Source organism: Nelumbo lutea, chromosome 5 (assembly GCF_056320005.1).
Source record: "Nelumbo lutea isolate HS-2025 chromosome 5, American lotus-T2T, whole genome shotgun sequence".
Lineage (NCBI taxonomy): Eukaryota > Viridiplantae > Streptophyta > Magnoliopsida > Proteales > Nelumbonaceae > Nelumbo > Nelumbo lutea.
In genome coordinates, this window is record NC_142688.1 from 25,167,246 (window position 1) to 25,311,424 (window position 144,179).

General features: G+C 37.5%; 5 protein-coding genes and 1 long non-coding RNA gene across 11 annotated transcripts; 4 read left to right on the forward strand and 2 right to left on the reverse strand.

The window, feature by feature from the left end:
- The first annotated feature begins 14,681 nt into the window (after nt 1-14,681).
- Nucleotides 14,682-17,255, forward strand: LOC148851108 (transcription factor HHO5-like). The gene is made up of 5 exons (XM_088947808.1): nt 14,682-15,437; nt 15,533-15,771; nt 15,868-16,258; nt 16,460-16,536; nt 16,633-17,255. Exons 1-5 carry the CDS (start codon nt 15,224-15,226, stop codon nt 16,912-16,914), a joined length of 1,203 nt encoding a protein of 400 aa, XP_088803934.1. The 5' UTR covers nt 14,682-15,223; the 3' UTR covers nt 16,915-17,255.
- A 9,976-nt stretch (nt 17,256-27,231) lies between these two features.
- Nucleotides 27,232-34,423, reverse strand: LOC148851109 (protein OSB1, mitochondrial-like). Its single transcript, XM_088946689.1, has 4 exons — nt 33,772-34,423; nt 31,015-31,153; nt 28,948-29,065; nt 27,232-27,809 (listed from the first exon to the last, which is right to left on the reverse strand). The coding sequence occupies exons 1-4, from the start codon at nt 34,101-34,103 to the stop codon at nt 27,532-27,534; spliced, it is 867 nt and encodes a 288-aa protein (XP_088802815.1). The 5' UTR covers nt 34,104-34,423; the 3' UTR covers nt 27,232-27,531.
- A 7,694-nt stretch (nt 34,424-42,117) lies between these two features.
- ASL1 (ASYMMETRIC LEAVES 2-like 1) lies at nt 42,118-45,837 on the reverse strand. The gene is made up of 4 exons (XM_088943322.1): nt 45,309-45,837; nt 45,109-45,148; nt 43,095-44,064; nt 42,118-42,385 (listed from the first exon to the last, which is right to left on the reverse strand). Exon 3 carries the CDS (start codon nt 44,060-44,062, stop codon nt 43,145-43,147), a length of 918 nt encoding a protein of 305 aa, XP_088799448.1. The 5' UTR covers nt 44,063-44,064; nt 45,109-45,148; nt 45,309-45,837; the 3' UTR covers nt 42,118-42,385; nt 43,095-43,144.
- Nucleotides 45,838-59,001: 13,164 nt separating this feature from the next.
- LOC148851111 (uncharacterized) lies at nt 59,002-60,104 on the forward strand. Its single transcript, XR_016099722.1, has 2 exons — nt 59,002-59,133; nt 59,217-60,104. It is a non-coding gene; the product is annotated as an uncharacterized LOC148851111 (long non-coding RNA).
- Nucleotides 60,105-74,367: 14,263 nt separating this feature from the next.
- LOC148851112 (Ribosomal protein L25/Gln-tRNA synthetase, anti-codon-binding domain-containing protein) lies at nt 74,368-81,948 on the forward strand. The gene is made up of 3 exons (XM_088944994.1): nt 74,368-74,928; nt 74,999-75,128; nt 81,307-81,948. The coding sequence occupies exons 1-3, from the start codon at nt 74,548-74,550 to the stop codon at nt 81,531-81,533; spliced, it is 738 nt and encodes a 245-aa protein (XP_088801120.1). The 5' UTR covers nt 74,368-74,547; the 3' UTR covers nt 81,534-81,948.
- Nucleotides 81,949-87,229: 5,281 nt separating this feature from the next.
- LOC148851113 (mitogen-activated protein kinase kinase kinase 5-like) lies at nt 87,230-127,813 on the forward strand. 6 transcript variants are annotated; one of them, XM_088944999.1, is made up of 11 exons: nt 87,230-88,174; nt 92,780-93,514; nt 93,590-93,677; nt 99,745-99,807; nt 99,917-100,080; nt 105,583-105,658; nt 106,557-106,616; nt 106,702-106,827; nt 126,540-126,752; nt 126,851-126,951; nt 127,062-127,813. In XM_088944999.1, exons 1-11 carry the CDS (start codon nt 87,666-87,668, stop codon nt 127,081-127,083), a joined length of 2,157 nt encoding a protein of 718 aa, XP_088801125.1. In that variant the 5' UTR covers nt 87,230-87,665; the 3' UTR covers nt 127,084-127,813. The 6 variants fall into 6 exon arrangements, with proteins under 6 accessions (XP_088801125.1, XP_088801121.1, XP_088801126.1 ...); XM_088944995.1 differs by having other exon boundaries at nt 127,081-127,813; XM_088945000.1 differs by having other exon boundaries at nt 126,543-126,752.
- The last annotated feature ends 16,366 nt before the right edge of the window (nt 127,814-144,179 follow it).

Here is a 144,179-nt window from a genome sequence, read left to right on the forward strand (position 1 = left end):
AATTCCGAATTTAGCCTTACCACAATTACCATTGACTGCATTTGTCATTGTTGTTCAAGATTCCGAATCCAGAAAGAAAAAAAATCCAGGAAATTAACTCCATTTGTAGACAAATTGGAAAATGACAAAAAAAAAAAAAAAATCCTTACAAAACCCCAACACAAGTTCATGAACCGGTACGGTACACCGCGTCAGGTTTCTAAGGATACCAATCGCCGAGCATCTTCTCGGGTCCTCGGATTCAATCATCTTGTTTCGTCCGTCTTCTGATGCCAAAACAAAAGCCAGAACCAATCCAAGAGGCCCGCTCCGTCACATCCACGGTTGTTGGGATTCTCTTTTGTTTCTTTCACGCATGGTTGCTGGATTTGGGGGACCAAGAAGGATTTTCCCTTCTATTTCACTGACAATTTTTGTTCTTGTTTAGCCTTGTCCTGTAGCATTAAATTTACATGTGGGTCGACCCGAATTTGTATTTTCTCATATTCCGAATCGAATTGGATTTCATGCATTGGATTCGGATAAAAAGTTTATACCGGATATGTTTTACAAATGACTGAAGATATAGTATAAATGAATAAACTGACTTGAAATTAACCTCTACAGTCTACAATAGGAAATAATCATATTTTTTGTTTCATTTGCATTCATCGGTAGTAATGCAAAATTGGCATCCAAAAACTGATGTAAAATTTACATCACTTTTTCCCACCTTGATTTTTTTTTTTTTTCTCATGCAAGTGGATACCACCTTGTTTACTTTATATTTCTCCCACAGACAACCATTTTTCTGTTTCCATTCTCTTTCATTTAAAGTGGGGATCAAATCATTATGCTCACCAATTTACACACAAACGCATAAAACAGAGTCAAACTTAGTGCAAAAGTAAACCACTCAATTCATTTGCACTCCCATGCATTCGACTATTATAAATTTCATTTGTATTGCAATTAAACAGAGCCTACATAATGTCTTTTGATGAGCTTTGGACATTTAACTGATAACCTCCATTTGGTTTAAAAAAAATAAACAAAATTAGGTCTCGTTTGATTCACAGGAATAGAGGTCTGGAATCAAAATGAGCTATTCTGATTCTAACTATTTGGTTGAGCACAATCAAAATCTCATTCACATTTTTACTGGAATGGTATTCCCCCATTTGAGGGAATGACCATTCCCTACCCCTTGAGAATGAAATTCCATTCGTGCTAATTCCAATTCCAATTCTCATTGCTGTCTGTATCAAACAGACTATAGAAATAGACCACTCTGATTACATGTAAAATGTTTATATGCAAAGGCCTGTAAACAGTGTTGGATTTCCTACCTACAAAAATCCTATTCACACCTACACACGCCTCAGTACCGCTGTACAGTGAGAACATCAACTGTATTTACATGTTATCATTCATGAGATGTTGTCAATGTTGTCATATGAGTAAGTATGGGTAGGAGATCTGAATTACCCTGTGAAAATAGGGTTCAATACTTTAATGTTCCTTGTTTAATATAGCTGTACAAGTGAAAAAATAGATTTGCTACTCATCGGACACGGCTCACACCAAACTCACACAGCCCATAACAAGGGTGAATTAAAAACATTGCAGCGTTTTGAAATTGACGTACGACGCATTCTATGAGGAGCACATCCGGATTGACTTCTAACATTGAATTTCCCTTTATTATTTCTTCCACCTTCAAGGGTAAAAGTAGCTTGTCATGACAACTCAAATAACAATTAGATTTGCTAGTTATCATTTTTTCCTTCTTCGAGACATTCAGCTTGAGCTGAAATATCTAAATTATTTGTTAAAGTTTGCTATAAGCTGTTAATAACAAATAAACTTAGAGGATTTATAGGGCTTGGCAGATAGATATAGAGTAGTAGGGTTATTTATATGATCCTCGAAATCCGATTGATTTAATTGAATTAATTGGCTAGTGGACGCTCAAAACTTGAGAATTGACATAGAACGTGAGCCAAGTGGCATGGGTTAGGCTGGTATCATTAATTTATGTAGTCTTATTCAAACTAAAGTATTGAAAATGAAACGATACATGACCAGAATTAGGTTCATCATAAATACGTGACGAAGATTATCTATCAGGTATTTGATAAAATTTCTCAAAGAAATTAAAGAAAGAATCATATTTCCGAATAAGTTCTGAAAACAAAAAGAAGGATAGAAATGTGTATACGCTCCATGATCAAAGCCTTTTTTTTTTTTTAAATTTTTGTGTGTCAAATCCAGCTCACCGGCCTCACCTCCTTATTCCCATTGCCACTAGGCAGCAAGGCATGTGGCTTTCTTGTCATCCCAGATACGCTCTTCGGATGGAGAAACCTCATATCTTGATCTTGGCCCACGGATAAGTAGCTGGGGGTTGGAATACTTTGGATCCCAAATGCAAGCCTCTCTAGTCTCTATATTGTTATTGTGAGTCAGTCAACAAACCCAATCGAGTGAGCTCTAGGACCAGTCAGTCACTCCATCAATTAATACTTTCCTAGTTTCCTTTTTCCAGTAGTCTCCATTTTCAGCAATCTTTCAATTTATGTTATGGGGAATACAGGAATTGGGATGTTAATGGTTCAACCTGGCATTGAACCAAATTGGTCGGACGAGGCTCTTCTTACATGGACCATGGTCCACTCTTGACAGCCTAAGAATTCTGCTGTATATTTGTTTTTCTCCTTTTTACCCTTAGTGAAGTAGCACTGTAGTGGGTAAAGCCCAAGGGGTAGTGTCGCCAAATTGATAATTTTGGGGAGAAGATCTACAGATTGTAAGTGTACGAGAAGAGAAGACCCATGAGGCCATGAGACAGCGACATGTGTGGGAGACAGGAGAAGAATAAACATGACCAACTACGCTACGCACCAATACATTATTTATTTATCTAATTAAAAAAATAAGAAATTAGTGGAGGGAGGGAGAGATACGGGAACGGGGAGGTATGTGGAATCTGATGGCTGTAAAAGCTTGTCATTTTTTTTTCAAGAAAAGAAAAAGGCATCTCTCTCTGTCCGTTTATCGAAAATCTCGGGTGGATTTCAGAATCTGGGACCCACCCCACCCTCCTGACTCCTCCAGAATCCTTATCACCAGAGTTTACAAACTCAGAATAGATTTTTCATTTTTGAATTTTGATCGACGACACACGACAGATCTCAAAAGCAGCTCTTCTTTTTATTTTCTCTTCAAAGTAAAACGGTGAAACCTTTTCCTTTCTCTTTCTCGTCCAGTCGTCCTCCCCCACACGGGAAACTCCTGGATACCTTTTGCCACGTGGTGCACGGCGGAATCTATTGCAGTTATTTTTGTGAACACTTGCAAATCCTTGCTTTACGTTTGCCACAATTACAAGAACTGGGGCCTCAAAACCTCTGAAATTACACTTAAGATTTCATGCCAAGTGGCAAAACCCTACCTATCATTTTCAATCTTCGGTGGTTGTGGTTTATTATGATATACGGGTGACCAATTGTAGCCTTGCAAAGATTCCTTACGACAAACATGCTACCTCAGACACGTAGCAAGCACAACGAGAAAGGATCCACTTCAACATGGTGTCTCTGCCGTCCATTTCATTCTGAGTGGGTCTCACATGCAACATTCTAAACGTACGGTTTAAGATGGATTTAATAAAACAATACAAGTCTAGCATTTATTAGTATTATTTTTAGGGTATTTGTCCCCACTTCCCACGTCTAGAAATTGAAATAAAAGAGAGGGAAGCGGGGGATTTCACAATTGTGTGCCGGGGTGGGGCCGTGGGAGTACATACTCAATAGTCTATAAATTATAATGGGGTCTTATCGGTTGCAAGGGCCCACGTGGCTACAAGTCCTGATGCCGTGGACCCCACCTGCCAGATGTGATGGGTGATGGGTCCTCGTTTGTTCCTCTTTTAGCCACTCTATCAATAGTAGGTCCCGTTACATAACATCATAAGTTAGTCAAGTCATATCGCCAACGGTGTTTTTCCGTAGAAGATTCTGTGGATGGAAAATTGCCATAATAACTGATAACGCTTACAAATCAGCGATGGCAATTGGCAATTGCAAGAGCCAAGAGACCACAGTAACGATATCAGAATCCAAAAGGGGCACAAATGTTGTTTTAGAAACGTTGGGGAGGGGGTGTCTTTCAAAACTATTACCGTGACACCATCCTTCCGTTTTTATCTACGTGGATAAGTAGAGCTGTATTTCACTTTTTCTTCCAAAACACAAAAAATTGTATTTGACAGTCATTTTTTTTTTCAAATTTTAATGTGCCATATCATCTTAGTGATTCAAGATCATTCAAGAATCGGTAATTTAATAATTCAAAAAATCTTCGGAATTAATTATTACAAATGTATTGCTTTTTACTGGTTCTGTTTAATTGCTGATTTGAAATGAATATCAACAAAAATGGAACGCTTGTAAAATGCTCAAGTGCCAAAGGCCTCTTACATTTACAAGGACAAATGTTTTTCAGATAAAACTTATTAGGATAAAAGGAGAAAGAGAAAAAAAAAACACTTATTGGCTTCAACAATAAGCAGGCAGATAAATTGTTTATCCACATTGCTGCATTGCTGCTGCAGGAGGGTATCGGTCATCTTTCAGGTATCCTGAATTACCGAGGATCCAATATTATCACGAAGGAATTAATGCAGGAGTTGAGAGAGAAAGAGAGAGAAACAGTGGAAAAGGACGAGAGAATCTTAATTACCACCTTGGCAAGAGATGCAGTGACAGGTGTTGGAATCGGGACGGGATGGGACATTCCTCTTCCGTGGAGCGAGCACTGGAGTGGGAGCGCCCCCTAGAAAACAAGGCCCACACCAGCACTTATGACCTATATCCTTCCTCAATTATTTCACAACCCCATTGCATTGCATTGCATTCAGTCATACATCGCCTCATAGAAGAGATTCACAACAAAACGACCTTCTTTCATTCAATTTACAATAATGCCCCGGATTCTGTGATTCTTTGATTTCTTTCCAAAAATAAATAAATAAATAAAATAGAGCATGCAGCGGACCACATTTGCCATTAACATTATCACTTCAATCACTTAATTAAATACCCAAGAAAAAAAAAGCTGCTTCCGATGGAGTGAGATAAGAGAATGTTGGGCTCATGTTAGGGTTGGGCCCCATTTTCTGGCTTTGGCTAATCTGGAGTCAAATGGCAACTGGCAAGTGATGCCCCATCCAATGCTATCTCATTTATTTATTTATTTATTTATTTTACTGTGGGAGAAGTGGGATGAGAGGAGTTCCAATTCCAAATGAACCCTATGAAGCTTTTTATAGATTAAACAAATATCACAATGGAAGTTTTAGTTTGTAATTAGATTGGAAAATGAACCAGTTTATCAAATAATTCTGATGAAGCAGAAAACAATAAGCAACCCCATGAATTTGTTATTGAGCTGGGATTCTTCACACAGTTGCAAATCATCACTTGTTCTTTTAGGGGAGGGGGGGAAGGGGACCAGTACCACGATGATATATTGGATAACTTATACAATCACTTGTTTATGTATGTATGAATGTACCAAATTCAGCTTTTGACCTAGCTACCACCACTATGTACAATGGAGCTATCCACTGTCCAATATATCATCATGACCAATTACATTCATGTTACAAACATGTGATATATGAAACTGTGGGTGGCCATCTTTGCTCATCATCATCATTTTCTTCTCCTTCTTCTCCACTCATTTGAATTGGCCGGCCACACAAGTCCTCCATATGGTCATATTTTAATCTGAGATCGAGGTATAGGGCTGATGTGTATTCATCCACGTGGCAAAAAAAAAAAAAAGATAATAGAAAGTTTCATGCAGAAATGAAAAAAAGGTAAAAGTTAAAACTAAAACTGTTCAATCCGAGGTAGTGCACGAACTGAGGAGAGTAACCAGATAGTCCTTGTTGATTAGGTGGTGATGAGCTTACAAGGACGGTGTCGCGCTATATAATTTGTGATCAAGGGAAGAAGTCAGAGGCCCGAGGAGTTATCCCCAAGTAGGCACTCTGATACTCAAGTCAATGAGAGGGTGGTGGATGGTTGGGCTAAGCAATGAGGGTGCTGGTCCGAGCAAAATAATGGTATGGGTGCTAGAAGTTGGGCTCCCATACCTCGAGCATGGAGTACCTTTTTATAGTCGGGGGGTCCGTCTCCTAGTAGGATTAGGGTTCCAGGATAATCGAGATAGAGCTCTCCACCGAGGTTACCGGGGTAGAGTCCTACTCCTCGGCGGAGTTGTCTCCCCACCCTTATCCGTAGTCAGGCTTATCCGCATGGCATGTAGCTGACATGACTGGAGGGATAAGGTGAGGGACCACAGTAGTAATATAGCTCAGCTAGGCTATGCCGACATGGCCGAGCTGAGCCAATGTGGCCAAGATGAGCTGACGTGGTCGAGCTACACCGACGTGGCCAAGCTACGCCGACGTGGTTGGGCTATGATTGGGTGGCCACGTGTCTCTCTGGGCCAGCTCAGCCATGACCCCAACACCACTTCCCTAGTTCTGAAGTCGAGGGATGAGGTTCACTTGGTTCGTTTCTCGGTTAAGGAACTTTCAGGCATGCGTATTGTCCGCGTAGCGTTGGTCGTTGCTGAGGGACTTTCGAGCTACTGCCTTGTCCTCGCTGTGTGTGTCGTTGTCGAGGAGTCCTCCGATCGTTGGTTGTAGAACATAAATAAGAACCAAAGTTTCGGTTCCTGAACCACTCCCCTAGTTCTGTTGTCGAGGAGAAGGAATTCTCGGCCAGACCGTTGCGCGGCCATGTAGCCTTGTTTAGCGTCGGAGTTTGGTTGAGATCAGTACTGGGCATTCTGGTTGGGCCGATGTCCTTGAGAAACCCAACCGAGGATCCGCGTCGGTGGTTGGACCGGCACTATGGGTCGAACTTGTGCAATTAATGGTGATAACCACTGCCTATCGGGGGTGCCACTTCAGTTTCCGATGCTATGCGCGTGCGTTATTGGTGGTCGATTGGTCTTTCAAGGCATTGTTAGAGGTGCTTCATCTGTATTGTTGATCTCTCCTTGGTTCATGCTCGTGGTGGCTATAAAAGAAAAGGGGGGGACTCTCTCCTCTGTGTCATTTGCAAGAAGGTGGCTGGTATTGCTCGGCGGTAATTACTCGTAGGTTGCACATAAGACTGCTCGGTGGGTTGCTCGGTAGATAGCTCAGTAAGTTGTTCAGCAAATAGCTCGGCAAGTAACTCGGTGGTTTTCATTCCACAGCTCTGTAGATTTCCTGGTATGTCTCTTTCATCTCGTCGATCCTCTTCCTCTTTTGGGTCCTCCAGTAGTAATGGTTCCAACTCTTCTCATGGCTCGAACTATGAGCTTGAGCTGAGAGATTTTATGGCTGTCAAAGTCGAGGAGGCTAAAGCTGGTCCTCTGGGACAGAGGCAGAGCTTCCTTCACGGGCAGGTCATCGGTTTGGCACCATGCCCTACGTCTTGATGCCCGTGGATATGGCTCGGATCCGAGCTACGTACACAGAATACTAAGTGAAGTGTCCGCTACCCGACGAGCTATGCGTTTATGAGCATAGCTTGGAAGCTGGGCTGAGGTTCCCATTGAGCGGGGGGTCGCGAGGTACTAGGCTGGTACAGGGTGCTGCCGATGCAATGATGCCAAACTCCTTCAGGTTCTTGCTCGGCCTCATGTCCTACTGTGTGGTCCGTGATATTGAATTGACCCTGGGGATGGTGAACTTTATGCTCTAGCTGAAGCACCCTCAACAGGGGTACTACTATTTCACTAGTAGGCGTAATGTCTGGTCGCTAGTCAAGAATCCTTCCATGAAGCACCGGAAGGAGACATTCTTCTTTGTGCACATTCTTGGGGGTCTCCCCTTTCGTGCCGAGCTACGGAAGCCGAGGACAAATGTGCCGGAGCCCCAATGGATGGTGCTCACTTGGGAGGAGAGGTCGGCCCTGAGCATGATCGGTGAAATAGATGTGATCGCGTATATATGCTCAGAGATGCTGATGCTCACTAGGTTGATGGAGATGGTGGCTGGTCTGTTTCTTTTACTATTTGTTTGCTAAATCACTATTCCCTTGTTTGCTTTCTACTTATCTCAGGCATTCTGTGTTGCAGGTATAAGGATGGCCAACGAAGAAGATATTGTTCGTCAAATGAGGGCACTTTAGTAGAGGCGGGGGCAGGCTAGTACACAGCTGGAGGCTCAGCCTGAGACAGCAGACCAACCACGTTCCGCGGATAGGGTGGCTCATCGGCAAAGGAGAGTTTGGCAATGGGAGGCCGAGGAAGATGATGTTGTCGTGGTTGACCCTGAAGGGGTTCGTCGTCTTGTAGGTGCGTCGGGGACTGAAGCGGGCGGTAGCAGCTCGGGTCTGCACATGTCGCGGTGGCCGGTTCGTGTCAACGATAACTTGGAGACGCCTGAGGTTCCTGAGTAGTTGCTACGGGGGATCATGATCATGTTGATGGCTTTTGAGTCGGTCGGGGTCTGCAGCGTAGCCTTAGAGTGTGCGCTTCAGCGGTCTGCTGCCCAGGTGTGTTCCTTCCTTTCTTATCCCTTGTGTTTTTGCTTTGTTTTGTTTTTTTTCTTTTTTGTGCATACACTCACATTCTCTTCTATAGAATGCTTGTGTGGCGGTCATGTTGATCGGTCGTCTCCGAAACCTCTGATCGACATACGAGCGGGAACACTTCGAGTATCTGCTGTAGAAGGCCCAGTTGGCTGAGCTTCAGGCTGCTGGGGAGCGGTCGGCCGTGCTAGAGAGGGAGGTGGCCGAGATGAAGGTGCAGCTAGTTGAGCAGGCCAACATTGTCCAGGGGTTGAAGTAAGAGATCACTGAGCTTAAGGCAGAGCGAGAGAGGTTAATGCAGGAGGCTATCGAGGAGACAACTAACTGGTACAAGGCGTAAGAGGAGATGAAGTTGCACATGGATGAGTACACTGAGACTTCCTTTGCACCTGGATTCAACGTCTTCCGACAAAGGAACCTTTTCCGCCATCCGGAACTGGCCGAGGAGTCGTAGGGCTGGGGAGCTTGTGATCCGGATACTCGGCAGGGTTCCACCGAGGAAGCAAATATAGAGATTGAGGATGAGGCTGACGCTATTGACAGGGCTGCTGACTCTGTCGCCGTGAATTGAGTGACTGTCTCTTCCATTCTTTTTCTGTTTTTGCTGTGCTCTTTTTTTTTTTTTTTGTATTGGCTCGGTATGCCGAGTCTTAAACGATGTAATGGACCATCTTAAGTTGAATATTAGCTCTTCTTTGTGATGCATGCCAAGGCTTTGGCTTCTACCCACTTGGTGAAGTAGTCTACTACTATAAGAAGGAATTTCTTCTACACAACTGCAGTGGGAAAGGGGCTGAAGATGTCCATTCCTCATTGGGCAAACGGCCATGGGCTGGTGATCGGTTTCAGGGAGGCTGTAGGCTGGTGATGGAGATTGGAGTGCCGCTGGCATCTGTTGCACTTTCAAACTAATTGGTTGGTGTCCTGCTTCATCGTCGGCCAGAAGTATCCCTGTCGGAGTGCCTTATGGGGCAATGTGTACGTGCTGGGGTGATCTCCGCAAATGCCCTCATGTATCTCACTAAGCACGTAGTCTACTTTAGCTGGGGGGAGACACTTCAGGTATGGGACAGTATGGGAGCGGTGGTAGAGTTGGCCATGTATTAGGAAGTATCGAGTTGCTCTGTGTTGGAGCTTCTTCGCTTCTGCTCGGTCTTATTGGAGATACTCGGTTATGGGGTCCATCCAAGATGGGATGTGCTGTACTGGGAGGACGAGAAGGGTCGTTGGTGTGATGCTCGGTTGGGCTAGTGTCTCTAGTCGGACAATTGAGTCAAGGTCGATTTGTGGTGAGCTGGCTAACTTCGAAAGGGCATTGGCTCGGGTGTTCTCGGCTCGCGGGATCTGTTGAATATTAAAGTGCTTAAGTTGTTGAATGAGTTCCTGCACCTTTTGTAGATAACTCGCCATAGAGGGGGTCCGAGCCTCAAACTGGCCGTAGATTTGGTTGATCACTAGCTACGAGTCATTGAAGGTCTTGATTCTTCGGGCCCTGAGGGCCAAGGCAAGGCAGAGCCCAACAATCAGGGCCTCAAACTCGGCCTCATTGTTGGACGCCTTGAACTCAAACCAGAGGGCATGTTCCAATACTGCACCGTCTGGGCTGAGGAGGACGAGGTCGGCGTCACTGCCCTGCTGGTTTGACGAGCCATCCACGTACAAAGTCCATATTGAGGGCAGTCGGGCCAGTTTCTCGATGGTGAATGTACATTCTATGATGAAATCTACCAGGGACTAGGCTTTGATCGCCGGTCAGGGTGTGTACTAGATGTCGAATTCACTTAGTTCCACACTCCACTTGACTAGGCGACCATATACTTACGACCTTTGTAATATCTGCTTGAGGGGTTGGCTGGTAAGTGCTCGGATGCTATGGGCCTAGAAGTAGGTTCTGAGCTTTCTGGCGGCTGTGACGAGGGCTAAGACTACTTTCCTAGGTTGGAGTATGGGGTCTCTGCGCCGTTGAGGGCTTTACTGGTGTAGTTGATCAGCCTCTATACCCGGTCTTCTTCCTTAATCAGCACCAAGTTGACAACCTCATCTCCAGCCGAGAGGTAGAGCAATAGATCGTCCCCTGGGTTTGGCTTAGTTAGGAGGGGCGACTAGCTCAGGTACTGCTTCAGCTTCTGGAAAGACTGCTCACATTTATTCGGTCCAACTGAAATCTTTTGGTCGCTTAAGGGCTTTGAAGAAAGGGAGGCACCTATCCGCGAATTTGGACATAAATCTGCTAAGGGTGGCTATTCTCCTGGTGAGACGTTGCACCTCTTTATGAGTCCGGGGAGATGGCATGTCAATGTTGGCCTTTATCTTCTTTGGATTTGCTTCGATCCCTCTTTGTGTTACCAAGAACCCCAGGAACTTGCCGGAGCCAACCCTGGACGCGCACTTGGCTGGGCTTAGCTTCATCTTATATTTTCTGAGGGTGTCAAAGACTTTGCGAATACCTCATTCTTCGTCGACATACGCCTCTACATTTCGGCCGAGCTGTTCTTTGCATACCTTATTCACCAGCTGCTGATAAGTGGCGCCAACGTTTTTGAGTTGGAAGGACATTACATTGTAGCAATATAGGTCGCGGTCGGTGATAAAAGCTATCTGCTCCTCGTCATCCGGATTTGGTTGTAACCCGAGAAGGCATCGATGAAGCTCAGCAGCTCATGCCCCACCCTTGCATCGATGAGTTGGTCAATCCTCAACAGAGGGAAGTTGTCTTTGGGGCGGGCCTTATTTAGGTTGGTGAAGTCGATGTAGATTCTTCACTTTCCGTTGGCCTTCTTCACCATCACTATGTTGGCCAACCAATCGGGGTACTTAATTTCCTGAATGAAGTCAGCGTCGAGCAGTTTCTATACTTCATCGGCGATCACTTGCCACTGCTCTGCGGTGAAGTTCCTCTTTTTCTACTTCACAGGTCAGTAGCGGGGGTCGACGTTCAACTGATGTATGATAACTTCAAGTCGATCTCGGGCATGCCCGTTGCCGACCAAGCGAATATGTTGGTGTTGTTCCTTAGTAGTTGCACAAGTTCTTCTTAGAGGTGGTCGTCTAGTAGGGAGCCGACTTGGACTATTTTCTTGGAATCTTCAAAGAAGGGGACCTGGATGAAGTCTTGCACGGGTTGGCCGCATTGTGCCTTTACCTCATCGTGTAAATTATAGGCCTCTGCCATCAGTGTCTCAATGGTTGGATGTGTCCCTTGACAGGAGAGGTGATAGCAATGTTGCACTATTCTCTGGTCTCTGCGTGTCACCCCTATGCCGTACTTGGTTGGAAATTTCATGGCGAGGTAGTATGTCAAGACTGTGGCCTACAGGGCATTGAGGGTCGGCCTGCTGAGGATTACATTGTAAGAGGAGGGGCAACAAACCATGATGAATTCTACCATGGCTATCGATGTGACGTTGCCATCTCTGTTCAAGAGAGGAATGGTTATTCTCCTAGTGGGCAGAAGGGACTCCCTGCGTCGCTCTCTATCAATGCCAAGCTTCCTAATAATCCCATCAAGGGAGTGTTGACCAGCGTGAGCTGCTCTCTGTTGATGCCGATCTTCTCGAATGCATCTTTGAACAATACGTTGGCAGAGCTCCCTGTGTCGACTAGGATTCGCCGTAGCTCGAAATTAGCCACCTTGGTCGTGATGACCAAGGCATCGTCATGTGGTGTATGGACCCCTCAGAGGTCGTCGTCGGTGAAGGTGATAGATGTGTTGCGCTTCTTCCTGTGCCCTTGGTCGTCGATCTCGCATAGCCAAGCATATCTCTTTTGACCTGAGCTGCTCTTCCCTCTGGTGGTAGTTCTCCCTTATATGATGTGGATAACGTCGGTTGGGGGGCCTTGGGGCGATGGTTGTTGATCTTCATCCGTTCTCCGCTTTTCTTTGGCTAGCTTCTCACTTTTGTCAATAAAGCTGCTAGGTAACCATGCCTGATCAGATCTTCAATATGGTTGCGTAGGTCAAAACAGTTTTCTGGATCATGGACGTGGTCCTTATGGAACTCGCAGTATGTCTCGGTTCCTCTTATTACTTTGCGTCTTCATCTTCTTGGGCCACCTACGTAGTTGCGATCACGGATTTGCATCAGAATTTCAGACCGTGGAATATTGAGCGGTGTAAAATTTTGGTAGGTCGATGGAGGGGTCCGAGGTCTGTGGTCTAGTCGGCAATCTTGTCACTTGTGATCTTTGTCCTACCTCTCGGACTTTCGCTCGTCAGTATCTCTCCTCTTCTTGTCGAGCTTCTCATCTTCGTCTCTGAGTTGTGCCTTAGCCTCTTCGGCATTGATATACTTCTGCACGCAGCAAGTGTTTGGGGAGGACTTTTTGAGATGGAGAACTTGAACGATGAAGGGCGGAGCCCGTGCATTATGGCCGTAACTGCAACTGATTGGTTCAAGTCTCTGACCTATAGTGCTTCCTTATTGAACCTCTCCAGAAATTGGGTCTGGCCGAAGTTTTCTAGTGTTTTTGGCTGGCGGAAACTATGTCTCCAACTGGTCCCATGATGTTATGGAGCATGGTGGCAGGGAGGAGTACCATGCCAGAGCTGGGCCTTGTAGGGTGGCTACAAGGGCTTTGCACATCAGTCCTTTTGATGCGCCGTGCAACATCATCTGGGCTTTGAGTGTCGCGACGTGGTCGAAAGGGTTAGAGTTTTCATCGTACTTGTCAAACTGGGGGGATCGCCATCCAACAGGAAGTATCTCGTCCATGATGTCCTGAACGAAGGGCGGCTCCTTGGTGATATGCGCAGTAGCCCGTGCGGGTTGGTTCACGGCGGGTGTCATGCTCTTGTGAGTTTGAGTGCGTTCTAGTTCTTCTAAACATCACTGGAGCTCTTTGATTTCGGCATCTCTGTCATTCAGGGCTGCAGTGTGTGTGGCCTTCTCCTTCTTAGGTCGCATAGGGTGATCCATTTACTAAGTTTGACTCAGCAACGGAGACCACAAAGGGCGGCGTCCTCTTGCCGAGCCTTTCTCTAGCGATGATTCGAGTTGACTGGCGTGTTTGGCTGTGGTGATCTTGCTCACGGGATCGAGCAGAAAAGGCGGGCCTTCGGGTCATGTTCTGTCTCTCTCGCTCGGACCACGCACCCCTCGCATCAAATTGACGTACTGTGGGGTCCTCGGTCCGAGGATCTTCCTTCGTGTGCATCGGCGAGTGAGGGAGGCGACCCTGTTGGGCGAGGCTGCAAACCCCATTGCCTACATGAACTCGAAGATCCCGCTAACCTTCTCTTGCATAGCTCGGAACTGCGCTAGGTCCACGGCGGCCGAAGGCTATGGGGCTTCTTGATGCAAGGAGCTGTGATCGTTCGGACTGGTTTTTAGGCATCCTGATCCGTTTTGAAGCTGCGTGGCAAAAGATTTTTCGGGAAGACTTTTTGTTTGTTCCCACAGACGATGCCAATCTGATGTTGTTGAATCAGAGGTAGTGCATGAACTGAGGAGAGCAACCAGATTCTTGCTGATTGGGCGGTGCTGAGCTTACAAGGACGGCGTCGCGCTATGTAACATGCGATCAAGGGAAGGAGTCAGAGTCCCGAGGTGTTATTCCCGAGTAGGCGCTCCGATGCTTAAGTCAATGAGAGGGTAGTGGATGGTCGGGCCAAGCAATGACGGTGCTGGTCCGAGCAAAATAATGGTATGGGTGCTAGAAGTTGGGTTCACTTACCTCGAGCATGGAGTACCTTTTTATAGGCAGGGGGTCCGTCTCCTGGTCGAATTAGGATTCCGGGATAATCGGGATAGAGCTCTCCACTGAGGTTACCAGAGTAGAGTCCTACTCCTCGGCGGAGTTGTCTTCCCAACCTTATCCATAGTCGGGCTTATCCGTGTGACGTATAACTGACGTGGTTGGAGGGATAAGGCGAGGGAAGCACGGTAGTAACATAGCTCGATTGGACTATGCCGACATGCTGAGCCAACATGATCGAGCTGAGCTAACATGGCCGAGCTATGCGGATGTGATTGGATGATGACTGAGTGGCCACGTGTCTCTTTGGGCCAGCTCTGCCATGACCCCAACAAAAACTACGAACCGTAATTGTAGTAGTAGTAGACTAGTAGTAATAAAAAGGAAGGTGGGGTGGTTGAGTGCGGAGGGAAAAGAGAAGTGAGAAGAGAAAAAGGAGACGTCTGATCAGCACAACCCCAGTGATACGGTGGTGATACCTTTCACATTACCTACTCCGAAGAATCTTACCGAGCCGAGCCAGAAACAAAGCAACAAATGAAAAAACAATTGAGTATAGAACATAGAAGTAAAATTTATATTCTGCCGCGAGTACGGTCGTCGACTCGTCGGAGATTCCCACTCGGCTGAGCTGGGAGGCTGGGACAAGTGGTTCCCCCGGTGACTCGTTTGAAAACCGCGTTTACCCAGTGAGGAATCGGATACGCGACGACCCGAGGGTGAGCTTTGTGCTGTCTAAAACCGGCGTTGCAACAGAATCTTCGTGTTCTTTAACTCTATATTCTGGTTTTCCAAAACCACCTCTTTTTGTTATCCCCGGATTCCGGTTTTTTGGCATCCTATCACTGTGTATAAATCCTTCTCTCTCCATCCATTTTTTTTTGCTCGTGTTATCTGGACTCGGTTCTGGAGAGACAGAGAGATCTGAGAAAAGCAAGAGAAACCAAATGGGTTCCACTTCGCCGGAATTGAGCTTGGATTTCAAGCCGTGGCAGGCTCCCAAAACTATTTGTTGCTTTCTGAGAGAGCTCTCGGCAATCGAAGATATTCCCGAGCGGTTGTCGAAGCTCGACGAGTACATCAAGAAGCTAGAAGAAGAAATGAAGAAGATTGATGCTTTTAAACGAGAGCTTCCGCTCTGCATGCTTCTTTTGGACGATGGTGGGTTTTTCTTTTCATTCTTTAATGTTGTCTCTCTTTTTAGTTTTCGTTGATTATATTTAATGGTTTCCTTTCTTATTTAATTTTCGCTGCAGCTATCATAACATTGAAGGAGCATGCAATGCAGTGTACAACATCTGATGTTCGACCTGTAATGGAAGAATTCATCCCGCTAAAGAGAAATTCCGACGAAGATGGAGCTCCCAAAAAGGAAAATGATTGCAGAGACAAGAAAAGCTGGATGAGCACTGCACAGCTCTGGAGCAGCAACGGTTATTCTAACAAGGATAACTGTTACGATAGGAATAAAAAATCAACAGTAGACAGAAAAGAGGTGATTATGAAAATTTTAATTGAAAGAAAATCCATTCTTTCATTTAAATATACATAGGAAGCTTAGTTCAGATGGGTTCTTCTTATTTAATGACAGGTGGGTGAAGATGATCACTCTGTACCTGAGAATGCATTCCAACCATGTAAATACAGGAGCAGGGGAGGGGCGTTTATGCCATTCAAGGGGTATTCTTGCTTCCCTGCAACGGTGGTGAAGGAGGATAAAGATGTCTTACCAATATCTGCGCTTTCGCTCTTAACTCCTGGAATCAGAACTCATAGTATTGAAGCCAGTCCCGGTTATTTGAATTCAAAGAGCATCATTAGTAGCAGAGTGATTAATTCCTCGTCTACCAAACATCATACTCAATCGAATCTACAAAACACGTTGCAGCAGCAGCAATCTTCGAGGAAGCAAAGGAGATGTTGGTCGCCCGAGTTACATCGTCGTTTCGTCAATGCCCTGCAACAGCTTGGAGGATCTCAAGGTTATAATTCAGTACTGAAACAACAGAAGTGCTTTGTATATTGTTGAATTTGTGAAAATGGGAAGTTAGTGACAGTAACGCTGTGATCTTTTTCCTTGTTTCTTCGTTTCTAAACGAAAATTAATAGGTATCTCTGAACCGGTTACTTCTTTTCCTCTTTTTTTTTTTCATCTGATTACTCTTTTTATTTTTTATTTGCAGTGGCTACTCCGAAGCAAATCCGAGAATTGATGAAGGTGGATGGACTCACCAACGACGAAGTGAAAAGCCATTTGCAAGTGGGTCTTCTTCTGTTTCTGTTTTTTTCTTTCTATTTTTTCTGGGTTTAATTGCCCTTTCCGGGTGATGAATTTGCAAATATCATGGTGTTTCAGAAATACAGGCTTCATACCAGAAGACTTCCGGCTGTTTCACCCCCTGCAAATCAACCTGTGGTTGTTTTGGGAGGACTGTGGATGCCCCAAGATCATTATGGGCCTTCCCCCAAGCCGAGCACTTCCCAATCTGGCTCTCCCCAGGGTCCTCTTCAGCTAGCAGGGGCTGCTGGAGGTCTCTCAACTACAGGTGGTGACAGCATGGAAGATGACGATGATGGGAGATCAGAGAGCTACAGTTGGAAAGGCCACCATCAGAAGTCAGGCGAAGATGATGTATAGGGACATCCACCATGAATTTGGAGATTAACTACCATGAATCGGTAACTAGATCATGAACAAGAACAAATAATACAGCATACAGAATGAAAGACCCTTTGAAAGGATACAGTGAGTGAGTGAGAGAGAGAGAGAGAGAGAGAGAGAGAGAGAGAGAGAGAGAGAGAGAGAGGCAGGGAGGGAGGGAGGTTATGAAATTTTGCAGGTTTCACAAACAGAAATTTTGAAATTTTGTTATAATTTAGTTTTGGTCGGTATAAGGAGGTCCATTGTAATATCCATTCTGCCTGAACAAAACAGGACAAACTTTTTTTCTACAACATAAAGATCACTATTTTCTGGAATTTTCAGTTATTTTTTGTGGAAATGAGGAAATCGTTCGGCTGGAAGAATTCTGGATGTATTATTGCATTTTATAGAAAGAAATATTCCTTTATCTTTTTTTTTTCTTCGCCGGAAAAACTCTGGCATGCATCTCAGCTTCGGTACCCATTTATGGTCTGAACTGAAGACCCTGAACTCGCCCTCGATTCTAATTCCCAATTCATGATAAATGTCTTTCTTTTCTTCCCATTTGATCACTTAAGTCTTGATATTGCCACTTTTTTGGGGTGGAGGGGAAGAGGGACACATTTAGGTTTCATTTTTCTTTCCAAGTTAAGACAAAGATAAACCAGTTTTTTGGATTGCTGGACAATTGTTTTATCATATTTTCTCCCTGTTTCTTAGAATTCATCTACTTTATTTATAAGGGTCAATAGAAAGAAGGTACTTAATCCTTTATATAAGCCAAAAACAGTATGCATCTATCATTTCATGGTTCACTGAAGGTGTATAGCTCTATGTCTCTGTAACTTACAATCTCTTCTTCTGTGACCAACTTTTGAAGCTCCTAACAAGAACTCTGGGCGACAAGACTGGACAAAAACCAAATATCGGTTATTTACAGGAGAAGAATAAAGACAATGCCTCTTTTCTCATGTTGGATATTGATGGTCCTCCTCATATTCATGCTTATTCTCTAATCCAATTAAAGTCAAATTACAATTTGGTGATGGATAAAAACAAAGTGGGAATCATTAAAGAACACCCCAACTTTATAGTTGCTTGTCCCAACTAGCAAACTGAGAGAAGCTAAGACCATTCCTAGCTAATATCCTCTCTCCATTTCCTTGCTAGCAGATGACTTCCAATCCTATGTGCATCTATTGTTCCCCGACAATGTCATGTGGAACCAAATGCCACGGAATCTTACAGGATTCCTTGTTGCTTCTTCCAGGAATTTCCCTTTATTCGGTTGTTGATGCTGAATTCATCAAATTAGTCAATCTCTCCAGTAAATTTCAGCACAAGCTTGACTCGTTGGAGTGATTAGTTAGAAGCAACCTTCGCTTGAGGAAAACTTGAATTTTCCATGGAGAGTGACAGAGAACAACACTCTTTAACCTCTGAGAGCAGTTCCATTTCAAATCCAACATGGGTTTGGTTAGGATATCAGATTATCCATGACTGTTAAGGAGTATAATACTCTAAAGTTGCCTTTGCATGGCATCACTGACAAGTCGAGAACTGATGAAACACAACAGAAAGCACTGTGGGATGAAGCTTTGTCATGCCATAACAGTGTTACCTGTTTCAGAAGGCACTCTTCAACTAACAAACTCACTAACATAATTCCAAATCCACAACTATAATTACCTTAAGAACAAAGCAATGCATTTTCCAAGAATTACTCAAAATTTACAATCTGGAGCCATATGACTATATACACTGTACAGTAACAGAATACAGATAATATGGATAGGAAGAAGGGGGGATTTAGAGTTGGACAGAACAGTCACTTTCATGAAAAAAATGGACTAAAGTTGAATCTCTTGGACAAGATATGGTGAGCCCACATAGATATTGTGATTCTAGAATCAAACTGTTATAGTGCATTTGAGTGAAAATGATGGGAACCTCTAAATTTCTTTGGATCCCAAAATTTAAATAATTATATTATATATAATCTGGTCTGTATCTCTCTCTAGTACTTCTACCAGTATCAGTAATGGTAGCTGGCATATGATGGGTTATTTACAGGACGCACAGAAACATGCCATATTATTGGTCACAAAGAACAAATACACCCATAAAAATTCCATCCATCAATGCTTATTTTTATTTAACAACTGAGCAGAGGCATTGGCAGCAAAAGAGGCTCTTCACATGGCAATGAAACTGGGAGGGCATAGAGACTTGAATAGAAGGAGACTCAAGAAACAAGAAGTGTAATTGACACTATCAATGGAGTTGTGCTCTCCTTGTTTACTGTGAACATTATTCAAACATCTAGAGAACCCTCCCACAAGCCTCTTTGAAACTACATAGACATCAATATGTCATTGATGGGGCGAGCTGTAGCCTCTAGCCTGTAGGGGAAATATCAAATATGGGTTGGATAGTCTCGTTGCATTAGATCCGGTTCTGATGGTAACAAGGAAGCCTCAAGAGCAACCAAACTAATTTTTTCAAGATCATGACGATCTGATCTACAGTTGGGCCAGCACTGATACGTGATTCCTTTGTTGGTAGGTCCCAAAATCATGAGAGAGTGGGAAATGTAGGATGAGTTTAACCATTTGATTCGGCTGATTCATCTTGCACGGTGAAAAAAGAAGATGGTCCACCTACATGTAAATGTAAAACGATTCCGAACCCCCTCTACGGTAACCGGATGATACAAACCAGCCCAATTTCCATAAAGCGGGAACCTAATGTGGTGTAGATATTTCGAGTAGAACAGGAGAGATGGTCCTACCTTTTCCGTTCAACCACTAAATAATTACGTATCACATTAACACATTTCTCCTTCTTCCTTTTTCTCAACCGGGTAGAGGAGTAGGAGGAGTTGGGAGTAAAATTGATGAATGCAAATGGGAGAGACTGGAGAGGTTTTGCTCTTATCCGTTGGAGCGTAGTCAATGTACTTGATCATAAAGTATAAAGTGGGGGTGGTGGTACTTACAGGATGGGGCCCCGACCCGACAGCCTGGGTGGCAATCTCTCAAGCCTCTCTCAACATGGGTATTATGACTACGAGCACTTTTTATAGACAAGATCCCGAAGCATGAAATGGGTCGGGTCAAATAAATTTCCAGGTAATTTTAGTCGTCATTTGAAAGCCTCAATTTTGTCATGTTAATAAATTCCAGGGAAAAATGCTTAGTTTGGCCAGGTGGTAAGTATGGGCTATTGGGTCGAGAGTCTAGACATGCATCAAAAGAGGATAGAGAGTTTGAGCCACCAATCATGGTGCCACATGTATATTCTCTCTTAATTTTTTCTGTATACAACTCAAAAACAAGTATTTAAAACGAATGCTTATTCGAATAATATATATTTGTATTTGGCACCTGACTTTTTTATTTGTTTATTTAAATAAACACTTATTTTATATTGGGTATTTGATAGTCTTTTTTTCTGATAAGTATTTATTCATTTAAAAAGATAACGGAACCAAATCCTATGTTACTTGATCAAAGGGAAATATTGACATTTTGAAATATAACCATGGATTATTTTGGAAGTAAATTGTTGAATAAGTGATTATTGTATAAGTACTTAAAAATAAGATGAAATTTTGAGTTTCTTGAATAAGCACTTATTTTTAAACACACCCAAACTTGGCCTAAAAATCTCGGGTCTACGTATATGAACCATAACACATTTTGGTTGTATATGTGGACAACATGCTCTCATTCTCTTGGAACCCCTTTGGTCTACAATCGAACCTCTTTATAATTCAGAATCATGATAGAGATGGAATCTATAAAAAGAGGGTAAATTGCTGAAACCTCCCCGAAGTTTAATAATTGCAATCACCTCGCCTGAACTTTTGAAACAGTTGCAAGTAGACCCATTTTATTAGAATCCTCTAATAAGAAGTATGAAAATGTCCAAAATACCCATGCTATCATATCAATTGCTACCCCAAATCCTTCCAATATCTTTTCCAAAAATTGATTTATTTTCCAAATTCCCTCTTCATATAAAGTTTAAGTTACAATTTTAAACTTTTTTTTATAAAGTTTGTATTGTTTTTCTGTAAAAACTAACCTTAATATTTTGTGCATCTTGTCAGAGGATTCTAACAATGGGGGACTAATTGCAACTGCATCAAAAAATTCAGGGGAGGTATTTGTAATTACCAACTTCAAAAGAGCTTTCAGCAATGATGAGAAACTTCAGAGGAGGTTTTAATCATTTATAAAAAAAAGAAAAGAAATCCTACCCATCTTCCACTTCTCAATTTCTTTTTATTTCTTTCCATTCTTTTACCACCTTATTGGAAGATCACGATCAACAGGAACCAATGGAAACACTGAACCTCAAGTACAGCCACTGCTTCAAGTCTTCATTTTGGATGACAAAACAGGGATGGTCCGTCGCATTCTCCCTCACCAATCCTTGAATCGATCAATCTTTTTTTACTTTTATGTTTTTCAGGTCTAAAAAATAAACAGCTTTAGAGATAAGGTTCACTTGCCAAGGGATTATGGTTGTGGGGTTCACCCGCCAATATTGATACAAATCAATATATTTATCATCATAATATAAAAGCATATAGAATTACAAGTTTTAGATTCAGTTTGCGTGAGGGCTTATATTGGGAGGTCAAAAGGAATTGCGATCTGCTCCTAACAAAAAGCCATCCCAATATATTATAACATGATCTATGTCTGCACATCTCAGATGTGATGGCATCTGTTCCTCAGAAATGGGTGCCTCAGAGACACATCTACTGTGCATTGAAAATATCTCCCATGAATAAGTATAAGAAATATTTCTAATACATGGTAAGATGTGCATGTGAGGCGTTGGATTTTAATCTCATAAGAGATTAAATTCAATGGGTTTGATATGGGTAATTACATGAGAAATTGCACCTACACACTTGATTGAAAATCGGTTTTTCTCTTACAAAACCCAGTTTTGAACTTGTCCCACATTGAAAAATTATAAGTTTTGTTTTCAGTATTTCACTATGAGCTGATTTGCACTCCTTAGAATTAGTAGAGGAGAGTATGGGGATTTGATACTGCACAACGCGCGCGTACGCATGTGTGCACGTGTGTGCGGTGCAATGAGGCACTTTAGAGGTGCACTTTGCTCATGATGGGCGGCTTTGGTTTTGGTGCGTTGCTGACTGTTGATCACCGTTGATGAGATCAACGGTCACGATTCGATCGGGTGTGATCAAGAGGCACAATTCAAAGTTAACAGTCACTAACTATTAACTACTTTTTAAACAGTCACAATGTTTGAAATTGTGACTGTTCAAGGTGCATTTTCTAAACCAGCACCTACATTTTCTTCATACATCTTCACAAATTATTTAAGGAGCATGAATCAAACTCCAAATCACACAATTTCGAAATTCACTCATTCTCTCTCTCTCTCTCTCTCTCTCTCTCTCTGATCTACTACAGTCTCACAGAAGGTTTCTTTGGAGACTCTTCAACTTTGCTGGTTGCAGATTCTCGCCCAAGGCTTTGTTGTATCCTATGAACGAATTTGCCTATAACTCAATAACAAACTCAGTAAAACTGAGTGGGGGCAAATAACGTTCTAAAGACAGTATCTTAAGACGTGTCTCAGAGCTTCTCCTCCAAAGTTACAGTAACCCATCTAATCCAACACATATGAGGCACCAGGTGTAAGAAAGAGATCATGTCTCATCTCAGACATGATGTTGATGGAACCCAATAGTGAGATGGGAGGCCACGGATCATGCTGGAACAGTTTTACGTTGGGAGCAGTCAAATGTGGAGTCCTTAGCGTCATTATTTTTTTCTGCCCAATATGCTATCTTGATACCTTTCATATGCCTCCGGATCTGTTACCACCATAATTTCCGATATGCATGATCTGTAACTTAACATCTGACATGTATCCGGATCTGCTGTCAACATGGCTTCCAAACATGATAAATAGCCACACATCATGTTCATAAGCAAGGCTTAAATTATGGATATGCACAAATAGACGTGTCAGGTGTTTTGATATTTAGGCTGTGTTTGGTTGTAGTGCAATTTTATTTGCATTAGTACAAATGTATGAGTGTAAATGTAAAAAATATAAATTTTGGTTTAATTTTGTTTTAGATTTTACTTTATTCTGTTTTACATCTTAATTTATTTTATTTGCACTGCAATCAAACAAAATAAGCTAAACTTTGAAACAAAAATGTCAGAATTTGCAGTGCCATGATTTTGCATCAGTGCAAATTTATTTGCATTGCAATCAAACATAGTCTTAATAAATTCTTTTTTTAGTTTTTTTTTTTCAAAATTATTTTAGAGGCTTTAGGCTTGCCTGCCCCCTGAAATAGCCCAAATTCCGAAACACCTCTTATTTGGGGCTTCGGGAAGTTATCAGTATGATACAGGGTGTATCGTATCAAAATTTTGAACCTTATTTATAAGTTGTATTAATGGCATCTTGTTGGTAGTTGATTCGGACTTCTTTTATATGAAAGTATATAATGTAGGTGTATTATTACACTATTAACTTATGCTGGAAACAAAAATGTTCCTGCTAATTGGTAAGGTCTTTAGCTGGTTGTAGAAAACACAAGATTGAATTTCGTATGCAATTGGGCAATTATGAGTTTGGGGATGGGCTACCCCATTGTATAGCCACATGGACAAAAAAAGGGGGATTTTACTGTTCAATCCACCCAACAAATCTTATCTCCGTCCTACAATTGGAGTTGGCACTAACTTGGAATTGATGCTAATGTACGAGTGGGTATTGATGAGGGCAGATTTGGTCCTCCAATGATATTGTGACACATGGCACCTCGGAACAATTAGGTGACATCCGGAACCACTTAGGCAACAACTTGCCCTAGCCAAGTTGATGGTGTCCCACCTGGTGGCCTGGCACGGGCACGAACTGGCGGCCTGACCCAGGCGCAACCTGGCAGCTTGGCCCAGGCGTGACCTGGCAGCCTGGCCCTGGCGCGAATTGGCAGCCTGGCACAGGCGCGAACTGGCAGCCTGGGACATGCATGAACTGGCAGCCTGGCACAGGCGCCGACCTAGTGGCTTGACACAGGTGCTGACCTGGCGACCTACGAGACGTGATCGCCAACAAATTCGACATGCATATCCAAACGTGCTCGCTGACAAATTCAGCATGCATATCCCAACACTCCCACGATCACTGGAAGTTGGTCCACGTGCCAAATGATCCGGAGGGTGGTCAAAGTGCATGGCACTTACCTCAGGGATTCTCAGACCACTTAGACAACTTCTCAGGAATCTTGGATGTGGTGCGTGAAGCCCACACCAAACTATGCCTATATAAAGGCACCAACCCCAATGGCATGGGGGGCATGTAAACATATTCTAGCTCTCATACTTTGTGATTTTTAGCTCGCAATCTACTATGAGAGTACTGACTTAAGCATCGGAGCGACCTTGCTGGGTTACCCACCCCAGGTCCTCTAACATTGATTCCTTGTAGGCCTCTAAAGAATGACGGAGCTCAACAATCAATCCAGCTCGCCACCAAGCAGCTCAACCCACTGGTAAGCTCGGTACCTAATAGGCAGCTCGGCCCTCTGGTCAGCTCGTCACCTAATAGGCAGCTCGGCACTCTAGTTAGTTCGGCACCTAATAGGCAGCTCGACACACTAGTCAGCTCAGCACCTAATAGGCAGCTTGGCACTCTGGTAAGCTCGTCACCTGACCTGCCTAGCTTGGTCCAGTCAGTTCGGCACCTAACCTGCCCAGCTCGGCCCAGTTAACTCGGCACCTAATCTGCCTCCAGCTCGGCCTAGTTAACTCGGCACCTAATTTGCCCCCAACTCGTCCTAGTTAACTCGGCACCTAATCTGCCCCCAGCTCGGCCTAGTTAACTCGGCACCTAATCTGCCCCCAGCTCGGCCTGGTCAGCTCGGCATCCAGGTTCTCATCCAACAAAAGTTCACTTCAGCCTCTGAGTCATCAGCCACTTGGAAGTAGACCAAATGGCGAGGTACTTAGCACAAAAAATTGATACATCACCAAAAATTAATTCATCAATTGGCGTCGTCTGTGTGAAACGCTACAAAAAGCTAAGTTCTCATCCTCCGAAAGGCTAAGTCCTCTTCTTTTAGAAAGCTAAGTTCTTACCTTTTAGTTTCAATTTTTTATGAAATCAAAGACTATGCAGGAGGTTAATGACCAACCGACTAAGCAACTCTACCACCTTTATTTCAACTCGAATAAAGCCTCATCAGTCCTCTTCGTGAGGTACCCTCTACAAAGATGAGCTCTTCGTGGCTTCCGCAGGAGTAGGCGGCCAATAGACTGCATGGACGCCCCTACCGGTTGAGTCTTCCAAGGCTCCTATGCGCGTTGGTGACCTAAAGTCAATAGTGCTGCCCTCGTAGGTCGAGCTCCTAGTAGCTTCTTGTAAGCCGAAGTCACTAACGAGGCTGATGCAGTGCAACCGTAGCTCTAAGGTGCCGACCTAATAAAAGACCTCGGCACCACGTAAGACCTAATTTCCTCCTTGGCATGCACAAAATCAAAGATCAATGAGAGTGGACTACGAGTTGCTCCCAGAGCCTAAAGGCTAAAGTGCCGAACTGGCAAAGACTTCGGCACCACATATGACCCAGTCACCTCTTCGGCATGGGCAAAATCAAGGGTAAGGAGAGTGGACTACGATTCGCTCCCAGATCCTAAGGAATTGAATTGACGCTTACGGGCTCATCGAATTAGTGATTTCATGCCAAACGGAGCAATCTACTCTCTTTGCCGAGTTACTTTTAGCTAGGGAGTGGGAGGCAAATGATGAGGGCGGATTTGGCCCTCCAATGATATTGTGACACGTGGCACCTCGGAACAAGTAGAGGACACCCAGAACCACTTAGGCAACAACTTGCCTTAGCCAAGTCGATGGTGTCCCACCTGGCGGCCTGGCACGGGCGTCAACCAAGCGGCCTGGCACTGGCGCGACCTGGCACAGGTGCCGACCTGGCGACTTGCGAGACATGCTCGCCAACAAATTCAGCATGCATATCCCAACACTCCCATGATCCTTGGAAGTTGGCCCGTGTGCCAAACGATCCGGAGGGTGGTCAACGTGCATGGCGATTACCTCAGGGAATCTCAGACCACTTAGACGACTTCTCAAAAATCTCAGATGCGGTGCGTGAAGCCCATGCCAAACTATGCCTATATAAAAGCACCAACCCCAATGGCATGGGAGCGAGTAAGCATATTCTAGTTCTCATACTTTGTGATTTTTAGCTCGCAATCTATTATGAGAGTATTGACTTAAGAATTAGAGCGACATCGCCGAGTTAGCCACCTCGGGTCCTTTGACATTGATTTCTTACAGGTCTCTAAAGAACGATGAAGCTCAACAATCAATCCAGCTCTCCACCAGGCAACTGGACCCACTGGTCAGCTCAACACCTAATAGGTAGCCCAGCCCTCTGGTTAGTTCGTCACCTAATAGGCAGCTCGTCACTCTGGTCAGTTCGGCCCCTAATAGGCAGCTTGACACACTGGTCAACTCGACACTCTAGTTGGCTCGTCACTTGACTTGCCTAGCTCAGCCAGTCAACTTGTCAACTAACCTGCCTAGCTCAGCCCAATCAATTCGGCATCTAACCTACCCAACTCGGCCCAGTTAACTCGACACCTAATCTGCCCCCAACTCGGCCTGGTCAGCTCGACATCCAAGTCCTCATCCAACAGAGGTTCACTTCGACTTCTGAATCATCGGCTACTTGGAAGCAGACCAAATGACGAGATACTTGGCACAAAAATTGATACATCACCAAAAATTGATTCATCAGGTATTGATGTTATAGGTGGAAGTGTTTGAAATTTTAAATTGTTGCAAATCTACAGTAGATTTCAAATTTCTGACGTGTAATGCAATGTAGTTATCCAAAAAAAATAACTGTTTACATCAATAAATACTCTAAATCAATACTCTAGAAGTAAAAAGTCACCCTAGGACTAGGAGAACCATTTGGTGATATTGGCCCAAGCAGCTGAAAATCGATGATTTACTAGCAAAAGATTGATTATTAAAAAAAACTAAAATAACAAAAAAATGTTAAAAGCAGAGAAGGGTTATTAACTCAACCATTTGAACCGTTGCTGACCCAAACCATCAAACCACTAACCTAGAACCGGCGGCCAAAGCGGTTCCCTTTCCGGAATGACCCAGTTCTTAAAACCTTGTCAAGATGTATCAGAATGACCCAAGTCCAAAGAAAATAACAGGATGAAGAGAACAAGGAAAACTCTGAAATATAAAACAGGCGGATGACACTCAGCACATCATCTCCGATTAATCAACGGCTCAAACAACTTTTGTGACATAGGAAATAGAATTTATATCCGAATGGTTAAAAAATAACTTTGTACAATAATTATCTACAAGAAGGAATAAACGGTAATATGAGACAAATCATAAGTGGTATGGAGCCATATCCTGCAACAACAGAGTCCAAACTTCAATACTGTTACCATAAAGATATTGTTCCATAATTTCTGTTTTTCATTTGGTAGCCAAGCCAACGGATAATTATAGCTGAACCGTTTAATTCGGCAAGATGAGCTCCCACTATTCAAATTTCCACACAGTCATTCTGGGCCGCCGATTCACCAGTACCTGATGCCCTCGTTCTAACATTGTAGAGTCATGCAGCTGGAGCAGTCGTTTAACCCAGGGAGGGTCCCTTTCATCGATCCACAGGACCTCACCAGTATCTTTGTGCTTAAAATCTGGACTCTTAGAATTGGTTTTCCCACGCCTATTGTCCCACCATTCGTAAGGATTGACAAAAAACACTTGCCACAAATAAAGACGGTCTCTCTTCTTCTGTTCCACGTCTGAAGAATCTAAAGATAGCATCAACCGAATGAACATTTACAAGATTAGTTCTTATCTCTCCCGTGTTTATACTTTATACCAAGTTTAAAAAATATGAATCATACCATATCATATGATATGTGATGTTTTCCAGGGTCACCAATATGCTAATTTGTAAGAGTTTGGTTATTTTAATATCTGATGTGACGTTCCAACTATCATATTATCAAACAAAAAAAAATAAGAGAATCGATTGAAACAAACTTTTGATACGCTAAGTTTTCATATCAAGACTCAAGAGTATCGGTACTTCGAACCATGGCTTTTACAAACAAATCATGAATTTGCTAGAAACACGTACTTAAGATGAAAACAATACACCACAATGAAGTGTAAAGCATAGAAAAAACTGTCACCAATGCTTGTACGAAATTGGTCTACACCAGGAGGGATAACCATATGAATACTTCTATTTGGGTGGTGGAGTAGGGTGAAGGCACCTAAAAGAAGAAGTGATCTGTTGCAAGTTCAAGGGACAAGGGCTAGGGGTAGACCAAAATGGACATGGGTTGAAGTAGCTAGAAATATAAGTGCCCATAATTTAACAATTGATATGGCTTTAAACAGAATGGAATGGCGAAACAGGATTTATGAAGCTGATCCCATATAGTTGGGATAAGGCTTGGATGATGACGATGATGATTAGGATGAAAGGCATATAAATCTGTGTATGTGTACCTGAGATTAGGTCCTAATCCATTCCACCCTTCCCAAGATCCTAGATTGCTGGGACTTACATTGGTGGGCAGTTTATGGTCTCATGTCCATATCTGGAACTCCAGAGACACTACCAGTTTGGCAGGCTGGAAATCCTCAAAATTTCTAAAATTTCTGTTTTAGACAATGCTATAATGCCATGGAGCTGAATGCTGGAGAAGGTATATCGAATGAAACTGATTGTAATTAATCAGTCTATTAACAAACTAGTTCCTCTGCTGATGCATGCCTATAATTGAACCGAACCTATTCCAGCTAAATTGGAAATTAGGATGTTAAGAGGTAATGGCTTGAGAAATTATGAATAATGAGTATGCTAAGGAATTTCAACTTGGAACTTGAATTAGTCATATATTTTAATAGAGAAAAACACCAGCAACAGAAACATACTGTTATCAGACATGCTAGATGTGGAGATTGTTTCTTCTTTTGGCCCTGATTTCTCAGGTTTCTGGCAGCATTGCTGTCGACCATTTTGTGCTACATAGTTTAATTCCTTTACAATTACCTGTGAGAAGTTAATAATATGAAAGAGCATTAACCTCATGAAAGCCATTTTAGGGAAAAATCTACAAGAAAGAAATGGAATCTAATGCAATTATAAGTTGAAACTTTAGTTTGAACTTAATAACTCCATCTATCACGCACAAAACAGGCTCATGCATAAACCAATGTCAACTAATTAAATAATTCTTAATATTGGCAAATGGATCGGAAGAGAGATGAAGTACAAGAAAGATAAGAAATGTTGGCAACAGATCATTGTTCCAGGGGGTTTATAAGGTACATCCAGAAAGACCACTGCAGACCATGACCTATCATTCTCCAGCAAAGTGTTATTCTCAACCACGTTGGAATCCAACTAGATAAATGTAAAGGTATTTATTAAATTAAACATTTATGAAAAAATTTGAGCAACAGAGGTTATATGGTAAGGCTCCTTCCAGCCTTGTGAACCAGCAAGGCTATAATATTCTGGGCAATAATAATTATTACAAACATTTTAGGATTTCATTAAGTGACAAATTTAACTAAGTGGAAGGAGTGGGAACTGAAGCATGGAGCAGAATGAAAAGATTGGAGTGTGAAATATGAAAAGCTCAGAATTTTTGTAGTGGTGAAGAGCATATATATGTGCATAAACAGACATCTATGTATGTATTTTCTTGTAAGAATATAAATGTTAGTGTTGTCAAATTGATGGGTCAATGACTAGTTGTTTGGGCCTTGCTATGTGATGAATCAACTAGTAGGGACATGGAATGCAAGGTTCAAAGTATTGATAGGATACATTCGATACATATCATATCATATCCTGGGTTCAGCAATATGCTTATTTAGGGGAGTTAAAAGATTTCAGTTTTTTTTTATATGATAAAAGGTGATTTGATAAGACCACTGTGAAAAGATATGGCAAAATAGATAGATAGACAGATGGTGAGAGAGTTTTAGGCAACACAAACTCGCAATACACACACAAAAAAAAAACAAAACAGAACAAAAAATGCATATCAATATGAACCATGCCTGGATGTTAAATAGTTGATTGTATGAAATAACTTTATGATCAGAATGATGACATGGGACTGGTAGTCTTGTCAATCTACAACAGAATGGTCCAAATGCTTATAGTTGTCTTGGTTTTGGTGTTTATGTGCAAATTTTTTTGATGGATTTATGTGCAAAAATAATTAAAGGAACAGAGAGAGAGAGAGAGAGCATTAAGCATGTCATATGTTTCAACATACGGGCTATAGACAAGGTGGAACACTTTTCAAAGGTGGAACGCTTTTCAAATTTTAAACCATCAGGAAATTCTATTTATGAACTGCAAAGTAAGGATTCTAGAAAATTCTTCAGAGACAATTCCTTTTCAGAACACTTGAGTCACGGATCAAACTAACTTGGCCCCTCATGTTGGTGGTCCCGGTCTCTAAGGATTTGGCCCACCATCATGAAAATGAGGATTTATCTCAGCAAATGCACATGTTCAAGGCAACTTTCTATGGCCAGAGCAGGCAGTGAATCATTAGGCTCATAGACTGGCAGTTCACGCTTCAATGTATTTCACTCTGGTTAAACCACCCAAACCTCAAGAGTAAGAAGAAGACAAGAAAACAAAAAGAATTGACAAAAACAACACAGACAGCCTAACAAAGAAAATGGGCACCCTATATTTGTTTTCCAAAAAAAAAAAAAGTTCACAGCTGTTTAGTCTGTATGAATTGTTTGAACAAGTACTACAGATAACCAATCAAAGAATCAAAAAAAAAAAAAAAAATCCAGACAAGACTGAGCATGAGCCTAACCTAACCTAGGGAGTATGTCACATCTGAACACTTGGACAATCAAATTTGACAAAGGTTTTGAAACTCTAGTTCAAGGTACCCATATGTTGAATGAAATATAAATTCTAAATAATAAATGAAACAGTGAAAAATATTAATATTTGTTAACCTTGTAATACATTTTGAGCTCTCCATTTGCATCAACCTTTTTATAAGAACCTAATTGACCTGAAACATAAATAAGATCATTTCGTCTCAAATGTTTGTATGATGTTTCTCCCATCTTGTCCCACATACTCAGTAAAATCCTGTTCACAAACTGTGCAAATGTTAGCTTGTTTTGTTGCAGCAATTGCGGACTTAAACCATAAAGGAAACCAAGTTCAAAGAAGGGATCTAAAAATATGGTGTATCCTGTAAAAGATGTAGGGAAAATATAATGCCATGTCATAGTCAATTGAAATTTATACAAATGTACCAGTGGTGATAATCAAGAAAAAGAAAATTCCTAACATAAGATAAATCTATGCACACTTTCAACTTGATGGATCTATTGTATGCCAAAAGAAAATTTGTAAAAGATGAAAAAGCATCCTCCCAGATAGTCTCAATATGAAGCTCAAGGACAATGCTTCAGACCTCAAATCAGAAACTTACACCTTAAGGTATTGCACTTTTTGAGTACCTTACAGAAATATACCTTAACCATTAAATAAATAGAGCTCTCATCATAAGATTGGTAGTTGCTTTTCTATTTTTTAATTGTCTAACAAATCAACAATTTTACTAATTCATTAGCAACAGTTATATATTTGAAAACCTTTGGGCTTCCCCAAGCTAAGAGTTTCTTCAAAAGGATTTCAAGGGTTTGAAGTGCAAACAATGCAGTTTTCCTCATGACTAGTTTCAACAATTTATCGAAATCAACATTGGCAGTTTCTATTACTTATAATATAACCAAATGATAAAACAGAATTGTTCTCCAAATTTTAGAAAAAAAATGGAATGCTACTCATTATTCAGGCATTTTCTGCAGTTTAGCAATTGTTTCTAGTCTTTTATTTGATGGTTGGATCATTTAAAATCTTGAATAAATATATGGCTCCCCATTGCTTTCCTTGATTATACTATATCTTCTCACTTTAATTCATTGTTTATTCTTGAAAAGAGATCCCATGAAGTTAAGTAACATATTTTCCTAATAAATAGTGGTCAAATTCTCAGTATTGCACCTTAATCTTCAAAATTTTCTTTGCCCTAGTGTTGGATGGTAAAGAAAACTAGAAACAAGTTAGAGTAAGGAAATGCAAAATAACCAAGATGATAAGCGCTCGGAATAGAGAAACCAAGACATACAATGGACAGATGGGGCACTACAAAAAATTAACTACAAAAGAACAACTAATGATAACCAAATAGGAGTAATAAGTGATCAGTATTTGGTCACAACAGAGTATAAGAGTAAAATATTGTGTACCCAACAAATTATGCTCAATTTGAGAAACCACATCACACCTTGAACCTTCCCAACAACAAATTTTGATCACATAAATATTAAACTTAAACTGTGTAAGCATGCTGCCCTCTGTGGGCCCAGGTTATCTTAAATGCCCTATGATACCTGGAAATCTATAAATAGATGTTGCATAGTTTATGAGATTGGATGCATAAAGTTGTTTGTGTGATAAATAAAACAAATTGCAAATGATGTGGTCAAGTCACGAGTAGATGGTTGTGATTAACCAGGTAAATACTTGTAAACAAGCTTGTTTCTGCTAAGAACCTTTTTTTTTTTTGAGAAAAGGTAATGCATTTCATTAAAACAACTGAGAGAGATCACAGACTTGCCCAATAAGTCACTAAGCAAGATAGGAAAAAAAAAACAACTTTTTACATCCCCAAAGACCACTATTTATAACTCATACAAAAAGAGTGGTGTACTCAAAAAAGGAGCTGTAAGGACATTGTACCACAAAAAGGTCACTATCCAAGGATATTTATTCGGAATGCCTTGAGATAATTGAAGAATCTGTGGAGGTTCTCCCTCATTTTGTCAATGAGCTCAGCAATTCTTAAAAGATGAAAAAAAAAACATTAGAAAAATGAGTGTGTGCCCTTGCACAGACTTAAAAAAAAGACTGACCGTTTTAAGATAATATATTGTGGTGAACGTATTTGTTTCAATCCTGTGAAAGATTCCGGTGCTATTAAAGGGGAGGGCAGGAAGTGAACACCTAAACAACTAATTTAATCAATCAATCACATTGAATTCATATATAATGTATGAGGAAAAGAAAACTCAACTCAGCCTTAGACCCAACTATTTGGAGTGCTAAACAAATCCTGTCCTGCCATTATGTTCTATCAAGAGCCCTGTTTTCCGCCAAATTATAAGTCCATGAATCACATTTTCTTCAGTCTTCCCCTTGCTCTTTTAGAGCTTTCTACTTTCATTAGATACTCCTTACTGGTGCAATCATTGGTCATCTTTTATTTTTTTTATTAGTCATTGGTCATCTATGAACATGACCTCATCAGTCGACTTCCATCATCTTTTTGCTATTTGGAGCCACCTCCAAGTCCTCTCTGATCCATGTATTCACTTCTGATTCTACCCATTCTAGTCATTGCTACTCATCCATCTTAACATCCTCATCTCAGCTATTTTCATTTGTATAATATGGTATTTCTTGATTTTCAAGCACTCTGTCCCACGCATTAATGCTGGTTTAATGACTTTCTTGTAGAATTTTCCATTTACTCTTGTTTGTCACTTAGAGATAATCTCCAAGCTTGGCACTTCGAGCATATGACAAATATAAATAAATCAACAAATCGACAAATAAATAACAACTAACAAAGCATGCAATAATTATAACGGAATACGGCAAGAATGTAAACTAAAATTTGAGAAATGAGAAATCACCTGAATGAACGTTCCGGACAACGGGAGGATCTGACTTCGAGGAAGGTACAAACACCGAAACGATCAGGAACACAGATCTTCTTCAAGGGAAAAACGACCGACCCAATAAAGCTAACAGAATTATAGAACTGTTCCCGCCATTTAATCGTCGTCGGACGCTGAAACCGAAGCTTATGGCGGTAAACGGGGCTCCCACCGTCGGGATCATCGGAAAAGTAATCAGAAAACTTAGGCTTAACCACTGAGGAGGAGGATGAAGAGAAGGGGAGTAGCTTCCGCAGAGAACAGGGAGCAGCGTTTCTAAGTAAAGTGGAGAAACGGGACAGCTCCATGGCTTTGCTACGAGCGAAAACATTTTAGGGTTTCTTCTTCCTTAGGAAGAACCCATCGCTCCTTGAACGGTGATCTCCAGCGGTTTGGATAAATTTCTCGGCAATATTCGACGTCGAGAATTTTGGCGGCATTCTGCTGGGAAAGCAGTTGGTGTAATGGCCTTTCAAATGTCCGTTTATTAATGGAAAAAAACCGAAAAACAGCTGGGACGAGATTCTTGTCTCTTGATCAGGAATTAGGGATTAGGGTCCTCATTTTCCCCGGCTTTTGCTAGTTGCTACTGTGCGGAGTGCCCGGGATCCGGAGTTCTCGGTATATTACATTCATAACCTTCTAAACTGGACTATTTACGTCTCTACCCCAGCGACAACGAGTAATGCCCAAATCAATGGTTATGGTTTTAATGGGATGGGCCAGTTCGTAAGACTTCAGAACCCAGTTTGATATAAGGCCCATCTAGATCTAGTCTAGGTTCATAAAAATTAAATCTAAAATCTAAATAATAGTATACTTGTGCACTTCTCTACCATATATCCGTATATCTCGTTGTCCATGGGGGTAAGAGATATATGACCTTTCTATAGATTGAGTTGGGTTGGAGACCCGACATGACCAGTCCAAATTTCTGACCAATAATAATTATTTACGTTGTAATTTGTTCAAGTTGAGTTTGGATGGACTAAATGATTATTTTTACGTATAATTACATAATAGGGGAATATGTATTTAGAAAAAAAAAAAAAAAAGAAAAAAGAGAGAGAGAGACAAATATACCCAGGTACGAGAAACTGAATGTGATTGAAACGAAACATACACGTCTTGAGACTTCCGTTGTCCACGTCTTGTTACAATTTATGTTAGGTCCAACACATACATGGTCCATTGAAACCCATACTCTTATATTCTGTTAATGGACCAGATATTACTTCAATCTAACCCAGTTCAATATAAATTCATCATGGATGGATCAGGTCCAATTCAATTCAATAAATATTTTTGAGTATTAAGTCTGGACTGGTCCAATTCAAAATGTCTTATTTGTCTGTCCAAATTGGTTGTGAATCAGATGGGGCCCAACCCAAATTTAGTCCATTGAGACCCTAAGTATAAGATAAAAGAGAAATGAAAGTGAACTTCACTACTTACCAATAAATTCTATAGGATTAATTTAGAAATAAAATGTATATCGCACATCTTGCATGTTTTTATTCGTGAGAAGTTGTTGCTAATTTAGGGCTGCAAATGCTTTGACGGTCTTTTTGGTCACAAAGGACAAGCCATGGGAGGTTGCCAAACGTTGATTATTTAGGTGTTTGGCAATTTTTTTAGACAAATCTTTTGATAATTAAGATGGCCAAAAGATGTAATGAATTTTTGGGGTTTTGTCTTTAAAAATTAAGATTGTTTGGCAAGTATTCTAGTCTATGTCTACATAACTCTTAAATGAAATATTTTAGATGCAGAAATACATGAAGTTTCATTTGAAGCTTCTATATTATTTGGTCTTTCAAGTTTTGAAAAGCTAGAAAGACCACATGAAAAGACTTAGGCCTCATATGGTGCGTTTTTTTGTACGGACTGTCAGCTTTTCAGAAGTTTGGCAATCTGTATTTTTGTCTTTTTTTGTTTGGATAGGAGAAAATCTAGCCGACTAAAGCTAAAGCCCATTTCAGGCTATTTTTGGGAAGCTCCAAATAGAGCTTTTCGCTTTTTTTTTTTTTTTCAAATTGTTAATGCAGAAAGATGCACGAAAAAACGCTCTTTAACCAAATGGTCTTTAAGCAGTTAAGATCTTAATGTAAAACCTCACATATTCTTTTTAATTATTAGGTATGCCAAAATCTTAAAAGCATTGCCAAATGACCCCTTACTAAATGCCACTTAATTAATTTAAAATTGTGTTGCAATTATTGGAAGATTGTAATCGATAACTGGATAATTATAATATTATAAAACAAGAGACGCATCATGCCATTTCTAATAAAATCAAAAGTCATGTATTTAATGAGAGTCATCCCTATTGTAAATGTGAAACTGATTTCTACTTACAGTCACGTAATTCTAGTTGTAATATTTTTGGTACACTTTCACTTATTAAGTGGCACGTGGTTTGTAAGTCTGGCAATGAAAACTTTCTAGGTTTTTTCTTCCTTCAACTTTTGTCAAAAATAAATGTACTCGGTTAATATTTGGAATAACGAATCCAAGGTCACTGAATTCTACTTTAAAATAACTCAGCTGACAGCTCAGATTATAATATCTTGGTCTATTTATAGTTCATTCCTCTCTGATTTTTTTTTTATATGCTACCCCCCTTGAATTGTGATAAATCCCCACCCCCTGGTGGTCCGGTTGCTCCAAACTGTATGAACGCATTAACCGAGTGGACTGAACAATAAAAACCCACTATTTCTTTGTGGAGGAAGGAATGGATAAATAAGCTAAATACTTATACAATCCTTATGGTTTCTGATTGGACTTAGATCTCCCCTATCAATAAGATATATTGTCATATTTAACAGATTCAATAAAATTATATTTGTGCCCTTATTTGCTCTTTAAATTTTTAAAGAAAACCACCAAACTCTAATCAAAGAAAAATACGAGACAAAAATGAAAGAAAAGATTTACAAATCCAATGAGAAAATCATCTATCTTGACTAATACTTTGATGATGTTTGTCGTCGCCTCTGTTGCTTTAAACCAAGCCAGTTAGTCCATTGTTCAGAAATTAGAATCTTCTCATTTAATGGTGGTTTATTTCATGAAATGACGGCATGTTATTTTCTTTGATTGTTTTTACATCTTTACTACTACTACCATGTCCTGCAACGATAATTCTAATTCAAGTATTTATTTATTTTGGTTTTTTAGGTTTTCTGATATCAAAATTAAGTTTAGAGACATCTGACTCACCAACCAGCCCATTTTCTGAGAAATAAGCAAAAGAATTAATGCAATATGGTATAAGGTGGCCAATGTTATCATCCGATCTTCTAGTTCCACCATTACCAACCTTAGGTTTTGGTTGGGTGAAGCGCCCTAGATTCAAGATTTACGCAATTAGCATAGGTAGAGTGTGATGCAGTCCAACTGGTTGGGTCCTCCCCAAAAGTTTGGATCAATTACAACACCTTCTATGAGTGTGAAGATGGTTTGTTTGATGTCATGTATGAATCTACTAGCATCTATGTTTCAAACAACGGTTTTTGAACCATGACAAGGTTCCTAATGATCAACTTTCTTTTTATTATTTCAATGGGTTCAAGCCGCTAGCACTCTAAATATAAAAATTAGAATTTGAAATTGAAGGATTTGCTAATTATTTTGTTTAAGACAGAGTAGCATCACCATTGGCACATATGCAAATCATGGAAGATGCAAAAGGAAATTGTGAATAGATAGATAGATAGATAAATATAAATATTGTTGGAAAATGGGGTCACTGTAATTTTGGAGGAGAAGTTCTGAGGCGCGTTTGAAGACACTGTCTTTATAACGTTATTTGCCCCCACTTAATTTCACCGAGTTTGTTGTTGGGTTACAGGCAAATCCGTTCCCAGGATACAACAGAGCCTTAGACGAGAATCTGAAACCAACAAAGTTGAAGAATTTCCGAAAAAACCTTCTATGAGACTGTAGCAGACCGGACTGAGAGATAGAGAGAAAGTGGATTTTGAAATTGCGTGTTTTTGGAGTGTGATTCATGCTCCTTAAATAGTTTAAAAAGTAGTTAACGGATAATGATCGTTAACTTTGAATTGTGCCTCTTGATCACACCATATCAAATCGTGATCAACGGTTAGCATCGCACCAAAACCAAAGCCGCCCTTCACGAGCCACGTGGGTGCGCAAAGAGCACACGTGCACACATGCGTTGTGAAGTATCAAACCCCCATACTCTCCTCTACTATTTATAAGGAGTGTAAATCAACTCCTATTAAAATACTGAAAATAAAACTTATAATTTTCCAATGTGGGACAATATCAAAATTGGGTTTTGTAAGAGAAAAGTTAATTTTTCAATCAAGTGTGCGGGTGCAATTTCTCATGTAATTGACCAATCAAAACCATTGGATTTAATCCAACAGATATAGATATAGATATAGATGAGCAAAATTGGGTTTTGAAAAACAAAATTAACCAACACATAATGTGATGTAAAAGCGGATCTGGATGGAGTGTTAACGGAAGGGAAGTATTTGTCCAGTGACGTCATCCAATGAGGGAGGTCTTAGTCCAATTTAAAAACACAAGAGATGTTTCAGTATTTGGGAGAAACCTCAAGGGAGGTTTTAATGGATAAATGCAGTACCTAATGTATGAATGCAATACCTAAGGAGGAAGGAATGGATAAATGTAGGTTAAATTAATGGGTGTTCTTAAAATTGCTATTTTAAAGAGGGTGATAGCAGAATCAAACCTTAGAGTTGGGGGTAGAATCTTGCCTTGGAGCCCATGTAGGAGGGATTTAGTTTTGATTAATGGGAAATTTGATTTCTTAGTTGAATGAAAGTGCACATCAGCTTTGCAGGATATTTTTTTTAACCAAATATAACTTCTAGGCTTTCTTTGTAGGGTCTACCTTGCAAAGCCACAAAAGTGGGACCGGGTTCTCACTTTATTTTACACTATTCTTGTTTGGCAAATAATGATGTATAACATGGGTGCTTCTCTCGATGGAAGAAGAGCATGAATTTCCTTTGAAAAAATCGTAGTTTTCCACTCCAAGGTTAAAGTAAACTCTGGCAAGTTTGCAAGTTTACTTTGATCTTAAGGGTATTTTTACAATATTTCTAAATGCATGCAAATCAGGGCCGGGGTGCAATGATGCATCAAACCGGCATTTGTACCATTTTCAAGTGCAGTCTAAATTATTTATTTGAAATGTTTTAGGTTGATTAATATAAATTGACGAAAAATATGTCTTCTTTTTCGAGAAATATATATTGTTACATCACATATGAGAGTTGCTTCAATTAAAAAAAAAAATTGTGCATGTATCGGAGCAGTTGTTGACATTTATTGTTAAACCATCAAGTTTGATGTTTCAAGTAGGACCAACAATTTGTATCGATGAACCTAAAATGCAACATTTCAGGCAGAAAAAAAAATGCCATCTTCACAAAGCTTATACCATTCAACCCAACATGTATGCATCAGGTAGAAATAACAATGTTTCCAAACACAATAACAAAAATAAAATAAAATAAGCTTTGAACAATTGAAAAAAGAGTAACACATTCTTGCAGATAGAGGACAAGTCAACAATTATTAATGGGTAAACTTTTTGTACCCGCCCATTTATTTTGAATTTATTATAATTGTTGAAACAAACGAGCAGCCAACTGAGTCATCAACTGGCAGCTTCGTTATTAGACCAATCATGCAGCTAAAGGTCTTTCTCACAACATTTGAAATCTAATGCAGGACAGCTTCACGGCAGCACCGAAGGGATCCCATCCATTGGTTGGACTTGTTCACGTAGATGAGAGAGAAAGAGAAAGAGAGAGAGAGATGTATTTTATTTTTTTCAGAGCATTGTATGAAGGATGGATGGATTGGATTGGCCACACCCTCCTTTAATTGAGAGAGAGAGAGACAGACAGACAGACAGACTTGTCTTTTTATTCGTTTGCGTTGCGTGTGGATGCACTTTAGCATGCAATGTGTGTTCATGTCTTAGGAAAGGAGTCCTCTTTCCTGTCTGCCATTGTAATGAAATTGATTTACGTTACAGTGTGTAGGCATATAGGGTTGACGCGGACCAAAAAGTCCAACCCAACGCACTGGTACAACTCTCTTTTTCCGCCCAGCTCAGCCCAAACAAACATCGTCTGACATGGCCCATGGGTTGGGTCTCATCCCTCCGTGAGGCCACAGAAAAAAGGATTCTATTCTATGGCCCATCCATGCATGCATGCCTTTTCTGATTTGAGTTTGCATCCTTCATATTTTGTATGTTTGAACAGACTACAGAGGATAATGGGATATGCATTCACGTGTAGGGGGTGTAGGTGTAGCAACTAGCACCCTTGATGCTTCAATCTTCATGATGTGTTTTTGCTAAAAGACGGGCCACTGAGGCCGAGAGCTCCACAGCCAATGCCAATCTCGTGTACAGCTTCAATACCCGATTGGCCTGTCATCACCCCTGGCCCAGGCCCTTCTGCATGCTACGCTTTTGGACTTCGGCTCACGCTTGCTATCTCGGTTTTTATTTTATTTTACCTTTTCTTAACTTTAATGAGTTTATATCCCCGGTGGGAAAGAAATGCCGAAAAGACAGAAGTGAAAGTTTATATATAATAAGAAGCTTCCAACATGTCAGAAAGCTGGTGTGGAGTCATAAGTTCTCCCTTTTTGTCTCTACTGCCACCTGACATCAATTTTTTTTTTTTTTTTGTTCAATCATGTCCATTTCGTCTTAAAAACTTCGTTTGTTTACTAAAGGGATAGCATGTATGCAACACTCGTTTTGACTTTGTCTCTTCTTTCTTTACTTTCTTTCACTGATTTGTTGTGAAAATCCGTGCAAAGAAGCAACCCCAAACAATGGCTCTGTTCTGCACTCCGGGTTTTTATTGTTCAGAGATAAAGATTGAGAGAGAGAGAAAGAGAAAGAGAACCATCCCTTTCCCTTTTATAAAATTCAGTATTCCTGTCGTATAGTATAATACATCTTCGTCGTCCCAACTCCCGACCCTTCTCATATGCTTCCAAACTGGTTCCTCATTTCCAATCCACATATGCTGCCTCTTCCCATCGCAATTGCACTGCATTCGGTGATTATATAATACAATAAAAATATATAAGCGGCAACACCTGTGCCTTCTTAGTTTAATATATATATTATAAAGTGATCCACTCCACAGAGCGAAAGAGGGGCTATAGATCGTATGGTAACAGCTTGGACCGTACGGTTAGTGCACATGCTTTGTAACTGCAGGAGTAATGCTACCAATAGACCGCTGGGATCAAAGTAACATACCTCGATGGCATGTTACCCAAGAAAGTAATAGAAACCAACGAAGTGTGAGACATCCTTCGCCATACGATCAATTGACTAATCGGAGTAAAAACTGAAGTGGTGGTCAAACATGTACCAGCGAATTAATCACATCACATGGGCTGAGGTGGATTTAGAACATAGTGGTGGTGGTATGTTTTGAAAATTTTGCACTAACCCATTCAAAGGTGGGATAAGGGATTGTGAGTTTGTGACTGTGACCTACCTATGTCTGCGGTAGGGGGTGACGGGGTGTGGGTCGGTGCGAAGGCATGTACTGGGAAACAACGCATTTGTGTAATATAATAGTGAAGTGTACTATCACATCATTGCCATTTCGGTTTGCCCATCCCCGGCCGCACATTTTTGAAATGATTCCAACCATCGCTTCAACCCTTGTCAAATTTTTATCATGAAAATGAAGGGCATCAATAATAAAAGAACGCAACAAAAATCCACGACCATTCACTCACCGTTGCATGCTTTTGCCTTTCTGGGCTTTTATCTTTTTCAGTTTCCTTCTCTTTTTATTCGCTAATACCTTCCTCTAATTGATAAACATAATTAAAAAAATGGCATCAGCCATGGCTCGGTGCACTGTGCATACAACCTGCGCGGGTCTCTTAATACTAATCTAACTGAAAAGTGGAGGCAGACAGAAAGGAGATTTGCAAAAATTGTAACCAACTACAGATTACAAGTGTCCAGAAAAAGAGACTTTTGTAACTAACACTAACAAAATCTCTTATGATGATCATCGATCAAAAGAAAAAGAAAAAAAAAAAAAGGGTGGTGAGGGTAAGGTCTAGTCTTCTTTAAAACAATTAAACAACCATTCAAAAAACCTACACGAGTCCATACGATATATAATAAAAGAAAAAAAGCAGGACATAAATAAAGAAAAGAGATCCGCCGGTGACGTCAAGGAGAAGGGAGCGGCTACCATTCAAAGATGAGAGAGATTAAATTAATGAACGAATAAATAAAAGACAAAAGGATATTAATTGAGATTGAGATCAGAGCAAACAAAGTAATTTTTTTCTCTTTTAAACGCGTTTTCCAAGATATACCCTTCTTCTCCTCCTCCTCCTCCTCCTACCTTTCTTCAAACTGGTCAAAGAGAGAAAAGAGATATAATTATAAAAAAAAATATATGTATCAATAACCAAAACTTCAAGTCCAGCAGGATTCCGTCTTCATTGTTCTCTCTGTTTTTCCTTTGCTTTGATTTGTCCGTTTTGCCCCTGGAGCTGGGAATGTTCAATTTTTAACCTGTACCAAAGATATACAAAGTACCAGTTTATGTAACAGTTCCCATCAGAATCTTTAATTTACACAATTTCATATTAAGCAAAAAAGGAAATTCTATTAATTTGTGGAAATGGAATTTTATTTTGGTAGAAGCGGGTAATATCACTTTTTGAGTGTAGACGTGGAAACAATAAATACGTTTAGATCTTGAGAAATCAAGAGATATGGATTACCACGGTGTACTATTCCCTGATCACCACCACGTTTCTGCGTTTTAATTCTTCTCCGGTTTTTTCAAATTCAAAACTCAGGCAAGCCACAACAATATCGGGGTTCTTTATTATCTCTTCTTTTCTGGGTAATGATGTTATTTCTGAGATCCTGCTTTCTCGGTCTGGCATCTCATACTCATTAATCCTAAAATTCTAAACCAATGAATTATCGTGGCCCATCCCAAAACAATATTGGATTGGAGTTTTATATTGGAAAACATTTTTTTCTCAGGAAGGGGTGCCCTGTTTGTGTAAGGATAAAAATTGAAAAAAAAAAAGAACAACACCTTCAGGCTTCAGGGCATTCTAGTCAATTCATTGAAATGACGCACACATGCAACGTCCCAATTTTCTAATACCATCTTTTTTTTTTCACACTGCACAAGGGCGGCGTAGTTGCAAGTGCAAGGGCAAGATTATGAATCAAAGGAGTGAGAGTTCAGAGGCTGAGAGCATACCGAGTAGGGAGCAGATTTGTGAAAGAGGTTAAACCATGCTTCTGCTAGATTCAAGATGAAGGACCAACGCTCCTACCCTCATCGCTTCCAGTTCTGTGCTGTTGTTGTTGCTGTTGGTGTTGCTGTAGGTGTTGCTGTAGGTGCGGTGGATGCGGTTGCTGTGGGTGCTCTGGTTGCGGTTGTTGAACCTGAAATGGGTTGTCAAACGGTACCAAAGCTAGTGAAGAGGGCAATGCCGCACTCATCTGATTATATCCACCACCACCAACCCCACTAGGCACGTCGGTAAAACCACCACCACCACTACCATTGCTACTACCCGCGCCTCCGGCCCCGGCGGGAACATCAAAACCGCTGTTAAACCTTACTAGGTCATGCTGTTGTTGTTCAAATCTCCTCATCATCTCATGCTGATCTCTCATAGGCATAACTCCTGCCAGTTGCTGAGCCTCGATCATCTGCTGTTGCTCCCGTATCAGAAACTGGGCCTGTGCCGAAGGACCAGGAGACATGCCCATGCCAACCGAGGACATCCCGAACGGGCCACCCATGGACGGAGACGGGTGTTGTTGGTGGTGGTGCAAGAGGTGGTGATGATGTTGGTGAGTGATGGGGAGCATCGCGGAGGGGCCAATGTAGTTGGAGAGTTCCTTCTTGGCATTGTAGAGGTCGTGTTGGACCTGTTTCAGCTTCTGTTGAAGGACGGAAATGAGGCCCACGCAGCCGTACACAGGATCGCGAAGACGAGCCTCCGCCTCATAGGCCAGCGAGTTCACGGCGTCCTCTCTCTGGGTTGTGCTAAGCTCATTGAGGAGCTTAGCAACGTTGCTTGCTCCGAACACCTTGTGTACATTTGCAAACTTCTGAGGATTGTCAGGGGGAAAATAGGGGGCAAATACGCACTCCTGCGTACATTTGCGCCTGAGGAACTTACAGGCGGCACAGGGCGAATTTGACGACGACGCCATTGCTGATTGTTCAGGCGAAAAAACGAAACAAAAAGAAAAAAAAAATCAGTCCGAAAGACAAAAAATAAATTGGATAACACTGTCTTCCCATTCAACAATCTTGTCAATTAGTCAGGTAGAACTTTGAGCGAGCAGCAGAAGAAATATATATATATATATATATATATATCAAAAATTGCGTCTGCATACTTGCACCAGAAAGGTAGAAAATCACAAAACCCAATGCAAAGAAGTGCCATGGATAATCGGCACACACAGACACAAAGGCAGAGTTGCAGACATTAAATAGTAAGAAGCTTTGAAGGAAAGCTTCATATTTTCTAGGTTTGAAGAGATTTATGTACCAACTTTAGCAAACCGAGTAGCCAAGGGTTTCCTATTTCCGACCAAAGAATTTTTGCCAAATGCGATCAACTATATTACGAGGAGTGGAGAGCGATATAAGAGAGCCGAAAAAACTCACAAGAATATAAACTTCTAAAGCACTAAAAAACAAAAAAAAAAAGAAAAAAACTGGGAAAATATAGATTTTAGAGAGAGAGAGAGAGAGACCACGATTAGAAAACGAATCAAAGATGGCTTATCGGTATTAAACAGCGACGACGCTGGCCTTTTCGTGTATGATGTGGTGTTTGATGAAAGATCGTACATATCCCTAAAAACCGTTTCTTTGTAACAAATTTTTTTCTCACCCACCTCTCTCTATCTCTCTCGCTCCGTGTCTGTAGAAACTCGCAAAGACATCAATTGAAAAGAGTAAGATAATATCGAAGGGCCCAGCTGGGAGATGTTTTTCTACTTCAACAAACCTCGCTCAAAACCTAAAGTTCGTATCTTTCTTTATATGAAACCTTGTTTCAGGATTGAAACGAAGAAATCATCGGACTCAAAAACCATATCCTGTAAATTGAATTTAGAAATCATCGCCCGTAACTGAAATCAGATGACAAATTTCCGTATCATATATGTTTCTCTCTGAAAATCTTTTATTTCATGCATCGTCGAAAGGGAAAAAGGAAAGGAAAATATCAAGATCTTCATCTCACCTCCTAGATCAAACTCTTGCTTCTAATGCCCCGAGAACATCTGCAATACAAGAACAAGAAATTCAATCCTACCAGAAATTCTAGAAATGAAAAAGTATATACAATAATTCCAAAGAGCCTATTTTCATGCCAGATATCTCTATTACGAATCACTAATACGTGGTTAAATCTTCATCAAATAAGAACTGAAACAAACTAACAATCGATCTTTTCCCGGTCCAAAGAGAGTGATAGAGTCTGCGTCTCTTGATGGATTGAAAATGGCCTTAGATCGTCGCCTTTGTGTTCGTGCCGAGAAGCTTTGGTTCCGCAGAAGGAACGTCTTCGATCGGATCTTCCTCTTCGCCTCCTTTGAATGGAAATGGATTTCAGACTTTAAGGATCCAAGCACACGAGAAGATGAACTCATCTAAAAAAAGAAGGGAAAAATGAAAAAAAATCAAAATGAAAAAAAAATTACAACAAGGTAAAAGAAAATGAGAGAAACGAAAAAGAGAGAGAGAGAGAGAGAGAAGTCTTGAGCATCGAGTAGACGTCACTTTATATCTAGGTGACCTGATGTGGGACGCCAAAGTGCGCACTATTGTCCCTCGTCCAGATTTGCAGCGAGTCACATGGGCCGTCCGATTAACACCAGTATCTCCTATTTTTACGTCCTCCGGTACTGATTTCTGAGCATTTAAATGCGTGGCTGAGTTCCTAATTTGTCCCTCAGTTGTTCTGCTGCACAATGGCATAACTGCCCCCCCTCTAGGATATGTTCTTATTGCCCAACTACTGATTGTCTCACTAGCCGTCTATTGCTTTGTGTAATTACCAAAATATCCTCTCTCAGATTCTCACCCCTAATTCACAATTCCTTACCCTCTGCACGTGTGATTTAATCTTTATCAACCCTTTGAATGGTGTAGGAAATTCTTTCATTGTTTCTTTGAGAAGCCTTAGTTTCTTGTTACCCAAGTAATAATTATCCACTTAATTTTAGGCTTATTTCTTGATATATTTAGGCTAATTTGAGGAAACCACAACTGTCATAGTCCCATGACACCCATTGATTAATTTTGATTAAAATGTTTCTTCTGCAACCCATTGAAAAGAATTCTTCCTTAGCAATTAACTTAGAAGCTTGTGGTCCATCTAATACTTAAAGTTTATTTTATTAATTGCTTGCTACGTTTTCAAGTAAGTTCTCAAACCTTGGCCAAAAATTAGAAATTGTTTCCAAATTAAATCATCTTGAATCAAAATCTGCATATGTCATGATTCTCATTTAAGTCGACTTGAGAATTCAGCTCTCCCTTCATCCAAATTTGCTCGTTTAAGAAGATTCCTAACTATTCCAAATACAAATAAATCTCATTAACTTTGCAACTTATGGCATAGAGTGTCCAATAAGAGAGCCCAACACTATTTCATGCCTTAGAAGATGAAAGACATGCTTACTTAAAATACTTTGTAATGATGAAAGAATTGATGTACATATTTGCTAAATACCTTTCAAGTAAATCATCAATTTTTATATAGAATAACATGCATATAACACCATCATCACTAAAAATAAGGTTTTGTTTGATGCATCTTTTTGGAAAGATCTTGTGATAATTTTATATGTAAAAGACACATTGAGCTTTTGCATGAAGATCTGAGCAGTTTAAAGCACGTTTGGCAGATGCGTGTCTTTCCGCTACAAATTAAAATGCAAAAGACGTAAGAAACTTCATTTGGAGCTTCCTGAAATCAGCCCAAATTGAACTTCTCGCATCTTTTCAGTGTTCCGTTTTTTGGCAATTAGATCTGTCACGTGTCAAATAGAAATAGACGAAAATCGACCTTTGTAGCTTGTAAACAGCTAAATGACTGCACAAAAAAAGATGCACCAAACGGGCCCTAAATGATTTGTTACAATTTAAAGTGATTAATAGGGCTCGGGGTGGACTTATATAAGTAGAAATCGTAATAAATAATTTAAACACTAATAATTTAAAAGTGATATATGCAGGTGAGCGAAATATGATTAAGATGATGATGATGATGATAAAATTAATTAATAAGCAATTGGGTTGGAGAATAATGTAAAATTTGCTAAATACTTATCTAAGAACATTTCATTCATCCGTCTGGGTTTCAGTACATCAGATGCAACAATGCATGCTAGGAAATCAGGACAACTAGAGTAAGTACAAGGTCTAAAAAAAGTAGTAGCAATTCTAGCTAGACAATGTGCAGTTCTATTAGCAAATCTTAATCTTCGATTACAAGAAACCTAAGGCTAGTGCATTAGCATACTGTAGTAGTGTATCCTTCAAAGTCACATACTGTTGTGACAACTCCACCGAAAACTTCACACCATTAGGGTCCTTCAAATGATCAGCTGCAATTAGTATGTTATATAATGTTTCAATGGATTTTCTTTAACACCTTATATTTGCACTTGTATGTTGTAATACTTGAAGGGCTAAATGTCTTTAAATTGCAATCTTTCATGAAATTAGTAAGTTTATTATCGGTATAGGGCATTAACCAAAAAAAAACATTGAAGGCATAAATAAATTAAAAATTTATTATCATCTTTTTCTAATTGTATAATTCTGATATCGTCTTTAACCTCACATTAAATGGAATAATCATCTCAAAATTTTGCTTGTGTTTAGTAAGAGTGCAAATGCATAATTTTTCTTGCAATTGTTTGGTAAGAATAAATCTTTATATTGAAAATGAACGCTAATTTTTGTATTCAAAGTTGGTCAATATGAAAAAAGTACATTATATAGGTAATGATGAGGGGCAATTTGGCCATCCAATGACATGATAGCACATGGCACCTTAAATATCTCACACCCGCCTTGATGACCTCAGCATTATTTCGGCAGGCCAAAATACGAATGGCCTAACGGCCTGGCAAGACATTAGGTCGGCGTAAGAGGCAACCTGCTTCTATCGACCTGACCCAAGTTTGGTTAGCAACCTATCTAACGTGTTGGATGACCACCTCCACGAGTGGGTTATCGTTTCCAACTTTCTAGGGATCACGATGCCATATTGGAAGAACCGATTATCACCATGCCCGCTTTAGGTGCAACTGAATACGCACTACCCGCTTACATAGAGTCCATCTTTATGCATGAAACCACCTCCGAACTAAACAGGCCAGAGATCTTGGACGCTCTTCGTGAGCCTCATGACAGTTAGCCTATATAAGGGCATCCCCATTCACAAAAAAAAGGTAGGCACAATTTACCTCTCACAGACTTAGGGGCGGAGCTAGGGGGACCCAGGGGAGCCATGGCCCCTTATGGTTCAGAAAATCTCCACAATAATATAGTGTTCTATGTAAATTTTCCCCTCTCCCCACTCTCCACCTGAATGGTTGCCCCCCCCCCCTCCCTCTTCATACTTCATTTAGGTTTTGGCCCCCTTATAAAAATTTCTTAGCTCCACCCATGCACATACAACTCTTTTATATTCTTACAATCATATTATTCGTTTACTGAATTAAGCATCGGAGTATCCACCCCAAATAAAACAATTCAAACACACACTTTGATCGCTTCTTTCTCACGGTGTAACCAAAATCAATATAAAATCTATCAATGCAAAACTAATCCAAAAATGCATTTACATTAAAAAATAACCTTTGTGACACAAGCAAAAAAAAAACTATGAAAATTATTATGCTCGAAACAACAATAAAAAAAGGCAACAAAATTTACTAAAACAAAAACGAAACAGGAGGGTATTTTGGTTATTTAACCAACCTTAAGGGTAATCAATCTCCCTCATTAGGCTAATATCGTAATTAGGATCTGATAGGCGAGTCGTCTGGATCCTCTTCCGAGGGGGAGAAGGGTATTTCGGTAAAATAGTCTGACATGAGCACATCGTTTCACGGTTTCGTCCATTTTGATACAATAATACTTTCCCCTTCCCCAGTTCCGCTTCCCCTTCGCCATCCCTCTACTCACCACCAGGGAGCGATATATCTCATGCACGGATTACGAAGGACATAGAAGAAAGATTAGTGGGACTTGAGACCTGCTATTCCCGGTCAGAATCCGTACGGACAGACAATGAGTACCGGTTCTTTTTGAACACCTGCGAACAGTCTCTTTGATTGACCTGTTTCCGAGCTGCCTTTTCATTCAAGTCGAAGTGACAAAACCTTAAGCTTCCACCCTCCTCACTGGGAAACCCGTAGCCGTCAGGTCTAAACACCACCACCCCTACTACCGGTTAGCCTTTCAGCATTGGGTCATTCGGTGGAGTATATATTTTCCACCAAGGATCCAACTAATCGCCGTTTCCGGTTTCTTCTTTCCTTATTTTTCTTCTTCAGTTTCACCACTATAACGCGTCCGACTTAAATGCCACGTGTTTCATCTTTCGTCGGGCTATTGACTTCATTGAAAAGAAGAGAGATTCAGAGATTATTATACATGTATCTTATAAGTTCTAATATTCCAGCCAGCTTAAACTTAAACCATGTAATATTATTAAAATGAGTCAAGGGCCTGCTTCTTCTTGTTTGGCAGACAATGACAGATAATAATTACAAGGAGAAGGAAAATATCAAAATGAAAATAGGTGGACCGCGAAGGGGGATGCTTTTCCTTGGACGGGAGGATATAATGCAGCGGTATCTGTGTGGGGTGTATGGAGTGGTGGAAGAGGAGAAACTAGCTAGCGAAAGGCGAAAGGGCGTCCGTCAGCTGCAAGCGAAGATGGCGTCAGATGGGAAGTCGTTGTGCCTTGGTGTCGGAGTGGGACCCACATTTGGGAAGGGACCAGACACCAGAGAGACGGCCAGACTTGGGGGGGACAAAAGAGAGGGAAGGAGGTGAGAGGACAGACTGCCTCACCCTCACCCACTCACCCACTCAGCCACTCGGCCTGCACTGCAGAGTCCCTGATGAGCCAGTGTGTTGGTGAGCTATTGCGTGCAGGAGGGTGCATTCTATTTAATATAAACCCCCTCCCAAAGTACAATCGAGATAATAGATGGTGATGGTGATGCAAGGACACCTCCCTCCCTCTCTCTCTCTCGTTCAATTCTTCTTTCATTATTTAACCCATAGAGGTTATAGAACAACTGGTATGTTAATTACTAAAATATCCTTCATAGTTTTCTCCTCCGTGCATACAAAATACCTGAAAGTTGAAACCCTAGTGTAGACTGAGACTGTCATTGTTGATATAAAAAAAGATTAATAAGAACATTACATAGAAGAATCCTCCCCGGAGACACAACGGAGTGTCAGTTAATCAACGACAGCTAATAGCTCCACGTGTTGTCTCCATTGTTTATGCACGCGTTTTCTCTGAGCATATTGCACAAGCAGCACCAGTTCTCCTAAAAAATTAAATCACAAGCTAACTCTTTGACAAAACTCATTCACTAGAGCCTGTTTGGGCTTTGGATTGCAACGTACAGTGAAATCATCTTTTACTGTAGTTTTGCTCTACGTACTAGAGCACAAGTCATTAAAAACTCTCATGTTTGGTGCATTTTTACTCTCTAATTATCGTGTCAAGTCTTTTCTCGTGCATTGGATGCACCCTACCATGCCACTTTTTTTGTACAAATTTCTATTAACTTTATGCATCTTTATTATGAAGTTCAGTTCTTACTTCTTAGAAACTAAGATTTTTCTGCTTCCACTGGCTTCAATTTCCGCACACTCTCTATATATGTTTTGTTTTTGTGCTAAACATGACCCTGCATGCGCAACTACCTCTCTCTCTCTCTCTCTCTCTCTCCTGTGTTGGCACAATGAAATCCATTCCTTAACTACTTTGCACATATCTTCATCATGGTACATCTCCTTGAATTTACTAGAAGCAATTATTGTGTACCTACAAGTTACTTATATACCAGAATACCCTTTATAAGAGGAAGGGCAAACAAGTTACAAGATTTCCTAGCCAGTCTCTATCCATGGAGCAAGCTCCAACCAAAACACTTGCAACATGTACCTAATCTGAGCCATTATCCTAATATCCTTACGCTTTCTTGAATTATAAATGAAGAGGAATTCAAAGAAATCAATATTCTCCAAACTATCATGGATAGGGAAAGTGAAAACATGATTAATCTAAGATAGCCCCTTCTTTGATGGATGGCCTCTATGAATTGGACACATTTGGACACATCCGTCCTACAAATTAATGACATAAATAGGGTAAGAAATATAAGGAATATATATATTCTATTATTATTATAACAAAATGTGAAAATGGGCTTCAAAACTTGGAATGCAAGGGTGTTTTGCTATTTCTGAAGCTAACATTACGAATACCAAAAGCATCCATCTAATATGAGAGGGACCTAAAAACTAACTTGAGATTATATACACCCATGTTGAAAGCTATATATTAGTGATGACATAATGTTGCCTCAACTCTATCTTGATGAAGGCCTTAATTTTGATGCAATTGGAGCAATTATCACTCACCCATTTGACATCCGATAGTCAAGTTAGGTAAATGCTCTACAGGTTGACAGAAAGCAGGGCTTCATCTTGGCTGCATTTCTTGTAATGAATCATAATATATATACAACTACTTGAACCTCACAACTTGTAGAAAATTGCCGGATTAGAATCTATGCCTTATTATCCCCAATTCTCCCAAGTTCCTATCTGTGATTCTCTGTGTCGAAATTTTTTGAAATTTCGTTGTTATGGTTTTATATCCCAAAATTTTGGACCACAAAATAACTGCAACCAAAATCATGTTTAGAGTTTAGACTTAGATTTTTCCGTCGATTTTTTTTTTTTCCTTTGCATTAAAGATGCATAGTCAATTTCTCTTTTCCTGCCCCATTCACTACCCACAGCCGTTTTCCTATTGTTGTTTTTATTTGAACTCATCTATCAATATGTATTACTTTCAGTTTTTGAAAACAACCCTCCAATTTTTCTAAATAAGAATAACATTTATATCCATTAAGGCTTTGTTTGGAAAATTAAAGAGTACAAATAGAAATATAAATATGTAGAGTGCAAAGCCTTGTATTTTGTATTTGTAAACTGTATTTAATTTGCACTCCTTCCAAACTAATTAATAAGAACTGCCTGAACCTGGCAAAACTTGCATATTCAATTAAAGTGGCATACTAATTACTAAATAATACCCCTTTTCCATGAGAACCCAGAATGCTATGATGCAAGAGCAAGACCAAATTATTTTCCAGGGTTGAAAAGTGTAACTGCAAATGGCTTAGGTTCAAATGAAGGAACATGAATGATTTCCTTGGAAAGAGATTTTCAATAAGAAAATAAATCATATTGTTGAATTTACTCGATTGGTGCATTGCTTGACTTGAAAAACAAACCTGAATACTTGAAACATAATGGAGGACCAACCTTTATTTGAAAAATGGCTTACATAAAATTGGAAGAAATGTCACTTTCCTTTCAGAAAATGATATCATCAAACATGTTCAAGTTTAATTTTAGTAACCATGAAATTTTGGAAGAAAATAAGCCTTTTCGAGGAGAAAAAAAAATGGGTGCATTCATCAATGTCCATGTCCAAACAACCTAAATTAGATTTTTCTGCCCTTTAAAACCTAATTACAAAAATTGCATTAATTTTATGCATGGTTGATTATATTCATATCTTCTCTAGTAACAATTAGAATATAATGATAAGAAACAGCTGATCAACATCCAGTCTGAAGATATATATTTTGATTCATCATATTTTCTCTAGTATAACTTGATTGGTACTTGGTCCAAGTTCAGCGGTTGGGACCTAACTGATAAGCAACTTACTTGGAGCAAGGGCCCGAGTCCCACATTAATTCCTTCATTCCAATAGTTACACACCAGTAGTCCTTTTCGTTTGTTGTTATTTATTTATTTATTTTTTTCTTCCGTAAGTACAAAATAGAGCGAGCACTTAACAGTCTTCTAACTTTTCTCTATCCATTCGATCTCTTCCTCGTAGAAAGACCATGGCTTCTTCAATTCATTCTAATCTTTCCCCTTGTTTCTCCTTTCTCTAGCTGCTCTCCCTCTTCTCCTGCATTTGTTTATTACCAGAGGACAAGGGACGCTAGTCGACATCATGTCAAATGAGTGAACTAGGACAGTGACTTTGTCAGCATAATGAGAGAAACGATCCAAAATTGCAGGAAACAAAGGAATTAAAGAGGAGGAGAGAAGGAAGAAGGAAATCATACTTTGTCGTCAAATGTAGCAGAGACAGCGTCATGGGGTTTCAGAGAGGCCTTCTTGAGAGTAATTAATAGACTCAAGCTTTGAGTACCCAATTACTTCAATGAAGCACACAAGTTTGTTGCCGCAGAATCAGCGATGAAAGCATTCTTCAACAAGATGGTCTGGTTGAAACTTGAAACTATCATCCGCGGCCATGATACCAAACACCCCAAGACGTTGCCCCTGTACTAGTTTGGCGAGCACTTCCAATCATACTTCAAAGAATCAATAGAGAGATTTATAGAGATTTTCTCTTTCTCTTCTATTCTTCTTCTTCTTCTTCTCTCATTCCAAGTTCCAAGTTCCAAGTATATATAATACAGAGAGATCGAAATATTGAGGGAGTTGATACCAGTGAGTCGGGATCTGGATGTTTGATGGACGCCATAAGATTTTTCTCTTCACCTTATAGACTTTGCATGTGGGAATGCAAATATATGCCGGTGAGAAGAGGTGAGGACAAGGGTAGATGCGGACTCAAATTAAGAGTTGTAATTTTTCATGGTGAGAGAAAAAGGATGACGACGTTTATATTATTAAAGTCAGAAAGTCAAACCAGATAAATGGGTATCCCCCAGCAATGTCCATGGAAGAGATTCAAACCTTTTTGGAGAACAGAAATGCAGAATCACGACGTAAGAATTCATCAGTCAGCCTAGTTGTAGTGGATGTGACAGAAGTTTAATTCCAGTTCGAATGGATCTACGGTCTACGGGGCCAATCATGATGCACAACACCAGCCTGACGTATGGGACGGGACCCACTTGATACGGAGATGACGTGGCTTATCATGATTGACGTGGCTTATCAACCTGCAGTAGACTTTTAGCATTTCTCTCTCCGTCTTCAACTTGCGAAAAGATTCTCTCAACAGAAAACACAATAACACAGTTCACGGTATCCTGAGAAGCAGCTTATGGGCTTCCTAGTTCCTTCGTTGTAACCATACGCGCTTGGTCATCGGATCAGAAAAGGCGAATGCACCATGGAGTTCACGGTATCTTGCAGTTGCGAACCTCCCTAGTCCCTAGTCCTGTCCAAACGAAACCGAACCTGGCCACAGGATCCAACCAAAATGTTTTTGAATTAAATTACCCAACCCAATCCAATCCAGCCGAATTTATGATCAATGGACCATAGCTTTCTAGCTAATTCTTACTGACGTTTCGGTTCTGAGTCAATGGACCACATTAACTCACATAACGAAGCTGATGTCTGAATTCAGTGTCTTTATTCCAACCCCAATGGCTACCCCAAAATGGGCAAAATACTTATTAGGCTCTTACTCAATTAAACACTCCGCTAGCGAGTATTGGTAGGTAAATGGTCCATGGAGACAAAAATGAGAGAGACACAATTCAAGTAGCCCAAATTGAAAAGAATTGATGGTGTTGCTGAAATGTATCCACGATTGTTTCTCTTTACATGTCTTTTAGTCCCCGTTCGATTTTTGGTAAGTTATTTATTTAGGTAAATGCACTTATCCAGGTAAATAAGTATTTCTTACAAAAGTTTTATCTTAATAAGTGCATTTATTCATGTTCTTTTATTTCCCAATTAAATAAGTCAATGACCATTTTAGCTATTAAAATTCATTATTAAAATGATAATTTTTGTCTCATTCAAGTGACAATGACTTCCCCCCAAGGTTTCCCACCTAGGAGATGGGTAGTACTTACTCGGGTAATGGGTATCCAAGAAAATAAACTTTCCCTACTCCTTTAATAATATATATAATATTTTTCTTTGTTCTTCTCTTTTTTTAAGTAATAGTGAGATGTTTATTATTTTTGAATTTTGGAGGTTTTTAATATAAGTAAAACACTTTTTATTGAATAAAAAAAATAAAAAAATCTGTTTTTAAATTTCTGGTTGGGCTCGAGCTTAGGCCTGAGTGTATTCTGTTGATACATATACAAAGCCCAACCCGAACCCGACCCGGCTCAACCCATGAACAAATCTAATCATGAGTTAACATATTTGACCTGAAAGGTTGAACCACTAACCCACCACTAGATTGGAAGATGGTTTAATTTTCGATCAGTTTTAAGTTGTTTATTTGATGTCCATCATTAATAAAATTATTTCTATTTTATCATAGTTATTTTTTTAATATGAAAAATATATAATAATAGAAATGTGTCAAATTTTTTACAAAAATTCTTTTTTTATATATATATTTTTTGTATTTTTTATATTTCTAAATTTGTATTATTTATTTATGATATTATAAAATTATCCATTTGATCCAAATGGTTGAAGTGCTTACCCAAGACCTAAATGAAAAAGTTGATTTCATTTATAAGTTTATTTTGAAAATATAAAACCGCATTCTATTAATAATTATTGTGTATGGATTTATTACTAAAATTTAGTGATGTTAATCAAAAGTATTGTCTATATTTCTAAATTTGTATTATTTATTTATGACATCATGAAATTATCCATTTGACCCAAATGGTTGAATAACTTACCCGCCACCTAGATGAAAATTATGAGTTCATTTCTATATTTATTTTAAAAAAATATAAAATTTCATTCTATTAATAATTATTGTGTATGGATTTTTTTAGTGAAATTTAATGATGATAAACAAAAAGTATAAGTGTTGGATTCAATGAGAGAGAATTTGATTTTTTTAATAACTTAAATATGAGACATAGTGAAATGTAATTGAATGTACTTAATGGTATTCTTTTAATTACATTTTCTGCCCTTTCAATGGTCATGAATTTAATTTAAGAGGAGTATTTTAGTAAAGAAAAATTCCATAAGCCAATAGCTCCTCATTCACACTTTTATAAGTAATATAGATAATGTAGTTTTTTTACCCAAAAAAGGGTCAATTACTAAAACACCACCTATAGTTTCATGAATTTACTAAAACCTACCCTACAATTTGCAGTTAATTTACTTAATCAACCTTCCATTAGATGAAAGTGGAAAATGACAGTTTTAACAGTAACATCCATTCAAATAAATTTAATCAAAAGAAACTAAAAACCAAAATGCCATTGTTACCCCTAGTAAAACACAAACAATAACTTTATTTTTGTTTGTTTGGTCAATTTTATTTTCTATACAAAAAAAAGTGTCGGGGGTTCTTTCGGAATAAACAACCATGGATGGATCCATACCCTTGAACATTTTCCACTTAGTTTAGGTGATCATGTTTCTATTTTCATATAACAAAACAAATAGTTCTTAATGAAAGGCCGATTAAGTAAATAGGTTGCAAACTATAAGGGGTGTTTTAATAAAATGCAAATGATAGGATAATTTTAAATAAAACTATAAAACTATAAGGGGTATTCTAGTAAATGACCAAAAAAAAACAAGAGCCAAGCTACCCTTTTGGTTTTGTGCAACAGAATGAACCATAAAATACACACCTTAATGCATTAATGCTAATGCATGTATCCCAAACTCGTCTCATCACCTGCATATAATAAATGTAGACAATGGACATATCAGATGGGAGACTTGGAATGGAATGAATCGTCTCTTATCTCTCTCTCTAGGTCATATAGCCTTATGGGTCTACGAGAGGGGTGTGGTCAAGTGCTCAACTACCCACCGTATCCCATTAGGATTTATAGATATAAATGTTAGTTTTCATTCTCGCATCAAATGTTTCCTACCTTTTTTGTTAACATACATTCCCACTTGAATTTGTACATCATTAGTATGGCCCAGCTTGAAGAGAGAATAGACCATCCGATCATGGATTTACTTCTTTTATTTGGTAGAAAGTAGAAACTAACTATACTATATTAGCCTTCCATCTCAAGTTCAAGAGTGCCTTTTTGTCATACTTCTGGAGTTCTGGTTGGGCTGGGCCGAAGTCTATGCCCAAACCAGTTTATGACATTTATAAATAAATAGGTGTAAGTCGTAGAGGGACGGGATCAGCTGCCCACTGAGCCCACCCGACAGCCCATCCCATCCGTGCATTGGGAGTATTTCACCATGACAATCACAGGAGATGTTTCCAGTGCACGGAAGGGATGGGCTGTGGCACGCACTCTGTGGGCAAACAAGCAATTCAATTACAGTCATAGAAACTATTGTGGTGTTGGTATTGTGTGATCGCGTTTGTTTTCAGTAGAAACGGGGTGTTAAGAGTGTTGACCTTAGGCTGCATTTGGATGCGATGTAAGTCAAGAATTGTGTAAAATTTATATCAGTTCGGTTATGTAGGTGTTTGGAAAGAGGGTGTAATTATTATCGACGTAAAACCCCACTCTGATTCAGTTTTGCGTGTATTGAATGAAGTGGTATTTTATGTCGATTATCGATGTAAATCCTCATCAGCTCTAAATTTTACATCGATAATTGATGTAAAAACTACATCAGTTTTATCGATGTAAAACCTTACACTCTTCTACCCATCACTATTTTTAAAAAAGTAACGGTCACTTTTATGGTTCAGTGTAAAATGTCATTGATGTATTCTTACACCGATGACATTTTAAAACTGATTCCAAACGCAGCCTTATTGTCACATAGGTGTTTTGTAGAAAAGTGAGAGGGAGTTACAAAAGGCAGGAGTGTTTCGAGAAACATTAAATCGATGTCTTTGCTCTAAATGAAAACACATTTCATATTAAGCACATATTCAACTAAACACATATTACATGTGTTTTGACTTTTGAGTATAAACAATGTCTTTTTTTAAGTTTCAGCTCAAAAATGATTGAGGTGTGTTTGGAATCGATGTAAATCAAGAATAATGTAAAAGTTTACACCGGTTTGGATTTATTGGCGTATTTGAAAGAAGTGTAAATGAATATGGTCGATACAAAACTTCACTTACTCCGGTTTAAATTTATTGGTGCTTGGATGGAGTAGAATTTTGCATTGTGAATGACGTAAAATTTCATCAAGCATACAGTTTGCAAAACTTTACGCTTTTTATCATGATTTTCCAAATATAAGGATAATCTATTATATGGTTCAAGTGATGACGTTTTACACTACACCGAATCTAAATGAAACACAATGTATATAACCGTGAAATAATAACAAAAGGAATAAAGTTGTGCGGTTGCAGTGGATCCGTGAAGGGTACAAGGATTTGAAGAGAGTCCGATAGAAACATATAACAAATAACATGACACAAGTTCTATTGACGTGCAAGGAAGACAAAATTAATTACTGAGCGAATTTCAGGACAATCAATTATGGTTAATACTGTTGAATGAGAACAGGGCATGGTACACTTCTTCAAGACTGCACTTTGAACTTCCATTTAAGACATGAAAACGAATTTGCAGTTCAAGGGCAATATCGGAATACAAAACTTATTGGGAGGATTAATTATAATTAATACTATTACATTGCAGATGAGGCAAAATATTAATAAAAAACTGCTTATTATTGAAATGGTTTTTAACTACTTTTAGTGTGACGGATGCTATTAATTTTCCCATGACACTTTTTTCTGTGTAAAATACTGACACTTTGAGTGCACCGGACGCGTGAATCCGCCAATAGGATGCGTGTACGTCGACTCTTTGCACCAATCTTAATATATTAACGGGTGTTTATTCCATTTGTCCGTTTGAACTGGACGCTAAAAGACAAAAATGGAAAACCTCGTTTTGAACAATTTGAACTCTCCCTCTCGTATTCTCCCATATTCGAGCCTACTCTGGCCAGTAAAAAGACCACCGGCGATTTTCCTGCGCAAGCGACATCAGATGGCAAGGAATCAATCAGCAGCAAAAAAAAATTAACCGGTGATAAGTCAACTAGTCAAGGGACCGCTACCAGTAAGCTAAACTGAGGACTAGACTTTTTTAAGGTATGTCGGAAAACCATCTATGCGTTAATGCGCCAGATTTGACGTTTTAGCTTCTCGCCGATAAACTGGCTTTGGTACGATAGTGGTTTCAGGCTGACGATAGAGACAGTTCAAATAAGTAATAACACTACGGAAAAGGGAAAAAGGAAGGAAGGTTGAGAGACGAAAGATTTTTTCTCCTTCCTGGTTTTTCGGTGCAGCAAGTGAAGGAGCCGTAACCACCATGGACGAAACTAGAATCTCAAGGCATCCAGGACACTTGGATCCTCGAGCACAAGAGTTCCGACCGAGAAATCCTTCTTTGCAAAACCAGGTTACTCTCCTTCCACCGCAAATTTACTACCCATGCCCTTCTTCCTTCCCACCTACAGGAGTTCAAGCGATGCATTTCTATGATGGGAGATTAAGCTACCATTCATCCCCTCTAGCGGCGTACCCCAGACCTAACAGCATAAATCCACCTTAACTGCCGCCACCGCTTCCACCGCCTTCATCTATGACGACAAGAGCATTGCTTCTTAGCTCCGTGCCGACAGATTTTGATGAAACAATAGTGAGAGGTTACAGGAGCTGTTTGGTGAGGTGAGGGCGGTTCAAGTGGAGAGGTTACAGGAGGGAATCGTGACGATTCATTTCTATTATACGAGGCATGCACAGGCAACGATGATAGAGATACGAGAGCAGCACATGCAGCCGCAAAGTAGGCTGAGACAATACTACAACTCATTGTTGAACTGGAATATATGGTATGAAGGGGAGAACTCGGAGGCTCCGGTTCGCATGGGCTTATCATTGGGCGAAGACGGAGACGAATAAATTTTCGAGGCTTTTTTGTATGAGCCGAAGACGATTAAAGCAAACATTCATTGTTTATTTTATTTGCACCGAAATCTATCTATGCGTGGTGTAATTTTATGGTTTTCGATTGATTTCTTGATTTTTATTCCTAGTTAGTTGATTCTATTTGCTCCTCTCCTTCTCTTTCCCTCATCTATTACTGTTGGAATAGACTTGGTTGAATATTTACGCTTGGGGCAATCACGCATTTAAAGAGGTGGTCTTCTCACTGTCGTTAGGAAAATCGTCGGTGGTCTTCTCACTGGCCAGGGTTAGGCTCGGATTTGGGAGAATGGGAGGGAGAGTTCAAATTGTTCAAAACGAGGTTCACGCGTTGGCCACCTGTTCAAAATGACAGTGAGGAATATTTGAATGTCGCCGGTGGTCTCGACGGTGAGAAGACCACCATCGTTTTCTTCTTATAGCGCCCGTGGTCAAAACAGGGTTGCCTCTCTTTTGAACATCGTTGGTGGTCTTCTCACTGTCGTTTGTGCAGGAAAATCGCCGGTGGTCTTTTTCACTGTGGTTTTCTTCTTTTAGCGTCCGGTTCAACCAGACAGATAGAAGTTAACGTTGAACACCCGTTATGTTACGGTTGGTGCAAAGGAGTCGACGTGCACGCTTCCTATTGGCGGTTCACGCATCCAGTGCACCATGGGTGCACGGAACGCGGACTCGTGACGCTTTGGTCCCAAGAGAACTGTCTAAAGGAAAAAAAAAAAAAAAAACTATGCTAAACTGAACCAAAGTGATCCATGGGCACCCAAGCCCATGTCGACTTTGGATACCTTTAAAAACCATTGTTCGGGCTTTGGTTTGCCTAAATATATACTAGCTTTTGATTCATACTAGTATGTATGTACGTGTTTTGTACGTAATAATCTTGGATGATGACGATGATGATAATAATAATAAATGATTTGTTTCTAAAATTTTTATAATTTTTATGTATATCTATGTCTATAAAAGTTATTCTTATTTGTCGTACTTATTTTTATTTAAGATGAATATACAATATTAGAGATGTGATTAAATTTTTTCTATAACTTTTTTATATTTTTTTATAATTTTAAGTGTTTTCATCTTTTTTAATTTGTATTATTATTTAACTATCACATTTAGGATTGACACATTTGACCTAAAAGGCTTAATTTTTAATTCACCACGAGAAAAGAAAACAACTCTATTTTTTGATTGGTTTTAAATTTGAATTTTATTGCGACTATCAATAAAACTAATTATTCTATATTACACGTGTTTTTCTTTAATATAGGATTTAATGAAAGAATAAGAGTTGAATATAATAGTTAAAATTACATTTTGTGCCCTTAGAGATGAACAAAATTCAAAATTAGGGGTATTCTAATCAAGAAGAAGATTAAATGAATGTTAATGGAAATTAATACCCTAAATATGAGATTTACCAAGAGGGATTTTAATGAGGAGAAAAGTTATTCAAATTACATTTTCATCATTACAATTAGAGAGATACCAAATTTTAAAAAAAAAAGGGGTATAGATTTTCACACTATTATTTTAGTCCAACAAAAGTTCTACACTATCATTCACACTTTTAATAGTAGTATGCACTTTTAGTAAAACTATATTTGGTTTGAAAGAAAATGCAGGGAATAGCCGGAGCCAAAGTAGGGAACTAGGGATATAAGTCATCCAACTATGCTGTGTAAGGTCTCCAAAGCGTATGGCTACAGTGTTGTATGCTTGGACTGAACCCAGGTTCCCTCTCGGCCTCCGACTCAGAAAATGAGGCTAAATAATTTTTTTTTTTGCTTTGAAAAAATGAAAGTTAGTTCGTTTCCTTTAATAAAATTAAATCTAAGGGTTCATTTGGGTCGTAGTCAGAATCAGAATCGGAATCAAAATCCTTTGGAATTGGAATCGGAATTATCCATTCCCATAGTCCGTTTGGTTCAGACAAGAATGGGAGTGGAAATTAAAATCAGCAAGAATGGAATTTCATTCCCAAGAAAGGGGCAGGGAATGGCCATTCCCTCAAATGAGAGAATGCCATTCTAATAGGAATGAGAATGAGACTTTAATTCCGCCCAACCAAACAATTGGAAGTTTTCTAACGAAACTAGTTTTTGTAGTTTCTTGGAAGCGGCTCAGTGAAAACAACTCAATTAAGCCCTCTCAAGCAGGCCCTTTGAAAGCCATGAAGGTATGTTGATGAAAAACTAGGAAAGTCCAATAAAGCTTACATTGAATTGAGAAATTAACTTTGTAGTGAAGCTATTTTTGGCATGGTTTTCAAAATTGGACCGGACCGGATGATCAGATCGGAAAAACCAATAACCGTTCAGCCCCTTGGGTTTTGTTTTACTATAAATCATTATTTATTAAAAAATGTTGAAAAAGTTAAATAACCGTTGACTCAGGCAGTCAAACCGCTAAACCATTTGATCCAAGCAGCATTTCGTGAGTAGCAAAATTCATTTCCCCTCATTTGAAAAAATGCCATTCATGTCCCCAATCCCCCGATTCCAGCCTTACGTTAGGGTTAGAACAAAAATGAACTCACCCTTGCTACTACTTGCCGAATCCCCGCATCATCCCCATTCGGCATCACATGAAGTTGCCGTCTATGAACGTCATTTCTATTCTGATTCACTTCGTGTCGGAGGAGAAACGACTGACTGCTGCTTTGAAGATTCAGAGCTATTTATGGGGATTCTTGGTTAGAAAGAGCGTGAAGAAAATTGTTGAGATTAAGAAAGAGGTAGATGAAGTTGAACAGCGGATTTCGATGAGGGAGATGGTGGATTTGGTTCCTATGGATGCGAAGTGAATGAGACTCTAATGGTTTTGCTTTTTTGGCTGGGTTTAGTTCGAGACATTGATTTTAGGGTTAGGGAGTGGAAGAAGGTTATCAGGAAGGTTATTGCCTTGCAAGAGAAGGTGGATCAATTGAAACAAGTCCCCCTTCCTCCCTCCATTTGTCTCCTTCTCGCCACTTTTTTTCTTATCCATCCTGCCCCGCACTGCTTACAGGTGATCAGATTCTAGAAGGTGTTGGCTATGATTAAGCTGCCGTTGTGGTGGGTGGTGTTGGCTCCAATGGATTCTAGGAGGGGATGGCGGCGTGGATTCTTCTTTGGGTACATCCAAAACTTTTGCTAGTGATGGTGATCTATCCTAGAGTTCAAAGAATCAATCGATTCTTTTGACCGATGTGAAGCCCCTGTTTTGCAATTATTTTTTATTTGTAGATTTTTATTTATAAATATATATTTTATTTTTAATTTATTTATGATATGACAAGTCAAACCATTTGACCCGGATGGTTGAACCGCTTAACCGGAAACCGATCCCCTTACCGGTTCTATTTCCGATTCATTTTTAAAAACCTTGACTTTTGGTAGCTTCTTAGAAGTGATTCATTAAATGCAGCTCATCAACACTACTGAAGTGCTACCAAAGGGGCCTTTAGTGCCTATTTGGAGAGCTTTCACGCTTTTGGCTTTGTGAAGTGGGGCCGCACCCAGACAGCCCATAAATAATGTTTGGTGAAAAATATAAAAAGACCCAACTTAACTGTATTTCAGCTAAGGCTGCAACTTGGCTGGGTTGGCCCTAACCAAACCCAAAAAAATTGGGTTGGGTTAGGGTTGACCCTTGGGCATCCCAACTCAACCCGAACCCAGTTTTATAGTGTATATCATATATAAATATATATATTATATATATTATATATCACACATTGATTTTTTTAGATGTACGATAGTTGTATAGCCCTCACTACATATTATCATGCCTTTCTTTTAAGATAATCACTTCACTTAATCCTAAATGAAATGACTAAAACCTTAATAACATATTTTATGATTTTTGAATACTGTATTCTCCATCTCTTCTCTAATGTTTGGTGCCTATAAAAGATCTGTCATAAGTCATAACCCATAGTAAATTATAGTCCTATCAAACACTTATTGTTCCATTTTTTACCAAAATAACCAATAAAAACATCAACAAAAAAAATGCTAATAAAACATAGGATTAATATATATAGTGAAAAGTGAGTTAAGATTTGAGATTAAATAGTTTTATGAGATTTTAAGGGATGGGAAGACGGTTGGGTTGGGCCCAACTCAAGCCCAGCCCAACCCGAAGTCAATTTCGGATTGGGTTGGGTTGGGTTATGGTTGAAGAATTTAATTAGGTTAGGGTTAGGGTTGGATAGATCATGTTGAAGGTCAAGTTGGGTTAGGGGTTTAGAACTTAGGGTTGGGCTAGGTTTGGCCTCAACCCGACCTAACCCAGCCCAACTTGCAACCCTAATTTCAGCAAAAAAAAAGGGACTTCCATGAAGCTTCTTTTAGCGGCCAAAGCAACTAAATAAAGTGATTCAACCGAAGGTTCAGTCCTCTCTGACGGGCCCTTCGGCTTTGTGCTTCTATACCTATATATTAAAACTAATGGGACCCATGCAATGGCCTAGAGATGGCAATTTCACCCATTCTCGTGGGGGCCCACCCCGCCCTAACTGGGGCGGGTTTTTTTACCATTGATTGGGGTTCAGGGCGGGTTCGAGGAAAACCCAAAACTCTAGGGTCGGGGACGGTATTTGTCCACCCTGCCCCAACTATATTTTAAAACATTATATATATAATTATTAATGTATGCTAATATATATTTTATTATAGTATATATTATATTGCATTATATAAAATAGTTCTAGGTAGGTTTAAAAAAAATTAATTAATATGTATACAAGTAAAAGTGATTGGGGCGGGGTAGGGCAATGTCGGGGATCCTTGTTCCCTATGGGGATGGGGATGAGCTTAAGATTTTTAGCCTCATCGGGATTTTGGGTTGGGACGAGGCAAGGAATTTGAATTTGGGGTCGACTACGGGTAGCGGTGGCAATTGGGCAAGTTGGGTTGATCTTCAATCCAATCCATCTAACGCGCTCTACACAAGTAGTGAAGGTTCAAATCATATTACATGCATGTTATTTTTATACAAGCGGCGAAGCCATTTGACTATGTTCAGATTTTGGGTTTGACCGAACCACTTAGGTTCAAACCGATCAGACCAACTTAAACTATCTAATTGGATTATCTTAGAACTAGATCAGTCCGGTCGGATCGGACTGGACCATATCAAGCTTGTGCACGGGTTTGGAACCAAACCAACTAACTCGTAGCGGGTCAACGTAAGTAAATCGGGTCAGTCCATATTCAGGTCGGGTTGTGTGAATACTAGTTGAATGGACGACTCAAACCAGGCAGAGAAATCTAACATCGAACCATCTCGTCTGTGGCCTATTTTGAATTCGGGTCGACCCGAATATGCTTGTATTAGGTCCTGTCGGATTGTGTGGATAGTGGTTGGACAAGACGATCCAAACCAGACAGAGCAAGCAGTACCGAACCATCCTGCCCGGGGTCTACTTCGAATTCAAGTCGACCTGAATCTTGTGTCGGGTCTGGTCGGGCTGTGTGAATACTGGTTGGACCGAACGACCCAAGCCGGGCAGAGTAAGCAGTACTGAACCATCCCACTCGGGGTCTATTTCAGATTCGAATAGACCCAGATCGGCTCAGGTCGCGTTGAACTGGTCTGAACTTGGGTCAAATTGATTTGGATTTATGTTGGGTGAAGTATGTTGATTCAAGACAAAACTAAATTTAGTCAATAATTAATAGAAAGTTAATGCATTAATTATAAATTATTTAATTCAAACGAAGAAATTAAAAAAAAAAGGCTAAGGAATTAATACTTATATCTATAATGGTTAATCCAATAGTTATCCCCAACCCAACCCATTTAAATAGACAGATTAGGTGATGGGTTGATCACACAACCCGCCAAATAAATGGGCGGGTTGGGTGAAAAATTGCCACCCCTAATTACGGGGTAGGCAAAACCCGACTCTGCCCCACTCCGTTGCCATTCCTTTGCGACACATGGGTTTCATCAACCAAGACTTAAACAATAAAAATTTATATTCCGATTTAAGAGAATCAAAAGTAAAGGTCCAATTATTATTATTATTATTATTATTATTATTATTATTATTATTATTATTATTATGATAATGGTAATGGGTTGTAATATACCCATTTTTAATGGGCCATTGTGAACTTGTGTGTATGAATTGTTCCTATCATCTTCTTCACCCGGACATTAAAATGGGCACCGTGTCGACCCGACCATATGAGACCTTTTTCACTGTTTTTAAATTTTTTAGTTGTTTTTTTTTTTCAAAACTTGTGCATTTATTAAAAAAAGTGAAGTTTGAACCGTTAAAAGTCTAAAATGTTTATAGCTTTGTAAGATAATCTGAAAATTTTCATTCAGAGTTTAGAACTTGAAAACATCTGAAACTTGTAGATTTGAATCTTTTTAACCCAAAATATACCTTCTAAGGCTCAAAAAACCTGCAACTTTTGAAGAGTTTGAAACCTCAAACCTGTTCAATAACTCCACGTCATTGCTCCGCTCTGATCTGTTCTTTATGCACAGATTTTATTAAGTGAAATTGAAGTAGAAGTGTTATGACATTCTCAATTGGGTAGCGCAGGTCCCTATCCATCCAAATGTTATTTTTGGGTAACTTATTTGTCTATGATTAATTTAAAATATTTTTAACTCCAGAACTTAAGTTGTATGTAATTATTATAAATAGCATTTAAATGGATTTTAGTCAAGAATAATTAAATTTGTTTCTGCCATAAATAATAATTAATTTTAAATTACTAAATTTAAACATTTAATTGAGTTTAATATAATTACTATTATTAATATATGAATATTAACACTTAACTTAATGTGATCATATATTAGTATTTAATTTTAGTATTATTTTTATAATAATTAATTTGTAATTTTAATTTGCATAAGTTATAGATGAAATGTTAACTAACTTATATGTAGTTATATTAATATAACGTATTTATATTAATTAATTAATTAATTAGACTTTTAATTTTCTGAAGTTTCAAATTAATTAGGTAGTAACCTATTTCATTGTTCATATTAATTAAATTTTATATCAAATAATAATAATAATAATAATAATATTATTATTATTATTATATAGTATTATTATTATTATTATTATTATTATTATTATTATTATTATTATTATTATTATTATTATTATTACTATTATTCAATAACTAATATTATTCCATGTTAATTCCTAAATAGGTCTAAGTTAAGCTAATACACCACCTAATGGCCCAATTGGCAAATCTATACTACTTTAAAAGCACGAATGGTCTTAAGAATATTTTTGGAATTTTCTAAAGACAAAATTTGTGCCTCTATATTTAAATTTATTGACAAAAAAATGAGGGCAAATAGGGCAATACCATTGGGCTTTGTGCCTAAAGATTTGAACCTTAGACATTAGGCTTTAACAACTAGAGGTTCACCACTAAGTGTTATGACATTCTCATTTGGGTAGAGCTGGTCCCTATCCATCCAAACGTTATTTTTGGGTAACTTATTTGTCTATGATTAATTTAAAATATTTTTAACTTTAGAACTTAAGTTGTATTAATTATTATAAATAGCATTTAAACAGATTTTAGGTCAAGAATAATTAATTTTGTTTCTGCCAAAAATAATAATTAATCTTAAATTACTAAATTTTAACATTTAATTGAGTTTTATATAATTACTATTATTAATATATGAATATTAACACTTAATGTGATCATATATTAGTATTTAATTTTAGTATTATTTTTATAATAATTAATTGTAATTTTAATTTGCATAAGTTATAGATGAAATGTTAACTATCTTATATGTAGTTATATTAATATAACGTATTTATATTAATTAATTATATAATTTTACTTTTAATTTTCTGAAGTTTTAAATTAATTAGGTAGTAACCTATTTTGTTGTTCACATTAATTAAATATTTTAATTAAGTTTTATATCAAATTATATTATTATTATTATTATTATTATTATTATTATTATTATTATTATTATTATTATTATTATTCAATAACTAATATTATTCCATGTTAATTTCTAAATAGGTCTAAGTTAAACTAATCCAGCACCGTATGGCCCAATTAGCAAATCTATACTACTTTAAAAAGAATGAATGTTCTTAAGAATATTTTTGGAATTTTCTGAGGATAAAATTTATGCCTCTATATTTAAATTTATTGACAATAAAAATGAGGGCAAATAGGGTAATCAGTTCTTGATATTAAATGAGTTAAGAAGATGTAATTTAAAGATATTCAATTCTCTTTCATTAAATCCAACATTTAAGTTATTAACGTGCATTCATGTTCATTGAATCATATATTTAAGTCATTTTTGTTTCTTATCATCATTAAGTTCTATTAATTAAATCCATACTTAATAAATTAATAATTCCAATAACATAAAAGCTTATACTTTTAAAATCCACCTATCAAAAATAGTATTTTCATCTAGGTGGTGGTAAGAAATTAAATCATTTTGAGTTAAATGGGTTAATCCATGTTGTCATGATTAAATAATAAAATTAAAAAATAGATAAAATGAAAAAAAAGGAATTAAAAATTTGAGATTTTTTTAACATACATATTAAATAATAATAAGTATGATAAATAAGAAAATTTTATTAATGATGGAAATGGAATGCAAAATTTAAAACCAAATGGAAATAAAAATATTTTCCTATTCTCTCTCATTAAATCCTATATTTAAGATGTATTTTTCTCATCATTAAGTTCTTGTAATTAAACCCACAATATTAATTTTAATAGTATAAAAATAAATATTTTTGAAAAGTAATTTGAAAACAAAACCATTTTCTTCCCTCCTAAGGGTGGGTATCAATTCGACCATTTGGGGTCAAATGGATTAATAAATAATGCCATAATTAAATAATAAAAAATTAAAATAAATAACTATGAAATCTAAGAAATATTTTTTTAATGATGAAAATGGAATTTCAAATTCAAAATCTACCCGAAAATTAAATGATGTCATAGTCAAATAATAAAAAAATTTAATAATAGAAAATGCAAAGAATCACAAAAAAAAAAGATATAGAGAATTTTAGGCACATATCTAATGTTATATATTTATTAAAAATAATATATTGGGTACATCTCTAATATTGTGCATTCATTATAATGAATAAAAATAAGTTTTATACATAATAAATAATTTTATCAATGACGAAAATGTAATACAAAGTTTAATGTCAACCTAAAAATCAAACAATTTTTATTTTTAGATGGTGATTTAGTGGTTTGAGTCAAATGATACCATAGACAAACAAAAGTTAAGTGTGATAAGTAAAAATATTTTATATAATGTAAATGAAATATATAATTTAAAGGAAAAATTATAGTTAAAGTCGGCTGTACATTTAAAACTAGGTTGTAGGTTGTTCCAGAAACCAACAAAACTCTAACAACTGGCTCTACATTTCAAATTATAAAACCCTTACCATGTCATCAGAGGCTTATGTGGCTATTGCCAACATGGGACTCTTAGTCCATGTTGGACACAACGAAAAACCTATATCAAAAATAGGTTTTCAGTTTCTCTCCCACTCCCTCTGTCTCTTGATCTCCCTCCCTTCTCTCTCACTCTCATAGTCATCTCTCGGTTTTCCACTCCCTTTGTCTCTCCCGCTTTCTCAGCTTCGGTCTGTAGCCAAATCAAAACCTCTCTCCCCCCCCCTCTCTCTCTCTCTCTCTCTCTCTCTCTCTCTCTCTCATTCCTCTCTCTCACTCTCCCCTTCGGTCAATATCTCATTTTCCCTCAACATTGGTATCATGTTCTTTTATACGACCTGATTAATACCATTAAAAAAATAAGAGAGGGAGCGGGAGAGAAACTAAGGGAGAATGATAGTAATTAAGGGAGAAGGAGAGATCAACCAAGAAAGAGAATGAAAGAGATTGGGGGTGAATGATAGGTATAGAGAGAGAATGAGATAATTTGATATAGAGAGTGTAAATACAAAAATCAAAAACCATATTTATTTATTTTTAAATCACATAGTCGTTGAGCTGATGAAGATGACTGTGAGAGATTGTGAGGGGGAGAGAGAGAGAGAGAGAGAGACTAAAAACTTTTTTTTTTTATTTTCCAATCACCCAACATTAAAGGGCAATTTTAGTATAAGCTTTTTGTTGTATGCAACATGGATTAAAAGTCCCATGTTGGCAACAACCACATAAGCCTTCGATGACATGGCGAGGGTTTTTATAATTTGAAATGTAGAGTCAGTTGTTAGAGTTTTGCTGGTTTATGGACCAACTTGTAGCTAATTTTAAATGTACAGCCAACTCCGACTATAATTTTCCTTAATTTCAAACTAATCCAAAAGCAATGCTATTTTCTTATCTAGATGGTGGGCCAATGGTCCAACTTTTTAAAGAAACCCATTATGTCATAATTGGATAATAAATATTTACGTTTTGTAACCATACTTTTACTCTGACATGGACACCTCCGTTAAGAAGCATTGAAGGTGCACTAACGAAAGGTGAATTTTGGAAAGTAGAAACTTATAGGTGAGTTTTAGACATTTTGAAAAGTTGTAGTGAGTTTAAGAAAAATGTTGAAAACTTAAAAAACATTAGCATAGCAACAGAATCAATATAAGAATCTTTTCAAAAAAAAAAAAACTCAAAAAAACAAGAAGTAGCAAACTAGAGTGCAACAATGTGCTAGTTATGAGCATTGCAGTTTAATATATATATGTATAGATGCAATGTGCCAAGGTGGCACTTTTATGCTTTGTGCTTTATTCTCAATGTTGCTTATCTTTTTTTTTCTGGTTTTTCTTTTTTTGAAATTTCTAATTTTAAAATAAAAATTGAACAAAGTAATTCAAGTAACCAATCACCATTAAGAGTTTTAACACTCCTCATTAATACATCATTAACTCTCTCTCTCTCTCTCTCTCTCTCTCTCTCTCTCTCTCCCCTTTTCCAATAACTCTTTTAATAATTTATCCTCATTAATTATGCTATTAACTCTCTCCATCAATAACTCATGTGACTAATTCTCTCTCACCTCCATTACTCCATTAAATTGCATAAAATATATTAACTTTTTTTTTTATAGAAAATTTTCATAAGTGTGGGTGGTAGGATTCAAACCTACGTAGGCAGAGCTTACATGATTTCCAAAATACATTAACTTTATTTATATATTCATTTCAATTTAACTATATATATATATACTACTTTAAAAAGTACTAATAGCTTTAGTAATATTTCTGGAATTTTTTGAGGACAAGATTTACCCTTCCATATTTAAATTTATTGATAAAAATGAGGGCAAAACGGTAAGCAATTGTTAATATTAAATGAGTTGAAAAGAGATAATTATAAGATATTCAATGCATTCAATTTCTTCTCATTAAATCCAACACTTAAGATATTAATTTGCATTTACCTTCATTGAATCATATATTTAAGGCATTCTTATTTCTTCTCATCATTAAATTCTATTAATTAAACCCATACATAATAAATTATTGGGGAATTGTCTAAAACTCACTATGAGTTTCAGCATTTCTCTTAAACTCACCACAACTTTTCAAAATGTCTAAAACTCACTGTGTCACTAACTTGATGTTAAACAGACTAACGAGTATTAATATATTACCTTTTAATCTTCATAGAAAATATAAAATATATGCAAAATAAATAAACGGGTGTTAATATATAATATTTAGACATAGAAAAAGGAAAAGTTCAAAAATAATAATTTCAAATATAAAATACATAAAAACATAGAAACTACAAAAAATATAAAAAATGATAGAAATTGAAACAAAATAAAAAATTATTTTCAAATTATAGAAACTATAGAAATTGAAAAACAAAATAAGAAAATAAAAAATGTAGAAAAAACACAAAAAACGTATAGAAAAACACAGAAATTGTAAATAAATAACAAAAAAACATGAAAATTTATAAATTCTAGAAAATATAAAAATGTAAAAAAATAGAAATTATAAAAAAATTGGAAATTATAAAAAAACACTAAAAATGCAAAAAATAAACAAGAAAATTGATAACTAAAAAAAACAAATTTCCTCTAACTCAACATTTTTCCTCTAACATTGGTTATGAAAAATGTTATTTATGCTGACATGGACACCTTTGTTAAGAAGCATTAAGGGTGCACTAATAGAAGGTGAGTTTTGAAAAATAAAAACTTACTAACATGGTGAGTTTTAGACATTTTGAAAAGTTGTGGTGAGTTTAATAGAAATGTTGAAAACCCATGGTGAGTTTTAGACAATTTCCCTAAATTTATAATTCCAATAACATAAAGACATACTTTTAAAATCTACCTAAAAAAAATATGGTTTTCATCTAGATAGTAAGAAATTAAACCATTTCAGGTTAGATTGGTCAATCCATGTTGTCGCAATTAAATAATAAAATAAAAAAAAAGATAAAATGCAAAAAATAAAAAGATATAGAAAATAAAAAAATTGGAAACATTTTTAATATCATATATTCGACATATTAAACAATAATAAATATGACAAATAAGAAATGTTTTTATTAATGATGGAATTGGAATGTAAAATTTAAAATAAATTAGAAATAAAACTATTTTCCTATTCTCTCTCTCATTAAATCTCATACTAAGGTATATTCTCTTATTAAATCTACAAAATTAATTTTAATATTACAAAAATAAATATTTGGAAAAATAATTTGAAAACAAAACTATTTTCTTCCCTTCCAATGGTGGGTAAGCAATTCAACCATTTTGGGTCAAATGGGTTAATAAATAATATAATAATTAAATAATAAAAATGTAAAATATATAATACAAAAAATAAATGGACATATCTCTAATATTCCATATTCATTATACTAAATAAAAATACATATGAAATGAAAGAAGTAATTTTATTAATGATGAAAATGGAATGCCAAAGTTAGAACCAACCTATAAATGAAATGATGTCATTGTCAAATAATAAAATTAAAAAAAAAGATATAAATAATAACAAAAATGCAAATAAAAAAAAATTAGGCACATATCTAATGTTGTATATTCCGAAATACAAAATTTAATAAAAGTAATAGTAATAATAAGTGTTATTGTAATTTAAAATTTCCTCATGCAATGCACATACACATTTACTACAAGCATTTGAATTTATTTTTAATCATATTGTTACTTTTGTTAATTTTCAATTTTATCTTAATTATGATGTATTTAAAATTCAAGCAATTAATATGAAAAAAATATCACATGCATTGTGCTTGCTTATTTACTAGTATATATATATATATATATATAATATTAGTTATATTAGCATTAAACTATAATTATTAGTAAAGATTAATTATACTACTTCCATTCAAAATTATAATCCATTTATATTCCATTTGAAAATAACAAAAATCAATCAACCATAATACAAATAATTTAGTAAGTTACTTAAATAAAATAAAAATAATCATTAATTATTGTTATTAATAAAATAATTTTTTATTAATATGATAAAAAGAAATTAATTAATGAAATAAATAAGATAAACAAAAAACCAATTTAATTTAAAATTATTATAAAACTAATACAAAATTATCAAACAATTATTAGTTTTATAATTAAGTTTTGTTAATTTAAAACCCAACTTAAGTTCCATTGAAAAATAAAAATTTATATAAATTTCATAAAGAATTTAAATCTAATACAAACTTAACACACATAAATAAATTCAGTTTTTACTAATTTTAAATTTTAATAAAAATATTAATTTTAAATATAGTTTTTATTTTAAAATCAATTTAAATTCTATTTAAAAAAAGGAAAAAAACTTCCTTGGGTTTTCTAACAATCCTATGAAACTCTCTAGTGTTTTGACTTAACAAATACCTTCATTTCGTCAGCTTTACAAATAAAAAACATTGATATAATGCATTAATTTTACTTCACTTCAGCCTTTTTTACCTTATTTTGTCCAATAAGAATAAGGAGAATTATTATTTGAAAGTCATTTGAAAAAATAAATTAGTGAAGGGTAAGATTGAAACTTTAAATATATATATAATGCATTAACAACGATAAAATTTCAATATAGTTTTTTTTTTTATAGCAGAGGCCTTTATTTGGGTCAAAACACAAAGATTGTTTTTTTTTTTTATAATTTTATTTATAAATAATACATCTACATTTATACGAGATCACATCTCTGCCCCACAAGGGGCCGCCTCACAACGCCCCACAGCGCATCCCACGTGTACTGGGAACATCTCCCGATGATACACCAGAACCGATGATCTTATCATCGGAAGATGCTCCCAATATACGGCGGAGATGCGCTGTGGAGGCGTTGTGGCGCGGAGATGTGAACTCCATTGATACACATGACACTTTTACATCGATATTTGCCTTCTGTTAAGCAGCGTTATATTTGAAAAGTATGAATAAGGCTCGGGCCCGGGCCCGGGCCCAGCCCATAATGAAACCGAGGAAAGTCGTAAATCACAGACCAAACCAAAATCGAGCATCGTTACAGGGCAGCGCAGCGAGGTACAAGCAGGCATAGCGGCACTCTATCGGAGCGTTCGATAGAAGCAAGCACACGGAAGAAGAATGGGGAGGTGGTGGGGCGCCGCCGGAAGTGGCCTTGTGAGAAGAGCGGTTGAGGTGGTGGAGAAAGCTAGGACATCTTCATATCACACCATACAGGCGATTCCCAGAGAGTACACTGGACCAAGAGTGTCTGCCAAGGACAGAGCCCAAGGCAGAATTCCCGCCGTTGTATTCACACAGCAATCCCTACAACCACAGGACTCAAGTAGTAGTAGACCGATCTCAAGGAAGCATCTTCTCACCACTGAGAGGAAGCAGATTCAGTCCATACTCGAGGACGTAAAGCCTCCCTACTTTTGCTCCACCACCTTCCAGCTCCAGATTCGTGCTGGTTCCGGTTCTTCTCATCTCCTTGAGTCTGGCGCCGTCCTTCCCATCAAGGCAAGGCAAATTTGTCTTCTCATTATTTTTAATCTTCTGTTGCATCTCAACTTTTGGTTAATTATTGCAGCTTCATAAGGACCCCGAGACTGGAAAAATCCTGAACCTGGTCTTCGTGTGGGCTGACAATGTTTCGGAGTTGAAGGTCGATGTGCCGGTTGTTTTCAAAGGAGAAGACCTGTGTCCTGGTCTCAAGAAAGGTCAGGGTTTTTTTTCCTCTCTATTAATATATAAATGTGTTGTGGTTGCTTTATGTTCTACATATTCCATTAATTCGAGTGGAGTAAATATAAGATTGATCAAATTATTTCTTCCCTTTTTATTTTGTTTTCTGTCTGTAAGGGTTTTTTGCAGTGGTAACTTGATAGTTGGCATTAATCTGCATTGTATGGTCATACCATGTCGTAATGTCTTACGAGAAGACTGGAGAATGACCAATTTCATAGGAACGATAAGAGTTAGAGATGGCTTAACAAGTTTGGTATCAATTGCACACCCTTGCTATTTGACTCTATGCTATTACAATATTACTTTCATAGGACTGTGTTCGGGGAATTGAAAATTGGCCTCAAGATTGTTTATAAAAAAAAGGCCTTGAGATTTTCTTGGTATTGATTTAGTACCGTGAGGGTTGCCCACCGGGTGTCAACCGGAGAGGAATTCAAAAGGGTTTTTATGAACTCTATCTCAAGGGGCTGGAATCTGATTATGTGTTTCTATCCTAGTAGAGTTAACAAAACCTTGTAACTTGATTTTTAAATTGTAGTGGACAGTGAAATGCTTTGTATGGGCATGGACATGAGAGTCAGAAGATTCAGAACCTAATATATGCCCAGGAGTCAAAACTCAAAAGTTCTATCCTAGTTTTGCTGGTTTTGCTTGTTTGATATTCCTCTTATTAGAAAAGGCTGTGGTGTGTTAGAGGATGAAGTAACTTGAAAGAAAGAAGCACATGTAAATGTGCCTGATTGATTGGTTGTTTAAATTCAACAGTTAGGTTTAAATTTTAAAACAATCTATGAAGACTCCCTGTTAGAGCATCCAATAGGCTCAAGATTTGAGAGGTTTCAAAGACCCTTAGATCCCTCCTAATCCTAAAACCAAAGTCCTAGGAAATCCCAAGAGTTTAACTAAAGACAAATTTGGACTCATAGGAAGAGATAATAAAAAAGAGTTGGTAAATGATCTCTCAGAGGACTTTCCACTACCCAGAAGTCTTCCTAAAATTTTATTTTTATTCCCAAATACATCATCATATCAAATAGTGAAATAAAGTTAAAAAAAACTGAAGCAGGCTATAGATTACTTTCCTAGGAGAAGCTAATAAAGCTCTAGCAACTAAACTAGCATCCATTATCTACTAACCAACATTTTGTGGCATAATTTATGCCACCACTTACAAGAGTCCATGCAACATTGAGTTTGATTTGTTGGTATCTGTGGTATACTTGGTGTTTTAAAAGCTTTGCCTAGTAAGATAGATAAAACACACTATTTTTTCAAGAGAAGGTAAAGTATTGTATTCATTGAAACTCATTTTCACCATATATAGGTATAGTCATATACAGTTAGAAACTATAGAAATGGGACTGATCCATGGCAGCATGTCAAAAATATAAAAAGTCATGCTGCAAAAAGTCAATATAACCATTTTTTTTGATAGGCATCGATATGGCCACTCATGTAAGCAGGACATCATTATCAAAATAAACACGGTGGGGTATCTCTCTAAACTGGTCCTGAGCAGCCAGCCAAGAATGTATAGATTCCACCTTTATCCAAGCCACCCCTTTTTAGACACCATGTTGTCTTTATAAATCTTATTTTTTCCCTTCCACTATTCCACATCCTCCATGTTACTTCCACAGGCATTGTGCTCCATAACATTTTGCTTCTCCAGTTAAGGCCTTTGAATCTCCAGCCAAGCAAATGCTCCCTCACTGACCTTGGATGGCACCAACTGCAAATTAGAAGCTTGCAGAAATAAGTACACATGTCTTTCACAAAAGGGTATTGCAAGAATAAGTGATCCATCAGTTCCCTCTCCTCCATGCATAATGCACAGTTCACTTTTTCTTTTTTTTTTTTTAATTCTATAGAAATATACACAGTTCACTGAGGCAGGTCGTGTTCCCTTCTTTCTGATCCATTTTTGGTGACACTTGCTCAGGATAGCAATCCACACCATGAATGATGGCAAATCTGACAGCCATATTTCTTTATAAGGAAAAATATTCTCCTGTTGGGTGTTCAGTTTTTGGAAGAAATACTCAACTAATAAAATACCAGATCTGTCCCATTTGATGCCCCTTGGTATAGGCGCTTGGGCTGAAGCAAAAGGTGGCATAGGTTTGCACCTTTTTTAAGTTCTCCTTTTGGTTATGTTTTCTATACATTCTTATGCCTTTTACTAACTTGTAAATTAACTTTTGTCGGTGATCATGCAATATTGCAATACTAATGGTCTACTGACTTTAGATGATACAAAACAAAGGCCTTTTGAATACTTGGAGCCCTAGTTGTTGTAGATAGGATCTCAAATAGCAAAGTTTCCACTTCCACCAAGTAAACAATAACAGTATAATTAATCTCTTATCCCTAACCCTAAAGAATAATGAACTGCAACCAAAATTACAAAACCAAGCTCCTTAAATCGGCCTTTGCCTTTGTACCTCCAACCTCCTAGGACAAGGAATTTCAAGGTGTCTAACATCACACTAGCTACATGAAGTAACACAACTAGGAGATAGATAAACATGTTGATAGTTTTAGTTTTTGAATTTGATTTGAGTTACTAGTTGAATTATTCAGTCCTTGGGGCACTTTGGTATGATCATAACATGTTTGCTTTCACTTTCACTTTGAATTTATCTTATATGTTTTGCTTATGTATTTGATTTGAACCCAGAAGCTTTTAAAATATTTAATTTCACATAAAATTCACGTTTTTTGTTTTTAATGTATTAATGTTTTTTTTTAATATTTTTTCCAAAAATTTGCTCCTTGCTTCGTGCTCTTGTACTTTTCTTGCACCTCTCGCTTATAAAACATTGATGTACCATAAGTTGTTGATTCTCTCTCTCTCTCTCTCTCTCACACACACACACACACACACACACACACACACACACACACACCCACACACCCACACACCCACATAGACACACACCTACACAACACATAAGTAACATGTGAATGATGTTCGAGAAAAGTTTTTTCGCCCAAGTTTGAGAGTGCCATTTGCATTCTAGTTTGAAATCTTGACATGGTAATATGGTATTCTTGTTTTGTTGTTTCCTTCATGTCTCTTACAAAATGTTCAATGACCATGTATGTTTGGTCATTCTTCTTACTTTAGTACATATAGTCTGTTGGAAGGGACCATTTATTACTACTGCTTTGTGGAACACTACAGTTTCCATTGTGCTCGGTCTAGATTGCTTGTTTCAGTGTATCTGTGTATGATTCCAAATTGGACCCAAGTAAATTTGTAATTGGTGCTGAATATGAATGATGAGTTGATGACAAGACCATAGTGTATTCATTTGTATCTTGATTTGAGAGTTGTGTTTCCAAATTGGACTTCAGATAATTTGATAAAAGCTGCTAAATAGAAATGGTGAAGGGCCACCTCTCACATTCATTTCTGTCTTAACTTGGGAGCTTCTAGCCCCTTGCATACTTTCTTATTTTCTTCTCCTGGGTTTTCACCCCTAAGAAGATTTAATGCTTCCTTCTGGACATGTGATCTGGTCATATCGGACAAGTCAGATACAGATACGCTTTGGAAACACATGGGTACAAACGAAAGATATAGAAATGCTTGGACGCACTAGGGAAATGCATGCAAATCACATAAATACATTAATAATACTAAAACAAAAGCTGAATTATCTATGAATAAGATATTAACACATGAGAAATGCATACTTCAATTGGTTATATGAAGAGAAATATTACAATAAACAATACCGAGACTCTACAACATTCAAACATCATACAATAATTATCTTTCTTTTATTCATAAAAAAAATAATTATCTTTCTTTCAATTTTTATTAATTTTTTGGAATATTTATTAATTTAGTATTTTTATATAATAACTCTATTTTTTCAAATAATAACTAGGTTTTCATTTTTAACATATAATTATGTGTAAAATAAAATATATAAATCATCAAAGGTAGATGAAATATATTATTGTTATAATTTTTAGTTTTTATTATTTTTTTTGGAAAAAATAAATCTTAAATGATTTATTTCATTTTTCGTAATACTATTTTTTAATTTTTATTAAAGATGAAAAATAATCCAAAAGTAGTCAATATACAGTTTTGCCAAACTAGGCATGGATATGCCTCCGTATTAGTGTGTGTTGGACCGTATCCACCGATACAGTGCGATATGGCCCGATATGGAGGCATATCATGATGATACGCATGATTCGTGGGATACTTATCAAATTGTGGTGTATCCCATATCCATGACCATAGATACAGATATGATACGCCCCGTATTGGGAGTATCTTATCGATACCTTAATCCTTGGGTAGTACTCAAATTGGCATAAACATTTGCTTTCTTGACTTCAATTACTTTTCTTTGCGTATTAATTCTTCTGGTATTTGTTGGACAGTAACCCCTTTTTGATATGTAACAGTATTTTTATTGATGAAATGTAAAATAAGAAAGTCATGAAATACAAAGACAAGGTGTCCAACTAAGAAGCTTGTGAGCAGTAATCTTCCTTTTTCTTAAACATGCATAAACACTAGAAATAGTACCAATAAAAAATACTAAAAATAGTTTATACAAAAAATAGTGAGTTTGAGAACTAATCAATCTATTCCTCAAACATGTGTAAAAGGCCATTACCCAATGTTGGTCCCAGCTATATGGGGTAAATGGGAGGGGTAGACTGGGTATGGTCCTTTTTTTTTGGATTGGAAACGGTAACTTCATCAATACAATTTAAGAATAACTTTCCAGAGTTGAGTACAGCTGTCAACCCCTAAACAGGTGTTGAGCGTCAGTAATCTTTCTTACAAAACTGCCCAGAACATTCTCTCCCTCACAGTCCTTTGTTTAACCAACGTGTCAGCTAAACCATTAGCTGATCTCCTTGTCCATTTGAAGCATGCACCGATCTCCCTTGTGTTGAAGATTTCCCTTATGGGCTGTCTATAAATCCAGGCTCCCAACTTTCCAGATTGCAGCCACTCAATCAACAATTTAGAGTCTCCCTCTATCTCAATTTGGTGTAACCTCAATTGTTTGGCATATCTTACACCTTGAAGTAAGGTGTATGGTCCTAACCTTTGTCACTTTTTTCACACTAAGTAGCCACCCTCAGATTCGAACATACATTTTCATGCATGCTAACCCAAGATTTTCCTCAAGCATGCGTAAATATTAAAAATAGTTTATACAGAAATAACGAGTTTGTGAGCAGTAACCCATCTTTTGCCTGGACAATCATCCTGTGGCTTATATGGATTTTATACAACCTAGATGGTAGACATGCATAAATACTTACGGTTTGAGGAAACCACTTCTGTTATTTTCCTTATAGCATGGGGATTAGCTGATGGATTCTGAGTTTGCTAGTTCATCCAGATTTTAGCTTTATTCGCTTTGAATCATGTGAAAGGTGAGTTTGGACATAGGTATATGTCTTACATTGCTTGTCCTTCAGTTGTTCCACAGTTCTCATCTATTCTATATACTTGGAGTGCAGTTGTCCATGTCTTCTCCTCATATTGCTTCCCAACCCCCTTAGAATTTTGTGGGGTTTTTTTTTTATTTTTTTTTAGAAAAAAGCAAATATGGGGCTTTTTAAACTCACCCACAACTAATTCAGTTTCTTTTTAATTTAGGAAATTGAATGTAATCATCCCCTGTAGAACATGGGCATCTTTTAACACCAGCCCCATTCATCGCACAGATCTCTTCTAGTCTTGTTTATTTTTTTTTATCTCAGCTAGTTTTGAAGTCATGACATTGTCTATTCCACTTTCAGGTATACCTTATTTAACAAACTACTGCACCGTTATCTGTATGACATGATTTCTAGACATCCAGATTCTTGGATGAACTTTGACTTATTCTTGTTGAAATATTTACAAGCCCTTTTCCCAAATACTAAAACTATAAAGCTTCTTTACAAGGTGGTTAACTTTATAAAATCACTCCTCTTGCATGTTGCTAATGCACTAATAATGTTCTTTTAGGGTTCTATACTTCTATCTGGTTGTAAATGTTTCTCTTGTTGGATCCATGAGTATGCTCTTGAATCATTTTATCATCATTTCAGTACCTGGCACTGTTTTTTTAGATTTATTTGATTGTAATTTACTTATATCTACTTTATGAAATTCAGGTGGCTACCTGAACAAGATAAGAACAAGTCTGAAATACCTGTGCCCAGCTGAAAACATTCCTCCAAAGATTGAGGTGGATCTGAGCAATCTAGATGTTGGAGATAAAATTTTCATACGTGATATTGAGGTTTATCCAGGATTGAAGCTTTTAAGTAAGTATGAGGAAATGCCCATATGTAAGATTGTGAGTACAAAATCTGAAAATTCGGAAACTGCCAAGGAGTAGTCAATAAGATATATTTGAGGCACTTAGGAGGGTGTAGTGTCCTTGTGGATCACCCTAGCTTACAAGGCAAAACAGTTCAAGAACATTTATGATTGCTAATTAGGAGCTGTGCTTTCACTTGAGTTGGTAAATTGGGATGCATGGTTCAAAATGCCTCTAGAGCAGTTTGGTAGTTTATTCCTGTTGGTGTACAGAACAACATACTCCAATCTGGAATTTTCCCTCAATTTTAAAACTGATAGTATAGATAGTTTACTGGTGGTGGTGGTTGCTTGGCAACTTACAAATAATTCTATGAACTGTCTGCCAAACACCATATGAACTTCTAATAATCTAGCATTAGATCGGGTGATTTTATTGATGCTTCTCAGGTTTGGCCATACTTAATATTAATTGTTGATTTTTTATGGTGGTACGCTGGATCCAATATTAACATGATTAAAGTACTTGTGTGTGGTGGATAGGAGAATTGTAGGAACAATTCCGTCTCTGCCCCATGTGTTATATTTATCCCAAATTGACAATCTAGGGAATGACCCAATTGATTATTGATGTATTCCACACCACCTAGGTGACTGAACGGTTATCATCATATCTTCGCACCCTGACTTATTTGCTTTGGTGAACGGTGTTTTAACTTGTGAGTTGATCCAGACCAGGCAAACCTGCCTTTCCAGAGAATGAACCAACCCATCAATATCCTTTGGGCCTTAATAAGTGGTGCTGTAAGCCACTCCACTCTCATCCAAGAATAGGCCTGATGCACAGTTTGGTCAAATGGTACAAGCCAAACCCAAATGCAAGGACAGAGTTGAGAGTCGAATTCGGATTGTGAGGACAAAATCCGAACTTCATCCTCACACTCCTTGTAGCCGTGTGTTAAGAATATCTCCCATGAATAAAATTTATACAAATATGGAGATGTTCCCAACATACAGCTGCAAAGGCTGTTAACTCTTCTTCTTCCTGAGTTAAGCTAGCTAATCAAGTTTCAAAACTTGATAAAAGAAATGGCTCGTTTTCAAAGTTGTTGGGAGCTGAAATTCATTAAATGAAGACAGCCACACGGGAAATACATAGAGCTTGCTAAGCTTATCATCTAATATATCATATATGACGTGAATGCTGAATACGGAAGATTCTCGGATCGTGCAAATGGGGAATGCCGAGGAAACTCGAGAATCATGTGGGACATTAGAAATTTGAATTACAAAGAAAAGGCCTTGTATTTACAATTCCCTTTTCTAAACGGCTCGAAAATAAATGGTATCACGAATTCAAAATATTCAAAACCCTAGAAATGGAACTTATGTTTTGCGGTTAGGCTCTGATCCATCTGAACCAAAGAATTATAATGAGGAAGTTAATGCTAAAGAGCTGATTTGGTAGGTTGAGACATCTATGCTATATAAAACGGATACTTGCCTCGGTCTGGGTCTCGTCCAACTTTCGAAGATGATGGGATCTTTTGAGATTTGGTAGAGATATCTATGTTTTTTATTTTGTTAAACACGTATCGGTATCAATAAAAGAACTGGATTTGAAATTAAGACTTGAGGTAGTGTCGGAGAAAGGAGTGAGAACTGATTAGTCAAAGGTTGAAAGTATGAACTTTGCACCATGTTCCAACTGAAATGAGAATGGAATTTCGATTCCATTCAACCAAATAATTGAAATCAAAATAACCCATTCCGATTCTGACTTCAAACTCCCTTCCTGTAAACCAAAAGGAGCCTCAGTTATCATGGGCTTTTGATAGCTAATGATGACCACATAATACAAAGGAAAAAGGAAGGAGAGGGGAAGGAATTCATAGATGCCAACTCCTGCATTTCATACTGGTAGCAGATATATACGTTGAGTAATTAAGAACCAACCCACCACCATAACCGTATGTATACGAAGTTATTTTTTAAATGTCCATCACTACATATGCAGTTGAATAATAACGACAACAGAGGAAAGGAAGGAAACAAGAAGTTCTACTTGCATAGAAGTTGTTGTAAATGCTTTTGGGAGTTTTCATGCTTGATAAAATAAGTTCGAAGTTTGGACAAAGCAGGTAGCTCGATCGAACTGGTTTACCTGGGGCTGGGGACACCAATGACTCAGGTTAACTGGCAAACCTGTAAAAAAAAAAAAAAAAAAAAACAAAAACAAAACAAAAGGTAAAACCTGCCTTATCCCGTGCAATTCATGGGCTCAGACTTTTCCGGAAAATACTTGGCTCCTACAACATTGGAGGACATGCATTCTATGTAGCCCTTTTATACATTTGTTTTAGGGTTTAGGGTTTAGAATTTACTGGCTAAGAATTTAAAGTTTAGATTTTAGAATTTAGTGTTTAAGACTTAAGGGTTTACAGTATAGATCTTAGGATTTAAAATTTAAGGTTTAGGCCGCATTTGTTTGAAGTGTAAATGAAAACCCGGGTAAGCTTTACATGCCGGTTTGATTTTACATGTGATTGGTAGAGGTGTTAATATATCAATCCATCTTGCCGGTATTAAATCATTTCTTACATTTCCTTCATTTTCCTACTTTTTCCTTAAATCAAACGTAGCCTTACTCTATATTTATTTTCTTTACAGTGTTTGGCGTTAATTAATGCCTCAACCAACGTTTAGTTTTTGTTGCTAAACCGAACCCGGCAGCCAGCACCAGTTTTAATTCTTTAATTATTCAATTCAAGCATTCATGGCTCACGTAAAGCTCCCAGCTCCCATGTCTCCGACTCCAAGTACATCTGTTGGACTTGGTAAAACAACGCGTAATATAATTTATTACTTTACAAATCACCACTGGTCAGTGGTCACTGCCTTTCATGAGTCAACTCGCCAGTTATTTCTTCAATTATATTAAACAACGCGTTAATAAATTAATAGATTTCAAATATAAAATTATGAAAGGATAATTTTAAGAAACATGCATGAGTTGCTCAGTAAGCTAAATAAAGAAAGCTCATATTGCAGATTAAATTCAAAGATATATCTCACTGGCCCACATCAAAAGACAATAGCTTACCTTTCCATCATGTAATAAATAGGCAGTTGAATCAAATGGCATTTTTCTTTTCTTTTTTTTTTCTAACTTTGCTTATAAGGGCCAAGTCACTATCTAACTCTACTAATCACACACCATGTACGATCTTCTAATCAATCAATAGCAATGGTAACGGGTGGGTTTGGGGCGGGGCAACCCTTCCCATCTCTGCCCCGTAGCCAAAATACATTATCCCGCCCCGATGTAATCACTTGAAAATATATCTTATTCATATAAATATTTTGGGTATTTAGAAATTTGAAAGTATTATAAAAAATGAAATTATGGGATGTTAGGATTTTAAGAATTTGAAGATACTCAGGGGTATTTTAAAAGTCAATATTAAAATTAAGAATATTTTACTAGTTTATTATTAAGTTTAGGCACAGGTTCTGAGAATTATATGCAAATTCAGTTCTCGGTTGAGCCACAAATATTTTTCCTATCCCCACCTAGCCCCTATTTTAGATTAGGGAAAACACACCCAAATTTTACGGGGAAAATTGCCAACCTTATCAATTTAAATTTTGTAAATATTATCTTTTACAATATTTATTATACACATTTGAATATTAAATTAATGAAAAATGATCAAATCACATATGTGGTTCAATGGTTAAATGAGATCATGATCTTTGTAACTAATAAATGTATTCATGGGCCGAGCTGGACTTTGCCTCTTTATAAATAGAAAATCACCATGCCCGAGCCCGAGACTGGCCCAACTATCGGGCCTAGATCTTGAGCCCCGTTTGAACCCTATATAAAGCTTGAAGCCTGACTTTGACATGTATTTCATAATATATTAATCATATATTATTAATAATATATTATATATTATATAATATTTTATACATTTAATATATATAATACTTTTTTGTTATTAATTTTTACTATTATATAATAGTATCAAACTAAGTTTATTTGGTAAAACCCTAGCCCAACCCAAAAAAACAGTCGGGCCTAATTTTTAGAGCCCGAGCCCGTGGGCTTAAAATTGTCCAAGCTCAACTTAGGACAGGCCAACCTGTCAAGCTATCCGACCCACAAACAGGTCTAGTAATAAGAGTGTTTGGTTATACACGTTATCATCCTTGAAGTATTTTGAGATTTATTTCAAATCAAACTTAATTCCAAAGTCAACTAAAGTTAATTCCTCTAAAGTCAATCAACATCAGTTTTTCAAGTCGATCCAGGTAAGATAAACCCCTAAACCCTAAAACTAGTTTGAGTTGCCATTATATATTTTATGATATGATGTATATTATATACTTATATATAATATTATATTATATATGGTTAAGTTTAGTTTAAACTTTTAACTGAAATAACTGAAAAATCAAACAAAAAATAATTTAATTTACGTTCAATTTTTATTTTTTAGTTTGATTTTTAAAATTTTAATTTATTCGATTTGAGTTCTAACCGAATAAATCGATACCTGATTAGAATACAATTCGAAATCTACCCATTTGTTTCCATCCAGAACATAAGTCATGATTCTCATGAATCTACCCATTCCTCGTCACTTCACACAATTGATCACGCGCTCGTACGGTCGTACCCCTAGGCCTTAGCTTGATAAATAAGGGAGAATAGTAATAAAGGCAACTTTTTGTTTTTAATATTAGTAAAAATAATATTTTTATATATTAATTAAAATGAAATATCTTTTTTGAAAAAATATCAATAAAGAACAGTGGCGTTCTTCCTCCTCTGGCTCTGTATTCATCAGAATGAATCATAAAATTCCGGTCAAGTAATAACTGGAGATGTTCTTCGTGTCCTATAAATTAAACCGGCAGTCAGTCCAAGTGTCCATCTCCAAGGACTCACAGAACCTCTGGAGGTTTTGTGACATAAGATTCTAGCCATTCCTTATTAATCCATTGCTTGCCGGAGGACTGCAGATCCACAATCTGCAATGCTTGCCGGAGGATCATAAGATTTCGGCCATTTCTTATGAATCCATTGTCCTTTCATTCTTCTTTCTTCTCTTGTCCGCCCATGTTGGTGTGCAAAACAGGATACGAGCGGAGGGCTCATCCTCACCCGATGCCGTCACGGCATTCTACCCAAGCTTTGCTGGTTTTTTCTCACGTGCACAGTTCAAGCCTGGCTGGCATTCCGTCATAGCGTTCTCACAAGCGGAGGGCTCAATCTTTTTGAAATTGCTTTCGATACTAAACCTGGAAGACCCTTGATTGTCTTGCTCTATGCAGACGAACATTTCCGGTTATTACTTGTCCGGAATCTTACTATGAATACAGGGACAAGAGGACAAAGACAAGTAACATTGTCACAATGCCCTTTCTTAATATTTTTCTAAAAAAGTTATCCTATTTTAATTAATATATAAAAAATATTATTTTTTATTGCTATTAAGAATAAAAAATTACCCTTATCAATAAATAATTATTGATATATTTAGCCCTTATCTGCTAAATATATCAAAGAAATCAAAATAAGTGGAAAAGAGAATTCGGATCCGTTACACTGTGATCCTGTGGGGCGCGATTTACGAGGAGCAGATCCGAATCAAATATAAAATAATCTCGTGTCGTCAGTTTAAACCAGCAAAAAATTAAATAATTAAATTATGAAACACAAAATAGACGTGATATAACAGCTGGGAGATGTTCTCAATACACGGCGACAATGTTTCGTAGGTATAAATGTGAGAACAAAATTGTGGGTAGCAGATCTGGAGTGTTTCAAAACGTTTCAAACAATATGTCCGCACATCTCATAGATGGTGGATCCAGTCCGCGGCTCAGATTATGTTGGAAGAGTATTGGGACGAGGAGATTCAATGAAGAGTGAAGACGACGTTCCCTTTACCGTTTGGGATGGAAGTATCAAATATGACGACGTAAAGCGCGCCGCTGTGGAGGCATACCCCTACCCAACGTTGTTCATGTCATGCACGATAAGGAAGACAGGATTGCGAATATCTGCCTCTGTCATTGGTTTTCTTCAGCTACGATTCCCTCTCTAATGGCGGAAGCCAGTATAAAACCAAGTCGTGTTGGTTCTAATAATAATTGAAAGAGTTGCCTTCATACAGACCATGATTTCCGAACTTCAGAGATGCATTGGTGGCAGAGCAGCTTTTCTTCACCTTCGTCGTCGTCGTCGCCCTCACCTAAATCATCCAGTGGTTATCATAAAAAACGCAATAATGTCAGGGACATTAACTTCTTCAGGAGCCGTCGAGTCACCCACGCCCAGCCCCGTCTCACACGACAGCGCAAGCTTCGCCATCTCAGTGACCTCGACATCCGCCGTTTGTCCTTAGATAACTACGACGATCACAATTCGTTGCCTGTCTCGAAGTCGTCCAACAATCTCGAGATCCTCTCCGGGCGGTCATCGTTGTCACCGTCTTCGTCTGTGGTTCCTCAGCCGTTGCCGCGGCCCGATGTATCTGCGGTTATTCGTCGGGAACCGGTATTCTCGTCTCCCCATTCGACGGACTTTCCTCTTCCTTCCCCTAAGAAGGTGCTCAGCAGAGGTGAGGGGGAGGACGGGGATAAAAGGGATAGCTTAGCTGGAGACGGAACAGGGCGGGGAATCCTCCCTACCTTTGCAATCGGGAGGTATTTGTTTTTTCCTTTTTCTTGTTATTCAATTAGATTTATCAAATGTCGATTGTGCGATTGAAACTTTTCTTCCCTTGATAATGAGCTTTGACAGAACGCCAATTTATCTATCCATGCTTCCCCAAAGAATGTTCTGTCTTCTGTGGTTGTCTGTCTGTCGTGGTTGCTACTTGTTACCGCCATTTTTGGTGTGGTTATTAGAAATAAAGGCACTGAAATGAGGTGTTCTGATTCACAAGTACAGAGTAGCAGTGTGCTACACGAAGAGACGAAAAAAAAAGATACCGTATAGGCCGGAGGCCCTAGGATTGATTGAAAACCGTGACATACCTCCACCAGCGGTTCTCAATCTTTGCGGTTTTTCAGCAGCGGCAGGATCTCCATGATGGCCGTTTCTATGACCCAAACCAGGAGGCATAATGAGCTCTGATACCAAATCATATTAACCGGCCAATAGCATAACAATGCACCACAAATAAGTCACAATATCTTTTATTCAAGATATATTATAATATGCATGGCAATTAAACCTATAATTCCCTCAAACCCTGTGGAAACCCTCCAAATTTCTCTTACACAACTCTACAACATAGCATCATTATTGCAATATCACGATATTGCTCTCAGCACCATTAACATGTTCTTGTTCAAACCCTTGATTGCACCTCAAAACAGGTATTGGACCTTTATGGTTTAACTAAGAGAGCAAGAAGAAGTGTAACTTTTAAAATATGGTAATCAGTTTGTCTATTTGAGACAGTAGGAAGATTCTAACTTATTTGAGTAAATTGAAGATAATGTAGAGTGATTTCTTAGAGGGAATTCAAAGAAAAACATCTAAAGTGTGCTAATCCAAGAAGTCTTAAGAGAGGAACAACAGAATTTTCTTGGAAAAAAGTAGAACAATAGAGGAAGTGATTGAATAGTATCAAGGTGAAAGTAGCCCATTGGATAAAACCCTTGGACTGCTTTCAAGTCTTTTCAGTCGCAGACATTCTAAGAACATGGTCCAAAGTAGCACAATCTTCGAGAGTAAGAGATAAAATAAGGCTGGAGTGGAGACCACCAGAAGGCAATAAAGTAAAGCTGAATTTTGATGGGTGCTCCTATGGAAATCCAGGCATCTCAGGAATAGGAGTATTAAGAAACTCTGACAGGAGGATTTTGGGTATGTTCTCAAGACCGATTGGCAATGGAAACTCGCTGAAGGCTGAACTATTGGCATTACTACAAGGGTTAAAGTTAGCCAAACAACTAAGATGTAGACATGTTGAAGTGGAAGGGGACTCAAAAGTAGTAATTTCATGGGCAACAAATAGCAGCCACACCCCATGGACGTTTAAACATGTGATTAGGGAAGTGGAGAAAATTGCAAAGGAGGTTGAGGATGAATTTAAATGGGTCTGAAGAAGTGCAAATGGACTAGCTGATGGATTAGCAAAATAGGGGGCATTGAGACAACAATTATTTTGGGCTACACTGTAATGAGGGGTGAATAGAGTGATTAAAGGGGATCAACAGTCCACTCATCAAGTTGTATAAACTGCTTACAATCTGAATCTTAATAAAATACATATTTACTGATAAAAAAAAGTGGGAACCATGAGTTATCATTTTAACCATCATTAGTCCCCATATTGTGGTGTTTTGCATTGGATTTCTTTGTCTTATTTCTTTTGGTATATACCTGAAGAGTTTATTAAGAAACAAATAAGGGATAAGTACAAGAAGCCTTCTCCATAAGGGCAAGAAGGAAGGCTATAAGGCCAAAGAAGTGAAACCAAAATAAGCCAAAAAACAATAAAACCTCAACCCAATATGAATGGACCACAACACAAAGAATTTCTCCAGTTCTTCCAACCTCCTCTCCCCTAATAAGGTCATTTCTGATTGAATGGTTGATTTCAGAATACACATGAATGACTTCTTTTCTTTGGAAATGAGGACCATAGCCTTTTTAGTGTGATGGCACAAAACCCACAAACCATCGCACCATCTTCCATCCAATGTTTTAAGACGTAGAGGCATGATGCGAGGCGTGAGGCGTAGTTCAGAATGTAAGAGGCATAAAGCCTCCCGAACACAAGGAGGCGTAAGCCTCCTTAAGAGGAGGGGGATGAGGAGGAAGAAAGAGGAGGAAGGGGAAGAGGAAGAAGAGGAAGGAGGATCTCATTTTTCCTTATTTTTAATAAAAGTCTTTTATATTAAAAAGAACGAAGATGAATAACACTAGTTGAAAGGGTCTCATTTCTTCCCCCTTATCTATTCTTCCCTTCCCTTTCTGAGGGAACGCAAGTCCCGTAAGGGCTTGCAAGGATATTTCAGGCGTGCCATTGGATTGTATTTCCCACCTTGGGTTGGATTCTCCGCAATTGGTGATGTCGTCTTCCTCTTCGGCATCTGTTTGGAGGAGAAACGCTTGTTGTTTCTTGCAGCGATGGCCCGACCCAAATTTCTCTTTGCAGTTGTAACAGAGACCTTTGTCTCTACGGGCTTGCAACTCTGCCCAGGTCAGCCGTTTGAAAGGAACCAGTGGGCCTGGGCCCAATACTTCTTCCTCCTTGTCTGGTGCTATCGTCCGTTCTTGCTCCCTTCTTGCTCCGGGACCCCATGGTCACTGCAACTTTCTTGCTCGACTGAACTTGTCCTCATACAATCTGGCTAGTGCTGCCGCATTGATGACCGAAGTGGGCTGCATTGCTTTCACTTCCAGTCGCAGTTCTTCTTTTAGGCCGTCGACGAAGCTTCCCACCAACGCCTTCTCCGTCCACCCTTGGACTCTCACGGCCAGCCTTTCGAACTCCATCCGGTATTTTTTTACTGATCCCACCTGCCACAGGTTTGCCAAATTTTCATCAAGATCTTCGAACCCAGATGATCCAAAACGGACAGTCATGGCATCTGTGAAGTCTGCCCAGGTTTGACGAGGGTGCCCCCTTCGGTAACATTGAAACCAGAGGATAGCTTCCCCTTCAAGATGTGTAGAAGCCAGAGCTACCCTATCTTGCCGCGGTGTTTCATGGTAATCGAAATACCTTTCGGCTCTGAGAATCCAGGGAGTTGGGTCGCCGCCTGAGAAGATGGGGAAGTCGAATTTGGCCATTCTTGTTGCCGCCCCTATTTTGCGGCTATTTTCATTGCTGCGCTCCTCTTGGCTTCCTCTGTCAATGTTCGTTGCCCCCTGCTCCAGTCGAAGGAGGAGAGCAGTGAAGCCTTCCTTCATTTCTTTGAGATCTGAAGACATTCGATGGATCTCTACCTCCATCTGATCCACTCGGGTGTCTACTGACGTGTTTCTTGTGTTGGTCATGCTGGCTCTGATACCAAATTGTTAGGAACCTACCTAACTCAGGGCTCTTCGAGGGGCCAACCTCTTGAATTCTTGGAAGAAGAGAGAGAAAGAGAGAGTTTAATGCTGAAAGAATCAATGTCCTATTCCCTTTTCTGCTCTACTACTTATAGTTTTACAATCTTGATTGTTACAGTTGTTACAAGGCAGTTGTTACAAGTGGGTGGTTAGTTGTGCTGACGTGGCCTTTTCTTGTAAAACTGATTAACTGCCTTCTGTTTGTCTGTTCCAGCAGTCTTGACACTTCCCCCTTATCTATTCTTCCCTTCCCTTTCTTTTTCTTTACTTTCATTCTCTCTCTCTCTCTCTCTTCTCCTCTCCTCTCCTCTCTCTTTTTTTCTGTTCTTTCATTTTCTTTCCCTTCCCTTTCCTTTTTTCCTTTTTTCTTTTTTTTTTGGTCTTTTTTACATGATGTATGCATGAGGCATACACCTCAAGCATGCCTCATGAAAAAAGCGTATGGGGCGTATGCCTCTTGCACCTAAGGCGTACGCCTCAGAGGCTTAGCGCCTTTGGCCTACGCCTTTGGGCGTTTTGGTGGTGCCTCGCTTGGAGGCGCGTCTCCAGGTGTACACCTCCCACGCCTTTTAAAACATTGCTTCCATCTACCTAATGGAAACCTAGTAGTCACTGTAAACTTCACCTACCTACTATCCAAAGAGTGAATCAGCCCAGGACCCTAAAGCCCAGACAGAATCTTAGCTTGACTGTAAAAGAATCCTGAAGGCCAATAAGTCCATGATAGATCAATATAGTTTCACTTTCACCTTTATGATGCCTCTGCACCTAAAAATGGTAAATGGCCGAGGGTTATCAAGGAAGCACCTATCAAAACTCAGCTTCATGACCATGATTTCTTGAGTTGTTAGACACCTAGGTGGGAATTAATGCCATCAGGCCTGGTCATAGACCTAGGGAGAATAAAATCATGTTTAATAATCTAAATATCAAAATACAACCTTTTTCTCTGGTACTACCAGCATTTGTAGAACTGGACTAAATCGGGAGAAACAAAATACAAGCTTTGGTTTTCTTATCTACTCTGGAGTGAAGACTGAAGATGCTGCCACCCCTCAAAAGAGGGCAGGGCCTTATTGATCAGAAAAATAAAAAAGACATCAGGTCCCCCACTTGGCATTTATTCATATATCGCATGGCTATGTTTTAATCTCTTCTGCTGTATTTAATATGGGTTTTATTATTAGAAAACAACTTGACCTTAATAATCATAACACAGTCTCTTACTGTTGTAGGTTTTCTTACCAAGCTGTCCAGAAGAGTCCAGATCATGTTGACATACTGTCAGATAAATCTCCAAAGGATCGCATGCAGATAGTGCTTCAATATCCAAATAATGTTGATAAGGTTCGAGACAACTACATATTCAATTTTCCTACTAAGAGTGCTCCAACCAGTGGGTTCTCAAGTCCTGCACTTAGCCCTCGAAGATTGAGTAATTGTGATCTCTTTCCTCCTTACATACATTCTCAAGTTCAACAGACTTGGTCTGCCCCAGAGCTCCCACCCTTAGACCTGCTTGTAGGATTCTCTTCACAAACATCACCAGAGAAAACTCTATCTGGTTTTGACCATTATTCACTTCATAGTCCCAAAGTAAGCAGTTCTGGTCTAAACATCAAAAGTCGAAGTGGAGCTGCACCCCCATCACATCCCACATTATCCCCAGAGCTTTTGTTAGCATGTATTGAAAATGGTAGTCCCAGGATCAACAGTTATAGCCAAAACGTCAAAAGTCCAAATGGACCTGCATCTCCATTACATCCAAAACTTTCTCCAGAGTGTTTAGCTTTGTGGCATGAAAGTAATGGTCATGTCAATGTCCATCCATTACCCCTTCCTCCTCCACCATCATATTTTCTTCATCAGTCTGCAGCTAAAGTGGAGGTATCATCACTTGCTGGGCAATGGCAGAAAGGAAAGCTCATTGGAAGTGGTACATTTGGAAGTGTTTATGTTGCCACAAACCGGTATGTAACTACTAATGGTTCGTGTTTTAGTTTTTTCTTTTGCAGTTAAAGCTAGCACTAACTTTACTCAAATAGGGAAACTGGAGCTTTATGTGCAATGAAAGAAGTTAATCTGATCCCTGATGACCCCAAATCTGCAGAATGTATAAAGCAACTGGAGCAGGTTATTTCTCTGGAACCTTGCATAATCCCCTAGTTATTTGTATACCAGTATTGTGTTCAAGCATATTTTGGTCATTTATCTGGACAAAAAGAAGGTTTATTTTAATATAGAATATAATAGAGGTACTGCCAACCATCATAATGTGAACAAGTAGGAAAAACAACACTACTGTCAAGCTGAAGTTCAAACATGTGAAGTAATTTACTAATTGGAGCTTGGTTGATTTGAGAAGACTGAATGCCAGATTATTTTGTCACTATATGTGAATTTCAGTACTTTCTTCTTTTTGTAGGAATAACAATTTCTTGTATATACATGATTAGCAAGAGTAAATTAATTTTTTATATATTCATAAAGATAGATGGAGTCTTGATTATAGTCCTTGAATTATTGTGACTTTGTTAGAATCTAAAAGAAGAGAGTTTCTGTTTCAAGTTATACTGCCTATCATTCAATTGCTTCTCCAAACCGGTGTTGCATGGACACCCCACCTTTGGAGGGGATTGGTGAGTCAATGCACGTCTATGAGTTGACTTGTGTCTAACTCTTCAAAATATGTGTTAGACTCAGCCAGGATTGCAAATAAGGTGGATTTGCCAAGACATCCACTGCATCAATTCTCTAGAATTACAAATCTTCACTTTAAATGCCTCTATGTAACAATGGTTCAACCATTTTGTTCAATAGAGGTCTGGTATTTGTATCTTCCTAGTAATCCTATTTCCTCCAACAAATCAAGACATACTTTTGCTGTAAAAGGGAGATTCCCCACTTAGACCTTTCCACCTCAATCATTGGAAAATATTTTAACTACCCTAAGTCCTTGGTATAGAATATCTGCTGCAGAAACTGTTTCAACTAATCAATCCCTCATGTATCACTCACTATAATAATGATATCATCAACATATACTATAAGGATAATCTTTCCAAATGAAGTATCTTTGCTAAAGATTGAATGATCAACATTGCATTGATATAATCCAAACTCTGGTACCACACTACTAAACCAACCAAACCAAGCATGTGGTGATTTTCTGACCATAAATCACCTTAACCTACACGCTTTTCCTATCTCCCCCTGAGCAACATACTCAGGAGGTTTAATGTCAAGCTGAAAGAAAGGCAAATTAAAGTGGGAAACCAAGGAAACAATCACCTATATACGACCCATTTTGGCAACTGGAGAAAAAGTCTTAGTATAGTCAACCCCATATGTCTGAGTGTACCCCTTTGCTACTATTTGTGCTTCATACCAATCAACACTACTATCAGGATGATGTTTAATAGTGTAAACCCATATGCACCCTACTGCTTGTTTGCCAGGAGGCAAGGCAAGCTTGCAGGTGTGGTTGGGTTCTAGAGCATGGAATTCTTTTTCCAGTCAAGGGACACAAGAGGCTTTGAGACAAAATGAGGAAAAAACACAGAGGAAAAAAAGACAAATTTATGATGGGAAGGATACAAATGAGCAAAAGATACATAGCAGGAAACAAAGTGGTTGGTAAAAGTACATTTACTTTTTCAAAGGGAAATGAGCAGTCTAGATCAGGTAGATTGGTTGATAGTGAAACTGATGATGGCTTGGAAGAATCTAAAGTTGGAATAAAGATGCCCTGTGGCCCCTTATAGTACACTCCGTGAACACTTGGTCACATAGTTGCCTCAATAGTGGGAGCTTGTAAGGTATTCTCTACAATAGGAAGAGGTAGAGGAAATGGAGGAGATGAAGGGGACTTTTCTGTAGAGAAAAGGGTACATTCTCAAAGAAGGAAACATTGGGGAGAACAAATGATTGATGAATAGTAGAGTCAAATCAGAACTAAGTGTTACATTACTAGCACGTAAAATGGAGGAGGTAGTATCATCGGCTAGGGTAACAGATTGGGAAGTGGAGAGAGGGGATAAGAAGACAAGTCATGCTATACCTGAATTAGCAAGAGTGGCAGTGTTGCCAGAAGAAGATAGGTCAAGTTTCTCATACACATCATGTGTAATGGATATCATCTCCTTCTCCTTCCCGACACTTGAAGTAGAGGGTCATCACTAGTAGTACCATGATCCTCTCCAATTAAAGTATGATTTTCCCATGTAGATAGATGGTGGACCATGTGGGTCATAGCAAAATTTCACAGTATGCTCTTCCCAAAATGGTTGCGCTCATGCACTGTACCAAGGTTTTAAAAGGCTAAAGACGTAATAGTCCAAAAAGGCAAAGCATAAGCCTAAAAATGAAGTAAAAAATTAATTGAAGTTTATAAATGATAAAGATAACATGTAGATGTAGTATACCAAGCTAGAATGATGGAAGGTACTGATATCCATAAAATAGAAGTTTATAAGCAATAAGTTTTAACCTTTAAGTATCAAAGAGAATAATAATGAATCATCTAACAATTATAAGAATTTTACTTTTTATGTTTCAAAATGCAATCTTATGAAATTATTCATATGAAGAATCATAAGTATAACAATTACTGATAAAAAAATCATAAATTTAACAATTAGATTTATGGTCATCCAACAATTGGGAAGAAAAGAAACAATGTAGCTGATTTGACCCATGCAAAAAAAAAAAAAAAACAAATACAAAAAAGATGAATTTATTAGGAAAAGAAATGAGATAAACAACAAACTTGGGATGCTAAATTAGAATATTAAGAAAAAAATTTCCACTTGATTTATCCAAGAGAAACTAATAACTTGATTGGCCCTTTTTTGCTTTGAACACTCTTGGGCTAAAATACTAAGAGAAACTAATAGAGCTTGATGTCCCCATTGGTTTTTCTGCGCACCTTGCCTCAAGGTGTAAGCCTTTTAAAACAATGCACTGTACCACATCCACCAATACCTCTACCCCTAGCAATTATCTCCACTCTACCACCTCCATGTTCACCTTTGACTCCACAACCACCACCTCTAACATCAGTACCCCTACCATGTACTCCTCTATCACTTCTAGTTGTAGCCAATGCAGACTTCTCAGACATTGAAGTACTATCAACTTGTGGGTTTGAAACTCTTCTAACTCTGGAAAATACTTCTATGGGGTCAAAATGTCATTACTACCCTTAATTTGTGCATGGAATGGTTCATACTCAGATCTACTCTGAAAGGGAATGTGCAACACCCAAGTATTTTCATTGTTGTTGTTGTTGGATCTTCAAATCAATAGACAAAGGCTGATATTGTCCTACCCTGAACAGAGTTGTTTCACATGATCCTAGATTTCCTTGGTAGTGTCCAGAAACATAAGGTTAACACTAACATGAGTTTCCATGCTATTCCATAGCCAAGTCATAATCTGAGCGGTTTCTTTCACCCACTCATCTTACCCAGTAGACCCACTATATGACTTTAGGCCATTAATATATTTCAACTTTGCTTTTTCCAGTAAGAAATACCTCCACAGATTTGGCCCATGGGACATAGTTTGCACCATTTAACTTGACTGAAGTCATTTGGGCAACCATAAATTCTGGGTTCATAACTCATAACTACCCCCTGATATATTTCTCCACTAGACTGAGCCATAGAATAAAACTAGATGCGAAATAACAAAACTATACCACCACACACTTATGCTACTCTCCGGTTGCCAGTTACCTCCACACAATCTCTCACACTAACAGCCACCATAATTCAATATTCAACCATTAACAGCACCATAAGTCAACAAATATCAGATTTGAAAGCTACTTTGATACTAGCCTACCACACAAAATCCATAAAACCAATGTCTAGCAACTGTAAATATTCCACCCAAAACACAACCTGAAAAAATGGGGTTCAGTCCCCATATTTTTTGAATTTTCTTTTCTTTCTTCTTTTTCTTCTCATAAATATGTTGATTTTCTAGACATAAACATGAAGTTTATAATTTTCTTATGAAAATTATGGATAGTTATTGAGGAAAGATGGTTATGGAACCTAGGGAACTGCCTAGGATATGTATTTTTCACTTAAAAAAATCCATCGCCTAGGCGACTAGGCGACAAGGCGCCCCCTTGTTGCTTAGCCTCGCCTTGGTGCCTTGAAAACTATGTCAACAGGTTCATGTCAAAGTCCGCGGACCGGTGCTTGCCCTTCTTCAAAGCAATAAAAAGGTAAAGGACTTCCAATGGATTGAGGAGTGTGAACGGTCCTTCTAGGAGCTAAAAAGATACTTGAGTTTGCCACCTTTGCTCACAAAGCCGAGCTTAGAAGATTTACTCCTGCTCTACCTGTTTGTTGGAGATGAAGTGGTCAGCTCGGTCTTGATAAAGGAGGAAGTTTAGACGCAGAGGCCGATCTACTACACTAGCAAGGTCCTCGCAGGTGTAGAGACTTAGTACTCAAACCTGGAGAAGGTTGCCCTGGCCCTAGTCACCTCGGAAAGAAAGCTCAAACCATACTTCCAAGCCCATAGCGTCCGGGTGCTCACCGACCAGCCTCTCAAGCAAGTCCTACAGAGGTTGAAGGCGTCTGGATGCCTAGTCAAATGGAGTGTGAAGTTGAGTGAGTTTGATATTGACTACGCGCCTCGGCTTGCCATCAAAGCCCAGGCCTTGGCCGACATCCTGGCTGAGTTTACCTTCTCAACACAGGAACTAGCCGAGGTCCCACTAGCCTGGACTCTTCATGTGGACGGCTTGTCCAACCAACAAGGCAGTGGGGCTGGATTTGTTCTTCTTGGACTGGACAACACCGTCCTAGAGCATGTACTCAAGTTCGAGTTCAAAGCGTCCAATAATGAGGCCGAGTACAAAGCTCCAATAGCCAGACTTCGGCTCGCCCTGGACCTCGAAGCTAGGCGAGTTGAAGCCTTCAGCAACTCCCAGCTTGTGGTTAACCAGGTCCTCGGTCAGTTCAAAGCAAGGGTTCCAACTATGGCGAGCTACCTACAAAAAATGCAAGGACTCATTCAACGACTCAAACACTTCACCATACAACAAATCCCCCAAGCCGAGAACATACGAGCTGATGCATTCTCAAAGCTCCCCAGCTCACCCTACACAGACAAAACATATTGAAGTTGATTGGCATTTTATAAGAGAGGGTAGCTTTTGGAGAAGTTTGCCTTCCTTTTATTGCCTCAGAGCAACAATTAGCAGATGTTCTGACCAAGGGTGTCCCCAAGGCAGAGTTACAACATTGTGTAAGTAAGCTGGGCATAATTGATATCTATGCTCAGCTTGGTGGGGAGTGTAGAGATAATGGGCTGAATGGGCCTTAGTTTCTTTGTTTTTCTTTAAATTATGTTTATGACTTGTGTCAGTAGGTAGTGGGCCTTAGTTATGGGCCTGTTTCTCTTTTTTTATTGTTTTTTGTTGCTGTCTTTAGTAATGGATGCCTGAGTAAGGGCAATCATGTAATTCTCCTTATTTTTTACAACAAAAGAATAAAAGAGATTATTGGGGGCTGAAGAGAGGCATTGAACTACTCTTTCTTTTTCCTTTTCTTCAATCTTCTTCCTCCGTCACTTCTCACTCTTCAATCTCCTTTCTCCTGTTTCTTTTTTTTTTTTTTTTTTTTTTTAATTTAGATTATTGCAGGTGTGATTTACAACTAAAGGGTGACAGGGATTGGGTTGTTTTTGGGTTCTCTACTGTAATAATACAGTTTGTTCTATATTTTGTTAAGGAAGCCCATTCATGTCCTTGGCATGCTCTTGGCTTCTTTCCCAAGGGCTTGTACTTTCACTTTATTCTCTTCAATAAAGTTTATTTTTGCTGCTGACAAGGATTGGGTTGTTTTTGGGTTCTCTATTGTAATAATAACATTTGTTTTATATTTTGTTAAGGAAGCCTATTCGTGTCCTTGGCATGCTCTTGGCTTCTTTCCCAAGGGCTTGTACTTTCACTTTATTCTCTTCAATAAAGTTTCTTTTTGCAGCTGAACAACAAGAACATGATGATGGTGATGGTGACTGTAAGATTATGCCATCCCTTTATTCATGCCTCATTTTGATTGAGAATACACATACGACATGTTCTTTTGAGCTTCCAGCATGTTTTTTTTAACCAAACAATTTTGATTTCATCTAAAATTGCTTTTGGCAGTTACTTATACTATTTTTTTCATTGCAGGAAATTAAAGTTCTTAGACAATTAAAGCACCCAAATATAGTGCAGTATTATGGTAGTGAAATAGTAAGCAATTCTCTAGTTTGGTGTTATTTCTATGTTTCTTCAATCTTCTACATCCATTATATTCTTTGAAATATTAACCAATTTGGAGGCAATTGTTCATTGAATTCAGATTGAGGAACGGTTCTACATATATTTGGAGTATGTTTATCCCGGTTCAATTAATAAATATGTCCGTGACCATTGTGGGGCAATTACAGAATCGGTTGTTCGTAATTTCACCCGCCATATCCTCTCTGGGTTGGCTTACTTGCATAGCACTAAGACAATCCACCGGTAAATGATCTTATGTTTGATTTTAATTCATTAAAATTTCATGGCATAAGTGCATCATGGCTTGTCAATAAATAGTAATATATGTGATACAAAAGCATGCTGACATATTCTTTCAAACAGAAATGAAGAGATTGGTTATATGTGTTTGTGTGTATAAGGCCAATTCAGGTGATTGAGTTTTTATTATTTTGGGTAAGGCCCATTCAGGGAATCATATGGATTGTTCCCCTTAATTAAATCTCCACAAGAAAGTAGAGAACACCTTTTGATTCTGACTTGGAGAAATGAATGAACATAACAGAAGAGAAGAATGATAGAGTACTTTAAAAGAACTTCTCACTTACATTTCTTTTACATCAAGTGTACAAGAATGAGAAGAAAACAAAACTACAACAATAAATTTCTCTCTTTTCTTTTTGATACAAAGAAGATTTCCTTCTCACTCCTTTCTTCACAATAAGCTGTAGTTAATCAAATTAAATTATGATTGTAGACAGCCTTAATCCTTTGGATTTTTGCAGACAAGAAGGGAACCATAGTCAATCAAATTGCATATTTGATTGTAGATGATTTTTTTCCCTATTCTTCATTTTCATTTGAAGGGAACCATAATCAACCTTTGAGAATTAGATTGTAGCTGGTTTAATCCCAAGCTTTTCTTGGAAGAGGGACTATAATCAACCAAGTAGAGGCACCTGGTTGTAGATGGTTTATTTCCCTCTATTTCCTTTCTCAAAACTGAAAATAAAAGAGAGAGAAAGAAGGATACATAGCAGAAGACATATATAGGAAGTATTCATGGAAAGGACTTTCCTTTTCCTACTTGTATTAATGAGACTTCTTTTCCTTCCCTGCCTTCCCTTGAGCACTTCTCTTTTCTTCTCTCCTTACCTTTGCTTTTCTTAAGAATCTCTTGTGACAATTTTCTCCGAAGAGTCCCCCCTAGCTTCTCCTTAAGGAGCTTAAATAGGGAGTGTGGTAGTTATGTAACTACCTCCTCCTCCTAGATGAGAGGTACCTGTCCCTCCCACTTAAAGAGAGGAAACTCTCATACGGAATACTTTTTTATAGTTTTGATAGTTTGGCTAACAGACTAGCTAACTCACTTATTTGGGTTATTAAATTATTCAATATTATTTGGATTAAAAAATGCCTTCAACACATTGCACTAAAAAGGCATAAAAAATGATATACAATTCTCACTTTATGTGTTTGTGTAGTAAGTCTATGTATTCTTGTATGTACAAAGGAGTCACAAGGATATGCAAAATCAACGTCTCATTATGTCATCCCACTGTATTTTAAGGTTTCTGTGAAACAGCAGCTGATGAGGGTGTATTATGTTCCATATTAGTGTATGGAAGATATACTGTATCATTTTATCTTAACCTTATTTGGGGCCCTGAATGGCATATTTGCACTTGTATTTTACATATAGATTCTCTGGAGTGGGGGTCAATTCACTTAAGGAAAAATCTATTCTTTCAAACCCATCTGATTGGTTACCTCTTTTATGTTGCTGGTTAGTTGGTTATAGGTTTTTCCAGTATCATGTCTCTCTGGCGTCATAGTCGAACACTTCACTTAGATACCCTATTACTCAGTGATCTATTCCATGTTTCTATTTTGCTGGATAACCTTAGAGGTGCTAATTGCTTAGGTTTTTAATATGCTTTTCTCATATCCTTTAATTCTTTTAAAGTCAAAGGCCAATCCATGATGTAAGGAACAAAGGCAAATCCAGTTTTGTTCTTTACATGTCTCCTAGAAAATTGCAGATTGTGTGATGTCTGTGGAAGATGACCACTCTTCAATCATAAGAAGAGGTGATACTGACAATCTCCAATCCAATTCAGCCTACAGATAAGGAGAAAAAAATAATTCCGTTGTTTCATTTTTCCTTTCTTTCGGTTTCTTTTGATTTGTTTCCTTGGAAAGCAGCTAGTGTAAATGTACTTCGTGCTTAAGTTTGAATGTGAATGAAGCTCTTACATGTCATTAAAAGTCCAGGTTAATGTGCTAGTTTGAGGAGGGACCAAAATGAAATCCATATAGAAACATATATCCTCCAATTCTTGTACAAATAGAAGAGGAAGAGGGAGAAATTTTAGGTAATTAGATGTTGTCCAACTAAGAAAGAGATAAATTGAACTTCAAAAGGATTACTGCTAAAAATAACCTTTTAAAAGGAGAAAAATAAGATAGAAAAAAAGAAATTGTAAGAAATGGAAATGCAATTAAAAAGCACAACATTTTTTCCCTGAAATTTCAAGTTGCCTGAATTTTTTTGAAGGCAAAGTTATTGAAATTCAAAAGACCATTACAATACATAAAGGACCAAAGTCCCCAATCATAAAACAAGGAGCTGTATAGGACTCCAGCTGTACAGCCACAAAGGGGCACAACAAGATTCTTACAACAGTACAAGAGAGCCCCAGGTTGAAAATTAACTGGAATTTGGAAAAAAAGTTCCATTTTGACCCAGGTCAAAACATAGCTGAAAATCAAAACTTAAATTCTTGTTATGACCACTAAGGGTTTGTTTGATTGCTGAGAAAATTGGACGGAGAAAGGGAGGGATGGGAAAAGGAAAGTTTATTTTCTCAACCAGTTATCCTGTGTTTATTTTGTGAGAAAATTTATGATGATCTACAATTAGCCTTATAATCAATCCATTTATACATGAAAAGTGCAACTTGTTCATATGATGATGTGACATAGTTCAGAGCAAATGTAGCAATTTAAAAATGACATGTGGCATAAAAGTTGCCACATGGCAACATTAATTAGCACATGTTCTATATGTTTTCTCCACATATATATTTATCTTAAACTTTTTGTGCAATGATGCGACATGCTGAAGACACATGGCAATTTTAAGATGATACATGTCAAAATTTTGCCACATGGCAATTATATTTGGCACGTGTCTCATACATTTTAAGACATGGTTGTTGTTAACAGTGCCTTATTTTTGAACCATCAAGATATAAGTATGATATTTAAAATTAACAAATGAAAGGATGGGCTTCCATACTCTGTCTTGACCTGTCATGGATCATAAAAGGGAAAGATGTCTTCACAAGATCTACTGTCAGTAGATGCAAACTGTTGTGTGAAAGAACGAAAATTACTTTTTTAACTATTAAATGCAAGTTTCTGGCTATATATCCTCTCCTAGATAACCTGATTTGTGGTTGCAACCTAGACTAAATTTTTAAAACAAGGTTGAATAATCAAGTCAAGTAGCCAATACTTAATAGCCTGGACTGGTTCTACAATTTTGGGTCCAATTTTAGCCAATTCTTTGCACACACAGTTTCAGATTTCATGAACATTTTTCATTCAAATTTCCTCTTATTGCTCTTTTTATTTCATTTGTTTGAAAACAACAAATGAGGAAAAACAAAAAGATCACAATATATCCAATTTCAACAGTCCCCTATAATTCTTTAAACCTGAAACCAAAGCAGAGGGGGAGCATATAAGTAAAACAGAATATAGAAGATGGTGAAGAAAACTGAGTAAGAAATCTCATTTTATGTGAAAAGTAGATGCTGGTTCTTTGATTTTCTCTATAAAATAGCTTATAAAAAAATCTCTGCAAAACAGAGGTTCTATACCTAGGGATCTAATGGAACAAAAAGTTCAGATTAGTGGATGATTTCTTTTCTTTTCTTTTATTTTTTGGATTATATTCAGGAAACAAGGACTAAGAGATAAAAGTAAAACCACATACTTCGCTTTATCGTAACAATGAATTAGAGGATTAAGCAAGCAAATTAATGTAGAAAATCAAATCACTTGTGTGGTATTCTAGTAAAAATAAAATAAAAGAATGCAAATAAAAGTAAACGATACGCAGCTACCTATATGGATCTGAATCAGCAATTGTATGCACCATCTATGTATTTTTGTTTTATCAAAATAAAATACAATAATGAAGAGGGAAAAACAAAATGAATAATGAAGGAAAAAAAAGCAGGAGATAAACTTAAATCTGGTTTCATTTGCAAAGTGACCTGCAAAAAAATTAATAAAAAAAGGATGAAAAGAAATCAAGTCTACAATATCCCCCATGGATTTTAGTTCATCTGAAGAGGAAATCGTTGTTCACCAAACCCAAGGAATGGCATCTAGACCAAGAACACCCAGGTTTTGCTGTTATGTTAGAATGATAAAAGAAAAACTAAAAAGGGACAAGGAGGTATGCTTGTAGAGAATGTTGTTCTGGTTGTACTATCACCGAGGACCACAGAAAATAACGATAAAAAAATCTGATGGTTGATGGTAGACGCTGGAGTGGGGAAGAAGAAAGAAAATACCAAAAACTGAAAAAAGGCAAAAACGAAAGTGTAGAGAGTATAATGTCGGTTTAGTCTTACCGTTGCCAGAGATGACAGAAAAATTTCATTGGAGATGCAATCGCTGATAGGCTTGGAGCTGGACTGGAGAAGAAGAACAAGGAGTGTTCTGACAAGTTCCGAGTTCTTTTCTCAAAGTTGTCTCATTTTTTCTTTTCTCAGTGGAGTCGTACTGTTTTGGTGTGGCCCCGTATCCTTATGGAAGGGATTTTTCCAATGATCAATGGTTTTGATCAGAAGAGAAACAAAAGGAGGTTTCTTCTTATTCTACTAAGCAAATATATGGAATATGGGGGTTGAAAACCAGTGTTGCATGGACTTGAACACAGGATTTGGAATCCAATGCATGTCAAAGAGTCTTGGCAAGATGAGAAAACATTGACTTGTTGATATTTCTATTGAAAAGTATATACTTTTAAAATAGTTCTTTTTTTTTTTGAATTCCAAACTGAAAAGTAAAAGAAAAAAAAAGAAGAGAAGAAAAATAAAAGAAAATACTTCAAATCAGATTGGAAAGTGATCTTGGTCTTTGATTCTTCTTCTCCCTGAAAAAAATAAGGGAAAACTAAATAAATTCTCAATCAACCCATGAAAAAAAACCCAAGCAGGTTCTTGAAGCCTCATCAGAGACCAGTTTATTCCAAAATTCCCACAGGATGATCCATAAAAGATAGAAAATTTGCGTTTTCAGCTGATTGTTTGTTTCATGGTTCTTGTTTTCTTTTGTAATAAGTCCCAATTATGTAACTAGCTTCTATTTCCCCTTTTTCAACAAGAAAGCTTTAAACAGTTCTCAGTGTTGCTTAATGAAAAAACGAAGAAAATAGTTTTTCATGTTACTTGTTTTCTGGCTTCTACATGTAAAAATACAATTGCAGGTATATATAAAAAGTCAAGTAAATAACATGCTTGTGCTACCATTTTTTCTATGTTAATATTCAATTTCCCATGTTACTAAGATGTAGTGTTAGATGTACTATCATGTTGTAACTAAAAGAATCCCTATTGTTGTAACATGCTGTTAGAACAAAAATCTTATGATATTTCTTGTTCTGTTGTTTTATGAGTTTGATGTTTTTTATAATGCTTTCTTTGTTGGGCATCGTCTGATATGCAAAATTTTATCACTATATTATAGGGATATCAAGGGGGCAAATATGCTTGTTGATGCATCTGGTGTTGTCAAGCTTGCTGACTTTGGGATGGCAAAACATGTGAGTTTTGAATTCAGCAAACATCTACTGATTCATATTCATATATTTAATATATTGCCTTCTTTTCCGATAGGTGATAAAATGAGAGAAAGTAGACTAAGACGGTTTAGTCGTGTGCATAGAAGATCATCAATAACATCTGTATGAAAAAGTGGTTGGTTGCAAGTTGAAGGGGCTAGAAGGGCTAGGGGGTAGACCAAAAAGGACATGGGTAGAAGTAAGAAATGATTTTAGCACCAATAATTCAACAACGAATACGACAAAACAGGATCCTTGTAGCTGACCCCATATGTTGGGATTAGACCTGTTCATGGGCCGGGCTCAGGCCGGGCTTTTACTCATCATTAATGGAAATACGCTAGGCCCGAGCCTGAGCCCGACCCAACCAACGGGCCTATAACTTGGGCCCAAGCCCGGCCCTGATAAAAAGCCCGAAGCTCGAGCCCGAGACCGAAGCCCGACCTAATAAAAAAATTACAAATTTCCCTATTCAAATTAGAATTAAAAATTCAAATGGTTTTTTTCCTATTTAAATGAACAATGGGCCTACAAGATGGTTTTTTTTTTCCCTTTTTTTTACGTTTTAAAACACAGTTTTACATTGTTAAATAAAAAAAATTTATTCAATTGGACATAATCACATAACCCATTTTAAGTCTAATTTTAGGTCATGCCGGGCCGGACTATTTTGACAAAACCTGAGCCCGGCTCAAATTTATTGCAGGCCGGGCTTTTTGGCCTGAGTTTAAGCCTGCGGGCCTATAAACATGTTCAAGCCCGTCCGGGGGTCGGGCCGGCCCATTGGGCCACCCGGCCCATGAACAGGTCTAGTTGGGATAAAGATTGGATGACGATGATTGATTTGGCTTAAAGAGTATTTATTTGTTTTTGTATTCAGCTTAATGGACAATCAACCGATCTCTCTTTGAAGGGAAGTCCATACTGGATGGCCCCAGAGGTAATCCTTTGTGGCTGCTTCTTCACAAATATAGGCAATATGGCTCATGGTTCCCCTGATCTGACATCGATTTCCTCCTCTACAGGTTATACAAGCTATGATAAAGAAAGATACGAGTCCTGACCTTGCATATTCCATTGACATTTGGAGTTTGGGCTGTACTGTTATTGAGATGCTGAATGGAAAACCTCCCTGGAATGAGCTTGAAGGGGTAAGCATGCAGTTTAAACTATCACCTATATGTATTCTTTGCCCTGGCCTGAATCTTAAAAAGTTAGTATAATGATGTATAGATCACACTCTCAAGAGTTGTCTTTTGTGGATATGATGTATAAACCATTTTGAGGGTATTAAGGATAGCATGTTTATACATCAATGGGATAGCATTGTATATGGGGGTTGATAATTTTTTATGAATATGATGTATAGATAACACTCTCAGAGTTGTCTTTTTGTAAGCCTCAGGGTCGCCTATCATAAAAAGAAATTAGAAGTTGTAGAAAACTAGTAGAAGAATGCAAATGTGGAAGAACATTTTTTTGACGGTTGACCTAGACAGATTTCTCTAGGATAGAGAGCCTAATTGAGTGGGTAGTTTCTTCTTGAAGGGTTCTATAGGCTTTGATAGCAAGAAGGGTTTTGAGAGTCCAATAATAAAGTTGTATTTGTTTGATAGTGATGTGTTAATCTCAAGAGCACTTCACAACAGTCTGAAACAGTAAAAAAAGGGAAACTTATACATGCCTCCCCTGGTTTTTTTGACAGTCTTAGAAACCTCCCCTGTGGTTTGCCCTTAACAAAAAGTTAAAAAAAATGGTGTAAAGGCGTCTCTCCAGTTATCTTTTTAGACGGAAAACAGTGGCATAATACATTTATTTATTTTTAAGTACCAGGCTTACCCTTGACCAAATGCTTCAGCACTAACAACAGATTTGCCAATCTGAGAAGCTTCTTTCCAATCATCTAAATGCTTTTGTGTTGACTGAATCTGTGTAGCATCACCTTCTGCACCTCTATTTCTCTAACCTACCCAAATCCACGGAATTATTTATTTGTCAGGTGCTCAGTTTGACTGTTTCTTCAGGATCATCATCATCAATGATGGTCCGTCAACTGGAGAAGTAAAAGGGAAGGAGGCTGGAGAGGTTATTGGGTTTTGAGTGAAAGTAGAGAGAAATAGATCTGAAGATCTTATTTGATCCCCAAAAAAACAGCATTACTCAAATAAACAAGGGAAAATTATTAAAACAAAAGGATATTTGAAGATCACATTCACACTATCATAGAGCACCTTGGGACTTTAGGACCAAGTTACCTGCTTGGCTCAATGCCCTAGCAGCAACAGTAGCAGTGGCTGCTTGTCTAAGATTGGTTCTCATGGCTGTTAGTGTTTGATATTGGGGCACTAAACATGGTTGCTTTGTTATATAGCAGTACATTTGCCTCCCCATACCATCATAAGTCATTTGCCCATTAGACCTGTTCATGGGTTGGGCTTGGGCTTGGGCTTGGCTTTTGCCAAAACTTGAATGGGTCCAGCCTGAAACCCGTGCCCGACACAGTAGAAATTCAGGCCCGAAGCCCGTCATGTGAACAGGTCTGTTGCCCATGCCCTGCATCCACCATTGCTGAAGGCCTTACCATTCCAACCCCACCTTCTGCGTACACCCCTATCTGACCTGTTATGGAGCGTCCTGTCAGTGCATGATACACAGTATATAGAGTCGGAGTCAGATACGGGTTGTTCCATTCCTCTTATTGTCACCACAAGAGGCGAGTAACCCCCCCAGTTGCAATGTGTCTATCTAGCCAATATGCCTGCCAAAAGGAATACTGTCACCAGAATGGACAATGGAGGCATCTCTGACAGGATTGATTCTACAGTAGTTTCCAGCAATTTTGATGAAATTAGATTATATCCCTCATCCAAACCGAAGAGGAAATCTGGATTTTCGGCATGGCAGCTTTTAGTGGGGAGGAGGCATCAACTGATTGAAAGGGACATTATTCAGTGTCTGGAAAGCATTGTTTATCAGGTCCTAATTAGAAGAAAAAATAATAAGGAAGAGACAAAGATCATATGCTTGAGAACTTCATATTGCTTACAAAGATGAGGGCATGAAGGTCTTTACTAGGTAACTAGTACTTGAAAAGGGAGACATCCACATCTAGGGGTGCAAGTTGGGTGGGTTGGGTTGGTTTTTAGCTCAACTCAGGCCTAAGAATTGGGCCTAAAGCCTGATCTCGAGGTCAGGCCCAAACTATCCAACCCAAGTCCAGCCCACACTAAAATTTAATGCACTCAGGTTGGGCCTAGGCCTGGTCTGGGCTCAGGTTGGTCAATCAAATCAAACTTAATTGATATACATGTATATGTATGTATGCATGCAAATATGTGTCTATATATATGCATATGTACATGTATAGTAGTCAGGACCTATGCAATGCATGGGTTTTATTAAGAAAAATTAAGGAGCTTTATGACATTTCCAACTAAGCGGTGCTCATTTAAGTTCAATTCAAGCATTTTTTTTTAGTTATGTCTAGTTTATTAGATCTCAATTCAAGTTGCACTTGAGTGAGAGTGGATAATTTCCTATGGTCTAGATAAATTTGCATCATTTTTTTGTATCTTAATGCTAAATTTTTTATTAATTTTTAAAATTTAATCGTTTGTAATTATTTTTGTATTATTTTTAGGTAAAAATATTTTTTTACCAAAATATTTTTGGCTTGTAATTATTTCTAAATAATGTTGGTTTAGGGTAAATTTGGTAATTAAAGAAAATTAATGTATTACATCAACATTTTCTATTTCAAATGCTAACAGAAGGAAAATATTTGCACCTTTTTTCAAAACAATATGGGAGATTTTTGTTAAGGTCAAAATATATATAGGGGAGGTTCATAGGATTGTTAGAAAACCCAAGGAAGTTTTTATAATTTTCCCTATTTTTAAATAGAATTAAAGTTGACTTTAAATTAATTAAACTATATGTAAGGTTAATAAAATTTTATTAATTTTTCTTTTTATTAATCCTTATTACATTAATTTATTATTTTTCAATGGAATTTAAGTTCGTTAGTAAAAATCAATTATGAAACTAATAATTGTTAGATAATTTTAAATGGATGTTAGTTTTTAATTTATCTTATTACATTTTATTAATTTATTTGTTTTTACTATATTAATAAAAATATTTTTATCAATAATTATTAATGAATTTTATATTATTTAAGTAATTTAATAAATTATTTTTACTATGGTTAATTAATTTTTATTATTTCAAATGGAATAGAAATGGATTATTCAATGTTTTCAACTTGTCGTTGCCTTAGACGGTTAAACCATTTGAACCATCACTTGACCCTATTTCTAATTCTGGGTTTCCTAAAACTTACTATTTTGTCAAAAATTGTTGATATGGTTAAAATCTGTTCAACCTAGGCAGTTGAACCATTGACCCTTTTGATCTAGTCATTGGGTCATGGATTACAATATATAATGTATTGAAAACTTCTAGAGGACTTAACTTTGTGCTCAATTGTCTGATTGGGGTGATCTTTTTTTTTTAGGTAATTTTTCACAATCTTTCCAACCCACTATACAAAAAAAAAAAAGAAAAACTCATTTCATGGTCTCATATTTCAATTTCAATTTTTTTTTATTTATAAAAAATTAAGAACTAGAATAAAAAGTACAAATTGAACCTAAAATAATATATACACACACAAAATGTAATTATAATATATCATATAATACATATATAGATGGATGATGTGTCATGGTTTGATTTGTCCAACCTAAACAGATGAATTGTTGACCTGTAAATTAGAGGCAAAACTATTCAGTCTTCAAGTTGATTTTTAAAACACTAGTTTTATTTGTCGAGTGAATTAAATAATATCTATTCTGAAATATTAATTATTTAATTAATTAACTTAAAATTAATTATCTTTTAAATTGAAGTAGATTATTCTGCCTAATAATATATCATTGAATATATCCATTTTAATGTAATTATTTTTATAGATAATTATAATTTAATATAAATATATCTAATGTATATAAAATTATAGTTAAATTAAAATGGATATAAATATAGATAAAGTTAATGAATTTTAGGCAATTTGATGGAATAATGAAGAGGAGAGAATTAATGGCTTGAGTTATTGAAGGAGAGAGCTAATGGCGTAATTAATGAGATGAGATAATTAAATAGGAGAGGGAGGTAATGGTTGTGAGAGGATATGAAAATCTTAAAGCTTATTGGCCACTTTCGTTTTTTTGTTCAATTTTAAAATGAGAAAAAAAAACAAAAAAAAGATAATTGCTTCTAAAAAACAATAAAAAAAAAAGATAAGTGCTTCTCAAAAATAACCAAAAGCAGGAAAGTGCCAGCTTGGCACATTTCATTTTAACATATAGATATAGATAACCGGGCCGAGCTTGGGCTGGGTTCGGACAATCAGCCCAAAATATTAAAAAGACCAAACTTTTGGGCCTAGGCCCAATCCAAGGACCGAAAATCCAAGCACGGTTCATGTAAAATTGTGGGTTGTGTTGGGCCTGCTCAAGTTGCACCTGTATCCACATCACATAGAAAAGAGCTTGGAAATGATAGCAGAAAAGCAAAGGGTAACCTTGGAGTCGATGGAAATAAGGGAATTTTGGTATTTTCAATGCATCTATTACTGTAAAGATAACAGAAGGGAGGTATTTATACTTTTTCTCAAAACTATAGGGAGGTTTTGTTAGGGTCAAAACATAGGGGAGGTTTATATGATTGTCAGAAAACCCAAGGGAGGTTTTTATGTTTTACCTAAAAAAGTGATGAGATATTCGCTACACAATTTCTAAGGAGAAAGCATTTCAAGCTTGTCGTGCACGGTTTTACCACTGTCCTGAGGCCAGATAAAGAATGAGGATTGTGGCAGCTGATGTAAAACTTTTGCTAAACCCTTGTGAGCATGAATCCTGAATCATTTGTTTCTATGGCCCTTGGTTAAGTAAAATGGAGAAACAAGATTTGTGTATCTAGCCCCATATGGTTGGGATAAGACTGCAACAGTGCAACATGCCAGACATGTTTTTACCACCATCTAAATTTGACTTTAGATGTGATGCAATATGACTATTTTTCAACTTTTCATCTCATCAAGCACATAAATATTGGATTTTCTCCCCGAGGAATTCTAGCAAGCAATGCCAGAGCTACAAATCCATGAAAACCCAGTTAGCTTTGTTCATGGCTCCCATGTCCATAGTGGGACTGGAGTCAGGTTATGCACTCTCTCTCTCTCAGTCTCTCAATCTCTCAATCTCTCTCTCTCTCTCTCTCTCACAGGCTTGTTCATGGGCCAAGTAGCGTGGCACGCTTGTCTGGCCCAACCTGATAATATTATATAATAAAAATATATATTAGTAAATAGTAGTAATACACACACAAAAACTAGTAATATATAATAAATTTTGCTTGTGTCTTAAGTTTCCTTTTACTTCCTATTTAGACCAGGCTTGGACTTGGGCTCAAGAATATGTCCGATGATCGGGTTGGGCTCGGGCTTAGGCTTGGGCCTGAACATTTTTTGTTGATAAGTGGTAAAGCCTGGCCATGAATAGGTCTACTCTCTCTCCCCTTTTTCTTTTTGGTATGGTTTTCATCTAATGCATAACCTTCCACTTCTTATTTTTTGTTGAAGTCATTTTTTTATTCAAATAATTTGTAATAAGTGGGCTAGTTAGTCTACTAGCCAAATCATTAAAATTATAAAAAAGTATCCCATATGGGAGTTCCCCCTCTTAAGTGGGGAGTTCTCTCTCTTTAAGTGGGAGGGACAAGTGTCCTTCACCTAGGTGGAGGGGGTAGTTACATAACCACCCCACTCCCTATTTAAGCTCCTTAAGGGGAAGCTAGAAACATAGACACACAGAAAGACTCTTTAGAGAAAATTTTCACAAGAGATTCTTAAGAAAGGCAAAGATAAGGAGAGAAGAAAAGAGAAGTGCTCAAGGGAAGGCAAGGAAGGAAAAGTCTCACTAATACAGGTAGAGAAAAGGAAAGTCCACTCTGTGAATACTTCCTAGTTATGTCTTTTGCTATGTATCCTTCTTTCTCTCCCATTTGTTATTACTTTTGAGAAAGGAAAAAGAGGGAAATAAACCATCTACAACCAGGCGCTTTTACTTGGTTGATTATGGTCCCTCTTTCAAGACATAGATAGGGATTAAACCATCTACAGTCTAATTCTCGAAGATTGATTATGGTTCTTCAAATGAAAATGAAGAGTAGGGGGGAATGAACCATTTACAACCAGGTGCCTCTACTTGGTTGATTATGGTCCCTCTATCAAGACAAAGTTAGGGAGTAAACCATCTACAATTTAAATCTCAAAGGCTGATTATGGTTCCCTTCAAATGAAAATGAAGAGTAGAGGGATGAAAATCGTCTACAATTAAATATTCAATTTGATTGACTACGGTTCCCTTTTCGTATGCAAAATTCCAAGGAGTAAGGCTGTCTACAATCAAAATTTCATTTGATTGACTACAACTTATTATGAAGAAAGGAGTGAGAAGGAAATTTTCTTTGTATTAAAGAAAAGAGAAATGTATTGCTGTATAGTTTCTCAATTGTATTTTCTTTTCCTTTCTTCTCATTCTTGTACACCTGATGTAAAAGAAAAGCAAATGAAAAGTTCTTTCTAAGTATCCTATTATTCTTTTCTTTTGTTCTATGTGTTCATTTCTCCAAGTCAGAATCAAAAGGTGTTCTCTACTTTCCTGTGGGGATGTAATTAAGGGGAACAATTGATATGATTCCCTGAATGGGCCTTACCCAAAATAATACAAACTCAATTACTTGATTGAGTGAATTATGTTGCATGATAATTTATTAAAATTTTCACACCAACATAATTTTGGCACACCCGGTGGGACCCATTTTCCTTTTCATCTCAGACCGAGTATAGAACAAAAGAGAAAAAAAAAAGAATGTGTAAGTCTTATATCAATATTATTTACTTACAGGGAGAAATATCTTAGACATGACACTTAAAGTGGTTGTCTACTACCACAAACTGACTGCTACGGAGAAGGAAAAGATAGAAGGGTATAAGAAGCCTTCTTACAAGGCAACCTTTACTGTGGACGTGAATCCTCTTGCTGCTGTTACTATGTCTTTTGTCACCAAGACCTCTCCTGTGAGGAAAAGTCTACATGTCCAAACCATGTTCAACTCTGCCAGGAAGGAAGGTTTCAAGCCACCAAGGGAAAATTCCTCCAAAAAGATTGCTTCGTTAATCTTGAATATCACAAAATCAATGGTGACTTTCCCAAAGAAGTCCACTATAGCAAGGCCTACCCAAATCATGATAGGAGCCATTCCAGTGAATCTTTCGATTCCTCCTACAACATCAGTCATGATGGTGACTATTTCTGAAGAGAAATCTACACTTCAAACCTTCAATGAGGCTATAGGAGAAAAGGAAACAGATGTTCCTTCATCTACACAAGTGAAGCCCTGAGTAATTAAACTAAGAAATTCAAGTGGAAAAGGTTCTTCCTCTTATGGAAAAAAAAATTATTTGTAATCAAAAGCCTTCAACTAGAATTGAAGGATTTTCAAAACAATCCCCAATTCCTGTTCGTAAGCCTAGATCCAAGAGGCCTTCAAAAGCTAAAAAGCTACAAAGTAGCACTCCCATTTCCCTTGCTGATTTTGCTGCAAAAAAAATCAAAGAAAGCAAAATCAAACATGGAAGCTAGAAAATGGGCTTTTATTTCTAGATACATGTTTGCTAAACAAGCAAATTTTTACTTTGCACCGGGGGCATATACTATACATAATGAAGAACTTAAGCCTTATAAAGGCCCTATCACTAGAGCAAGAGCTCGATTGTTGCAAAGTTCTGAAGACGTGTCAAGTTCAAGTTTGACTAGTGAGTCTGTCACTTCCAGTCAAAATAATCCAAGAAAATCATAAATCTTCAATTCAAGAAGATGAATCTGTGGATAAAATTACTTCACAATTGCAAGGAATTTCTATGTCCTTAGGAGAAGACCAAGAGCCATCTCCTATAACAGTCATGGTGACTGGTACTTCAAGTTTAGAAGAGCAAATTCAAGAGATGCAACGAAAGATGGCAGAAAATGTTGCAGAAATTGCATCTTTGGCTGCTCAGTTGGCAGTTCAAGCAAGCACATCTGCTAGAGAGTCATCTCAACACGCATCAACTTCTGCTCCTTCTCATCAAATAGATCTAAAGACACTTATTGCAGAGGGAATAAAGGAATTCCAAGCATCTTTTACACCACCTGACCTTGGTTACAGGAAACCATATCCTACCCATTATGATACACTCCCATTTCCTTCAGGATATCAAAAGCCCAACTTTGAGAAGTTTGATGGAATAAATGGGTCTCCTTATGAATATTTGGTCCATTTCTATTCTGCATGTGGTGAATCAGCAATGTCTGATGCCTTATTAATAAGGTAATTTGTGCAATTTTTAAAAGGAGTAGCTTTTACCTGGTACACACAATTAGCACTAGGATCAATCATCACATGGGATGATATGCAAGTGCTTTCTTAGCATAGTTCGTAAGCTCCAAGAGGAAATTATCAATTACAAACTTGACTGAAACAAAACAAAGGCGAAATGAAAGTGTAAATGAATTCATTACACGATAGAGAAATATGAATCTTCAATGTGTTGAACAGTTAAAGGAAACCTCAGCAGTACAAATGTGCACTAACAATCTCTTGCCAGAGATTGCTACCTTTGTAGGCACAGTAGAACCTCGATCATTTGATGCATTGGTTTCTAAAGCCAGCAAAGTGGAAAAACAAACTGCCAGGCAAAAGATTGTGGCATGCAAGTCCAATCCTCCTTCAGAAGTAAAAAAGGATGGCAAAAAGCCTGTAGACTAAGGAGAGGCCATGACACACCTTTGTTAATATTAAAAAGAAGGATAAGGCTAAGGGAAAGGATGCCCCTAAGCCTATGATTCTACAAGAAAGAAGGGAAAAGAAACTCATTTGACAATGAGGATGTGGAAGGATTTTTTGAAGATCTCTTAGTAGCAAAGGCAATTGAGTTGCCAGAGCCAAGGAGACCATCTGAGGTGAACAAGACAAATGATCCGGAATATTGTGGGTATCATAGGATGGTCAGCCATAGCATCAAAGATTGTTTCATTCTCAAAGATATCATCCAATCAATGATAAATAGGGGAGAAATTGAAATTACAGAACCTCTTCCTAAAGAAACTATTGTAGCTACAAATAATGTTTCTCTATTAGAGGAAGAGGGTCCTACCCTCCCTTCATTATATGAATTGATGCAAGAACCAAGTATGATGTGCTTCGGTGATTCTTCTGAGGATGAAACAAATTGGAAAACTATGGTCAAGGAGGCAAAAGGGGCAGTCAAGCCTGTTGAGCAGAAGAAGAAGAAGAAGAAGAAGAAGAAGAAGAAGAAGAAGAAGAAGAGGCTACAGACTTAAGGCCTCAAAAGAATAGCTTCATGCGAGTGAAGCATTTGTATTTATACTATATTGGCCGTACAACACAAGAGGTCTACAAAATTACAAAAATACCCATGCGGGCACTAAACTTGTCTACAGTACATACAATACATCTGTCAACAAAGCCCATACAAATTACACTCTCCAATTCTCCGAGCATTAAATTTCGGGGACGAAGAGCCTCCACAAAGAACAATAAGAAGAAAAATAAGAGGAGATTTAAGAAAAAAATTCAAGTTGATTTTGAAGAAGAGTACGAACAACCTTCAAGGTTTCCAATCACACTGAAAGAGTACATCCCAAAAGAAATCTTGGGAGAAAGTTATGATGAACTGGAAGTAACACCATGTTATGTGGCTTCATGCAAAGAAAATGAAGAACCCACTACTAAAATTGAGGTGGATCAAATTACTTTGAAGTATAGCCGAAAACACAAGAAAGAAAAGAATATAGATGGTTCTTTCTCTAGAGTAGAAAATGAAGAGTCAGGAGAGAAAAAGGAGTCAGAGTTTACTCAACAAGTTCAACAAGACAAGGAGGAAGACCATAGATTAGAGAATCTAATCAGGGTCCGACTTCAAGTTCAGAAGGCATTGCGAGAAACAAAATTGCACATTAAATATGACATTCTTGCCCATCTAAAACGTATTCTTGCATTATTAAGTGTTTATGATGCTCTCCAACTTTCTCTAGAATTGGGAAAGGCATTAATTCAGGCATTGCTTAATCCTAAACAATTCAAAGATGAAGTCAATCAAATTGAAGTACAACCAGAATCCCCAAAGGTTTGTGCTTCATGTATGGCATGCATATCTTTTGATGATGAAGGCTTACAGCTTGGGACGGAATATCACAACTGCCCTTTGTACGTATCAGGAGTAATTGGTGATACTCCCATCAATAGAGTTCTCTTAGATTGTGGATCTGCTGTTAACCTTCTACCCTTGAAAACTTTATTGGTTATGGGTATGACACCTCGCCAATTATCCCCTTCATGTTTGACCATTCAAGGGTTTAATCAAGAGGGGCAGAAAGCAATGGGTACCATTGCTCTGAAAATTGAAATTGGGGAGCTATATCCTGATGCTTTGTTTCATGTCATTGATGCAGATATTTCGTATAATGTCCTTTTAGGACGTCCATGGTTACACACATACGGAGTTGTCCCATCAACACTTCATCAATCCTTTAAGTTTAGCAAAGATGGAGAGGTGAAAAAAGTGGTTGCAGATATGGATCCATTCTAAGTTGAAGAAGTACATTATGCGGATGCTAAATTTTATAAATCTGCTAATTTTCATTCTTTCCCTTCTTTAAAGGAAGAAGTTAAAGAGAATGTTGAAAGTAGTCTTCAAGAATGCAAAGAACCATCAACTTCAAAAATCAAGATTGTTGTATCATTGCAACAGGAAGTCAAAGGGAAGCAAAAACCCCAAGTTCACTCAAAACCTAAAGCTACCTTTAGGTACATTCCAAAAATCCAAAGGAAATTGGGGCAAAAGGCTCTTACTTCATTGCAAGAGAATACAACGGTGACATTGATGACAAGTTACACTTGTCCACTTAGGAAGATTGACCAATCCATCCCATACACTCAATTTATTGTGTCAACTTTCCTCCCAAAAAATGGAAGAAAGAATAAAATGTTAGTTCTCCAAAAGTTCAAACCATCGAGTCATTACCATAATCCTACATGTAGTGATGCAAAATCGATCTCAGCAATCCCTATGTTAACAGAGCTTGAAAAGGCTACTTTCATCCAAGAGGAGATAAAGCTACGAGTCTTTGTGTTCAAATGACTTAGAAGTTTGAAGAATATAGAGAAAAATGAAAAGAAACGAGTCTCTGTTTTCAAGAGACTTGTAATTCCAAACCAAAAGGTCAACAAGGTTGTGGAAAAGAAAGAGCAACCCAACATTATCATTAAAAAGCTAGAAGATGGTGGAGATTTCAAAATAGAGGTCAATTACATCTCCACCAAAGAGCATGAATCCTCATTGGAGGATCAAGGTATGAACCCTATCCAGGATTCTAATACTTCAATGGCGCTTCAAGGTACAAACCTTAATTGTAATAATTTGCAACGCAACAGGTAATGCCTCAAGAGGATATCCCTCAATCAATTAATCTTCTCCATGAAGATGAAGAAACAAAAGAAGTCAAAGAGGCTCAACCTGCACCGTCAAAGCTTGAAGATAGAGGTCAAGCAACAGTAGATGGCCTTCAAGAAATCAACCTTGGATGTGTTGAAGACCCCAAGCCCATCTTTGTCAGTGCTCTACTTACTAGGGAAGAGCTAATAATGTATGAATCCTTACTTAAAGAATACAAAGATGTTTTCTCTTGGGGATATAAAGATATGCCAGGATTAGATCCTAAAATAGTTGTACATAGATTAGCTATTTCTAAGGATAAATGTCCTGTAAAACAAGCTCAACATCGCTTCAGACCAGAGCTCACTGTACAAATTGAATATGAGGTTAATAAATTGATAAATGTTGGTTTTATCAGGGAAGTTAAATATCCTACATGGCTTGCTAATATTGTTCCTGTTAAAAAGAAAAATGGACAAGTCCACATCTGCATAGATTTTAGAGATCTTAATGATGTATGTCCAAAAGATGAATTTCCACTACCTATTACAGAATTGCCAGTGGATGCTACTACTGGATTTGAAGCATTGTCTTTCATTGACGGCTTTTCAGGTTATAACTAAATTAAGATGGTTTCAGAAGATGAAGAGCTAATTGCTTTTCGACCTCCAAAAGGGATATTTTGCTACACAGTTATGCCCTTTGGCTTGAAAAATGTCGGAGCTACATACCAGCGAGCCATGACAGTCATATTCAGTGGCATGCTCCACAACACTATGGAATGTTATGTTGATGATTTAGTGGTGAAAACTAAGAAAAGAGAACACCACTTAGATGATCTCAAAAGAGTTTTCGAGAGACTTCGAAAACACCAACTTAAAATGAACCCCTTAAAATGTGCATTTGGGGTAACTTCAGGAAAATTCCTTGGATTTATTGTCCGACATCGAGGGATTGAAATTGACCCTATAAAAATTAAGGCAATCTTAGAAATGCCTCCTTGAAATTTGCAAGAATTACACGGTTTACAAGGGAGACTTGCTTATATAAGGAGATTCATCTCCAACTTGTCTGGTAGATGCCAACCTTTCTCTAAGTTGATGAGGAAGGATGCACCTTTTATATGGGATGAAGCATGTCAAAATGCTTTCCAAAGCATAAAAAATTATTTGTTAAACCCACCAGTGCTTGCCGCACCAATAAGAGGGAAGGCATTAATATTATATATTTCAGCTTTACCAAATTCTCTAGGGGCATTGTTAGCTCAAAATAATGATAAAGGGAAAATGCCCTTTATTATTTGAGTAGAACCTTAGTTGGGGCTGAGCAAAATTATTCTTCAATTGAAAAGATGTGCTTACCTTTAGTATTTGCTGTCCAAATGTTACGACATTATTTGCTTGCACATTCAGTTACCTTAATTTCTAAAGCTTATCCCCTCAAATATTTGCTCTCTCGACCAGTTGTAACGGGTAGACTAGCAAAGTGGTCACTTACTTTATCTGAGTTCGGGATGAAATATGTTCCTTTAAAAGCAATAAAAGGGCAAGCTTTAGCTGACTTCTTAGTGTGTCAGATGACATTAAGCTTTCAGAAGACCTTCCAGACGAAAAGGTCTTATACATAGAAACTGAAAGACCATGGCAACTCTATTTCGATGGAGCTTCTTCAAAACAAGGCGCAAGAGCAGGGATTGTGTTCATCACTCCCATAGGAAATTTAATTCCATATTCTTTCTTCCTCACATCATTATGCTCAAACAATACAACCGAGTATGAAGCAACCATTATCGCTTTAGAAATGGCTCGGGAGATAATATTAAATATTTACAAGTCTTTGGAGATTCTCAATTGGTGGTTAACCAATTAAATGAATTATATGGGGTTAAAAAATTAAGTTTAGTTCCTTACTTTAACAGAGCTAGAGAGCTGATATCTCAATTTAGCAGCATACAAGTGAGCCACATTCCAAGATCAGAAAATGATATTGCTGATGCCTTAGCTAAGTTGGCTGCATCTCTTAGTTTACCTGAACAAAGACAACTTCAGATTATAGTCGGCGAGAGACATGTTCTGCCCCCCATAAATGAAAGAGTTTGGGAAACTGAGTCTGTGAACTTTGTCACAATTCAGTTGGAAGAAGAAGCCTTAGATTGGAGAATGCCCATAATCAATTATCTACAATATAGGCTCATCCTGATAGATCCTAGGAGTACTGATGTGCTATGCCAAGCTGAACATTACAGATATATAAATGACATTTTATATAGAAAATCCATTAATGGAATTCTACTTAAGTGCCTTTTTGGAAATGAAGTCCAATAGGTTCTCTGCGAAATACACGCGGAAGAGTGTGATGTACATCAGAATGTCCCTGAAATGGTAGGATATTTAGAAGAATTGGGCTATTTTTGGCCCACTATCATCTTAGATGCCATCTGCATCTTAAGGAATTGTGTTAACTGCCAAAATCTAAGGGGTATGTTACCAGAAGTTGTCAATGTTAACATGGTCACAATGTACCAAATCGAAGAAGAAATAGATTAGAGACAACCCATTATTGATTATTTACAATATGGGAGGTTACCTACAGACCCAAAGAAAAGAGTCGATATACATCGATGGGCCCCACACTTCACTTATTTCGACGACACCTTATATAGAAGATCCTTTGATAGAATCTTGTTAAGATGTCTATCTAATGAAGAGGCAAGAAATGCATTATATGAAGTCCAATTAGGCACATGTTGATCTCATCAAGCCGGACCAAAAGTTGCAAGCCAATTAAAAAGGTTAGGTTATTATTGGCCTACTATGATTCAAGATGCAATACAATTTGCTTCTACTTGCAAAATATGTCAACTTCATGGCGATTTTATACATTGACTGCCCATACCTCTTCATCCTACAATATTATCATGGCCATATGAGGCTTGGGGCATAGATGTCATCGGTCTTTTTAAACCACCATCTAAGTCATATTCATATATTTTGGCTGTCACGGATTATTTTTCCAAGTTTGTAGAGGCAATTCCATTAAAAGAAGTTAGGGCAATAAATGTTGCCAATTTCATTCAAAACCATATTATATATAGATATGGAATTCCCTCCAAAATTATATTGGATAATGCCTCATACTTTAAGTACAAGACCATGATAAAGTTAGCTGAGAAATATAAATTCCAACATGCCAGATCTGCAACTTATAACCCCTTGTCAAATGGACAAGCAGAAGCTTTCAACAAAGTTCTTTGCAAAATACTTACGAAGATGGTATCAAAGAATAAAAGAGATTGGCATGAATGCCTCCCTGAAGCACTTTGGGCATATCGAACAATAGTGCGAGCAGCCACTAGATGCACACCTTATAGTTTGGTATTTGGAGCAGAAGTTGTTCTTCCTCTAGGAGTTCAATTGCCCTTTTTAAGGATTGCAACACAACTCATACATCCGGAAGAAAATGTAAAGACAAGGCTTGCTGAACTTGAGGCTCTCGATGAGAAGAGACTCATAGTTCAACAAAGACTTGAAGTCTACCAAGCCCAAGTTGTAGGCGCCTTTAATAAAAGGGTGAGATATCGGTCATTTGCGATAGGAGATTTGGTCCTAACTGTCAGAAGACCTATTATAGTCACAAGGAAAACTTCAGGGAAATTTGAACCCAAATGGGAGGGTCCATATGTAGTCACTAAAGTCTTCCCAGAAGGGGCATATGAACTCTCTAACTCTAAAGGTCAAATAAAGTACCATTATGTAAATGGTAAATTTATTAAGCGCTTTTATGCTTAAACAAAAAGAAGGCCTAAATGAAGACCCACCGATGCCTCTTATGTGGTTAAACTGATGAGACAGTCCACCAACCGATGCCTCTTATGTGATCAAACCGTCGAAACAATCCACCGATGCCTCTTATGTGGTTAAATTGATGAGACAACCCACCAATCTCTCTTACATGGTTAAACTGTTGAGATAAGCCCAAAAAAAATATGGGCATAGGGTAAAAAAAAAAGAAAAGAAAAACAAACAAACCCACCAATTGCTCTTGTGTGGTTAAATTGATGAGTAAAACCACCATGTCTGCACGTGGCTAAAATACTTAGATAAACCACCATGTCTGCATGTTGCTAAACTGCTTAGATAAACCACCAATGGTATCAATACGTTGTAAAACTGCTAAAATGCCCCACTAATCGCTTTCATTTGGTTAAACTGTTGGAGCAGCACATGAACTACATCGGCTTGATCCCTAAATGGGTATGTAGGCAGCCTAGTGCATAGGTCCAGCCACAACATCAAAATCTGTGAAACAGATAAAACAAATTCAATTTTAATTTGGTCAATGATATCATTACCTAAAGACACTTAAAGAATTATTAAGGGTGAAAAGCCTCACCCTATAGTGCCTTAAGAATGAATACATAATAATGATCCCCTCTATTTTTGGTCTCTATTGTGATATCCTCATTTGATATCCATAAATGCATTAATAAACTCTCAACTGATCTCTGCTATCAAATCTGAAATTGATTTCTTTTACAAGACCAAAAGTTGATCTTTCATCAAAACCGTTATAAACCCATTTTCAAATAATTAAAACCATCATCAATCAGTTAAACCTTATAAGAATGGATATCTATAGTTCTTTCTTTATGAGGTCAACTTGACCTAATCTCTTTATGAGATCAACTTGACCCTAATCTCTTTATGAGATCAAAATAGTCTTCAATAAGGTCAACTGGACCTAATCTCTTTATAAAATCAAGATAGTCTTCAACTCAACCTGATCTCCTTGTGAGATCAAAACCCTTAAATCTGAAATTAATCTCTGATGGTCAATCAGAACCATCATCAAATAGTTAAACTCTATAAAAATTGATACCTGTTATTCCATCTTTATGAGATCCAAATCATTCGTTGGTCATAATAAAAAGTTCGAATCTGAAATTGATCTCTGTATGAGATTAAAAGCCTGAAATTTATTGAAACATTCTCCTGTAAAGGGGATCAAAATAGTCTTCAATAAGGTCAACTTGACCTAATCTCTTTATGAAATCAAGATAGTCTTCAATAAGGTCAATTGGACCTAATCTCTTTATGAGATCAAAATGATCTCTTAAATTTGATTTCTGCAGTCCCCAAATCAAATCCTTCCCTCTTTTCAAAGCTGAAATTGACAACATATCAGCCCAAGACCAAAGAAGTCTCCAATTAGGTTTATTTGAAAAAAATCAAAATGATTTTCAAACAAAAGAAAATCTCCTAAAATTGATTTCTGTAGTCAAATATTTTGATATAATCTCTCTTATGATATCACTCGTTGATCTAGGAGAAGAGATCAGGTTTTCTTATGATATCAGTCATGATTTCTGTCATTGATTCTCTTATGATATCAGTCATTGATTTCTGTAGTCAAATATTTCTTCTTTTTCTAAGTTTGATATCTTTTATGAGATCATATGTGAAATTGATCCCTGTAATGAGCAAGGGGGTCACGTGTGAGAAGGCCCTTAATCAAAAGATCATCAGTATAAAAGAAGCTTTAGTACTAAAAAACAGAGTGAACATACCTGAAAAGGAGAGAGAGATTTTAATTAGCTAAGAGAATAGCAAAGTGTTGGCAAACAGCTGGTACGCTGTTTCAGCAAATATGCTGATGCAGTGATTATACTGCAAAACTGAATTTAAATAAACAGCAGATACACTGTTTCAGCAGGCTTGCTGATGCAGTAATTGCACTTCAAATCTCGACTTTAAATAAACAGCAGATACGCCGTTCCAGCAAACATGCTGATGTAGTAATTATACTGCGAAATTGGCTAAAAAAAACAGCAGATATGCTGTTTCAGCAAATATGCTGATGCAGTGATTATACTGCTAAACTTGGCTTTAAATAAACAGCAGATACTCTGTTTCAGCAAACATGCTGATGCAGTAATTATACTGCGAAATTGGCTGAAAAAAAAAGAACAGCAGATATGCTGATGTGGTACTGCAAACTTGGCTTTAAATAAACAGCGGATATGCTGTTTCAGCAGACATGCTGATGCAGTGATTATACTGCAATAATCCATTGAAGAAACAAGTGAAGCTTTCTCTTGATAGCAATAAAAAAATATATATCGAACCTGGTTTAGGGTTTTTTTTTTTCTCCCCAACAGAAGAGAAAAAAATCTCTCTTTGTTGGTCCACCACTTCAGAAAACAAAGAAAACTTTATTTGTTTAACCACTGATTGTGAAGGGAAGACAAAAAGTCTCTCTTGTTGAAAGATTTCAGCAGCTCCTTGACTTGAAAACTAAGGAGAGGTTTCCCTTTCTCTCATGAACCGTAGAGAGCTTGTGAAACAAAAAAAATAGAGGCCGGAAAGCCAGCCCATGTCTTTTATAGCCAAAATCAGTCATACAGTCCTAATATGATTAGGATTGTCCATTAGGGTTAGGTTAATAACAATGGCTGGGGCGTGCAGCCCACTTAACAGCTTTATAACAACTTATTTGTGGGCCTATTTTAAGTTTAAATAAGAAATTTTAAAATGACCCACTTACAGCTTTTAGTTGGGCCGAAGTACACAGCCTTATTTAGCCCATTTAGTGGCTTCACAATAGGCCATACGTGGGCCTCATAACAACTCATGATACAACAGCCCATTTAGGCCCATTAAGTTTAAGCCCAAGCCTCCTTAAATAAATTAAGAGGCTGGGACCACTTCTTAAAAGGGGTTAAATGCAAAGAAAGTTAAACCCAAGCCCTCTTAAATACATCAAGAGGTTGGGACCACTTTCAAAAGAGGGTTAAATGCAAAAAAAGTTAAGCCCAAGCCTCCTTAAATAAATTAAGAGGCTAGAACCACTTCTAAAAGGGAGTTACATAAAAAGAAAATGTAGTCAAAACCCTCTTAAACATATAAAAAGAAAATATAAGAGCAAAACCATAATAAGCTTTCAAATTTTGCCCCTTACAATATCTCCAATTCAAAAGGATTCAAATTGACCATTAATACCCTTAAGGGCCCACTTGATGTTTAATTAAAAATATTAATAAAATAAAATAAAATAAAAAATATATAAAAAAATAAAAGGGAGTAAATCACATCCATCTTTGGATGCTATAAAAAAAGAGACCTATTCAAAATCCTATTCACATTAGGACTCTTCTGTTAAAAAAAAAAAAACTAATTACATGATTATTTTCAAAAGAAAAAAAAGATCCTACTAAAGCCAGGATTCCTTTGCGAATCCTACTTAAATTAGGACTCTTATTTTATGAGCCTACAAAATAATTGTCTTGGTCAAAAACAACTCGGGATCAAGATTTAAGGGTGGATAAAAGATAATTTGATAAAATCAAAGAGTCCTACTTCAACCAGGACTCTTCCAACTGTGAAAATCTATGGTTAACCCTCAAATAATCAAATCAAATCACATAATTAATAACATCAAGCATAACAAAATCGCGAGTCCAGAGTCCTAGTTGCACTAGGACTTCTCAATTTAACAAGATGAGTAACTATAAAACCTCATCAAATTAATCAAACAGTTAGATTATATCAGATTTTGTCTAACGAAAGATATTGCAAGAGTCTTAATCATACTAGGACTCTTCCAATTTTGTCTCAATTTTTTTCTAACGATAAAACTTTTACAAATTTTGACTTTAACCATTTACAACCAGGTGCCTCTACTTGGTTGATTATGGTCCCTCTATCAAGACAAAGTTAGGGAGTAAACCATCTACAATCTAAATCTCAAAGGCTGATTATGGTTCCCTTCAAATGAAAATGTTGAGTAGAGGGATGAAAATCGTCTACAATCAAATATTCAATTTGATTGACTATGGTTCCCTTTTCGTATGCAAAATTCCAAGGAGTAAGGCTGTCTACAATCAGAATTTCATCTGATTGACTACAACTTATTATGAAGAAAGGAGTGAGAAGGAAATTTTCTTTGTATTAAAGAAAAGAGAAATGTATTGCTGTATAGTTTCTCAATTGTATTTTCTTTTTCTTTCTTCTCATTCTTGTACACCTGATGTAAAAGAAAAGCAAATGAAAAGTTCTTTTTAAGTAACCTATTGTTCTTTTCTTTTTTTCTATGCGTTCATTTCTCCAAGTCAGAATCAAAAGGTGTTCTCTACTTTCCTGTGGGGATATAATTAAGGGGAACAATCCGTATGATTCCCTGAATGGGCATTACCCAAAATTATAAAAACTCAATCACTTGATTGAGTGAAATATGTTGCATGAGAATTTATTAAAATTTTCACACCAACATTTGTTAAGTTGGTTATTTTGTTTTATGCTAAAGCAGGTTGGAGCTATGTTTCAAGCTCTAAAAGGATCACCGCCAATACCGGAAACATTATCACCTGAGGGCAAGGATTTCCTCAGGTGTTGCTTTCAAAGAAACCCTGCAGATAGGCCATCGGCAATCATGTTGTTGGAACATCCTTTTGTGAGAATCTCAAATTATCCAGAAGGTCCAGGTTTCCTGCAAGCATTTTCTGGAATGAAACTAGTGGTAACTCTCTTTCATACAACCTGTTGATGTTCACCCATCTAAGCATTTAAAATGACTGGTAAACTTGTTCTAATATTTCATAAAATATTTTCTTACAGGACAAAGCATATAATACCAGAGAGTGGAATAAACATATATCTGAGGTGGTGCCAACATCTCCAAGCACATCAACTACAAAAGGAAGCATACCATCTAATGGGTAAGCTTCTTGTGCATGATCCCCTGTACTTTCTGAGGCCACTAGAACAAATTATGATTCTGAAATGGTACTTTTACATTGCATGACCACTGCATCCGGCTTCATGCAAGATTATTGTTTTTGCTCCAGTGATCAACAATCTCATGCTGAAACTTGCGACTCCGCAGCAGCCTCCCATCATTCTCCTAAATCCATCCTCGAGGCCTTTGGCAGTTTGTCTCCACACTCAAATAGCACACATAATTCCAGACATTCTCAACAATGTAGACTTGCACACTTGGAGCAGCCATTAATATGCCTTCACAAGAGCTTATGGGAGGAAGTCTCACAACTTCACTGACACAGGTTGATCAGATTCATATCTACAACATATTGTTCTCTCATTTGGATCTGGGGAAGACTTGCAAGTTAGTTGCGTAGAATTAAGAGATGCCTGCATCGAAGCTGCAGTTAGTTCTCAGATCACATGAACAGCAGAAGAACATCTGTAAAAAGTTCTTTCCTGTATCATCAATATTGACACCTGTTGAAGTTACAAGGCCTCATCTTTGATTTTTATAATTATTATTATCATTTTGTGCTGAATGCTGAAGTTCTTTATCCATGCTATGCGGAGAAGATTTTCACATGTATAGGATAGTATCATGACTTTGTAGATATTTAGGTCCTTAGTAGCCAGTCTAATTATTGCATAGCATATAGTTTATCTTCATGTTCTTGTATACGAGGTAGAGGCAGAGCAACCCAAAGGATGAAATTTTCTTTCATTGACAGTTTTGGTGTAACTGGCTGTTGTGATTGTCACTAGATTTATATGTTTTTGGATCTGATCAATAAAAAAGACTACCACTTAAGGCTCTCAGTATGTTGTTATACAACCCAGAAAGAAATGGGCCCAATATAGGGCTCTCTGTGTGTTGTTACCATCAATTTTTTTTTTTTTTTTTTTTGTTACAGCTTTACCCCATCAACGTCACTTGTTCTTTATTTTGGGAAAGAGTTGCAGTGAGAAAGCTCGACATCACTGATAATGCCACGCATTTAAATATTTAAGCTTTGGATTCTTGCTAAGCTTATGTTGCATGCAAAAGTAGGGCTGCAAATGGGTTGGATCGAATGGGCATACCTAGATTCAAACTAGATTTGTTAATAACTTAATATTCAGGTTTGAAGCAAATCTTATCCATTGGATTTAAATCATATCTCATTGGATTTGGATATTGAATACTATTATTAAGTAAAACAATTATCAAAATATATTATGTATCATCAATAAAATAACTAAAAAAGTATTTCGATGTGGTATTATCATGAATTATGATTTCAAAATAACTCGAGATTGGAAATTTGGAACCTATCACTTTAGTCAATATTCAAACTTTACCAATAGATACATGTTAATTTTACGTAGATATAAGCATATTAAAGGATGGAATCAAATTGGTGTTGATTGGATGCAAATTTGATTTTGATATCGTTTGCAGCCCTTTGCAAAAGGGGTCGAGGGGATACTTAGCAATGCAAGGTTTGCTTATAGTTTTCTTTTCCTTTTTTTTTTTTTTATTTTGCAAAAGAAAGAGAAGCAGCTTAATTACTGATTAGCGAAATTGAACTGTACAGGCTGTGTAGGTCAAGAGCATCTCGATTAGTAGATCTATTTACATATTCAAAAAAGATGGAATGTAAGTTTGACAAAATAGTTCTGATGCTGTTCCAGCCTTCTGAAAGGAAGTTTACTAGTTTGTTAGAGTCATTATATACTATTATACGCTGTAAAGAGATCCGAAGCTTCTTCCAACCCGGCCACGAGGGCCCTCGTTTCTGCATGGACACTGCCCAGCAAACATTTACCTAGGCATGTTTGATGATGAATGCTCGTCCTACCTACCCTGCATTGGGGTCGCCAGACAAGGCAGTGTAGTCGCAAACACTGGTAGCATATATGCTGTGACAGAATTTACATGGGTGATATGAGGTGTTCTCAAAGATTATTTTGTTCCTTGCTTTCCATATTAGATATAGTAAAATGCAGCCTTTGCCGAAGAGATTTAGACATGTTTCCTTGTCTGTTAGACTTTTAGGCTCTGTTCACTTTTCCGTAAATTACTTATTCAGGTAAATGCATTTACCTAGGTAAATGTTTCTTAAGAAAAACTTACCTGGGTAAGTGCATTTACCCATGTTCTTTCATTTCCCATGTAAATAAGGCAATGACCATTTTAGTCATAGAAATTTAATATTAAAAGGGGCATTTTTGTCTCATTCAAGTGTTGACAAATTCAGTCCCCCTCCAAGTGGGAAAGTTATTTACCCACCTAGGAGATGGGTATTACTTTTCTGAGTAAATGGTACGTAGGAAAATAAACTTTCTCTAGTCCCCATATAAATCTGAACAAAGATTATGGGATTCTTGGTCAATGGGAACCAAAATCCCATTGACTAACTTCCCCTCTCTTAAAATCCGAATAAAGAACGCCCCTTCCCATGTTCTTTGTTGTGAGGACCGGGGAAAGTTTATTTTCTTAGGTATCACTTACCTAAGTAAGTAATACCCATCTCCTAGGTGGGTAATGACTTTCTTACCTATGGAAAAAGTTGCCAACACTTGAATGGGACAAAAATGCCCTTTTTAATAATGGATTTTGGTGGTTAAGATGGCCATTACATTATTTACCTAGGAAATAAAAGAATACGGGTAAATGCATTTATCCGGATAAGTATTTTCCAAGAAAAATTTACCCAGATAATTACATTTACCTGCATAATTAACTTACCAAAAAGAGAACAGAGCCTTAGTGATTCCAACCATTTTGCAATTATCACATGAATTGGCTGGAGTGTTACTTTGTTCGGGTTGAGTCTCACTTGTGCGTGGTACCATATTGCACGAGCATAAGCACAGGTAAAAAACAAGTGATGAGGTGTTTCTAGTGCCTGCTGACAGTGGGAGCATTTCCTATCTTCTTGCGAGAGCCAAGCGGAGCATTTATCTTTGGTGAGGATTCCTCCCCATAGCAGCTTCCAAACAAAAAGTTGAAATCTGGGTGGGATCTTAGTTTTCCATATCAGTTGTTCGATGTTGAGATCTGGATGATGTAAATGATCTATAAAAATCAGATCTTGCAACCGCTGGCAGTTCCTGTGATTGTTTAGCAAGTCAGCAACCTTGATGAGATAAGAGATTAGTGTTAGTGGTTGTGATTGGTTTTGGAATTCCACCCTAGATGGTTGGTATCAATGGGTCACAGAATGTATGAATTAACCTGCCATTCTTTTACAACTATAACATATGTGGCTTCAAGTCCTTTAGCAGTTTCAAAGCTTGACGCCACCATAGGGAGCTATTGTGGCCGTTTTTTTGGCACTAAATAAACCTACGTTTGGGAAATATTTTGCCTTCATAGCCAAGGCCCATAATGAATTTGTGCAAGTCAATGGTCTCCAAATTTATCTGCTGAACAATGCATTGTTCATTTGCATTCCCTGTTTGAGACCCATTCCATTTCCACCCGAGGGTTTGGGTGAACAAAGCATAGGCCATGGTATAGTATGCTGTGGCCCTCCTTTGCTATCATGACTGAAGATTTTCCATAATTAATTTTTTGACTCAATAAACTTTCCAACTTTTTGAGTACTTGGGTCAGAGAGCTTGAACTTGAGAGAGTTTAGCTCTGACATCATCTGCAAATAGGTGATGACTAATTTCTGGCCCATTATGACCTAATTTGATGCCTTGTAAGGACCCTTCACTGATTATACCATTGAGGAGTTGGATAAGACTTCCATACCCAGAATGATTAGGTAAGGGGATAAGGGATCTCCCTGTCTTAGTCCTCTCTTAAGATAAATTAAATTACATTATTTTTGACAGAAGTTCATTTTTGATAGTACTTCTCTAATGAATTTCCACCCCAATCTATCAAATAATTGGCACATATCTAGCTTAATAGCAATATACCCTTTCCCTTTTCTTTGTAGTTTCATCTGATGTATGGTTTCTTTTACAAGTAGCTAGGATGTTATCAGTGATTTGTCTATTTTTTTAGAAAGTTAGACTAAAAAGTGAAGATGATGTCCTGTAGAATAGGCTGCATTCTCTAGACTAGCCATTTTGAGATGATCTACGGGTGAGTTGCACTTCAAGATGAATATAACATTTGTGTTTTTAATTTCCTCTGGGAGTCGTTCAAAGTAGTAAAAGTCATTGACCATCTCAAGAATGTCTTGGCTGAGAATGTCCCAAAATTGCTAGTAGAGAGAAACAGTAAAACCATCGAGTCCAAAAGCCTTGTGAGGGGGTTCATTTGCCTCACCACTTAGTGAAGTTCTTCACAACTTGGTGGGACCAGAAGTGACTTAAGGTGGTTTTGTTAAAGGCGAGGGAGGTTGAGGGAAGCTAGGTGAGTTGGGTCAAAGGATTCAGGTTCCCTCCTATCTGCCAAATGATACTAAAGAAGGATTTAGACACTTCTTTGTGGTATGAGGTCCAATTACCATTCGAGTCTTTGACCCAAATAGTATTATTTTTGACATATTTTTGTTTAACCATTTGGTGGAAGTATTTTGTATTCTGGTCTCCACCTTTAACCATAGCTTCTTGCATTTAACCCCTCATAACTATTCTTCTTTTAGCAACTAATAATGGTATTGCTTCTAAAATTTCTGTAGCTTTATGTGGTTGTAATATGAGTTGTAGGCCATGTGCAAACTCGAAATTTTCTTATCTAGCTGTCGGAGATGGTCTTAGATAAGGCCAAAACAAGTTTTGTTCCAACTCTTAAGACGTTGTTTACACTCTTTGAGCTTAGTGGTTACCTTGTACCATGGACGACCATGTACACTACTGGACCATGCTTCCAAGTCTAGATGCATAGTAAATGACCTAGAACATTAAATGAAGGTATTTGTGCTAGTCACGTGTGCTATTACTTCTACCAAAAATTCAATGGGCATATGTTCATCACTTATGGGCTTAAAGATTCAAGCAAGAGAAAAGATAGAGGTTGTTTGACAATAACTGAATTGAATGATTTAGTTGCGGGAGCGCTTATTGTTGGGTAGATGATTCCAACCATGGTTTAATGTATCAATATATATCAAACAGTTAAAAGTTAAAAGTATGGATATTTTTAGTGCCCGTTTGGGAGGGATTCTACATGGGAAAGCCAAAATTGTGTTTAATGAAAATTTGGAAAGCCCTTCTCTGTAACACGAGTGCTCAACCATCATGGTTGAATCACCACACTTCACCTCCAACGCAGAAGTTCTCTTAAATGGGCTCTCAATAAGTGTAGAAGAGGAGCAATACAACAAAGTTCAGCTCAAGAGCAGCACACTCTTGAATCCAAACAGGACAATTTATTATAAACAAACTTGACCCTCCAAGCCCTTTTTTTGCCGGCTGATGGGCAGCCCTATTCGCATTTCTATTTACAAAGTTGAAATATTGCACCGGAGCTAGGGGTGGCAAGTTTTCACCTAATCCGCTGAATCCACCCAACGCACCCGCTATCTAATCCACCTAACCCGTCCATTTATTTGGTGGGTTGTGTGATCAACCCATCACCTAATTTATCCATTTAAATGGGTTGGGTTGGGTTGTGGATAACCATTGGATTAATCATCACAGACATATCTAATATTCTTTAGCCTTTTTTTTTAATTTTCTTCATTTGAATTAAATAATTTATAATTAATGCATTAATTTTCTATTAATTATTGACTAAAATTAGTTTTGTCTTGAATCAACACACTTCACCCAACATAAATCTAAATCAATTTGACCCGAGTTCACATTAGTTCAACGTGGTCTAACCCTGATCCAGCATATACTGATCCGAGCCAACCCGAATCCGAAATAGACCCCGGACGGGATGGTTCAGTATGGCTTGCTTTACCCACTTTGGGTCATCCAGTCCAACCATTATTCACACAGGTCAACTTGACCCAATACAACCCGATCTCGGTCGACCCGAATCTGAAACGGATCGAATCGGATGGGATCTGAACCCTAAACCCACCTACTTGCTTTGGCCAATTTGGATCATTCGGTCTAGCTTGTATCCATATAACCCGACCCAAATCCAGTCTGATTTACTTCTCTTGACCCGCTTCGGACCAGTCGGTTCGGTCCTAAACCCATGCACAAACTTGACATGAGCCAACCCAAAGTCAATCAACCAATGGTTGAACCAGCCCGATCTGATTGGGTCAAGTTCAACCAATGTGAGCCGGTCCGATCGGAATGATCCGATTCTAAATGGTTCAACCACTCTTGATGTGATTAGCTTGAAGACAATACGAATTAGCTAGTTCAAATTGGTCTGACCGGTTTGAACCTAAGTGGTTCATCAAATCCGAAACCCGAATATAGCTAAATGGCTTTGGTTTTTGTGTAAAAATAACATGCATGTAATGTGATTTGAACCTTCACCACTTGTGTAAAGTGCAATTATTGTTACCATCAAGTTATAACCAACTTATTTGTTAAGAGGGAGTTAAGTTTTTTGTTTTAAGTACATGAATATAAGATTAATGGGTTTGGGCGGGTTGGACTGGGTTAAAGTGGATTTGGGTTGAACCCAACCCATTTAATTTTATATAACTGGGTCATTAACAAGTTGGCGGGTTAAATGGGTTGGGTTGAAGCTCAACCCAAACTAAACCCAACCCAACCCAACCCGCCCAATTACCGTCGCTAACTGGAGTAGAGGGTGTGTTTGGTTGTAGTGTAAATACAAATATATACACTACATATTTACCCATTTTTCGGTTATCATTAAATGTTCCAACTATCTTATGCTCAAATACATTAACTTTAGTCAAAAAATTAATTATAAAAAAAACACAAAATTATATAAAAAAAAAGGTACAATAATGCTTTCTTCTCAAAATACAAAACTATCAGAAAATATATTTTTACTCTGATAATTATTACCCTTTTTACGTTTCAAACAAACGCGAACCAAAATATATAAATACCCTGGAATTTTCTGCAAGATGTCCTGGCACAGAAAGACAACATCTCGAGCTCCTTCAGCATTACCGGTACCTAAGGCCGAAACAAGATTGGAACGATCGCTTTCAAAAACTAGGTGAGAAGGCTTAAGAGCCCGAGCCAAGTCCAACCCTTTTAGAATATATCTAGTGCTTCCGCTTGGATGGGATATTGAGCTTTGGAAAAGCCAAAAGAAGCAGCAGCTAAAACTTTTCCACAAGAGTTCCAAGCCACCACAGCAAAGCCAATAGCGCCAGAAGCCAAAAAACATTTATCTGTATTGATCATTAAACAGCCTGGGTCAGGACTCAGGAGGGGCCCAAAAATGTCTACGAGCCACTGGATCAATTGCCATTCTTGAGGAGAAATCTAGCTTTCTCCATCATCTTGGAGACAAGCAACTTCCCAGCTAGGGTTGTCAATTAACGGCCATCCGTCTTTTAACTATTGTTCACCTACTAATGTACTTACAATTTAATTGGCAATTAAATGTCCACCCCAACAAATCTTGGGGTTTTTATTGTTGAATCCACCTCAATAAATCTTAGCTTCACCTTATAGGTGTAATGAATCCTGACCGTAGATCAATGTTAAATCCACATGTAGGATGTGATTTATAAGGGAGGGCTATAGTAGATTAAGAGGGGCTGTAATTTCAGATTTCTTCCTATTTTGTACATTGACAACTTAAAGAAAAAGGATAGGTATCGTATAATAAGGTGCAAGTTATTTCTCACCTACTACTATTCATTGCAATTGTATTGGCAGATGTCTTAACAAAATCTTCATTAAGTTGGGGATGTATTAATGGGAGTACGCTCATTGAATCATCACTCCATAATAAGCAATGGTGTCGCATCGATCTGATGATTTGATCATTCATTACACCAATAATTATGATTTTATTGAGGAAACCATTATCATCCACCACTAATTAGCGGTGTCAATGGACTGGTTTTGGGTTGAACCCGTTTAAATCAAAATCAATTTGGATGGATCAATAAGACATTGAATGATACTAGTCCAGATTTAATGGTCCAAAATATTTATTGGACTTGATTGGAACTTGTGCATTTGTAATGAATTTATATATATTGGGTTGGGTCCGATTAAACCAATATTCAATTCATTGATAAAAGATAAAAATACAGGTGTAAAATTGACTAGATTTGAATTGGAACAAATCTAAATTAAAATCAATTTGAACAGATTGGATTGGACTGGTCTAAGATGGTCTAGAGTATTCATTGGACTGAATTAGACCTAGTCCATCTTAATAGACTCATGTTAAACCTGATTGGATTGAACCAAATCGAGTCCGTGACACCGCTCTACAACTAATTTTATCATTTATGGGCTTAAAACCCAGAGAAGGAAAGGAAAGGCGAACTTTTTCTGGTTTAGTTAAACCAATGAATGAAGGACGATTGTAAGCTTACCATGGCTCATTCAATATCAGCATGCTCATCTGATTTTTGCACCAAGCTAGCGCTCTCCTTATCCACAACTTCTATACCTTAGGCATAAAATGTATATGGATTCACATGAGTTTCCATTTCTTCCTTGAGCATTTAGGAAAGGTTATGAATCCAAATGTCTTATATTCCTTTATTAGGGCTCAGTTTAGGAAGAACGCAAATATATAAATGTGTACAGTGCAAATCTTGTATACAAAATTTCTAATCCTTATATTTTGTGCATTGCATATTGAGCCTATAATTTTGTTAACGGGCCAATGCTTACAATGGATTAGTAGAGCCTAGGGGTGGCCACGAGCTGAGTCTTTTATGAGCTAATCGAATTTGCCTCAGCTCAGTTTAAACTGAATTTTTAGCCGAATTCGAGCCTGATATATAGGCTTATTTGTTAATCGAACTGAGCTTGAACCCGATGAAACTCGGCTCATGAGGCTCGCGAGTCTAGTATTAAATAAATAATTATATTTTATTTTTTATGTATAATAGTAAATAATTTTTATAATTCTTAATTTTTTGTCTGAAAAATAAAAAAATAATTTTATACATATAATTTTTATTTTTCAAAAAAAAAATTGGCTTATACTTGAGCTCGAGTTGAGCCACGCTCAAACTTGCAAGTTATGAACCCAGCCGAACTCAAGCTCAAGCCTCTAACTCAAGCTTAATACTATTTCTACAAACTGAGCTCAAATAACTAAGAATTGCCTCTGGCTCTCTATGTTTTTAGTTTCGGATTACTTTTTGTGTTTATAAGCCCTAGTAATCTGTAAAAGCTGAAAATCATTGGTGGGCATGGGATGACTCTACCCACTTAATGAATAGGCACTTAAAATGCATGGTAATTATTTTGTTGGAATTGGGTCGGAATCAGCTGTGCATGATAGACCAATCACACATGAATCCACACGAGTGAATTTTGTATTGTCAACCGACACTGAAAAAACTTTCAGTCCTTTTAAACTGTAGCCATGGTGAAAGATAAAGGGGAAAAACTTATAACCAATCATCTGGTGTCATAATACAATCCTTATTATAACTTATATCCAATATATAATAAGAGCCACATTGATAGCAATGCATCCTTGAAAACTAGCAGTTTGTTAAGACCAGAACTAGAAGATAGAAGAGTTATTGCAAGAGCACGGAAAAAGACAATTGTTGAATGTTGGTTACCAAATTCGCAATAACTACTAAATTATGTGTCGGCAAGGGGTTCCTTTTCTTTATGATCTGTTGCAGCCCCACCACATAGCGACATTTGAGACATTCACGTGTTTGATGCATTGATATATGAGATAGGACTCTTTACGGGTCGGGTTGGGTTGGTTTATTAAGGTTTTTTCAACTGACTCGATTTGACCTAATCGGGTTACCTAAACTTGAAATCGAAACCGACCTAATGTTAAGCAAAACAGACATAGTCGGTTTGAATCGAGTTGGGTTGGTTTGGGTCGGTTTCAGCTCTAAGTTCAACCATGCTTGACAGAAACTCAACTGCAATATATATGTGGGGACTGTGGCACCACAGTATGTGAGGTAGTGAACGTTATTTTTGATAAAACAGGATATACCTCTAGTTTGCAGTTTGGACTTTGGAGAGGAGAAGAAGAGCAAAACCCATGTATAATAATAATGCCCATTATAGAGGTATATATGTTATATATATTTTCAATAATTAAGTTTTATCTCCAAAACCACCAACCTATCCCTTTGATTATATATTCATTTTGAAGTTTAATTGTCTTAATTGGGATTTGGGTGAATTTTGTAGGGAGACTTCAGGACAACTAATTACAATCATTAATCTAGCCAATGTAATAGATTTGAAGAGGGACAATTAGTTATGGGGGCTTAATTAATTTAAACTTCATAAAGGGACAATTAGTCGGTTTGGTTCGGATCGATTTTGGTTTTACACAAAAAAATCGAAAACCGACCTAAACCATCGATTTATGATGTTTTACAACCCGAAACCGACCCGTGCTGAAGATAACCCGGTCAACTCGGGTTGGATCGGCCCCGGTTTGTGGGTTTGGTCAGGTTGGGCCTTCTTATGAACAACCCTAATATGAGATTCAGTCCTCACAAGACCAAAGACCGAGTTCGGCTTCACTCAGTGCAATATTCATTTGAACAACCTTTACAATTTTACAATGGGAATATCTCTATACTGATGTGCTTTATTTTATGGAAATATATTCTCAATGCAAGGTTAGAAGAGGCTGTTGGAATGGTGTGAGCATGAGCCAAACTACCCAAGACTGTGCTCACAATGTATTCACAACCACTTTTGAGGATGTATTGTAAACATTTCAGTACTTGTATGTTTTTATTTATATAGCTGTGAGGATGGTGCTAATACAGTTTTATGAGTAACGAATCCGATCGAGTCTCAATCAGGTAAATACACCCACTGAATACATACTCAAGTAATTAATGGCAGGGATTTGTTCACAACAAAAACCATCCCAACATGCTATATATGTGCCCGGCACATCTCACAATGAGATTGGGATCCACTATGTTTGCCATGTGTGGACATACATCACGTTGGAACATGTTAGAACAATTTTTTATTGTGAATAGGGTAAGTTTTTGACAGTTGCTTAGAAGTGTAAAGTGGGTCATGCCGGGCCGGTAAGTCACGGCTCGTGAGCGGTCTGCCCTAAAGGCGTGCCGTGTCGTGCTGGCCTATGGGCCGTCACAGGCCGTGTTGTCCTCCCTAGTGGAAATTTTGGGGGTCGGCCCAGTACGGCCTACGACCCAGGTCTAAGCGGGCTTATGTCGTGTCGTGTTGGCATGCTGGCCTGGGCCGAACCGGGCTACAAGCCGTTCCGTGGGCTTGGACCGTGCCTAACTGGGCCACAGGGCGGGCCTTGGGCCTAGGCCGAACCGGGCTGCATTGTTTTTTTTTTTGAAAATTTTGATTTCTTTTCTAAGTAAATTTGTAAAACTAAAATATTTAACTTTCCTATGAACTTTGTGAATTAGGAACTATTTAAAAAATTAAGAAATGAGAAATCTAAGTTATTTAATACATAAATGAAAAAAAAATACTTAATCAAATTGAAATAAGAATGACAGAATAACAAATTGGAAGAAAAATAGGAATTTTATTTCATTTAAATTTGAATGGTACAAATTAGTGAATTACAAATATAATGATTTGATCATTGCATACTTGGATGAATGAAATATAAAAATGGAATAAATTAATAAAATATAAAAAATACAATATGGTTACAAAATGAAAATACAAAATTACATTGTTAAAAAATTTAAAAAATATATCAAATTAATTAGATAAAATTTAAAAATTTTACATTAATTTGAAAAAATGAAAAATTCTACAAGTAGTCAAATTCATGAATCATCATTCATGACTTTCATCATTTGCTTCGGGTGCAATGTCCGGTGTTGTATCATGCCCTCCCTTGTCTTGTAATCTATCTTCTACATCTAGCTAATCCTTGAAGCAAATGCACATTTCTATGCTCTCATCGTTCATGCAGTTTCTTTTGACATCCAACACCTTGGTACCTGCACTAAAACAAGATTTCGATGGAACTATAGACACCGGAGGGGTTAGTAAATTACGTGCCATGGCGGCGAGAACCAGATAATTTTTCGAGTGTTCACTCCACCAGGCTAAAATATCAAAATTATTTGATACTTTACCTAAATTAGAAAAATTTACTTGCAAATAAAAATTAAGTTCAGTAAATGAACTTGTTGTAGAACTAGCAAATTTTCTACCTTCTACTTATTAAATAAAAAAGCTTTTCTCTTTTACTACTGGGCTCAAAGTCAAAAGAAGAAGAAGAAGAAGAAGAAGAAGAGTTGTAGGAATATTTCCTACAACTTCAGATTCATACAAACTGTACATTTCAAATAATAAATTATTAATTTCTTCTTTTTTATTTCCTATATCAATATTCATATTTTCATAATATGTTTCAAGTAAAATATCTAAACCATCTTTCCTAATCCCAGGGTCTAATATTGTAGCTAAACAATAAAGGGGAGAAATGTTCTCCCAATATTTTTTAAATTTATTTTCCATAATTTCAACAATACATTGAAATTATGGATTATTTTTATATTTGGCAAAACAATCACTAATTACCATTAATGGATACGTAAGTTACAATTAGTTGGATAATAAATTTCAGATAATTCATTTGTTGCATCATAAAAATATTTTAAAAAATCTCTTATATAGACTGTCATTTCCCAATCTTCCTCAAATATCGTATCATTAGGCATTCTTAAATTATAAAAATAAGAAAGAATTTGTTTGTGAGATGTACAACTTTCTAACATAGCATAGGTAGAATTCCACCTATGCTTTACATCTAATATAAAATGTTTATATTTTAAACCATAATTTTGGCATAAATATTTAAATTCTTGTTTTCTTGCCCCTAAACTTTTTATATATATAATACAGTTTCTAATTTTTGAAATATGAAATAATTTACCATTTAAGCATGGTTGTAATTGAAATTTTAAAATATTTATTGCAGAATCATTATTGCTAGCATTATCAAAACTTTCCATAAGCATGCAAAGTTTTTAAAATACTTGCAGCAACAGTTGGGCCACTATGTGGCTATTCAAGCCTAGTAAAACTTAAAATTCTTCTATGCAAAAGCCAATTTTCATCAATTAAATGGTTTGTAACACAAATATAACTAATATTAAATTTGGATGTCCAAACATCTGAAGTAATTGCAACTTTAGAATTAAGATTTGCTAACAAAGAAATTAAATTTTGTTTATATGAATAAAATTTTTTTAAATCATTAGTTCTTATAGTACTCCTAGAAACTTTTTTATATTGTAGGTTTACAGAACTACGCAACCATTTTTCTAGCTTTGGATCTTCAGCTAACATAAATGGTTGTTCTGCATGTACAATATACTTAGCAAGTTCTTGTCTCATTTTTTCTTGTGAATATCTAAAAGTACCAAAACTAGTCCCCCTCCCAATCTGTGTTTGGGTTGTTTCTCTCCCTTCATTTTTCTCTCGCTCATGTGTGAGCAGATGTCTGCTCAAATGGCCCATACCACCATTGCTACAATAACTAAAGTCTTTCCTAAATTTTTGGCAAACGACCATTTTTCCCTTCCCCTCAATATTCTCTACTTTGAAAATTTTCCAAATCGGGCTACTCAGCTTAGAAGCCCTCATTTTTCCCATATTACTACTACTACTAGGGGTGAGAGTTCTACTTTCATCGACATCAAACGCATCTGTGCTAACACTAATACTATCGTGATGCGGTTGAATGTCATCCATGGTGAACATGTTGGGGAATCGGTTTTGAGAAGGGCCGACCATTTTTTTTAATTCTAAAAAGATAAAAATTAATTTAATTCAACTTATCCAGATTTCCAGTTCAAAACCCCAACTTGATTTCAACGGTTGAAGCCTTTCAATGTCCAAGCCTCCCGAATTGAGATACTTAAGCTGGTTGAGCAAGCATTCTTCTTGTTGAAAGTCGAAACTTCGATAAAGTTGAGACTTGAGAATTGGAGAATGCAGAATCAGACAATCAACTAATCAGAATTTATCAGATTGTAGATAATTGAGAATGTATGAGTATGAGAGAGAGAGAGAGAATTAAGAGAATTGTTGAATTGGTGTGATTAGAATGGTGGAGGATAGGGCTATTTATAGGAATTGAACATAATTCAATTGCCCAAAATACCCAAAAAACTATCTGTTATTTAGTTGTTGGGAGGGCTACTTTGGTCATTGTAAAGTTACTTATAACTTTACCCAAAATGCCCCCTAAACTAGTTGTTATATAACTATTGAGGGGCATTTATGTCATTTTTCAACCCCCATAAGCAAAATATAGAAATACCCCCCTAATATGGTTGTTTTAGCTATTGGGGGGGGTATTTTTGTAAACCCCCCCCAAAGCTAAAACTAGTCGTTGGGCCCTTTTGGGAAGGGGGCCCAACGGTTATATTCCTGAGCGGTCTGACCTGATTTACACCTCTATAGTTTTCTAATAAATACCCCAACCTACCCTTGAAATATTTTAAATTAAACTTTAAGACAACTGCCAAAATATTTATTGAGTACATGCATGCTCATTACTTAACAATTTTTAAGCAAAACTCAATAGAAGAGACAAATGTATGAAATGTTAGAGGTATATGAGAGAGAGAACAATATTATCTATCGTTCTCAATCATAAATAAATGACAAAAAGAAAGAGTGGTGAAGTGATCAACACGCTATGGACCTAGAAAGCAAGTAGTTAGTGGTGTAATCGGATAAGGCTTAAATGGAACCGTAGGTTGGTTATAATTGAATTCGAATCTTAGGGTAAATTTGATTAGTGCTTAAATGGAGCCGTAGTTTGGTTATAATTGAATTCGAATTGTTAGGATTAAACTCTAAATTACCGATTAATTAGTATGGCAAACAAGAAAAAATAATTGAGGAATATGTGAATTATAAAGCAAATAATAAGAGCAAAAGAAAGGTAAAGATGGCACCAGATTTATGTGGTTCGGTCAAAGAGACCTACATCCACGAGAGAAGAAAGAAAAACATGTTTATTCATGTCCTTGATGAGAGAACTACATACTGACCACCTTACTAGTGCTGAAATGCCTTTAACAAAGCCTTGAAGCACTAAAAAAAAGGGCATAGATGACTACTTTGAGCTGGTGTGAGAGAAACCCTTAATGGCAACAAAGAAGAAGAAGAACGATCCAAACAGAGTAGGAGCAGATTTTGTCAGAAGATGGTGATGAAGTTCTCCCAATCTTTTCAGCCTTCTAATGCTCTCTCTCTCCATACACATCCTACCCCTAGGAGGCACCCTTTTTATAGAAGAAAATAGGGAAGTGGAGAAATCACAATAAGTGTAGCATTTTTTGGTGGTGTAATTGTGACTGTTACAACATTCATCTCAAAAGATAAATGTAGCAGTTTTTGGTGGTGTAATTGTGACTGTTACAACATTCATACCAAAAGGTAAATGTAGCAGTTTTGGTGGTGTAATTGAGACTGTTACAACATTCATACCAAAAGATAAATGTAGCAGTTTTGGTGGTGTAATTGAGACTGTTGAATTATTTAGCCACACCAAACGTCAACAATCTCCACCTTGGCGATAATTCAAACAACAAATCTCCTTCTCCAAATTCCCCAAGGGCATCAAGCATCAAATGAGACAAAACCCACCAAGTCGATGCAAGCATCGAACTTGGATGATGGTAATGGCTTTGTCAACATATTAGCAGGATTCTCAGCGGAAGCTATTTTGTTGAGCAAAACACGACTATCCTCAACAATATCACAAACAAAGTGATAACGCACATCAATGTGCTTGGTCATCTCATGAAACATCTGGTCATGAGTCAAATGTATGGCACTTTGACTGTCACAATAGATCACTGTAGCCTCCTGTCTACCTGTGAGTTCAGCAACTAGATTTCGTAACCATAAAGCTTCCTTAGTGGCGTCAGCCACAACCATATACTCAGCTTCAGTCGTAGACAAAGCAATAGTCGACTAAAGTGAAGCTTTACATCTAATAGAGGTACTCCCCAAAGTGAAACAATAGCCAGTGAGAGATCTCCTCCGATCAAGATCTCCAGCATAATTAGAATCATAATAACCGACAAGCTTCTCTGTGGATCTTCCAAACTCAAGGCAGAAATTAGATGTACCTCTCAAATACCTAAGGATTCACCTCACGGCTTCCCAATGAGCCTTCCCCGGACAGGACATATAACGGCTCACAACATTGACTGCCTGAGCAAATATCTGGACGCAAGCATACCATAGCATACATGATGCTACCAACAACACTAGAGTAAGGCACACGAGCCATATAGACCTTCTCCTCATTAGACTTCGGTGACTACTTCGCTGATAATTTGAAGTGAGCTGCTAGAGGAGTGGAGACAGGTTTGGCATCTGACATGCCAAAATGATCAAGAACTTTCTCAATATAGTTCTGCTGACTGAGAAACAATTTCCCGTTCTTACGATCACGAATAATCTCCATACCTAGAATTTTCTTCGTTGGACCCAGTTTCTTCATCTCGAACTCACTATTCAAGAGAGACTTCAACTTCACAATTTCAGACTTATTCTTAGAAGCAATGGGCATGTCGTCAACATATAATAACAGATAAATGAAGGAATCATCAGAGAGCTTCTTGAAATAAACACAACTGTCAAAGGCACTCCTGGGATAATTGCTAGAAGTCATAAAAGCATCAAAGTGCTTATACCACTGCCTTGGAGACTTCATCAACAAGCAAACATGGTCTTCCTTTCCTTCTACAACAAAACCATCTAGTTGTTTCATATAAATCTTCTCTTTCAAATCACCATGCAAGAATACAGTTTTAACATCTAACTACTCTAATTCCATGTCATGCATAGCTACTAAAGCAATCAAGGTACGAATAGAAGAATGTTTAACAACAGGGGAGAAGACTTCGGTATAGTCAATACTTGCAACTTGACTGAAACCCTGTGCCACTAACCTTGCTTTGTGTCGAGCATCCTCAACACCAGGAATACCCTCCTTAGTCTTGTAGACCCACTTGCACCCAACAATTTTCTTCTTTGGTGGTGGTGATACAAGCTCCCATGTGCCATTCTTTTCGAGGGATGCAATCTCCTCTTCCATGGCAATTAACCACTTATCACTATCTGGACTGGATATGGCTTCATCGTAAGTGGTCAGATTGGTAGTGCTATCTACCTCATA

What these genes read in the sequence shown, in the direction of transcription:
- LOC148851108 (XM_088947808.1), top strand. Translation starts at nt 15,224, where the DNA reads ATGGGTTCCACTTCGCCGGAATTGAGCTTGGATTTCAAGCCGTGGCAG. An exon ending in CAACAGTAGACAGAAAAGAG is followed by an intron (nt 15,772 to 15,867) that starts GTGATTATGAAA and finishes ATTTAATGACAG; the next exon opens with GTGGGTGAAGATGATCACTC. An exon ending in ACAGCTTGGAGGATCTCAAG is followed by an intron (nt 16,259 to 16,459) that starts GTTATAATTCAG and finishes TTTTATTTGCAG; the next exon opens with TGGCTACTCCGAAGCAAATC.
- LOC148851109 (XM_088946689.1), bottom strand. Translation starts at nt 34,103, where the DNA reads ATGGAGCTGTCCCGTTTCTCCACTTTACTTAGAAACGCTGCTCCCTGT. An exon ending in AGCTCAAAATGTATTACAAG is followed by an intron (nt 29,066 to 31,014) that starts GTTAACAAATAT and finishes AACTTCTCACAG; the next exon opens with GTAATTGTAAAGGAATTAAA. An exon ending in ATCTAGCATGTCTGATAACA is followed by an intron (nt 27,810 to 28,947) that starts GTATGTTTCTGT and finishes TGCTATCTTTAG; the next exon opens with ATTCTTCAGACGTGGAACAG.
- ASL1 (XM_088943322.1), bottom strand. Translation starts at nt 44,062, where the DNA reads ATGGCGTCGTCGTCAAATTCGCCCTGTGCCGCCTGTAAGTTCCTCAGG.
- LOC148851112 (XM_088944994.1), top strand. Translation starts at nt 74,548, where the DNA reads ATGGGGAGGTGGTGGGGCGCCGCCGGAAGTGGCCTTGTGAGAAGAGCG. An exon ending in GCGCCGTCCTTCCCATCAAG is followed by an intron (nt 74,929 to 74,998) that starts GCAAGGCAAATT and finishes TAATTATTGCAG; the next exon opens with CTTCATAAGGACCCCGAGAC. An exon ending in GTGTCCTGGTCTCAAGAAAG is followed by an intron (nt 75,129 to 81,306) that starts GTCAGGGTTTTT and finishes TATGAAATTCAG; the next exon opens with GTGGCTACCTGAACAAGATA.
- LOC148851113 (XM_088944995.1), top strand. Translation starts at nt 87,666, where the DNA reads ATGCATTGGTGGCAGAGCAGCTTTTCTTCACCTTCGTCGTCGTCGTCG. An exon ending in GTATAAAGCAACTGGAGCAG is followed by an intron (nt 93,678 to 99,744) that starts GTTATTTCTCTG and finishes TTTTCATTGCAG; the next exon opens with GAAATTAAAGTTCTTAGACA. An exon ending in TTTCTGGAATGAAACTAGTG is followed by an intron (nt 126,753 to 126,850) that starts GTAACTCTCTTT and finishes ATTTTCTTACAG; the next exon opens with GACAAAGCATATAATACCAG.